At 44.3% G+C, this 129754-nt stretch overlaps 3 protein-coding genes across 3 annotated transcripts; 1 reads left to right on the top strand and 2 right to left on the bottom strand.

Annotated features, from left to right (window-relative positions):
• Positions 1 to 9435: 9435 nt before the first annotated feature.
• On the bottom strand, positions 9436 to 37185 carry TM9SF1 (transmembrane 9 superfamily member 1). The gene is made up of 6 exons (XM_073671032.1): positions 36945 to 37185; positions 28833 to 29149; positions 11293 to 11893; positions 11017 to 11202; positions 10582 to 10855; positions 9436 to 10454 (listed from the first exon to the last, which is right to left on the bottom strand). The coding sequence occupies exons 2-6, from the start codon at positions 29145 to 29147 to the stop codon at positions 10061 to 10063; spliced, it is 1770 nt and encodes a 589-aa protein (XP_073527133.1). The 5' UTR covers positions 29148 to 29149; positions 36945 to 37185; the 3' UTR covers positions 9436 to 10060.
• A 7502-nt stretch (positions 37186 to 44687) lies between these two features.
• On the bottom strand, positions 44688 to 61009 carry NEDD8 (NEDD8 ubiquitin like modifier). Its single transcript, XM_073671031.1, has 4 exons — positions 60863 to 61009; positions 52917 to 52964; positions 49675 to 49757; positions 44688 to 44953 (listed from the first exon to the last, which is right to left on the bottom strand). Exons 1-4 carry the CDS (start codon positions 60878 to 60880, stop codon positions 44869 to 44871), a joined length of 234 nt encoding a protein of 77 aa, XP_073527132.1. The 5' UTR covers positions 60881 to 61009; the 3' UTR covers positions 44688 to 44868.
• Positions 60906 to 89094, top strand: GMPR2 (guanosine monophosphate reductase 2). Its single transcript, XM_073671030.1, has 10 exons — positions 60906 to 61031; positions 74486 to 74635; positions 80800 to 80919; positions 82818 to 82901; positions 83012 to 83185; positions 83268 to 83349; positions 85098 to 85204; positions 86487 to 86529; positions 88511 to 88670; positions 88760 to 89094. Exons 2-10 carry the CDS (start codon positions 74549 to 74551, stop codon positions 88944 to 88946), a joined length of 1044 nt encoding a protein of 347 aa, XP_073527131.1. The 5' UTR covers positions 60906 to 61031; positions 74486 to 74548; the 3' UTR covers positions 88947 to 89094.
• The last annotated feature ends 40660 nt before the right edge of the window (positions 89095 to 129754 follow it).

Here is a 129754-nt window from a genome sequence, read left to right as displayed (position 1 = left end):
GGCTGTTGCCCAGTAACCCCAGCCCTCTCCCCAAACTGCTAGGATCGGTGCGATCGCCGATCAAATCGATCACAGTGGGACCGTGCGGTAACAGGGCAGTCACGGGGCGGTGACCGGCTTGTGACCTGCCTGTCACCTCCCCATGACCCCCTGTGAAGTCATACAAGCCCCCAGCCAGCTCTGATTGGAGCGATCGATGATGACATCGATCGCTCCAATCAGAGTACATGAACACAGGTGACACGGCGGTCACAGGGCGGTGACCGGCTTGTGACCTGCCTGTCACCTCCCTGTAACCCCCTGTAGTGCATGCCCAGGCCCCAGCCATCTCTGATTGGTGTGATGGATGTCATCATCCATCACACCAGAGTACCTGACCGGGTGGTGACCGGCCTGTGACCATCCTGTCACCCCCCTGCAGATCCTCACACTTGGTGAGGATTTCTACAGAGCGGTCACGTCTGATCACTCTGTGCTGGGCTTTGTAGTTCCACAACCTTTTGTGACACTACAAGACCTCTCTCCTACCTGCTCCAGTCGCTGCTTCTGCTCCGGCATCCCTCTGCGTTCTCCAGGGTCCTGGATCTCTTGCTCCGGCATCCTGCTGAACTCTTCAGGCTGCTGGCTGAGCTTCGGCGTCTTGCTGCTGTCCAGGGTCCTGGATCTCCTGCTCCTGGGTCGTCGGTCTCCAGCTCCTTATCCTGCGGATCCTGCTCCTGAGCCTGCTGAAAGAAGAACAGAGAAGACTTTGGTAAGTGCATCTCTGTGCTCCCCTCATCCACCCCTCTCCACCCCCCCCCCTCCTTTTTATCAATTTTTTTTTTTCGTGCGTCCTGCAGCGGCCGAGCGCTGAGCAGTGTCTACATCACTGATCAACGTCCGTGCTCGCTGCTTTTCACGACTTTTCTTTTTTTCTTTTCACGACTTTTCTTTTTCTTTTCCGTGTTCACTGTTTTTACGACTTTTCTTTTTTTCTTTTCTGTGTTCGCTGTTTTCACGACTTTTCTTTCTCTTCTTTTTCTTGCCCCTGTCAATTCCCCCCCCACCTTTGCATCACATCCGCGCACACACCCAGCAGCTGCCGAGAGTTGATTGGTGACATAGTTCACCGATCCGCACTCGTGCTCGCTGTTTGAACCACCCACGGTAGTTCTTTTTTTTCAGGAAAAAAAAGTTCACACCAAGCACACTGACACACACACACTCTAAATAAATTACTGACACACACGCACTACATACACGTAAAAAAAAAAATGGCCGGCTCATCCCAAACTCGCTATTCAGCGGAGGAGGCATACTCTTTTGTTGCCTCCGACACAGACCGACAGCGAGGGCGAGGATCCCACATTTCTTTGCTTTTCTGATGCCTCATCGTCCTCCTCTTCCTACTCTTCTTCCTCCTCCTCCTCTTCTTCCTCAGGTTCTCCTGGACCGCCCCGCAGTCGTCGCAGGAGAGAAGATGTTCCAGCGACCCCCAATACTGACCCCATATGGACCTCGCCCCCCGAAAATTTTGAGCCATTGATTCCTGATTTTGTGGCGGAATCAGGAATCAAGTTTGACACCACCGGCCTCACAGAAATAGACTTTTTCAAAGTCTTTTTCTCTGAGGATTTTATAAACCTCATGGTGGGTCAAACTAATGTGTACGCTCATCAATTTTTGGAACAAAACCCCTCTTCATCATTTTCTGACTGGTCTGCTGTAGACGCAGAAGAAATGATGAAGTTTTGGGGCCTGGTCCTTCATATGGGGATCCTGAAAAAAACAGAGATTCGGCAATACTGGAGTGTTGACGTTTTGTTTAACACTCCAGTGTTCGGAATGGTGATGATCCGGAAACGTTTTGAGGCCATCCACAAGTTCTTGCATTACAACGATAATGCAAGGTGTCCTGCACGCGATGACCCGAACTTTGATCGTCTTTTCAAAGTTCGGCCGGTCATCGAGCACTTCAACAACAAGTTTGGTGAAGTGTACGTGCCCCAAAGGGACATCTGCGTGGATGAGTCCTTAATTGCCTTCAAGGGGCGGCTTAGATTCCGGCAGTACCTGCCCAGTAAAAGGTCCAGGTACAGGATCAAGCTGTATAAACTTTGTGAGAGTACCTCAGGGTACACTCACAAGTTTAGAGTTTATGAAGGGAAGGACTCCCGGATTGAACCCCCTGAATGCCCCCCTGTTCTGGGAGTGAGTGGGAAAATTGTGTGGGACTTGGTGCACCCACTGCTGGATAAAGGTCATCACCTGTACGTGGATAACTTTTATACAAGTATCCCACTCTTCAAGTCCCTCTCTGCGCGACATACCGCAGCTTGCGGTACTGTCCGCAAAAATCAGAAAGGCCTCCCAAAGACACTAATTGGGCAGCTGCTCAGAAAGGGTGAGAGCAGAGCCAAATGTAGCGACCACCTATTGGTGGTCAAGTACAAGGACAAGAGGGATGTCCTCCTCTTGACCACCATACATGGTGATGGCAGCACCCTCAGCACTGTAAGAGGTTCCACTACACAGGTCGCCAAACCAGACTGTGTAGTGGGGTACAACAAGTACATGGGGGGAGTTGATCTCTCCGATCAAGTCCTCCAGCCGTACAGTGCTTTGAGAAAGGTCAAGGTATGGTATAAGAAGCTGGCTGTGCACATTGTTCAGATGGCAATGCACAACGCTTTCCTTCTGTCTCAATGTGCAGGCCAGACTTCTGCGTCGCATCTTCACTTTCAGGAGACAGTTATCAAGGCCCTGATATTTGGCAGTGGTGGCGGAGCGGGTCCCACTACTTCTGGAACTGAAGGACCTCGAATTGTACCGGGCCAACATTTCCCGGGGCAGATCCCTCACAGCGGAAAAAAGGGTAAGTCACAAAAGAAGTGCCGAGTGTGCTACCGAAGAGGAATACGCAAGGACACCATTTACCAATGTGACACCTGCCCCGACAAACCTGGCTTCTGCATGAAAGACTGCTTCAGAAGATACCATACCTCCATGGACTATTGAATTAATTTCTGACGTATGAGAACCCGACGAACACTACACAGCTGACGTAGTGTTCGTCAGGTTGTCATACTTCAGTTGTGTAGTGTTTGTCATGTTGTAATACACAACTGGCATATAACACTACATAATAAAATTGACAAATCAGGAATCCGTTCCAAAAAGGGGGCACTTGTGGGGGAGCTCCAATGTTTGGGCACACAGGGACTCTCCAAACGCAACATGGTTCCAATTTGTTAGCGGACACCATGTCGCGTTTGGAGAGCCCCTGTGTGCCTAAACGTTGGGGCTCCCCCACAATTGACCCCATTTTTGGAAACTAGACCCCCCAAGGCACCTATTTAGATACATAGAGAGCACTTGGAACCCCCAGGTGCTTCACAAATGAATCCGTAAAAATGAAAAAGTGTGTTTTTTTCCACTTTTTCATTTTTACGAATCAATTTGTGAAGCACCTGGGGGTTCCAAGTGCTCACTATGCATCTAGATAGGTGCTTTGGGGGCTCTAGTTTCCAAAATGGGGTCACTTGTAGGGGAGCTCCAATGTTTGGGTATACAGGGACTCTCCAAATGCAACATGGTGTCCGCTAACAATTTGAGCCAATTTTCCATTCCACTGTTTGGGCGCACGACAGGGCTCGGAAGGGAAGGAGCGCCATTTGACTTGAATGAAAAATTTGCTTGAATAATGAGCGGATGCCATGTTGTGTTTAGGCACATCAGGGGCTCCCCAAACAGTGGAAACCCCCCACAAGTGACACCATTTTGGAAACTAGACCCCTCAGGGAACTTATCTAGATGTGTGGTGAGCACCCTAAACCCCCAGGTGCTTCACAGAAGTTTATAACAATGAGCCGTAAACATAAAATTTTCACATTTTTCCAACAAAAATGTTTTTCAGCCCTCAATTTTGCATTTTCATAAGGGTAACAGGAGAAATTGCACCATGCAATTTGTTGTGCAATTTCTCCTGAGTAAGCCGATACTCCATATGTGGGGGAAAACTACTGTTTGGGCGCACAGCAGGGTTCGGAAGGGAAGGAGCGCCATTTGACTTTGAATGTAAAATTTGCTTGAATAATTAGCGGACGCCATGTTGCGTTTGGGGAGTCCCTGATGTGCCTAAATAGTGGAAACCACCACCCTCCTCCCCCCAGTGACTCCATTTTGGAAACTACACCCCTCCAGGATTTTATCAAGAGGTATAGTGAACATTTTGAACCCAGAGGTACGACACAGAATTTGATAACATTAGGTCATCATATTGAATAAGTTCTCATTAGTCTTGAGTGCAAGTGCTCGCTATTTGAGTTTGCATCGGGTACTCAGGTATGCACCAAGTATCGCGGGTGCTCAAGTGACATGCTCGAGTCCTTGCCCCGCATGTTTCACGGTTATTAGACACCCAAAAAATTACATGCAGGGATCACTCGTGCATGGCAGGCAATCCCCGCAAGTTTTTTTTGGCTGTATAACAGCGGCAAAACATTTGGGGCAGAGACTAGAGCATGTCACTCGAGCACCCGCTATACTCGGTGCATACCCGAGCACCCGATGCAAACTCAAGTAGCGAGCACTTGCGCTCCACATTAGTCGCCATATCATCATTTTTTTTTCTTTACATCTGGAAAAATCCCAACCTCAACCCTAACCTTAGTCCAACCGTAACCCTTGCCCAACCCTAACCCTAGCATAACCCTAACCCAAACCCTAGCACAACCCTAACCCTAAAGTTTATTTTTTACGCCGTTCCTCGTGCGGTATAAGTGATTACACGTCTTTATTCTTCGGGTCGGTGCAATTACAGCGATGCCAGATTCATATCGGGTTTTTATGATTGACAGCTGTCACACACTAAAAGATGCATTTTTTTTGCAAAGACTAATTTTTGCATCGTCATATTTTGAGAGCTATAATTTTTCCATATTTCGGCCGACACAGTCATGTGACGGCTTGTTTTGTTGCGGGACAAGTTGACGTTTTTATTGGTACCATATTCGGGCACGTGACATTTTTTGATCGCTTTCTATTCTGATTTTTAGAAGGCAGAATAAACAAAAACCAACAATTCAGGATTTTTTTTTTTTTTGCCGTTGTGTGTGGTAAAATTGATAAGGTAGCTTTATTCTTCAGGTCAGTACGTTTACAGCGGTACCGCATTTATATTTTTTTTATATTTTGGCGCTTTTACAAAATAAAAACTATTTCATAGAAAAAATAATTGTTTTTGCGTCGCTTTATTCTGAGAGCTATAACTTTTTTATTTTTCGGTTGTTGGAGCTGTATGGCGGCTTGTTTTTTTGTATATTTAACTGGTAAGATATCTGATATAGTGATCTCTATAGTTTCCGTCTATGTCCCGCCTCCTTATTCTGGTAAGGTTAAGCAAAAAATATTACCTTTATTTGTGTCTAATCAGGGGACTCTGCTCTTGATTATTGGAGATGTTAACAACATTATGGACTCCCATTGGGATAAAAGGGAAACATGACCCCATTAGAAAAAGAAGGGAATATAACACCTTTTGGGTCCTTCATTAAAGAGGTTGCACTAGTAGATTTATGAAGAAATAGATTTCCTGATACCCATCAATACTCGTGTTATTCAACAACACATAGTTCCTTGTCACGCATAGATTTGGCGCTGGGGAATATGGCTATGAATTGCCTGGTGGGAGATGTTCAATACTTACCTAGAGTTATCTCGAATCACAGTCCTCTTCGGGTTTCACTCAAATTGGGCCTAAACTCCCCCTAGGCTCAGGAAATTAAATCAGTTCTGTCTACAGATCATAAATGTAGAAAAAGTGGCTGTAGACCTCAAATTGTTTTTCCAAATTAACAATGGAACAGCATCTACTCCAATGGTCTGGGAGTCTATGAAGGCCTACCTGAGAGGGATATTTATTAGAGAAATAACTAGGAACAAAATGAAAACTAAAAAAAAAAAAAAAAAAAAACAGATCAGGCAATATTTCAGGAACTCGGGCAGGCTGAAATTAACGTGATAGATAATCCTACACCTGATGCTCAAAACAGGCTTAAAGCAGCCCAGTCCCTGATATTGCAAAAAGCTGAGAGGAAAAGAGCCTTTCAGGGAATCACCTTTTTTAAGAAGGTGAAAGAGTAGGGCATTTACTATCTCTTGTTACTGCAGAGCAAAGGGATCCATCCCATATTTACAAGCTTTGCTCTCAAAATGGGGGTTGGCCTGAGTCTAGGGGGGAGATTCTGGAGGTTCTACTTTCATTTTATGAAACATTGTACTCTTCAAAGGTTAGACCCCCGGAAGGAGAAATTTCAAATTTCTTAGAAATGGCTAGATTGCCCACATTGTCTGAAGATGAGCGGAGGGCTCTGGATGGTCCCCTGTCACTGGAGGAACTAGAAAAGGCTCTAACTTCTATGCCAGGTGGTAAAGCTCCAGGTGTAGATGGCCTCCCTGCGGAGGTGTATAAACGGTTTAACAAGATATTACTCCCAAATTTGCTACAACTATACAACCACTCCCTAGCAGTGAGGTCGTTACCACCTTCCATGAGAGAGGCAATTATTACTATTATCCCTAAAAAAGGGAAAGATCCTCAGCTCCCTGAGACATATTGATGGTGGATATCAAAATATTGGCTAAAATATTAGCTAATAGGCTGTCAGGAATGTCTAAAGTGATACATCCAGACCAAACGGGCTTTATGGCAAACAAATCCACAGCAATTAATTTGCGTCACCTCTTTTTGAATATGCAGCTCCCAGAAGATAACATTGGGCATAGAGCGGTGCTGTCGTTGGATGCAGCAAAGGCATTCGATAGCATAGAGTGGAACTTCCTCTGGGAGGTGTTCAAAAAAAAAAAAAATGGAGTTCGGACCCACGTTTATATCATGGGTACAGTTTCTATACTCCTCCCGTACAGCTAAAATCAAAGCAAACGGTGAGCTGTCTCAAAGCTTCAGATTATATAGTGGAACAAGACAGGGGTGCCCCCTGTCCCCATTATAGTTTGCCATTGCAATAGAAGCTTTAGAGGTAGTATTGAGGAATTCTTCTGAAGTTAGAGGATTTCAATATGGGAACATAGAAGAGAAGATTGCACTGTATGCGGATGACCTTCTGCTATTCCTGGGAGACTATGGTAGATCCCTGAAGAGTGTAATGGATATACTTAAACAGTTTGGGCGGTTGTCAGGTCTGACTATCAACTGGGATAAATCTGTACTATTTCCCTTAGATGGCCTGGTAGACCGTTCAAACATTCAGCATACCCAGATAGAGGTGGCTTCCCAGTTCAAGTACTTGGGGTTGGTAATATCGTCCCCTCTTAGAGATTATGAAAAACAGAATCTACTGCCTCTTCTAGACAAAATTAAGTGCAAAAAACGGCATGGTGTAAACTCCAACTCTCTGTGGTGGGCAGGTTAAATCTTATTAAGATGGTGTTAATGCCTCAAATTTTATATATTTTACATAATGCTCCCATTTGGCTCCCGCTACCTAGATTTCATAAGATAAACACGCTTTTCAGAGATTTGATCTGGCGTGAAGGGCAATCCAGAATAAGACTAGAAACTTTGCAGAGACCAAAAGACGACGGTGTCCTGGCACTGCCCAATGCATGGTTATATTTCCTGGCGGCTCAATGCCAACATATGAAGGGATGGAAAGAAAATTACACGGGCAGTTTGGTTTGCAAAATTATTCAAAATAGTGTGGGACAGGGGCCCCTTGTGAAAAGCTTGGAGGCAGGGAGGTTTGGGGGTCTCTCAGTATACCCTACTTTGGACTTAATTTTCAAGGTTTCGTGTAAAGTCAAACAAATAAGAGAGGTCATACACTTATCAATGTACACACGCATTTGGAATAACGACTTACTTTCAGAATTTGCTAAATTAACAGAGTTCGGGAACTAGAAGAATATGGGTATACAGTACGTTCACCAGGTGATAGGCAATGAGGGGCTTAAATCCTTTGACTATCTGCAAAAAAGGTTCCATCTACCAATACTGTCAACTCAAACATAGAGCCCAATGTAAAGTGAAAGATGTTAAAACTCAGAGAGATGTGGTATTGTACACTATTTGCTCAGATGGAGCCACGAAGGGGGTAATATCCAGTGTCTACAATGACCTTCTCTTTGTCTTAAGAACTTCCCACTGTTGGTAAAACGGAAATGGGAGACGGATATTGGTGTCATCACAAATGAGTGGGCTTCGGTGCTGAAATACATACCCAATCATTCGCTTAGTGAGTCCAAACGGCTCTCGCAGCTCTATGTCATTCACAGAGTGTACAGATCACCTAAAAATATGTTTAAAATAGGTCTTAGAACTGATTCTGGATGCCCGAGGTGCGCCCAACAGGAAGCAGGGATATTGCACATGTTATGGTCATGCTCGCGTTTACACACATATTGGGGAGCAGTTTTGGGCTATATAGAGTCAGCCTATGGGTGCGTGGTGACTATTAACCCTCTGACCTGCATACTGGGATATGTAGACGAGCTGAGTACTGTTAAGACTGGGAAACTTGCCATAGCACGATTACTATACATGGCTAGAAAACGGATTGCTACAAACTGGATTTCAGCAACTCCCCTGACAGGCAGAGAGTTTATTAAACAAATTGAGTCCCTTATATCATTGGAAAAAGGGGTATACCTCAAAAGATATAGAAGTAAATATTTTGATAAACTATGGGGTCTCTCGCTTGGAGACAACCAGTTATCAACCTCGATAGGGTCTTGTTAGATGTGTACCAGTTGTTATGGAATCACTACACATTGTGTTAACAAATGCCAAACGGCTCTGTGCCTTTCGACTTGGCTAGTCTTGATTTATTCTGTTTTGTGTGGACCTATACCTACGATATGGTATTCTGAATAACATATGTTGGGGGGGTTCAAAGTATGGGGGAGGGGGTTAAACACATTTGTTGAGAGTGCTATTTGTATATGTGTAACTGTTATAAAATGAATAAAATGTACTTGAATAAAAAAAAAAAAAAAAAAGAACTGAAATGTGTCCGCAAACAATGGCATCCATTATTTTTTGCACACACGTAGACTTGAATGGACGAGACTCATCCAACACATGGAAGAAACTAGTGCATGCTACAATTCTATTTTGACACTCAGATTTGGTCTGTAAAAAACAAACAAAAACGCTCATCTGCACTGCCATTGCATAACATTGGCCCTAGTGCTGTCCATTTTTTCCACAGACAGGACTCCGACCAGAAATACGGTTGTGTGAACTTGGCTAATCAAAGGCTATGGAAAAGGCATTCTACATCATCCAATTCCTGTCTTGGTACTAGTGAAACCGCTTCAAAGTGGCATAAAAAATAGTCTTCTCAAAAAAATAGCCAATATGCTTAGTAAATTGGTGAAATGGAAAATAAGTCACATGAATACCAAATCTGCAATAGCTAAAATTAAATTTAGTCATTTTTTGATATATATTTTTTTATTTTGTAAAAAGGAAAAATCAAAAGATATAAATATATTTGTACAGAAGTCCAATAGAGAGTGAGAGAATGTCTGACAGGTCAGATAGAACCCAGGAGACCATGTAAACAAGCCGGGCCATTCATTCCAGTTGACCACCACATTGTACAGGCCAGAGGGAACGTGGGGCTGTGAAAAGCAGACTTTTTGCTGTATGAAAAGACAACCCGCAGCAGCATTAGGATGGCAGATTTCAGGTAGGAATTGGAAGTGTCCTTTACAGTTAGACATTAGGAGTCTGAGAGTAATAGAAATGGAAAAGACTGGCAGCAAAGTAACAGATGTCTATCGTACCTTTGCACAAAGGATTGCGGACCTAGAATACATTATTGCGCTCTGGATTTTACTTGCCTTTTACATCTCTCACTACTTGACACCAAACACCAATCATTGTGCTAAATAATTATCTATGTGAATCTCTCTCCCATGTCAGTTATTGGATTACATCCCTTTAGCTGCAGTTGCATGATCTCCGGCCCCTCTTTGCATAGTCTCTTCCAATCTTGGTCCATTTTTTTCCGTATGTAGCACTTAAAAGCACATTATAGGTCCCTGGATCAATACCTTAGTCCATTTTAAGGTTGACATATATGTAGCGAATAAATCGAAGGGATGCTGTGAAACTGACCGTTCCAAGCATAAGAAAGAAGACATATGCAGTAAGGAAAGAGTAGCCAAAGAACTCTACAGTCTGAACAACCCCTGACATATTAGAACGACGCCAGTAGTAGAAAACAGAGTACAGAAAGATAAAAGCTCCAGTGGATCCTGTGCTCATAATGGACCGCCACCACCAGCGATAATCTTCGCCCGATAACTGGAAGTATGTCAGCGCTACAGAAATGCATGCGCCAACACTTAGCAAGATGGCAAACACAATGAACAGTATCCCATACAGTGTGTACTGCTCTCGTCCCCACACAGTAGCAAAAATGTAGTACAGCTCCACAGAGATGGCACTGTAAAGAAAGAGAATAAAACATTAGTAAAAGGCATAGGAAAATGACAAAGTGAGCAGCAGTCTATGCAAAAGCATAAAGAGAGTCCGTAACGACAGCTGAGAAAGAGAGAAAAAGATCCTCTTACCTGAATGGTAGGAATCCACCAATGGCCATATGGACTGGAGCAGACTTGTACCATGGTTGAGCGGGAATCTCTCTAGCAATGTTCTTAGTCCGACAAGGAGCTTCAAAGTTTACTGCACTATTTTTGCCAAAAATTCCTCCAATTACAGTAAGGGGGAATCCAACCAGAAGCCAGACAGTGAGAAGAAGGAGGATCGTGGTTGCTGGAAGAGCTTGTGTCGAACCGTTGGCCCAATGAACTGAATTTACAACACTCCATGTGAAGAAAAATGGCGCTGTGTATATAAAAATGTCTGAGTCATTTTGAGAAGTGAACAGTTACTTAAGTTATATTAAGCAAACTTCTATAGAGTTACACTTATCATAATCTAGATAACATGGAAATACAAAACAGTAAGATAACTAATAAAAGGAAGCAATATGAAACACTAAATACCTGAGAAAAGGCTAGTAGTCAAGACAATGTTCCATACCCAACGATCTCCACCCATCTGTCGATAGAAATTGCTAGATACATAGCCAGAGATGCAACAAGTGAGCGCATATAGTAAGATTGCTGCAGAATTGATAGCACCATGTCTGTGGACATTAAACATGCCAAGGAGAACCATTACTATGATACCTACAAGAGAATGGACAATTAATGATTAAGAGAACAAAAACACGACAGAGAAAGAACATAAAAATCAGCCTTGTAATTTTAAAATATTACCTGTGCCAAGTGCAAGAAACTGGGACCCTACTCCAAGCACAGCGCAAAGGAGACTTCGATAAGGTGGGAAACGGAAAACATCAGTGTGGATGATCTTCCATCCATTGTCTCCCTGATCCATGTCATCTGTTCCTTCTTCATCTAAATTGTACCGTGCTAGGTCACTCTTAAGAACACGCATGAGTATAATGACCACAAAACCCAAAAGCAAAAAAACTAGCACCATGGAATTGATGATGGAAAGCCAATGGATCTCCAAACTTTTAGGGAAGAAGCTAGAGTCTCTAAGGCGGTCACCACGCCTCTCATAGGTCACAGTTGTTGGGAACCAGCGTACACTGTAAGTGTGGGTCAAGCTGAGCGGCTCCCTCACATCATCCAGACTGAACGGTTTCACATCTCGGACACTAACATTGGCAAATATGATACGGTCATCATTGTACTCGATGTTGAAGTCCAGGTGAGCCCACAAACCAATTTTATGAGTATGTGGTAAGAAGCCACTTTCTTCCATGTAACCAACAAAACCACGGATTGGTATATCATCCAAAACAAACTCAAAGTAATATAACTCCTCAATGGCTTGTCGCAGCTCCTCAACCTTAAAAAGAATAAACAAGTTGCATATTATTAAAAGAGAAATACCAATAAACAATTCTTCATACTTTCACACATAAGCATTAGGGCTCATGCAGATGCTCATGAATCTCTGTCTGATCACAGACCACAATGCACGGGCTGGCCGCGGGTCTCTCGACCGAAGCATGGCAGCCTCACATATTTCTAAGGTGTCACGATCGGGTCGGAAGACCCGCGGGAAAGTCCGTGCATTGCAGTCTGTGATCAGACCGAGATTCACAAATGTCTGCATGAGCCCTTACCCATACAGACTTACAATACGTGTTCATTAAAAGAGTTTTTTTTGCCACAAAAAAGTACATTTTAATTAATAGATCTTGGAATAAAAATAAGTTCCACAATTGGATGTGTTTAACCTCTTCACGACCTTTGACGTATAGGTACGTCAAAGGTAGTGTCCTTGCCTTTAATGAGGGCTCCGACACTGAGCCCGCATCTTTCCCAGCTATCATGTGCCTCTAACAGTCGCAGGTGGCTCTGAGATCCACCCGTGGCTGTTAACCAGTTAAATGCCGTATCACAAGTCCGACCCTGTCATTTGATCGCGGGGCACTGATTGGTTGTCATGACAGCCAGGGGTCATTGTGAATCATAGGAGATCGTGATTACTGCTACACATAGCAAAGCTGAAGCCCTGCTATGTGTAGCACAGGCGATCGCATGGGGATGCCCCGTCTCATGCTGCACATAACACATCTGCATCTCTGGCTACTGTGGGTATAAAAGGGGACAAACTAATGGTGTGGCCCCCATGCTCCCCTGACCTCAACCCCATTGAGAACCTCTGGAGCATCATCAAAAGGAGTGTCTATGATGGCGGGAGGCAGTTCACATCTAAGCAACAGCTCTGGGAGGGTATTCTGTCCTCATGCAAAACAATTAAAGCAGAAACCATCCAAAACCTGACAAATTCAATGAATGAGAGAGTTCAGAAGCTCCTTTCGAACAAGGGGTCCTATGTGCAAATGTAACATCACCTAGAATAAAGTTTTGAGTTGAAAACTGTTTGATTTCAGTTTGTAATAACCTGCTAATGCTTATAATTTCAAAAATGACCATTTTTTTTGTTCTTTATTAAAATGAAAAGGTTGAAAACTCTGCTGTGCATAATAATTTGGAACATGCATTTTGAGTGTTTTATTTTTTAAAAAATATACTGTTATCATAGGCAGTTTGTACAAAAACCTTTCAATTGTACTCTAATAGTTATTTGACTGGAAAATTACAATGACTGCAATTCATATAGGTAATTTGGGAAAATCTGAGAAAATATTATTTGCATAATAATTTGGAACATAGTGTACACAGTACACAGCAGGGGCACATTTATAAGATTTTCTCAGCACAGAAACATTTTTTTATTTAAACACATCCAATTGTGGAAATTATTACTATTCAAAGAACTATTGATTAAAATGAACTTTTCCCACAAACAAACCTCTTTAAAATATGCAACTAAGGCAGAAACTGAATGAACCATAAGTGTTATCACTAGAAACATCTAAAAAAAATACTGCTACTACTATCATAAACAAATAATAACTATAATGAGAATTATAACTGTCTGAACAGTCTGAAAATTAGAAAGAAATTAAAGAGGACGTGTCACAAAGGACATTTTTCATCTATCCATGCAAAGAACAGAAATGTTTGATTGCTGAGGTCCATAGGCGGATTATAATGAGGGCAATCTGCGCTACCGCCTGGGGCCTGAGAGGGCCCATGGCCAGATTGCCCTCACTATAATGTTTTGTGCGCCATCAATGTTGATGCAAGTGGTGTCACGCCTCAGCCCCGGATCTCCAGCGCCGGTCCCCGATCAGCTGTTGAGGGGCCTGCAGTCTTAGCAGCCGCCGGCTGGCACTGTAATCCTGCGTGCTGCTGTGCCCCGCCGGCGGCATCACTATATAGCAGACGCGGCTACGTCACGCACCACGCTATGCGCAGCTGCCAGCCTTCATGACACAGAGCGCGGGAGATCCAAAGAAGGGCCCTGTCTGCGGCGCCGTGTCACGGGCGGCGGAGGGCCCTGTCTGCGGCGCCGTGTCACGGGCGGCGGAGGGCCCTGTCTGCGGCGCCGTGTCACGGGCGGTGGAGGGCCCTGTCTGCGGCGCTGTGGCGGGCCTTGCATAAAACTCTACTCACCTGAGTCCTGACCAATCCCAGGGATCCACTAATGCACACCTGGAGCTCTTCATCCTTCTCCATCTCAGGGATCTGGTGAGTGAGTCCCAACATGGAAACTTTTTTAATGTGTATATACAGCAGTTGCTCTATATTTAATACACAGATGATACTGCTTTATATATATTATGTATGTGATACTGCAACGGCTGTATATAATCACAGCATCACCTATATATTGTATATACAGCAGTCTATATACATTATATTGGTAATACGGTGATTGCTGTATATATATTACGTAGTTGATACTGTATATAGGTTACATAGGTGATACTGTGATTGCTGTGTATAATTGCAATATCACCTATATAATGTATTCACAGCAGTAGCACTAGCACATACATTATGTATATACAGCAGTCTGTATACAATATATAGGTGATAATGTGACTGCTGTGTATACATTATATACGTGATACTGCTGTTTGTGTTACAAAGGTGATGGTGCAATTATACACAGCAAACACAGTATCACATATTACATAGGTGACAGTGAGACTGCAGTATATACAGTGTATACACAGCAGTCAGTGTCACCTATATAATGTATATTCAACAGTATATACATTATATTGGTGATACTTCGACTGCTATATAAACACACAATATATAAGTGATACTGCAACTGTGTATAGCTGCAGTATCACCTATATAATATATATGCAGCAGTATCTGTGATATATATTTAGCAGTCGTGGTGTCTCCTACGTGATGTATAGTATATAGTATAATGCAGTCTTAATTATAACGTAGAGTTGTGTATATATATATATATATATATATATATATATATATATATATATATATATATATATATATATATATATATATATAGAGAGAGAAATTTATATAGTATGATGCTGTGTATATACTGTAGTATATAGCGTGGAATCCCCACACTATATACTATGTAGTATACACATAGCTCCACTCTATATTCTTTAGTACAGTATATATTTATATGTATATAATTGATTTGATTGTACTGTGGAGCTGTGTATACTTCTCCTGTCCTAGGGGTAATTCTCAGTATCTGCTATATATATATATATATATATATATATATATATATATATATATATATATATATATACATATATATACATACACATACACACTCCGATTAATTGTCAAAAAAGTGGAGGACTCCTTATTAGCCCATGTGATAATGTTTCGGATCCACAACAGAACATTTCTCTGTTATAGAACTGAAATGTCGTCACGTGGGCTGACTAATAGAGTCCACTGCTGAAGGTTTGGTACTGCTCCGAGCACCACTTCTCCTGTCCTATATACACTGCTCAAAAAAATAAAGGGAACACTTAAACAATACAATATAACTCCAAGTGAATCAAACTTCTGTGAAATCAAACTGTCCACTTAGGAAGCAAAAAAGAAGCAAGACAAAAATATATCTCATACCCTACCATAATTATATATAAATGTAAAGCAAAATTGCATAATAAATATAGGGTACTTAGTGAACTATTTTTGATCAAAAAAAGTATACAAGCCGTCCCACCAGCGGCAAGGTGACCCTAAATTGGGACGGTACTTATACTGCCTATATTAAAAACCTTACTGTATATCAAAGTTGAAGTAATGCATATAAAAGGGTAGACAAATAGGACCGGGTCCCAACTCCAGACCACCTAGGCCCGTGGTAAGCTACATATATACCAATCAGCATGCCCTTTGTTGAGCTGATTGGTATATATGTAGCTTACCACGGGCCTAGGTGGTCTGGAGTTGGGACCCGGTCCTATTTGTCTACCCTTTTATATGCATTACTTCAACTTTGATATACAGTAAGGTTTTTAATATAGGCAGTATAGGTACCGTCCCAATTTAGGGTCACCTTGCCGCTGGTGGGACGGCTTGTATACTTTTTTTGATCAAAAATAGTTCACTAAGTACCCTATATTTATTATGCAATTTTGCTTTACATTTATATATAATTATGGTAGGGTATGAGATATATTTTTGTCTTGCTTCTTTTTTGCTAGTGTGAACATGCCTCTGTTTCTTGTATGTCTGCCATCTTAGACCTCAGTTCACATTGTCTGGCACTTAGGAAGCAAGAAGGTTTGCTGTGTCTGTCAGCGTAGTGTCCAGAGGCTGGAGGCGCTACCAGGAGACAGGCCAGTACACCAGGAGATGTGGAGGGGTCGTAGGAGAGCAACAACCCAGCAGCAGGACCGTTACCTCTGCCTTTGTGCAAGGAGGATCAGGAGGAGCACTGCCAGAGCCCTGCAAAATGACCTCCAGCAGGCCACAAAGGTTCATGTGTCTGCACAAACTGTTAGCAACCGACTCCATGAGGGTGGTATGAGGGACCGACGTCCACAGATGGGGGGTTATGCTCACAGCCCAACTCCGTGCAGGACGCTTGGCATTTGCCACAGGACACCAGGATTGGCAAAGTCACCACTGGCGCCCTGTGCTCTTCACAGATTAAAGCAGGTTCACACTGAGCACATGTGACAGACGTGACAGAGTCTGGAGACGCCATGTAGAGCGATCTGCTGCCTGCAACATCCTTCAGCATGACCAGTTTGGCAGTGGGTCAGTAATGGTGTGGGGTGGCATTTCTTTGGAGGGCCGCACAGCCCTCCATGTGCTCGCCAGAGGTAGCCTGACTGCCATTAGGCACCAAGATGAGATCCTCAGACCCCTTGTGAGACCATATGCTGGTGCGGTTGGCCCTGGGTTCCTCCTAATGCAGGACAATGCCAGACCTCATGTGGCTGGAGTGTGTCAGCAGTTTCTGCAAGATGAAGGCATTGAAGCTATGGACTGGCCCGCCTGTTCCCCAGACCTGAATCCGATTGAGCACATCTGGGACATCATGTCTAGCTCCATCCACCAACGTTACGTTGCACCACAGACTATCCAGGAGTTGGCGGATGCTTTAGTCCAGGTCAGGGAGGAGATCCCACAGGAGACCATCCACAACCTCATCAGGAGCATGCCCAGGGGTTGTAGGGAGGTCATACAGGCACGTGGAGGCCACACACAATACTGAGCCTCATTTTGACTTGTTTTAAGGACATTACATCAAAATTGGATCAGCCTGTGGTGTGTTTTTCCACTTTAATTTTGGGAGTGACTCCAAATCCAGGCCTCCATTGGTTAATAAATTTGATTTCCATTGATGATTTTTGTGTGATTCTGCTGTCAGCACATTCAACTTTGTACAGAACAAAGTATTCACTGAGAATATTTCATTCATTCAGATCTAGGATGTGTTATTTGAGTGTTCCCTTTATTTTTTTTGAGCAGTGTATATACACCGCACAGTCCACTTCTCCTGTACATGTTTTGTTCAAATCAAGTCTAAGAGCGCAGGTAGCACTCAAACATGTCTGGTGATGAGACCCCCAAGTCCCCCCCTCACATCTTAGATTGTTGGTATGCATTTCTTCATCTTTTTGTAAAATATTTCGAACTTTTTGCCAATATACTTGTATCGGAAGCCGGATCCTTCCAACCTCTCATGAATATTAATATTGAGCAGAATTAATTTCGGCCTATTGGTTCGGCCAACACAACAGTCACTGTCTCATGTGCCCCTTGGGAAAATGAATCTATTCCCCGCTTTATTATGTATAGTGCTGTACACAAGGGAAAATTGGCGAGGAGAGCACAGCGCGGTGATACCTGTCTTTTTCCCATCTACAGATGTGCACCAGATCACCTGTGTATTACTCACATGACCTATCAAAGGGGATCGCGTGACAGATCACATGATACATCGGGTACCTGGGGGGGCCCTCGCCTTCTAAACTGCCCGGGGCCCTGGCTACTCTTAATCCACCCCTGCTGAGGTCCCATCGCTAGAACTCCCATTGATCATTAGAATGGGGGTCTTAGGCCCTGTTTTGTCTCACTGCACATTCTCAGTGAGGACACTACTAAATGGAGTTGTGGTTATGCAAGTGCACTTTCCTCTTCATTCAGTGGTTAAGGCAGTGACAGAAACCGTACAACTGAGAGCTCTGCTAGCCCACAGACTTTTAATTTAACGGTAGGGCACATTCAAGACCACTGTACCATCGAGACTCCACATACAAAATGATTGCAGTGAGGAGAATGAGGGGCTTAAGTTAATAGACATACAGTGGGGAAAAAAGTATTTAGTCAGCCACCAATTGTGCAAGTTCTCCCACTTAAAAAGATGAGAGAGGCCTGTAATTGACATCATAGGTAGACCTCAACTATGAGAGACAAAATGAGAAAACAAATCCTGAAAATCACATTGTCTGATTTGGAAAGAAATATTTTCCACCAAAATATAAAAAAAAAGTATTTGGTCAATTACAAAAGTTAATTTCTGGCTCTCACAGACCTGTAACGTCTTCTTTAAGAGGGTCCTCTGTCCTCCACTCATTACCTGTAGTACTGGCACCTGTTTCAACTTATTAGTATAAAAGACACCTGTCCGCAACCTCAAACAGTCACACTCCAAACTCCACTATGGTGAAGACCAAAGAGCTGTCGAAGGACACCAGAAACAAAATTGTAGCCCTGCACCAGGGTGGGAAGACTGAATCTGCAACAGGCAAGCTGCGTGGTGTGAAGAAATCAGCTGTGGGAGCAATAATTAGAAAATGGAAGACATACAAGATTTAATGCAGCGGTTTGCTGCATTGCCAAAATGTCAGAGGGGGTGTGTTCTGAAGGGGAGGTACGTGGTCAGCCAGGTGACTGATCACATGACTGTGACATCATCACAGGTCCTGTGCGCACAGAAAGATATATAAATCCTGGTGGTTTTTGAAACAGGGGTAAAGCCTGGTCCCTGTGTCTGGGACACCATTAGCCTGGAGAGGCAAGAGGCCTGGTCCTTGTGTCTGGGACACCAGTAGCCCAGGAAAGCACGTGGCCTGGAGACCACGTCTCGGGAGCCTTAATCCACAGCTGTGGCAGAACAGAGCTGATAGAAGCAGCTAAGACCCGGCAAAGGTAAATCGGTGTTTTAAATGAATATTGATGTTGTACCTTGCTGAAGTTTGTATCTGAAGCCAAGCAGGCATAGCTGCCACGGAAAAGGCTCTAGGATATTACATGTGTAACATTCCTGCTAGCCACTGAGATGGACTATGTTATAAGCAGTTTATGATGTGTAATAAACTGCTGGACTTCATATTACCGGAAACGTTGCATGTGTGCTTTAATTGACCTGGTGAAGTGAGTGCCCCTCAACATGATCATTAGCGCTACCTTACAAAGACCACTGAGAATCTCCCTCAATCTGGGGCTCCACACACGATCTCACCCCGTGGGGTCAAAATTATCTCAAGAACGGTGAGCAAAAATCCCAGAACCACACAGGGGGATCTAGTGAATGACCTGCAGAGTGTAGCGTCGGCGTCCCTGCCTCCTGCTAGGCAGGGACGCTGTTCCCCTCATCTCTCCGCTCCATGCCCGGCGTCCTCCTCCCGCTCTGCTGGCAGCGCGCGCTGCTTCCCGGCCACTGTGCTTAGGGCGCGCACGCGCTCCCCCTCTCTTAAAGGGGCCGCGCGCGCCGTCCTTAGGAGTCCCTGGCCAATGGCCGGAGGACCTCACCATATATAAGGCACCTCCTCCAAAATGGAGGTGCCCGAGCAATGTTGTTGCATAGCCTATCACACTGCTTCAGCCCTCAGGTCCCGTTACCAGATACCTGCCAGTTACCTGCCAGAATCCTGCCTGATACTTGTCTATCTACTTGCATTCCTGCGGTCCGACAGTCTGCCTACCAGCCCTGCCAGTCTGTCTATGGATCTGATTGCCCGCTCACCTGGGAGCGCTCATCTGCTACCTACCTGCTAGCCTACCTGGAGGCTCTGCCGTCACGTGCTGTGACCACCTGCCTGTCCAGAGACTCTTACCCGCTCACCTGGGAGCGCTCATCTGCTACCTGCCTGCTAGCCTACCTGGAGGCTCTGCCGTCACGTGCTGTGACCACCTGCCTGTCCAGAGACTCTTACCCGCTCACCTGGGAGCGTCCGCCTGCTACCTGCCTGCTAGCCTACCTGGAGGATCTGCCGTCACGTGCTGTGACCACCTGCCTGTCCAGAGACTCTTACCCGCTCACCTGGGAGCATCCGCCTGCTACCTGCCTACTAGCCTACCTGGAGGCTTAGCCATCACTTGCCATGACCACCTGCCTGTCAAGAGACTGTTCCCGTCACTTGCCGTGACCTCCTGCCCTTCTACCCAGAGACTGTCCCCATCACTTGCCGTGACTACCTGCCCGCCTACCCTGGGAGCCACCCGCTTCCTTACAAGGACTGCCCTTTTGTATCGTTGCTCAGAGGTTCCACCTCCCAGACCCGTTACAGTTTGCTCGGGCCCTGGAACCCGGTGGCACCCAAGCTCCCTCGCTCTCGGACCTATGTAATGAACGGTCCCGTCAGAGGTCCCAACAGGAGTCCATCCTGAGTCATCTGCGGAATGTCAATTCTCGCCTGATCACTCTGACTGCTCCACCAGCAACCACCGCTAGTGTCATGACTAGCAGCCCGGCAGCGCCGCTGCCCACCAATACCATGGCATCCTGCCCCGGACCCCGGCTTTCTGCACCTACTCGCTTCGGAGGCGACCCCGCTCAAGCTCGGGGCTTCATAAACCAGTGCACCCTGCACTTTGAACTCCTGTCCCACCGGTTTATCTCCGACCGGGCCAAAGTAGCCTTCATCATGTCCCATCTCACGGGGGAGCCACTGGCTTGGCTAAATCCTCTATGGGAGAGAGGAGACCCCCTGGTGTCCAACCTGCCAGCCTTTCTCACGGCTTTCCGGAAAGTCTTCGACGAACCCGGACGGAAGACCTCATCCGCATCATCTCTGCTACGTCTCCATCAAGGAAATCTCACCGTGGGCCAATATGCCATACGGTTCCGTACTCTTGCTTCGGAGCTGGCCTGGGATAACGACGCCCTGGTGTCTGTGTTTTGGGAGGGTCTGTCCGGCCGTATTAAAGATGAACTCGCCGGTCGGGACATACCTACCACTCTCGACGACTTAATAACTCTTGCCACCCAGATTGACATCCGGTTCCAGGAACGCGCCAAAGAGGTCACCCGTGAGAGGAGGTTTTCACGTCTAGCCCCAACCTTTCAGAAATCCGTCACTTCTCCCGCTACTCCCCAGGCGCATTCACCCGAGCCTATGCAGGTCGACCAGACCAAGATGGTCAAGACCCGTCAAGAGTTACGCCGAGCCGAGGGGAGCTGCTTCTACTGTGGCAGTAAGGAGCACCGGATCCGTTCCTGCCCGGAGAGGTCGGGAAACGCCTGTGTCTAGGATCGCTCAGAGAGGTTGTCCTAGACAAGAGTAAACCCTCTCCATCTCTGTTGCTGTCGGTCTCTATCATCTGCGGGGAGAACCGTTATTTTGAACTAGCCCAACTTGACTCTGGAGCTGCTGGAAATCTCATTTCTCAGTCCCTGGTAGAGAAATACCGCATTCCCACCAAACCTCTGGCTGTACCCTTATCTGTCGCTGCTGTGGATGGGGGCCTCTTACCACATCCCATCCAACTCATCACCGAATCCATAACCCTGCAGGTGGGAATGCTGCACTCAGAGAGCATCTGTCTGCTTTCATGTTTTGCCTGGACTCTCTCACGCCCTCTTGCTAGGCCTACCTTGGCTTCAGAAACATGCACCCGTGCTTGATTGGCAGACCGGAGAAGTCCTTCGCTGGGGACAGGACTGCCATAAGACTTGTTTAGTTCCCGTCCACCCTGTCCGTCCTTCTCCTACCCCAGCCAATCTACCTGGTCTTCCGGTTCCCTATTGGTCTTATGCGGACGTCTTTAATAAAAAGGAGGCAGAGACATTACCCCCTCATAGACCATACGACTGCCCAATCGACCTGATGCCCGGCGCTACTCCTCCCCGTGGGAAAATTTACCCTTTGTCCGCTGCTGAGACCCGGTCAATGTCTGAATATATTGAGGAGAATCTGGCCCGGGGATTTATCCGGAAATCGACCTCCCCGGCGGGAGCAGGCTTCTTCTTCGTCATAAAGAAGGACGGCTCACTCCGTCCCTGTATAGACTATAGAGGCCTTAACCAGATCACGGTGAAGAATAAATACCCCCTTCCGCTCATTCCGGAATTATTTGACCGTCTGAGGGGGGCTAGAATCTTCACCTAGCTGGACCTCCGTGGGGCGTATAACCTGGTCCGTATCCGTCAGGGGGATGAATGGAAGACGGCATTCAACACCCGGGACGGCCACTATGAATATCTGGTAATGCCCTTCGGTCTCTGTAACGCTCCCGCCGTCTTTCAAGAGTTGGTCAATGACATCTTCCGGGACCTTCTCTACTCCTGCATAGTGGTGTACCTGGACGACATCTTGGTCTTCTCTCCGGATCTTCTCACTCACCGGAGGGATGTTCGTCAGGTCCTGCTCAGGCTCAGGCAGAACCACCTCTACGCTAAATATGAGAAGTGCCTCTTTGAGCAGACCTCGCTTCCGTTCTTGGGCTACATAATCTCTCAGACCGGCCTACGAATGGATCCTGAGAAACTGTCTGCCATCCAGAAGTGGCCGCGACCAGAGGGGTTGAAGGCTATTCAGCGGTTCCTGGCCTTCGCCAACTACTACCGCCTCTTCATACCGCACTTCTCTTCCCGGACTGCTCCTATCTCTGCGCTGACCCGTAAGGGCACTAATCCCAGAGAATGGCCGCCCGAAGCAGAGACACGCTGACAAAAAACGCCTGGATCCTCCACAATTCCGTCCTGGAGATAAAGTCTGGCTCTCGTCCAAGTATGTCCGGCTCAAGATTCCTTCCTACAAGTTAGGGCCTCGGTTCATCGGCCCACTGGAAGTTATCAAACAAATCAACCCAGTGGCCTATAAATTGAAACTCCCGGCCAACTTGCGGATCCTTAACTCCTTCCATGTATCTCTCCTCAAACCCGTGGTACTTAACTCTTTTTCCAAGTCTACAGGTACGCCTCCTGCTCCGGTTTCCGCTGAAAACGAGTTTGAGGTAGAGAACATTCTGGCCACCAAAAGGGTAAGAGGAAAGACCTTTTTTCTAGTGGATTGGAAGGGGTTTGGTCCTGAGGATAGAACGTGGGAGCCCCGGGAGAACATCCATGCCCCTCTCATCCTTGATAAATTTCTGTCTGGCCTAAAAAAGGGGGGCCTAAAGGGGGGGTACTGTAGCGTCGGCGTCCCTGCCTCCTGCTAGGCAGGGACGCTGTTCCCCTCACCTCTCCGCTCCGTGCCCGGCGTCCTCCTCCCGCTCTGCTGGCAGCGCGCGCTGCTTCCCGGCCACTGTGCTTAGGGCGCGCGCGCTCCCCCTCTCTTAAAGGGGCCGCGCGCACCGTTCTAAGGAGTCCCCGGCCAAGGCCGGAGGACCTCACCATATATAAGGCACCTCCTCCAAAATGGAGGTTCCCGAGCAATGTTGTTGCATAGCCTATCACACTGCTTCAGCCCTCAGGTCCCGTTACCAGTTACCTGCCAGAATCCTGCTTGATACCTGCCTGATACTTGTCTATCTACTTGCATTCCTGCGGTCCAACAGTCTGCCTACCAGCCCTGCCAGTCTGTCTATGGATCTGATTGCCCGCTCACCTGGGAGCGCTCATTTGCTACCTACCTGCTAGCCTACCTGGAGGCTCTGCCGTCACGTGCTGTGACCACCTGCCTGTCCAGAGACTCTTACCCGCTCACCTGGGAGCGCTCATCTGCTACCTGCCTGCTAGCCTACCTGGAGGCTCTGCCGTCACGTGCTGTGACCACCTGCCTGTCCAGAGACTCTTACCCGCTCACCTGGGAGCGCTCATCTGCTACCTGCCTGCTAGCCTACCTGGAGGCTCTGCCGTCACGTGCTGTGACCACCTGCCTGTCCAGAGACTCTTACCCGCTCACCTGGGAGCGTCCGCCTGCTACCTGCCTGCTAGCCTACCTGGAGGCTCTGCCATCACGTGCTGTGACCACCTGCCTGTCCAGAGACTCTTACCCGCTCACCTGGGAGCGTCCGCCTGCTACCTGCCTGCTAGCCTACCTGGAGGCTCTGCCGTCACGTGCTGTGACCACCTGCCTGTCCAGAGACTCTTACCCGCTCACCTGGGAGCGCTCATCTGCTACCTGCCTGCTAGCCTACCTGGAGGCTCTGCCGTCACGTGCTGTGACCACCTGCCTGTCCAGAGACTCTTACCCGCTCACCTGGGAGCGTCCGCCTGCTACCTGCCTGCTAGCCTACCTGGAGGCTCTGCCGTCACGTGCTGTGACCACCTGCCTGTCCAGAGACTCTTACCCGCTCACCTGGGAGCGTCCGCCTGCTACCTGCCTGCTAGCCTACCTGGAGGCTCTGCCGTCACGTGCTGTGACCACCTGCCTGTCCAGAGACTCTTACCCGCTCACCTGGGAGCGTCCGCCTGCTACCTGCCTGCTAGCCTACCTGGAGGCTCTGCCGTCACGTGCTGTGACCACCTGCCTGTCCAGAGACTCTTACCCGCTCACCTGGGAGCGTCCGCCTGCTACCTGCCTGCTAGCCTACCTGGAGGCTTAGCCATCACTTGCTGTGACCACCTGCCTGCCCAGAGACTCTTGCCCGCTCACCTGGGAGCGTCCACCTGCTAGCCTATCTGGAGGCTTAGCCGTCACTTGCCGTGACCACCCGCCTGTCAAGAGACTGTTCCCGTCACTTGCCGTGACCTCCTGCCCTTCTACCCAGAGACTGTCCCCGTCACTTGCCGTGACCTCCTGCCCTTCTACCCAGAGACTGTCCCCGTCACTTGCCGTGACCTCCTGCCCTTCTACCCAGAGACTGTCCCCGTCACTTGCCGTGACTACCTGCCCGCCTACCCTGGGAGCCACCCGCTTCCTTACAAGGACTGCCCCTTTGTATCGTTGCTCAGAGGTTCCACCTCCCAGACCCGTTACACAGGCTGCCATCAGTAACACACTACGCCGCCAGGGACTCAGATCCTAGATGTGTTCCCCTGCTTAAGCCATTGCATGTCCGGGCCCGTCTGAAGTTTGCTAGAGAGCATTTGGATGATCCAGAAGAGTATTGGGAGAATGTGATATGGTCAGATGAAACTAAAGTAGAATTGTTTGGTAGAGATTAGTGATGAGCGAGTATGTTCTGTTAACCCTTTTGGCGAGTATGCTCGGGCCGAGCACTGAGTAGTTACAGCTGCTCGGTGTTATGTTTGAGTCACTCCCGTGTGCATGATTTGCGACTGTTTGACAACTTTAATACATGTAAGGAATGCTTAAGAAATAGACATTCCTTACATGTACTAAAGCTGTCAAACAGTCTCAAATCATGCACACGTGAGTGATTCAAACATAACACCGAGCAGCTGTAACTACTCGGTGCTCGGCCCGAGCATACTCGCAGAAAGGGTTAACAGAACATACTCGCTCATCACTAGTAGAGATACAACTCGTCATGTTTGGAGGAGAAAGAATGGTGAGTTGCATCCAAAGAACACGATACCTACTGTGAAGCATGGGGGTGGCAACATCATGCTTTGGGGCTGTCTCTCTGCCAAGGGACCAGGGAGACTGATCCGTGTATATGAAAGAATGAATGGGGCCATGTATCATGAGATTTTGAGTGCAAACCTCCTTCCATCAGCAAGGGCATTGAAGATGAAACGTGGCTGGGTCTTTCAGCATGACAATGATCACAAGCACACCGCCAGGGCAACGAATGAGTGGCTTCGTAAGAAGCATTTCAAGGTCCTGGAGTGGCCTAGCCAGTCTCCAGATCTAAACCCTATAGAAAACGTTTGGAGGGAGTTGAAAGTCCGTGTTGCGCAGCGACAGCCCCAAAACATCACTGCTCTAGAGGAGATCTGCATGGAGGAATGGGCCAACATACCAGCAACAGTGTGTGCCAACCTTGTGAAGAATTACAGAAAACGTTTGACCTCTGTCATTGCCAACAAAGGATATATAACAAAGTATTGAGATGAACTGTTGTAATTGACCAAATACTTATTTTCCATCAAAATTTGAAAAAAAATTCTTTCCAAATCAGACAATGATTTTTAGGATTTGTTTTCTTATTTTGTCTCTCATAGTTGAGGTCTACCTTTTAGCTTCAATTACAGGCCTCTCTCATTTTTTAAGTGGGAGAACTTGCAGAATTAGTGACTGACTAAATACTTTTTTTCCCCCACTGTATATTACCTATTCCGCAAATAGTTGATCAATGTCCTTTGTGGTGCAAACCCCTTCCTGCTGCAGCCAATTTCTGTTTTTTCATCCCCTACTTCCAAGAACCACGACTTTTATATTTTGTCATCCACATAACCAAACGGGGGGCTTGGTTTTGCAGGATGAATTGTAATTTTGAACGGCACCATTCATTTTATCATGTGATGTACTGAAAAATGGGGAAAAAAAATTCCAAGTGCGTCGAAATGGCAAAAAGTTAAATTCCACAACTGGTAAATATAACACCAGCCATCATCTGCCGGGAAAAATGGGGGCTCGGCTTGCAAGCCCACATCAAAGTCAGGGACCCTATGTCATATGTGGGGAACGTGTTAATGGTTTACCCCCAAAAAAAGCTTATCCTCTATGCCAGGGGTGGGGAACCTTAGGCCTGCGGGCCGTTTACCCCCCTCGTGGACCTTTTATCTGGCCCCCGGGCAGATTCCCGGGGACTGCAGTGCTTGGTATGGCTGCTGTGTTTTGATGGCCACCAGCCCATTAATTTCTTCTTGATCAGTGAGCACGCGTACTCAGTGGTCACTACTGAACCCTGAGGCGCGTGCAATAAAAGATTATGTCCTGACACCAGTGCCAGCATCAGGACGTACTTTGTGGGAGGAGTTAACGTGCAATTTGTACGGCCCCTGAAGGATGATATAAATATACCCCTGCTCTATGCAACAGGATAATGGATAGCTTGCTAATCGCTGAGACCTTCAGGAACCTCGAGAACAGGGCTCTGGAGCCAATCTGGAATGGGATGGCGGTAGATACCCTTGACCTCCGCAACTTTTTTTTTTTTTTTCCATCAGACTAGCTGATTACTATCCCATAAACAGTGGATGGAGAGGAAGTCGTCACCTCTGCGGTATTAAAGATGGGGCTCCAAAGCCATGATCTCTGAATCGCTGTGGGACCCAGTAGTTGGAACCCCAGTGATCAGCAAGTTATTCACCAAATCAGACCCATATCAGTCTCAAGTATAGGGTCCTGACAAAGACCCCTCCACTGAAAACAGAGCGTGACCTAGCCCCATTCTCAAGAACAATGTGGGGTAAATTGGTAGGATCTGCAATTACTTAATATCTATTGGACATGCCATAAATGTGCAAGCTGAGAGTACCTCTTTAAATCGCTGCCTGAATATACAAGATTGCACAGATTAATGGTGACTTTACACGCAGCTCTGCAGCCAACTGCGCAGTCCATGACATTGTCCAATCATGGTCACATCGCTCAGGAGGTATGTTCACACATGACTTAAAAACCATGGTATTTAAACAATTCACTTTTTCAATCTTAAGATCAACTTTTTTTTTTTTTTTTTTTTTTTTTTTTTTTTTTTAAGCATGGGACATTCATGATCGCTATCAAACTAGTCACACAGGATTGCTGATATACTGCCATGCTGGAGAGCACGTCTGTAATTACTAGAAGAGCACACTATTATTACAGCGTGTAAGTTCACCAGAAAATCAGTGGCATTTACCAAACAGGTCATCTAAAGTGTTTTTAAAGGGAATCAGGTTTTACTACCTCATCTGAGAGCAGTATAATGAAGGGCCAGAGGCACTGATGTGTCATTTACTTTACTGGATGCTGCAGTTTTCATTAAAAAAAAATAGCTTATTGGTGGCAGATCTACCAGTTCTCTGAATGCTGACCTCTGTATAACTCCGCCCACACCGAAGCCCAACCACTGATTGGTAGATTTCTGTGTACACTGCATAGGCAAAAAGCTGTCAATCAGTGGTAGTGACGGGGTTATACAGAGCTCATGAATATGGAAGCCTACAGGGCAGCAGGTTTCTTAGTCCTCTAGTGATAATCTCCTACTGATAAAACAGTCATTTTATCTAAACTACAGCAAGTAGCCCAGAGAGTGACACATATTTGGGATCAGACTCTAGACATTATGCAGCTCTCAGATTAAATGGCAAAAACCTGGTGACAGATACCCTCTAAAATCATTTCAATTGTTATTATTGTATTTTGTCACAAATAAAACTATCTGACCTTCTGTGAATGGTGAATATTGCCTATTTTACTATTTAACATAATTCTTGATGCAAACCATTTTTTTAATACCTTGAAACCCCTTTAAAATGTGTCATTCTTTGGATGCAAAATAAATAAAATATAATATTCTTAAAGGGAAACTGTCTGAAGCTGCGCCGGTACACCTGTATGACTGAAAGCAGGCAGCTCCGGGGAGGCATAAATTTTACTTTCTCCCGGGTGCCGCCCTCAGTACGGCAGCCGGGCACCTTCCTAAAGATATTTTCATTCATTGTCTTTCTTAAAGCTCACTGTCAGTACATGTAAATGAACAAAGTCCTAGCTACCGTAGTTTGTCCTTTTGGAACATGCTTGCAGTATTTAACTCCCAGACTGGTCTATATAAAAATATATTGCCCGTAATAAAAATGTAAAAAAAAAAAAAAAGTACTATGGTGACAACAAGGAAATCAGTGAAGTCTCTCCACTAAAAACAGTTAGAGAATATAATAAGCTGTATTGTCTTACCTGATTCAGGCCCAGCTTGAGCTCACATAGGGGCTCTCTCTCCACGTTGACTCGAAATGTGATCTTGTACATGGACTCTGCCATCCGATCGCCATCAAGCACCTCTCCCAAGGTCAAGCTCTTGTGACGGATTTGTGTGGGGGCACACACTGGTAGCTGATAGTAGTGATAAGTCTCTTGCGGGTTATGGTATGGCCCCACTTTATTTACATACAGCGTTACTGTATCATCCTTTTTGTACCGCTTGTCTCCAGTTATTGGCGACAGAAGCATACTCCACACAAAAAGAATGGGAAAGGAGTGCAAGACATACATGTCTAAAATGAAAGAAAATAGCAATACAAAATGTCAAGGAAAGTCCAAAAACAAAATCTACACGTCTGCATGCGCCTTAAAAAAGTTATTCAAAATCCTTAAAGAAACTACGCTTATGCTACATTCACATGTCCAGTAGTCAGTTAGAACGGATCCAGCAGCAAACCATTAACAAAAAACTTGTGCAGACCAATTTTTTGTCCAGATAAAAAAAAATTATTTCAACTGGATCCGTTTTTTTAACACTGAAATCTATTGAAAACGGATCCGTTAAAAAAACATCAGTTTTCATTCATTTGAAACTGATCCACTAAGCAAAAAAACGGATCCTTTTCTTTCTTTTTGGATCCATTCTGATGATTACTGGACGTGTGAACATAGCCTGTGGTTCAAGTGCACCTACAGACCCAAAATAGACATTCAGAGGTTGAAACTGTATATCAGTAGATGCAAGGACATAACTAAGGGGCGCCAGGCGGGGCATGTGCCCAGAGTGCAGTTAGCAGGGGGCGCTGTCGGGCCACGTCAGACATGAGGCAAGATTAGCATCTGACTACATGCAACAGCAGGGGCAGTGCAAGACATTTCTTAGAAGATCATAGATCTTAGAAGTATTGTCCTGAATTGCCAGGACCTTACGTATCCATGGTTACAACCACTAGCAACTAGCTAACTTTCACTATATGAGTGGTCATAACCATGGAAACCTAAGGTCCTGCAATGCCTGCACATGAGGAAAGAGACATAGCGAATCAGAAAGACTATACTACATACTTGCCATTATTATTATTACTACACCTACCACCTATTGGGATAGGATCTTGGAGATGGGAACACTACTTTAATTAAATAAACTTTATTGTTCAAGTAATACCTGCACACTGGCATCCTGGGTGTGTCAGACATAGACCTGCGAGGTGCGTACTCTCATGGCTCCTCAATTCCCCACTCAGGAGCCTATAGGAGTTTTTCAAACAGGGTCAGCCAGAAAGCAAAGTAAGCAGCAGTGAGGTGTGGGGGCTAGTGGAGTCATAGAGGAGGTTATTTCTCCCTGGACTGTCCAGCACGCTTCTGCCCTAAAGTACAGCAATGGTGCAGAAGATGAGAAACCTCTGACCACCTATGAGTGTGTGTATACAGTGTATGTGGGTATTTACAAATATATTATATATTTGTAAAGAAAATGGAACAGCACCAATCATGCATATATGGGTGCAAGGCCTCCCAGACAATGATTCCGTTGTCATACTACACTGCTCAAAAACATAAAGGGAACACTCAAATAACACATCCTAGATCTGAATGAATGAAATATTCTCATTGAATACTTTGTTCTGTACAAAGTTGAATGTGCTGACAACAAAATCACACAAAAATCATCAATGAAAATCAAATTTATTAACCAATGGAGGCCTGGATTTGGAGTCACCCCCAAAATTAAAGTGGAAAAACACACTACAGGCTGATCCAACTTTGATGTAATGTCCTTAAAACAAGTCAAAATGAGGCTCAGTATTGTGTGTGGCCTCCACGTGCCTGTATGACCTCCCTACAATGCCTGGGCATGCTCTTGATGAGGTTGCAGATGGTCTCCTGTGGGATCTCCTCCCAGACCTGGACTAAAGCATCCGCCAACTCCTGGACAGTCTGTGGTGCAACGTGACGTTGGTGGATGGAGCGAGACATGATGTCCCAGATGTGCTCAATCGGATTCAGGTCTGGGGAACGGGCGGGCCAGTCCATAGCTTCAATGCCTTCATCTTGCAGGAACTGCTGACACACTCCAGCCACATGAGGTCTGGCATTGTCCTGCATTAGGAGGAACCCAGGGCCAACCGCACCAGCATACGGTCTCACAAGGGGTCTGAGGATCTCATCTCGGTACCTAATGGCAGTCAGGCTACCTCTGGCGAGCACATGGAGGGCTGTGCGGCCCTCCAAAGAAATGCCACCCCACACAGTTACTGACCCACTGCCAAACCGGTCATGCTGAAGGATGTTGCAGGCAGCAGATCGCTCTTCACGGCGTCTTCAGACTCTGTCACGTCTGTCACATGTGCTCAGTGTGAACCTGCTTTCATCTGTGAAGAGCACAGGGCGCCAGTGGCCACTTTGCCAATCCTAGTGTTCTGTGGCAAATGCCAAGCGTCCTGCGCGGTGTTGGGCTGTGAGCACAACCCCCATCTGTGGACGTCGGGCCCTCATACCACCCTTGGAGTCGGTTTCTAACAGTTTCTGCAGACACATGCACATTTGTGGCCTGCTGGAGGTCATTTTGCAGGGCTCTGGCAGTGCTCCTCCTGTTACTCCTTGCACAAAGGCGGAGGTAGCGGTCCTGCTGCTGGGTTGTTGCCCTCCTACGGCCCCCTCCATGTCTCCTGGTAGTGCCTCCAGCCTCTGGACACTACGCTGACAGACACAGCAAACCTTCTTGCCACAGCTCGCATTGAAGTGCTATCCTGGATGAGCTGCACTACCTGAGCAACTTCTGTGGGTTGTAGAGTCCGTCTCATGCTACCACGAGTGTGAAAGCACAACCAACCAAAACATCAGCCAGAAAGCATTGGTACTGAGATGTGGTCTGTGGTCCACACCTGCAGAACCACTCCTTTATTGAGGGTGTCTTGATAACTGCCAATAATTTCCATCTATTGTCTATTCCATTTGCACAACGGCATGTGAAACTGATTGTCAATCAGTGTTGCTTCCTAAGTGGACAGTTTGATTTCACAGAAGTTTGATTTACTTGGAGTTATATTCTGTTGTTTAAGTGTTCCCTTTATTTTTTTTGAGCAGTGTGTATATATATATATATATATATATTCAATAAGAAAAGAAGGCAGCACTCCTAAAAAATTGTTGAAAAAAGTGGGGACTTTATTAGTCCATGAGATGTTATGAAATGTCCTATAAATGTCTGTCCTATTCCTGATCTAAGGGTCTAGTAAATTTATCACTTAAACATGAGCCATGTATGAGGGAGTCGGTGTCATGGAAATTGAGGAGTCGGAGGTTTGTCTTACCGACTCCACACCCCTGGCCACATCTCATGGACTAATAAAGCCCCCACTTTTTTCAACAATTTTTTGGAGTGCTGCTTCTTTTCTTATTATATATATCCACACGCACAGTGTATATAGATGTGTATACTGCATCGGTGTGGATTTGTATGTGCGTGTTGCATTTTTTGTAGAGGTGCATTTTGAGGGTAATCAGTGTTTTTCCATCACTGTACAGCGGTATTGTTCCTTTACAGTACGGTGTCATTTGTTGCCAGGCACCATTTCAATTCTCTCCTGAGGCTGCAGAATAGTAAGAATTCTGCACTTAACACTACTGTCACTGACTATGTCAATACGTTGTAAGATGTGCCGAACTGATGATGCAATGTAACATACTTGGTCTGCCCCACAGATATTTTAGGACCCTAGCAACGCCCCTGTGTGGCATCCTGAGGTGTTGACCCCGTGGGAGGGAAATTCGGCTGTTCTCCGCACTGGTTGTTACACTGACAGCAGCTTGGAGTATGAGCACAACACTGGTCGCCTGCTGCCAATTGTATTTGCATCTTTCAGAGACTGGGCAAAGTGGTGGGGCCAGTATAGATTGGAGGGGGGGGTGACGTATAGGTTAAAGGGAGCGGGTTTTTGCTCTTTAATCCAAGAACAGCATGATGTAGGAGCAGAGACCCTGATTCCAGCGGTGTGACATGTATTGAGCTGCTTCCTGTCATTTTGATAAAATCACTGTTTTCTCTGCTGCAGATCTACCAGTTCTCTGAATGCTGAGCTCTGTATAACCCTGCCAACACTGAATGGCAGCTTTCTGTGTACACTGTGCATAGGCATTTAGCTGCCAATCATTGGTGGGAGTGGGGTTACATAGAGCAGAAGGACTACATGGCACAAGACTTTCTGATAAAACACTAACTTTATAGATACAGCGATGTAACTGCCCCTACATCATGCTGTTCTCAGATTACATTGCAAAAACCTAGTGACAAATTCACTTTAAAAGGTTTTTCTGGAGGCAGAGAAGAAAAATTTTGGCATACGGTGCAGCATGGCAAATCCTAACAGTGTGTAGTTTACTCACGTGACTGCTCAAATGCGCTTTTCATACACAGTCACGTGCCATTTAGCTTGTCTTCCTGCTTCTTTCAATGAAGCAAGGTATGTAGTTTTACACTGAACATTGAGGGAATCCGTAAGAGTAGCATTCGGCACAAGACTAAGTACGCAAATCATGTATGAGCGGCCACATGACGACTATTCAAACTGCTTATATAGGACGCGATGCCAATCTGAATTTTTGCTCCTGCTGCAGAAAAACCTAGTTTCGCCTTTGGCAGAAGCCTCTTGTATTATTGGTGGAAAGTGATCAAACATCTTTCACTCCAACAATCTTCATGTATGAGACCAATAAGTACCATTAACCATGCATGCTCTAGTTTGGAGAGGACAGACCCATGTCATCTCAAACTGTGCCACCATCTTAAACCCCTTCATGACCTTTGACGTACATTTGCATCAAAGGTCGTGTCCCTGCTTTTGATATGGGCTAGCACGCCAAGCCCACATCTCTCTCACACACTCACGATATCAGCTATCAAGTGGCTTTAACAGCCCCAGGTGGAGCAGTGCTCCGCCACAGCTATTAACTTGTTAGATCACGCTGTCAGTCACTGACAGCGGACATAACATCGCCGATGGGTTGTCATGACAGCCGGGGGTCTGTAGAAGACCTCTGAGCATGTCATTACAATACTCCTGTGATCGTAATTTCTGCTATACATAGCACAGGCGATTGGATGATCGCAGTTTCAAGTCTCCAAAGGGATCTATTGAAGATAGTAAAAAGTGTGAAAAAAAAGTTTTTGAAAAAATAAAAAAAACCAAGTTCAAATCACCCCCTTTTTGCCCCATTGAAAAAAAACAAAAAAAAAAAAACTACATATATTTGGTTTTGTTGCATTCAGAAAATGTTCTATCAAAATATAAAAATGAATCCGATTGGTAAAAAGCATAACGAAAAAAAAAAAACTAAACTGCCAGAATTATGTTCTTTTGGCCACCGCAACATTGCAATAAAATGCAATAACAAGCGATCAAAACATCGGATCTACCCCAAAATGGTATCAACAAAAGCGTCAGATCAGGATGCAAAAAATAAGCCATCTTACAGTCCCATATCCCGAAAAATGGAGATGCTAAGGGTTTTGGAAAATGGCGACATAAGCAATTTTTTTTTTCTTAAAAATAGCTGAATTTTTTTTGCACCACTTAAATAAAAAAGAATCTTATCGATTTTTGGTATCTGCTTGTATAATGACCTGGGGAATCATATTGTCAGGTCAGTTTTACCATATAGTGAACGTGGTAAATAAAAACCCCTAAAAAACAGTTGTAGAACTGCACTTTTTTTTTGCCATTTCACCGCGCTTGAAATTTTTTCCCCATTTTCCAGTACACTATACAGTAAAATCAATGGTGTCATTCAAAAAGTACAACTCGTCCTGCAAAAAAAACCCCTCATACGGCTTTTTTAACAGAAAATAAAAAAATTTTAATAAAAAAAAAAAAGTTATGGCTCGGGGAAGAAGGAAAGAAATGTAAGGGCAAAAACTGAGAATTGCACGGTCATGAAGGGGTTAAAGTGGTCACCTGTAGCCAAGAAATAAGATAAGAGTAGATCGGTCAGCTCTCTCCTTTCTTTCTGTAAATGTATACATTCCCCAAGAAATAACTATTTTCTTATACCTGTGCTTTGTGCCAACACTCCTAGAATTTGAGGAATAAATTGATAACTGGGAGTATGCTGTACTATCCAATCAGTCAGTGCTGACAATATCAGACTGTTAGGACATACCCTTTTAGCAAAGTTAAGAGTTGTCAATGTATTTAAACTTTTCCAAGAATAACAGAGGAACAGAACAATGTATGAGAACAGATGCTCTTAAGTTATTTCATGGGCAATGTCGATATTTGGAAAATATAAATATTAGGAAAGCTGTGAGTTCTCTTTAAAAGCGCACCTGTCAGCAGTATTGTGCTCAGTAAACTACATACACTGTCTGGTGGGCGACATTACACTGATTACAATGATACCTTGGTTGATGAAATCCGTCATTATCTTCAAACTGAAAGTAAAGATAACCACAGGACAGATTTCATCAACCAAGGTATGACTTTAATCAGTGTAATGTCGCCCACCAGAAAGTGTATGTAGTTTACTGAGCACAATCCTGCTGACAGGTGCGCTTTAAAGAGGTTGCCTAAGTCACTGGTCCTGTAGCAGGAACATGTGATGCATGCTGTTGTCATAAGAACTACATTTCCAGTGAGAGTGACCTTTTCACACAGGACAAGTGCAGCTGACCTGTGCAATGAGAATGACCTCGCAGGCTCCATCTCGCTGCACAGATAGAAGAAACAAGCGAGCTGGGACAACGTGCGCATGCTCAACAGCTTAGACAGGGGACTACAGAAGGCAACACGGGGAAACAATGATTGTGGACAGAATATCTACAGGGGTGAGAATTTGTCACTGCTTCACTTTGGAGAAACAAATGTAATTGCACAGACTCATCCTTTCCAATATTGGGGGCAATAGGCCAGAAATATAAAGTTGTACAGGAAAATCCGATCAGGTAATAGAGGCTCTGGAATTTTAACGTATCTAAAATAAACTGGACATTATATAAGAATTTCTCCATCTTGCTGGAATTTTGTTTTTTTCCATATACAAGTTTGGGCCGTCAGTCCTGGGTGTCTGTGCTCAGTAGTTTCTGTTCAACAGTGGTGAGCCAACTGCTTGTTTTATTTCTTATACATAAAGTTAGTACAACCCCTTTAAGGAGGCATCTTTTCTAGATTCCATGGAGAACATGCTTAAAGTGATGCCTCTGCTCTCCTACTGCAGAAACAACCAGGGCTGTGGAATCTGTAAGCCAAACCTCCAACTCAGATTCCTCAATTTCCATGCCACCGACTCCACAACTCCGACTCCCTCGTACATGGCTCATGTTTAAGTGATAAATTTACTGTAGCACAGATTAATCTCAGCTAAAAGTCTAGACCCTTAGATCAGGAATAGGACATTTCAGAACTTTCCCAAATTCTTATGAAAAAATATTCCCCACAAACTGCATTGAATTACTGTACCCAATTTATTAGATATTTTAGGAGTCGGAGTCGATCCATTTTATACAGACTCCGACTCCACAGCCCTGGAAACAACCAGATCAAAAAAAACAACCACTTCCTACGCGTGTGATGACCAAAATGTATGGAAGTAGATGAATATGCAGTGTACGTGGCTAGGACAGAGAAGGCGGCATGGCAGATCCCGTCTCTCCTATCATCATCATCTAGGTAGAGGGCACACCCAGGGTATTGGGGTAACAGAAATCGCCGAACCGCCCATCTTCCAGTATAGGATGGTGTAAACAGACGGCTTGAATGGTGCCACTAGTGGGTTGGCACACAAGCTCCACTACAGGGCGGCTACTGGTGAGTGGAGGAGTTAGACCACTCCAGCAGCCTGGCAATAAGTAGTCACAGGCTGAGTGGCCCCTGGGCACAGCTTTCATGCATGCACTGCAGCTCCTGTAAGAACACCTGCACCCCCAGGTCACCCACTGACTCCTCCAGACCAGTGTAGTCACTAGTGGCAGTGAGTGGGCTCACTTCCTGGTCACGGTATGCAGATAGAGGGCGCTGCTCCTGGGTGGGAGCACACTGCTGGGTACAGGGCAGCTGCTACTGCAGGGGGTCCTGTCTGCAGCCCACTCCTTACCTGCACTCGGTCTCCAGGATTCTCTGACAGATCCCGGGGGCCTCCACTTTCGTGACGTCACGAGTCAGTCCACAGCCCGACCGATGTATCGCGCTAACAACCTCGCATCTTTCCGAGGGTTACTCAATGTAATGGTAGAAACCTCCAACTATCGGGTTTGCATTAACCACCCCGCGCCCCTTATCCCCGCCAATACACAACGTCCTAGCACAGGAGTCCTTCAGGCATTACGTTAGCCACCCCGAACACGTCAGCAGCGGTGTCCTGGTGGTGGGCGGTGCGGGGAGTGTCACTCATCACCTCTGAGGCGCTCTGCCCGGCGGGAAACTCTGCACATAGGAATGTAGTGGAGAAGAGCGCTGTATGTACGACATGGCGGATCGTCCTTATGTCGCCCGATACCAGCAGAGATTTTGTTTTTCCTATGAAGTGTTCTTCACAAATGACCCATTTTTCTGGCAGAATCTTTTTTTCAGATCGCACCCAATCAGCACGCTGCTTTTATTTCCTAAAGGCTGCTGCACAGTGCAATGTGATTGGGTGATGTGACCTCCTGCTCCACTCTTCACACAGCCTCCTCGGGGTTTGTGTGTGCCCTACATCAGTGCTGTGCGGGGGCAGCTCATTGCCTGGGGAGTGTAAGCTCACAGGATCACACGTCCCCTCACTCTGTCCGCACCATGTTTATAACATAGTGTAGACTTGAAAGGGACACTGTCAGCACAGAATGACTGTTCAAACCAAGCGCAGGCCCGCGGCGCACCATGACAGGGCCAATCATTTATATACAACTTCCCACCTGCTTATTTTCCATCTATCGCCACAGAAAAAGATGGAAAACAAGCAGCTGGATTGTTCTCTTGAATATTTGGCCACGCCATGATGCACTGAGTGCTTGAACCTGGTTAGAACAGTCATTCTGTGCGGACAGTCCCTTTAATGCAAATACTGGATTTCCTATAAGTTTTTTTTTATCCTATTAATATGCTGCAGTCATCATATTATATAGCACTGTTCACTTACAATTGCTCATTTTGCCTTTCTACCCAGCTAATTTTTCTTTTCTCTGCTCTAAATAGAACTAGGAAGTCTCTATTACCTGCATGAGTCATCACTCTTCAACTCCTGATGCAGCTGCTCCCCCTGCCAGGGAATTTTGCAGTGACTTATGACTCATACAGGGAAAATTGACCTCCTGTTTCTACATAGAGCTTAGAAGATTCAACTAGTCAGTTTTTTAATCATGTGATGACATAGACCAGTGTTTCCCCAACTCCGGTCCTCACGGACCATAACAGATCATGTTTTCATGATTTCCTTAGTATTGCACAGGTGAGAGAACCTGTGGCCATTTCTGATGTCTTAATAATTATTCTATCACCTGTGCAATACTAGGGAAATCCTAAAAACATCATCTGTTGGGGTCCGTGAGGACCGGAGTTTGGGAAACACTGACATAGACCTAATGGAAAAGAGAAAAAGTAGCTGGGTAGAAAGGCAAAATGAGCAATTATAAGTACATAGTGCTATATAATATAACAGCAATATACTAAGAGGATAAAAAGTGATGGGAGGAGTGCTTCTTTAAAGTGGTTTTACCATGAACAAAGTTTATTTTAATCAACAGATCTTAGAAGAATAATAAGTTCTACAATTGGATGTGTTTAAATAAAATGTTCCTGTATGGTAATGATTTATTCCAGACTTCGGGGCGTGCGGAGCCTGGAAGAAAACTCTGCCTCCGGTGTCCATTTGCGTACCACCCCCTCCCAGCAGCATCACAGTGCCCTGTACTGGTGGCCCCGGGATCCCGTGCCTGCACTCACACGATTATACACCCCATTTCTGCCTTTCTAGGGGCATTGGCTCCACTGTTCTTTTGCGCAGGCGAGTCACTGCTCCTGAAGAGATCAGACGCAGCTCTGACTTCCTTTCATGTTCAATTCGTACGAAAGCGGGTCCAGTGATGTCAGCGCTGATTGGGCGCCAGGCTCACGTGTCATAGCAACCACACAAGAGCCCCCGGGAACAGCACCAGAGAGCAGTATAAGCTTTTTTTCATTTTATGGGGGCCAAGTGTGGGGTATGAGAAGGGGTTGTCCAAGTAGTGGGAAAATCCCTTTAAGGCATATAACTACACTTTACATCTCGGTATGAAACAAAAAAAAAAAAAAATACCTTTGTCCTTCCCCCATCTAACAAATGCATGAAATGGTGCACAACCATTCTTGTATCACAGAAGCTACCTGCAAACAGGACTGATCCATGGTAAAATTCATAGTTGGAAAAACTGCTTTGTTTTTTACTACAGATTTGACACAGATTTCATATTTGCATTTCAAGAAGTGAAATCTGCCATGGAAATCTGTGAATGTAAAATCTGCACAGTAGGTCACTTTACATGTGGAATCTGGACACAATTTATAGCAACAGATGGATGAAATTTGTTGAAATTAGATCCGCTGTAATACATTTCATTATTTTTTCTCTTTTCCTAAAAATCCACAGCATATCTGCACAAAACGTGTCTTTAACTCCTTAACTACTGCTGATTCGCATTAAAAAGGCAGTCGTTAGGGGCCTTATTACCTCATCGCTGCTTTAAAACAGTGATCGGGACTAAGTGAATAGCGCCCCTACATGGGCGAAATCTGACACCCTGCAGCATCGGCTCTGGACAGTTTTGGAACCAATTGGGGACAATTAACCCCTTAAATACTGTCAATCGCGACAGCGTTATCCAAGAAGTTAAAAGACCCCCTTTGACAAGTTTGACCACCCACGATTGTAATCACGGGTGCCAATTGTTGCCATGGCATCTGATGACCCCAGGGTAAGGTTGCCTTTTAGATCCTGCTATAGGGCTCGCTCACAATGCCGTATAACACAGCCGAGTGCTATACGATGTTTTATCGGATAGCACTCGGCTCAATGTTATACTATGTGGCAGGGTAGGGCTGCGATTATTTTCTCATGCTGATTCGGCATGAGAAAATAATCACAGTATACTGCGAGGGGCTGTGAGACTCGGCTGCCAAATAGTCCCGCAAAAAAACAATCCCTGATCTGGCTCATTCGGCAAAAAAATAAAAACCTTACAGCTCTCAGAATATGGCGATGCAAAAGCAAATTCATTTTTGTAAAATATTGGTTTTGGTCTGTAAAAATGGCAAAGCATAAAAAAACAACATTGCTCAAAAAAAATAAAAGGAACACTCAAATAACACATCCTAGATCTGAATGAATGAAATATTCTCATTGAATACTTTGTTCTGTACAAAGTTGAATGTGCTGACAACAAAGTCACACAAAAATCATCAATGGAATCAAATTTATTAACCAATGGAGGCCTGGATTTGGAGTCACCCCCAAAATTAAAGTGGAAAAACACACTACAGGCTGATCCAACTTTGATGTAATGTCCTTAAAACAAGTCAAAATGAGGCTCAGTATTGTGTGTGGCCTCCACGTGCCTGTATGACCTCCCTACAACGCCTGGGCATGCTCCTGATGAGGTTGCGGATGGTCTCTTGTGGGATCTCCTCCCAGACCTGGACTAAAGCATCCGCCAACTCCTGGACAGTCTGTGGTGCAACGTAACGTTGGTGGATGGAGCGAGACATGATGTACCAGATGTGCTTAATCGGATTCAGGTCTGGGGAAAGGGCGGGTCAGTCCATAGCTTCAATGCCTTCATCTTGCAGGAACTGCTGACACACTCCAGCCACATGAGGTATAGCATTGTCCTGCATTAGGAGGAACCCAGGGCCAACCACACCAGCATATGGTCTCACAAGGGGTCTGAGGTCATCTCGGTACCTAATGGCAGTCAGGCTACCTCTGGCGAGCACATGGAGGGCTGTGTGGCCCTCCAAAGAAATGCCACCCTACACCATTACTGACCCACTGCCAAACCGGTCATGTTGAAGGATGTTGCAGGCAGCAGATCGCTCTCCATGGCATCTCCAGACTCTGTAATGTCTGTCACATGTGCTCAGTGTGAACCTGCTTTCATCTGTGAAGAGCACAGGGCGCCAGTGGCAACTTTGCCAATCCTGGTGTTCTGTGGCAAATGCCAAGCATCCTGCACGGTGTTGGGCCGTGAGCACAACCCCCATCTGTGGACGTTGGGCCCTCATACCACCCTCATGGAGTCGGTTTCTAACCCTTTGGGCAGACATGCACATTTGTAGCCTGCTGTAGGTCATTTTGCAGGGCTCTGGCAGTGCTCCTCCTGTTCCTCCTTGCACAAAGGCGGAGGTAGCGGTCCTGCTGCTGGGTTGTTGCCCTCCTACGGCCCCCTCCACGTCTCCTGGTGTACTGGCCTGTCTCCTGGTAGCGCCTCCAGCCTCTGGACACTACACTGACAGACACAGCTCGCATTGATGTGCCATCCTGGATGATTTGCACAACCTGAGCAACTTCTGTGGGTTGTAGAGTCCATCTGTTGCTACCACGAGTGTGAAAGCACAACCAACATTCAAAAGTGACCAAAACATCAGCCAGAAAGCATTGGTACTGAGATGTGGTCTGTGGTCCCCACCTGCAGAACCACTCCTTTATTGAGGGTGTCTTGATAACTGCCAATAATTTCCATCTATTGTCTATTCCATTTGCAAAACAGCATGTGAATTTGATTGTCAATCAGTGTTGCTTCCTAAGTGGACAGTTTGATTTCACAGAAGTTTGATTTACTTGGAGTTATATTCAGTTGTTTAAGTGTTCCCTTTATTTTTTTGAGCAGTGTATATAAACCTCGTACCGCTGTAATCGCACTGACTTGATGAACAAATCGGTCTTATCACTTTAACTGCAAGGTGAACCGTCCATTAGGTTACCGAAAAATCTGAATAAAAAGCGATCAAAAGATGTAGTTATGTAGCCCAAAGTGGTACCAAAATAATTTCCAACTTGCCACGCAAAATATAAGCACTCATTCAGCTCTATTTGCCAAAACAAAGTTACCGCTCTCAGAATATGGTGACAAAATAACATATATATATATATATATATATATATATATATATATATAAAGCATGGTATCGCTGTAACTGCACCAACCCGAAGAATAAAGCAGTCATCACTTATACTACACAGTGAACAGTGCAAAAAAAAAAAAAAAAAAAAAAAAAAGAACTATTCTTGTACTACTGTCTTTGTTCATTCCACCTCCCAAAAATTGGAAGAAGGCTTGGTTCACATTTATCCTGCGCTCTCCACTGAGCGCTTACGTCGGGATATCCGTGTAAATCTCAAAAAATGCTTTTCAAACAAACCCCCGACGGAACCACTCACTTACTAGGCAGATTGAGTTACTTTGGACTCAGTCTGGTCTCTGTTTTGGTGGTGTCATGTTATTTTAGGTGTCTTTTTAGCACACAATTGTGGACGACCACCGTTTTGTACACGCCTAGAAAGATACCACCAGAACAGATGTAAAAAAAAAATCAAAAGGCGTCTCCATCTGCCTCACAGTGAGGTTCTGTCGGGGGGTTTCATGTGAATTTAATTTTTGTGGGATTTACACAGAAACCCCGACGTACGTGCTCACCGTAGAACACAAGAAGGTGATTCCAGCCTTATACTGAAAGTGAACAAAAATTTTTACCCCAAAATGTTACCAATAAAAACCCTAAATTTATCCCACACAAAACCAATCCACACTCAGGTCTGTCTTCAGTCACTGGAAATATAGAGGGCCCCACGTTACTGGTAGAACGAAGACTATGGAAAAGGGAACACTGCTTCCACCCCCATATCCAATCACTCACTCGCTCCTGTCACCTGCACCTTAAAGAAAAATATATCTCTAGAATCCGACTTTTTCACACCTTTGAAACTGAAAAAACTCTGTCGCTCATATTCACTCTAGTCTGGACTATTGGAACTCCCTTCTAATCGGTCTCCCTCTAAACAAACTCTCCCCTCTCCAATCCATCCTGAAAGGGTCGTATTTTTATCAGGCCGCTTCACCAACGCCTCTACCCTATGCCAGTCTTTGCACTGGTTACCCATTCACTACAGAATAAAATACAAACTCATCTTTCACCCACAAAGCTCTCCTGTTCTGCACTGCCCTATATCTCATCCCTCATTTCTGTCTATCACCCTTCCCTGCCCTCCGTTCTGCAACTGATCTAAGACTAACATCCTCCATAATCTGAACCTCGCACCTCCGCCTCGAAGACTTCTCTCATGCTGCGCCAGTTTTCTGGAAAGCACTACCCCAAACAATCCAACTAATATCTAGCCCGTATGTTAAGCGTGCTTTGAAAACACATCTGTTTAGACAAGCCTATCACCTCAACTCACTAACCTAAGTCTCCCCAGTTCCCTCCAAAAAGTCAATCATAATCTGCCTCTGCCTATTCATCTGTCTCAACATCCTCCATGCACCCAATAGCACACGGTAACTGCACTTATCCAGATACTGAATGATGACCGAATCTTGCATCTTAATATGAAAACACTTATTTATTATAATGATGGCTGGACCAAACATAACAAGCATGTTCTACCTATAGTGTGCCTCCCCCACCCCCTTATAGAGTGTAAGCTTGCGAGCAGGGCCCTCTCTCCTCCTGTAACTGTTGAAATGTGTTAAATTGTATTGTTTGCACATGCCCCCCCTTAATTGTAAAGTGCTGCGGAATATGTTTGTGTTATATAAATTAAAAATTATTATTAGGGGTTCAACAAGCTCACCACACTCCTACATAAATTCCTTGGTGGGTCTAGTTTCCAAAATGGGGGTCACACGTGGGGGTTTCCATTGTTTTGGTACCTCAGGGGCTCTGCAAATGAGACATGGTGTCTGAAATCTATTCCAGCTAAATTTACATTCCAAATGTCACTTCTTCCCTTCCGAGCTCTGCCGTGTGTTCAGACAGAACCTTTTGACACATGTGGGGTATCGCCGCGCTCAGAAGAAAGTGGGTAACAAATTGTGGGTTCCATTTTTTCCTGTTTCCTCTTCCAAAAGTGAAAAATTTGGGGATAAAGCAACATTTCGGTGAAAAAAAAATGAAAATTTTGAATATGGACCTAATTTTATCAATTAGTACCTGCGAGTTTAAACTGCTCACTCTACCCCTTGATAAAATCCTTGAGGGGTGTAGTTTCCAAAATGGGTTCTGCTGTTTATGCACCTTAGGGGCCCTAGAAATGAGACATGATGCCTCCAATCTATTTCAGCCGAATTTGTGTTCAAAAATTCAAAATGGTGCTCCTTCCTTTCTGACCCCTGCAGTTTGTTCAAACAGAGACCACAAGGGATATCAGCGCGCTCAGAAGAAACTGTGTAACAATTTGTGGGGCCCATTTTCTTGGGGCTAAAGCAACATTTTAGAGGAAAAATTACAATGTATTTTTTTTTTTTTCATTCTACTTTGCATTTTGTTTGCATCATACTTTATTATATGTATTAAAGGTTTTTTTAATCCTTTATTACATATTTAAATTAGGCCATTGGAACATATGCTTTTATTGCTCTTACATAATAAAATATTGGAATATTATAAGATCTATTAATTAAAATGTACTTTATTTGTGGAATATATTTGTTTCCATATGTAGGTTCATTGTTATATTTGATAAAATAATGTTTACAATCGGAGGATTTTTTTCCTTATTAAATATCAAGGCTGGCCCGCGACTTTGTCCAAGCTTTTAAATTTTGGCCCCCTGTGTATTTGAGTTTGACATCCCTGCTAGAGTCACCTTACTATTAATCGACAAGCAGAATGTTTGGAGGAGCATTTATTTCAAGGCAAACACACATAACAGGCTATAACAACACAATCTCGTTATAATACAAACAAGCTGGCGAAGGTATACAGGACAGTCCTCACCGCAGGACCCCCGGGATGCGGTACCTCCGCAGCTGAAACTTATAAAAGGACTGCATAGGGAGCATAAGGACCCTTCAGCAACCCCCTCTAAGTGCAAGGACCAAATGTAGCACTGAGCCTCCTTGAATCTTATAGTCTGAAGCAGTCTTCTCATCATTCCTATTATGGAGAAAAAGATGATAAAGTCAGTCATTTTGGTATTTTATGCTAGCTAGAGTAAATCTTTTTCTTCACGTCAAGATTTTCCAAGGGGTGCATCCAAGTTTTATTATCAAGACAGTTTTTGTGGATTTTATGATGGACTTACCAATGACTTCTGTTTCACTAATATGGCAACGAGTAGTCACAAGAGCCATCACAATGACCTATAGTGAGTGGGTATTAATTATCTTTTATGGTAACCCTTAACTCACCATCACCATGCAGATAACACCCACACAAGGGAAGAATCATTAGCATTTTACTAAACGTTCTTGTTTGAGAGGTTTTGTTTTTTTTATTAGGTGTCCAGTCATAACTATATAAAGCTTTACAATAAAGAAAAAAACTTTACTACACTTTGTGGTTATGTTGCCACCATTTTAATAACTACAGGCTGAATGAATGAAAATCGCTTTCTTTACATCCACAGGCCGAAAATCTATCCTTGCCTCACTTTGACACACATGCTGATCTTTACATTAGGATCATTATGGGTCATATCTACGGTATTAGTCTGCAGCCCAAGTCAATTGAGATGTATGGGGAAGTGATCATCAGAAAATCACCCATTTAAATTCAGGTTGTTTGATTAATTTTTTTTGTAAATTTTTTTTGCATATGTGTAAAAAAGAAAAACAAACAAAAAAACACAAACATACATACAGAAAAATATAAATAAAAATCAGGCAATTTTCACAGTGGCCACTTCGGCTTTCAGGAAATCCACAAGTACATTAGCAACAAAACACTTACTCAAACACTATCTTTTGTATTGAAGCAACTAGTGTGTGCAAAGGTCGTTGTGAAGGGAGGGAATAGCAACAGGGGTAGCAGACATCGCCAGTTTGAATAGTATATGGGGTGTTATTGTAATGCTGCTTGTGATCATAGCAAAACCTCAGATACAGGGAGTGAGAGTCTAAAATAGCCCAGTGGCCAGTGTGAAAACTGCAAGATTTACAGGTAGGTGTGTTGTTTTTTTTTTGTTTGTTTTTTAAATACAGATTGTGATCTGAAAGTATAAAAAAAAAATATCCAACTTTAAAAAAAAATATATTTAATATACATATTTTAAGCAATAGGTCATTTTCCAATGATGCACTCTCTTTAAAATGCATACTTTTCAGATATCTTCATACCAAAGCCTCAGCAACAAGTATCGTAGGATTAAAGGGGTATTCCCATCTCCAAGATCCTATCCCAATATGTAGTAGGTATAATAATATTAGCAAATACCTCCAATTAGAAATGTAATCTAGTTCTACTAATAAGCCATGTTGCTTACCTCATGTACAGGGCATTGCACGAGCTTGGGTATCCATGGTTATGACCACTCATAGTGACAGTTGCTAGGTGTTGTAACCACAGATACCTAAGCTCTTGCAATGCACATGGTGTAAATGACAGAGCAAATCAGAAGAACATTACTAAATTTCTAACTGGGGGTATTTGCAAATATTATTATTATACCTACTACATATTGGGATAGGATTTTGGAGATGGGAATACCCCTTTAAAGTTGGGCTCCAGTTGGATAGTTACTAGTGTTGAGCGAGTATGTTCTGTTAACCCATTCGGTGAGTATGCTCGGGCCGAGCTCTCGAGTATTTACAGCTGCTCGGTGACATGGTTAAATCACTCCCGTGTACATGATTTGCAACTGTTTGACAGCTTTATTACATGGGAGGAATGTCTATTTCTTACACATTCTTCACATGTAATAAAGCTGTCAAACAGTTGCAAATCATGCACACGGGAGCGATTTAACCATATCACCGAGCAGCTGTAAATACTCGAGAGCTCGGCCCGAGCGTACTCGGACAGAACATACTCGCTAAACCCTAATAGTTATTCAGGTTTTCGGTTGCGGATTTGTGTGCTGTAAATGCGCAGTGTATTACAATACCAACGAAGGGGGTGACCCTTTAATAAATGACCGGTGGTGCAGATTTTACGCAACAAGAAGCAGTTTGTTGCAGTTTTGCCTCTCCAGGTGTTAGTCCTATGTAAATTCAGCGGCTGGAAGCCTATTTACTGACAGTGGGCTGGTGAGGAACTGACACGCACAAAGATAATACATTTTGTTTATTATTGAACTATATATTTACATACAGTACAGACAAAAAGTTTGGACACACCTTCTCATTTAAAGATTTTTCTGTATTTTCATGACTGAAAATTGTGCATTCACACTGAAGGCATCAAAACTATGAATTAACACATGTGGAATTATATACTTAACAAAAAAGTGTGAAACAACTGAAAATATGTCTTATATTCTAGGTTCTTCAAAGTAGCCACCTTTTGCTTTGATGACTGCTTTGCACACTCTCGGCATTCTCTTGATGAGCTTCAAGAGGTAGTCACCGGAAATGGTCTTCCAACAATCTTGAAGGAGATCCCAGAGATGCTTAGCACTTGTTGGCCCTTTTGCCTTCACTCTGCGGTCCAGCTCACCCCAAACCATCTCGATTGGGTTCAGGTCTGGTGACTGTGGAGGTCAGGTCATCTGGCGTAGCACCCCATCACTCTCCTTCTTGGTCAAATAGCCCTTACACAGCCTGGAGGTGTGTTTGGGGTCATTGTCCTGTTGAAAAATAAATGATGGTCCAACTAAACGCAAACCGGATGGAATAGCATGCCGCTGGAAGATGCTGTGGCAGCCATGCTGGTTCAGTATGCCTTCAATTTTGAATAAATCCCCAACAGTGTCACCAGCAAAGCACCCCCACACCATCACACCTCCTCCTCCATGCTTCACGGTGGGAACCAGGCATGTAGAGTCCATCCGTTCACCTTTTCTGCGTCGCACAAAGACACGGTGGTTGGAACCAAAGATCTTAAATTTGGACTCATCAGACCAAAGCACAGATTTCCACTGGTCTAATGTCCATTCCTTGTGTTCTTTAGCCCAAACAAGTCTCTTCTGCTTGTTGCCTGTCCTTAGCAGTGGTTTCCTAGCAGCTATTTTACCATGAAGGCCTAAAAAACAAAGTCTCCTCTTAACAGTTGTTGAAGAGATGTGTCTGCTGCTAGAACTCTGTGTGGCATTGACCTGGTCTCTAATCTGAGCTGCTGTTAACCTGCGACTTCTGAGGCTGGTGATTTGGATAAACTTATCCTCAGAAGCAGAGGTGACTCTTGGTCTTCCTTTCCTGGGGCGGTCCTCATGTGAGCCAGTTTCTTTGTAGCGCTTGATGGTTTTTGCAACTGCACTTGGGGACACATTCAAAGTTTGCCCAATTTTTCGGACTGACTGACCTTCATTTCTTAAAGTAACGATGGCCACTCGTTTTTCTTTACTTAGCTGCTTTTTTCTTGCCATAATACAAATTCTAACAGTCTATTCAGTAGGACTATCAGCTGTGTATCCACCTGACTTCTGCACAACACAACTGATGGTCCCAACCCCATTTATAAGGCAAGAAATCCCACTTATTAAACCTGACAGGGCACACCTGTGAAGTGAAAACCATTTCCGGTAACTACCTCTTGAAGCTCATCAAGAGAATGCCAAGAGTGTGCAAAGCAGTCATCAAAGCAAAAGGTGGCTACTTTGAAGAACCTAGAATATAAGACACATCTTCAGTTGTTTCACACTTTTTTGTTAAGTATATAATTCCACATGTGTTAATTCATAGTTTTGATGCCTTCAGTGTGAATGTACAATTTTCAAAGTCATGAAAATACTGAAAAATCTTTAAATGAGAAGGTGTGTCCAAACTTTTGGTCTGTACTGTAGATCTGGAGAGCTCTTCATGGTGTTCGTACGATCAGTGAATTTCTGATCCCAGTGACTGTCACAAACCGGCATGATCAGGATTGTGGTGCCGTACCTCCGCTTCATTCAACATGAGGTTGTCCATGTTAGATCATGATAACCCCCTCCAAATGTCACTAGCACTACAGTTTACTCTCAAAGAAAGTGTTTATCCAGATATCTGCTCTTTTCTCCAAGCAAATGCACCTAAATTTCATGCACGGTACCCGATTCAAGAATCGTTGGCCATTGCATAGCTTTCAATAAACCTGCGACAGTTTTTAACTAAAAGACAATGCTTGAAACAACATGTCCTTTGGCAGCCATGACCACAAGCTCCATATTTCTATTGTTAACGGTTGCCACACAGTGACTTGTTTGCTCAGCTTGTACTACGAAAAAGAAATGCTCACAAAGTTGTTTACAGTGAAAGTGACAATAGAGAAAAGAAGAAAAAAAAACAACTATTTTTTTGTGTCTCCCAACTCTTAGTATGGTACACATCACAAGAAAAAAAAAAAAAAAAAAAGTTGAACAGCACATATAGAATAAAATGTGAGACGATTTTATCTTTAAGTATCAAACAATTAAAATCCACATTCTGGAGATCCTCGTAGAGAATGTTGTTTTTCTTTTCAATGACTGAGGGCGCACACAGCACCCCAACATGTCATTATTTTTTTTCTGTCACCAGCATGTGGATTCTTACAGCATAAAATGTGAAGATTTTATCATTTTTTGATTGTGCCAATCAACTATTTTTCTTGGACTAATTTCCGGACTGTCAGCAGTATTTGAAAAGGCACCCATTTATACAGAGGACAGATTTGGTCATTCACTGCACAGTGAGCGATCTAGTCACTCCTTTATTAAGTATGGTACACATCCCTTAGAGCAGAAGTACCTGCATTGTACTTACATTTGTTTTCCACTATAGATAAGCCTCTGCTGTTGTGGAGGAATTCCTTCTTTTTCTTCCACTCGTTCTTTAATCCTTTCCACCTGTAGAACGTATAGAATTTACCGGCGAGCGGAGCATGTTTAGAGAACGTACCGTGCCACAAATATCTGTCATTAGACTCATCACTCACATACAGAAAGAAAGGACATAGGGGCCGACTCATCAAGGCTGGAGTCTCTTACTCCAGTCTACAAAAAGTCCACTGGAGAAAGATTGACTACACGACACAACCTGCCATCTATGGGAGCTGGAGGAAATGGTTGCTACATTTCTGCCACTTTCCGCCATGCTGGCTAACACTTCTGTCAAGCCATATACTTTTTAGAAAAAAAGTTGAGGGTGGTGTATAAGGGAAAAAAAATTGGAAATTTTTAAAGCTAGAAATGAAAGAATCAGACCCTAGGCTTTTCGTTACACTAAGCATAATTATGTGCATGTTATAATTGGTTTAAAATAAAAAGAATCAATCTTACTCTATGGTTTGGTGAGGGATAACAAAGCAATTCACATACCAATTACAGTACCAACGGGGAAAAAAAAAATAAATCGATTAAATTGCCAGACCAGTTAAAAAACCTATAGATGTTGTCCGGCCTTGGGGTACAAGTCTGCAGTCATTCTACGTGACTGCGGACTTGTGACTCCTCACAGCGCATACCAGCAGTCATATGACCTACCGGCAAGCGCTGAGGATTCTTCCGCATTGGGATGTCATGTGACCGCAAGTATGCGATAAGCACACGTCCAGCCACATTCTGACTAGAATACACTTGCATTGAGTAAGGCCGCGTACGTCTAGTTGTCACATGTTCGCATATATGCACATTGAGTGACTTAGTTTCACCCAGATATGGGCTTCTTCAGGGAGAATAGGCTACAAGCTAGGCTTACATATCCCTTACTACTTTGCCAGGTGTATTAACACTGTCAATTGCGTTATTTTCAGAAATCTTAGCATGAAAATGAACACTGGATTCTGTTTATTGGGCCACTGATGGATAATATCATAATAAAACGCTGTCAATCAAGTTATTCCCTGTCCACTCAGGGAGAGATATAGTCCCTGAGTCTCTGGGTTATTGTGCACCAATTATTAACACATTTTATACATTTATAATAAAAGTTAAGTTTTAACTGGTTTGGCAAATTTAGGGATTATATTTGGTTTAGGACACATATGAAAGATGTATTAAGATTTCTTAAACTTTATTTTGGCATTAATTTCTACCAATGATGAGGTCCAGGAATCACCATGTGCTCTAAGATAGGTCAATATTCTATGTATGTCCGTGCATAAACCATTGCAATCAATTTTATTCAACCCCCATTGCAGATTAGGTTTATTATTAAAATTAACTTTCTGCTGTTTGTAAAACAAGTAATATCTCTAAATTCGACATAGCATGCCACTTGTAATGATTACTGCAGTCTCATGCCACGTTTAGTATTTGGTGAGTTTTTTTCCATCGGTATTTGTAAGCCAGAACCAGGAGTGGGTGATAAATACAGAAGTGGTGAGTTGTTTCTATTATACTTTTCCTCTGATTGTTCCTCTCCTGGTCTTGGCCTACAAATACTGAGGTCAAATACTGACCAAATACTGAACGTGCCCTCAGTTATTCACACCCTTCATGATAAGCAAGTAGAGCAGAGCCCCGTTGGCTGTTATGACCTGCTGCAAACATTATGCACAGCTAGACACTAGCTTATGGCTGGAATCTTATCCCAATCCTTGTGGGCTATGGCCTCCAGTTCACGAATATTCTTTAATTGGCGAGTAAAAACCACCTTTGTCAGATTCTACAAAAGTTTTCTAAGAGCTTCAAGTCAGGTGACTGACAGCCACTCCAGAATCATCCAATACTTCTTCTAAAACCAAGCCGTGATGGACTTTGAGGTATGCTTGACATCACTGTCCTGTTGGAAGATCTTCCTCACAGAAGACAATGTTTTCTCCTAGTATTTCCTAATACTTTATTGAAACCATAATGCCCTCCACACGCTGCAGGTTTCCAGTGTCCGAGGAAGCAAAGAATTCCAGAGCATCACCAAGCCACCACCATGCTTCACTGTAGACCGGCTATTATTTTTAGCGCATGCTTCATTCTTCCTCCTCCAGACATATTGCTGATCCGTAGGCCTGAAAAGTTTGTTTTGTTTCATTGCTTCACAGAACTGAATTCAAAACTTCAGTGGCTTATCTTTAGGCCGTTGAGCACATTGAGGACGACATCTCGTGCTGTTGGGTCAGTAGAGGTGCATGTCTTGGATTTCAGACAAGTAGACCTTCGGTGTTTAGTATGCTCCTTGCTATACAACCTGAAACCCCAATGCCTGCTGCCAAATCTGCTCATTTACAATCGCTCGAGGGTTTCCAGAACCTACCTCCTTAAGAACCTGGGGCAACCGGGGACAGATTCCACTTTCTGCCACAGCCAGATAGTGTAGACAGTGTTCCTTTTAACTTACGAACCATGTGTCCAGCTGTATCTCTAGGAACATTCAATGCATTTTCTATCTTTTTGTACTATTGACCTTGTTTGCGCAAGGCAATGATCTCTTCTCTTAACAACCCAAGAATATTGGTGAACTGGAGGCTATGCCCATGAGGAATGAGCTAAGATTTCTCCCAAGAACACTGTCAGAAGCAAAAGCTGGTGTCTGGCTATTCATCAAATTTGCAGCAGGTCATAACAGCCAGAGAGTCTTTACGAAGTCCTAAAGATGCTGGTCATACAAGGATTGGTTTAATTCTGAGACTGCAGACATTGCAGACTGACATTGTGTTGAAACCACTTCTATTAGTTGTGTCCAGGTATTTAAATGGTTTTTGGTTCATTGGTTTATTGCAAACAGCAGAAAGTTTGTAAATGTTGCTATGGGATTACAATCCTTTCGATTCCAACTGTAGTTATAGTTTCTCATGCGGATCCACAACCATGAGTAGTTGAGCCCAGCTCACGGACCGTGGTAACCAGTCCCTGAATACCCCGAGGTCACCATTGTGTGTGTACGCCCATAAAGAACACCATGTCTATATGTAGGATCTTAATACTACAAGAAGAATATGCATGAACTTCAAGAAACATGCAGTGGTTACGGTCTATTTCACCTTACTTATCACCTGCGTTATACGAGTGACACGGAAGAAAGAAAACTAAATGCAAACAATATTTCTGAAGTAAGGCTGGGTACAATACCTTGTCAGTGGGCTCAATATCAATTTCTATCTCTTTCCCGGTCAGCGTCTGGAATGACAACAATATGAAAACATTATGCAAATGGCCAAAAAAAAAAAAAAACAGAAAAAAATATATAAGAGTCAATAATAAGCAGTTAGAGCAATATCTGGAGAGTTCAGTGACCAATGTCACTATTTCTGATGGAAATCTGTTCAACCTGTACGAAATCTCAGAAATCCTGCTCGCTGTCAGTGAATGGGGTCATTGATGTTTACATATAATGGATGAAAACCTGTACAGACCCCACACTCACAGCCTGGAGTACAAGCCGATTCACCTGGGCTCAGTCACATCACTGTTCTTCATTTTATTTGTTCTGCTCCATCATAGGAAAATTACAAAACTGACTACAGCAGTGCGAGTAGACCCCGCTAATTAAAACGTGGGTCCATGGGTCATGGTTTTAAACTAATTTCCAGGGCAATAAAAAAAAAAAAAAAAAAAAATGTGAATGGTGTATTTTTGTTTTTACAACTATATTTGCCTAGATCTGCAATTGAGGCTTTAAAGGGAAACAGTCATGTAAAAATGCTATTAACCTGCAGATATTGGGTTAATCTGCAGGTTAGTAGCTTCTGAAGTTGCCCAGCTACTTGGAGGAAGTTAGCCTGAGGCTGCTGGGAGGAGTAAAGTTTTCAGTCATATGGGTGGGCTGGCACGGCTTCAGTCACCGCACTGTGCATAGTGAGCGGCGACTGTAACTGTGCCCCTGCACTGACTGACAGCAGGATCAGCATTGGGGCCGGCTGTCAGTCAGTGCCAGGGAATGGTTACAGCCAATCACTATGCACTGAAGGGTGAATGGAGCCGCGCCGGCCCACCCCAAAGCCCGAGGCTGAGGGAGGAATAAAGTTAATTTCCTCCTGGCAGGGGGCTCTCAGTGACTGCACCAGGCAGCTTTAGAATACTTTTAACCTGTAGATTAACCCCATATCTGCAAGTTAATAGCGTTTTGGGACATGACATGGTCCCTTTAAAAGGACAAAAAAAATGTCCTATTTTTTGCTCTTACTTTATTTACACTGTTCCCGAGTAATCCAGTTTTTTTTTTTCTCAAATCTGCCATGTTGTTCTAGAGATATGGGCTTTTTTTTTTTTTTTTTTTTTATTTACACACTAGTTTTTATGGTTTTTATAAGAGGACATGACTCAGAGTAAAACTGCAGAACAGCCTAAGCCACGCCCCAGAGACTGAAAGCCACTCCCCCTTGTAAAGATCACAGATCGTAGCAATAAATATAAAGCCTTGAATCTTAGGAACCATATGGCAGATTTGAAAAAAATAAAAGCAGAACACTCCGGTTCCCCAAGGGGTTGTCCAGGCATGGGCCAAAAATCTGCAGTCACGCACTCTGACTGTCGAATTGTGAAAACATGGTGTACGCACACTTATTCCGGATATCCCCTATGTTAGATGGTGGTCATGTGAGTGCATGTATATGATTTGCATACTTTGTCAGGTGCAGACAAGACTCACCCTAGTTCAATGACTTCACATTTATTGAGAGAAGTGTAGCACATCTAGCTGGTACAAGACCACAAGTGTGCAAATCGCATGCAAGCATTCACGTGACCGGGAAATCACACGGCTCGGCAGCTTACAGACACATGAAGGCCCCGATTCATCAAAGTGTTTATGACCGGGATCTGGCGTAAACAGTGTGAAAGGTTGGAAAAGGTTTGTGCATCGTGAAATTGTGTAAAAATGTTGCAGTTGTGGCGCTGACGTGATACAGTGCATGACGCTACAGCTGGTCTAATTCGTAAGGCACACGCCACTTTTGATACACCTGTGATTCATTAAGTAGCATGCACCTCTTAACCTCTTCATGACATCCGCTGTACATGTACAGTGTGACGATCGCGCAGGCTCACTCAGAGTTCAATCGGATGCCCTTCGGCCTGACTAATGTCCCTGGCTGCGGGATCATCCAGGTACGGTGGCCTGTAAGTTCCCGCTCAGAGCAAGAGCAGATACGCTTCCTCCCTGTCTGCGAGACACTGATCTGATGCCATGTAATGCAAAAGCATTGCAGAGTATTAGATCAGCACAGGAAAAGTAAATTAAAGATTTAAAAATGTATGTGTGTATATATATATATATATATATATATATATATATACATATACACAAAAAAAATGGTATAGCTGAAAACGTCATTTTGTTCTGCAAAAAAGCCGCCATACAGCTCCATCAGCGGAAAACAAAGTTATAGCTCTCAGAATTTAGCAATTCAAAAAAAATATTTTGTTATAAAATAGTTTTTAAATTGTGTAAAAGCAGCAAAACATTAAAAAAATTATATAAATGTGGCATCACTGTAATCGTACTGACCCGAAGAAAAAATCTGCCAAATCACTTTTACCACACGCGGAACGGCATAAAAAAAAATTCCTAAATTGCTGGAATTTGTTGATTCTGCCTCCTAAAAATCAGAATAGAAAGCAATCAAATAATGTCATGTGCCCGAATATGGTACCAATAAAAACATCAACTCATCCCGCATAAAACAAGCCTCATATGACTGTCAGCAGAAATATGGAAAAATTATACCTCTCATCTTTTAGTGTGTGACAGTTGCCAAAAATAAAAACCCAATATATATCTGGTATCGCTGTAATCGTACCCGAGAAATAAAGTCGTCTAATCACTTATACTGCACAAGGAACGGCGTAAAAAATAACTAAAACCAATTCTTCACCTGCAGCTGATTTGTTCATTCTGCCTCCCAAAGATCGCAGTAAGGCTGGGCTCACATTTATCCTGCACTCTGCGCTGAGCGCTTACACCGGGTTTCCGTGTAAATCTCTGAAATACATGATTCAGATGGAACTCCCAGAGGAAGATTCCCTGTAAAGAGGCAGATGGAGGCATCGGGGATACCGTCTGGCTTATGATTTGGCGGTCTCTGTCTTTTTAGGAGTGCATAAAAGCACGGTAGTCCACAGGTTTGTGTACTTCTGAAAAGAAGGACAATGCTGAACAGAGGCCAGACGGAGTCCAGAATAACTCTGCTGACTCATTATAGTGAATGGACCACTCTGGGAATTTATCTACAGGTGTAGTGACTATTTTGACTATGGGTGTTTTCCAGAAACAAGCAGAAATGAATGTTGCTGAGCGAAACCCTAGGCTCTTATCACTGCAGAAATGCCAAACATGGAGGCTAATTGCGGTTTAGGCACACTGTGGGGCATTTGGATTTGTGTGGGCACAATCCGCTGGATTTCCTTAGGGAGGGGGGGGTGAGGAGCCATAGCGCTTTTCCAGAGTGTTTGTACTACCAGTAATGTGGAAGCCCCCTATATTTCCGGTAACAGATAATGGACCTGAGTGGGGACTTGCTTTTTTTGTGGATTGAGTTGAAGCTTTTGTTGGGCACATTTTGGATCACAATTATCATGCGCTCTACGCTGAGCACTTATATCAGGGTTTCCATCTAAAACCTACAAAAGACAAAAAATATATCTCATACCCTACCATCATTATATATAAATGTAAAGCAAAGTTGCATATTAAATATAGGGTACTTAGTGAACTATTTTTGATCAAAAAAAGTATACAAGCCGTCCCACCACCCTAAATCTCAGAGTGACGTGATTCAGATGAAACCCGAGGGGTGTAATTTCCAAACCGGGGTCATTTGAGGGGGTATTTTGTTCTTCTGACAAATATGGGCTCCGTATAAGGAGTCCGCAAACTATTCTATGATAATTATTTTCTCCAAAAGGCAAATAGCGCTCCGTCCCTCCTGAGACTCACAGTGTGGCTAAGCAGTACTGTACAGCCACATATGGGGTATTGCCACATTAAGCAGAAATTGTTTGACAAATTTTGGGGCCATTTTTACCTATTTACCTGTGTGAAAATGTAAAATCTGGAGCTAAAATACATTTTTTTGGGGCAAAAATTTTATTTTTTTTTTCAATGCCCAATGGTATAAAACTCTGTGATACACATGTGGTGTCAATATGATCACCGCACTCTATGATGAATTCATTGAGAAGTATAGTTTGCAAAATAGTCACATATGGGGGGAGGGCGTCTGCTGTTACATCACATTGGCAGAGCCCCTGAGGTGCCAGAACACCCTCAAACCATTCCAGCAAAATGTGCACTACAATATGGCACTATGCCTCAAAAGTAGTTTTTTTTTTACAACATATAAGGTATAGTCGTACACAGGAGAAATTGCACAACAAATTGTACGGTTCATTTTCTCCTATTATCCTTTTTGAAAAATTTTCCATTGACTGAGCTCAATGTTATACAATTCTGTGAATCGCCTGAGGGTTAAAGACACACCTTACTACACCCCTAGATGAATTCCTCAAGAAGTGTAGTTTCTAAAACGGGGTCACTTGAGGGGGGTTTCCACTGCTTAGGCACATCAGGTGCTCTCCAAACGTGACATGGGGCAGCCACCTATTCCAGCTAATTTTGCGCTCCAAAAGTCAAATGTCACTCCTTGGCTTCCGAGCCATGCTGTGCATGCAAACAGTAGTTTTTCCCCCATATGGGGTATCAGTGTACTCAGAAGAAATTGCACAACAGATTGTACTGTTCATTTTTTCCTGTTACTCTTGTAAAAGTGCAAAATTTGGAGCTAAATGAAAATTTGCGAGAAAAAATAAAATGTTCATTTTTCCTTCCACATTGCTTTAATTCCTGTGAAGTGCCTAAACAGTTAATAAACTTCTTGAATGCACCTGCACCTCTAGGGGTGCAGTGTTTAGAATGGTGTCACTTTTCAGTATTTTCTGTCATAAAGGCCCCTCAAAGTCACTTCAAATGTGATGTGGTCCCTAAAAAAATGATTTAGTAAATTTTGTTGGAAAAATGAGAAATCGCTGATCTTTTAACTCTTCTAACTCCCTAACAAAAAAAATATATACGTGTCAAAAATGATGCAGATGAAAAGTAGACATGTTGGAAAATTATAATTTATTTATAAAATATTTTGTACAGAATGACTAACTGGTTTAAGGACATACATTTTGCGATTTTCAGACTTTCAATTTTTAAGCCAAAATTCTGATATTTTCACAAATAAACAAAAAAAATTGACCTATACTTACCCCTAACAAAGTACAATATGCCACGAAACAACAAACTCAATCACTGGGATAAATTGAAGCATTCCAGAGTTATTAACACAAAGTAACACTGGTCAAAATTGTAAAATTCGGCCTGGTCATGAAGGTGAAAACAGGCTTGGGGAGTGAAGGGATTGTCCTCCTTTGGGGACAAATTTTTATTCTTAAATACAAGAAACTAGGGCCAAAAACTATTTTTACAACTGGGTTTCATTAAAACCGTTTGCCTTCTATAACCCCTGTATTACAGGTCTGCTCTCATGCTCCTGCAGCCATTGCACCATGCAATGGCTTCATGCACCAGCAGCTATTGTATGGACAAGGGAGCTGAGCAGTCTGTGAGGAAAGCTGCACTGACAAGAGCAGGAGGAGAACCTGTCATAATTACATAATAGTAAAGGTACACCATATCATGTTCTCCACACATCTGATAAAATAAGGCCAGCAATAGACAGTGTAATACAGGGGTTGTAGGAGGCAAATTCTGTAATGAAACTTATTTCAAAAATTATTTTTAGCCAAGTGCATGCAATTAAGAAAAAAATTGGCTACAAAAGGTGGGCAACCCCATTAAATGGGATGTCCAGGACCTTATCACTGATGGCCCATAGGATAGGTCATTAATATCCGATCGGCAAGAGTGCGACACCTGGCACCCTCGCCGATCAGGTTTCGGATAGAACTGCTGTTACGGAGCTGCACAGCTCCATCATCTGAATACTGGCTGCGGCCGAGTACTACGCATCCACCACTCCCTATTCAAATCAATGGGGGTGGGAGGGGGGGATGTGCACTACCTGGCCGTGGCCACCATCCTGACAACGGAACTGTGCAGCTCCATGGTTGAGAAGGTCCTTCTGATGCAGACACCTGGGACAGCTGATCAGTAGGGGTGTGATACCCGGCACCCCCACCGATCAGACAGTGATGACCTATCCTAAGGATAGGTCATCAATGATAAAGGGAACCCATCACCAAGTTTTCCCCACATAAAGTACGGCCACCACTATTAGGGCCTTTTTTTTTTTTTTTTTTTTTTTTACACGCATATTGGAATAGAGGAAATAAAGTATCCAATCCAGTCTGCAGATCCCAAGAAATAACTTATTTTATCCAGAGAAGGCACAGTGCATACCAATGGGTCTTGAGCGGGTACCTTATCTCTTTTTTGCGATTGCCATCCTTCTTGTGGAAAACGCGTCCCTACATCATCCACACAGTATCCCTCAATTTGGGGTCTGCAGATTGGATTGGGACATTCCAATATGCTGTAAAGAAGGCCCTAATGGTGGCAGTACTGTATATGGGGAAAACCTGGTGACCGTTTCCTTTAAAGTCCCAGACAACCCCTTTAAAGGGAATCTGTCACCACTTTGGAGATATCAGACTACTACTATGGCCATACAGGGTATAGAAAGGTAAATCTATACATACCTGTATGGCCCATAGAGGTTTGATTGCAGAGAAAAGTGTTTTTATAAACTCCGTTGTGCACAGGCTTGGCGTCCCCTGGACGCCAAGAAATCCCCGCCTATGTGCGTATTATTCCCCGAAATCCCCACCTATATGCTTAAGTATCATATCCCCCCCCTCCCCTGCACATCAGAGGGTCCTGTGACGTGCACTGTGCTCGCTAACTTCCCAGACATGCGCAAGCACTGCTCACATAGAGCACGCTTTGCTTCATCACGGCCCCGTCGGCCTGTACACTGCGCTGCAGGGTTCTATTGTGCAGGCGCCTGCACAATAGAACCCTGCAGAGCAGTGCACGGAGAGATGTGTCGCCATGAAGCAAAGCGTGCTCTATGTGAGCCGCGTTTTGGGTATGCCCGGGAAGTTAGCGAGCACAGTGCATGTCACAGGACCCTCTGAAGTGCAGGGGAGGGGGGGATATGATAATTAAGCATATAGGCAGGGATTTGGGGGAATAATAAGCACATAGACGGGGATTGCTTGCCGTCTCCCAGACTCCAAGCCTAGACAAAATAGAATTGATTAAAGCGCTTTTCTCTGCAATCAGACCTCTACTATGGGCCATACAGGTACGTATAGATTTACTTTTCTATACCCTGTATGGCCATAGTAGAGGTCTGATATCGCCCGGGGGGGGGGGGGGGTGTGACATTCCCTCTCCAAGATCCTATCCCAATATGTAATAGGTGTAATGATAATAATATTAGCAAATACCTCCAATTAGAAATATAGTATAGTATTTTTGATTCGCTATCTCTCTTAGCTCATGTACAGGCATCACAGGACCTCAAGTATCCATGGTTACGACCATTAGCAACTATCTAGCTAACTGACTTTATCAGTGGATGTAACCATGGATACCTAAGGTCCTGTGATGCCCTGCACATGAGGAAAGAGATAGCAAATCAGTAAAAAATATACCACATTTCTAATTGGAGATATTTGCTAATATTACTCCTATTACATATTGGGACAGGATATTGGAGATGGGAATACCCCTTTAATAATTCAGGCGCCTCTGACGCCTCCATACTCCCTACTCCCTGAACAGCGCCAGTGCTGGATGAAGCAGGGTAGTGACTGTACCCCTTGATCCCGAGCCTGTACATCCCCCCATATTGAGCCTACATCTCAGGTCTCCAGAATGATCTCATTCACTGACAGCAAACGGAGATCTAACAAGAGTGCTGGCCAGCAAGCCACAGCGCGGATTCTCATTGCGCCTCCATCTCCATCCCCAGGCACAGCCGCTACATGCCACCAGCAGCCCGCCATCCGTCTCCCGGTACACGGAGACCCCCAGCCTCCGCTGCCAGCACTACAGCCCGACCAACCTTCACTTTGATCAGCATGCTGGCGGCGTCTGTTTCCTCACAGCAGAGCAGCCGGTCCTCCCACTATTCACTTCCGGTGCCGGAGGTCAGCTGACAGGAAGTAGCTGGTACAGGAGGCGTGACGTCACGCCGCAGGCTCCCCGCTTCCTAGGTGTATATAGACTAGTAGGTGTGTATCACGGCTCCGTCCCTGTAACGTTCCCTGTCGTCCTCGCTCTGCCGCCATCTTCCGTGCCTGCCATTGCTGCTTTGGGTTGTTCGCTTCCTCACTGTTGCTTTTCCTGTCATTCACTCTTCATATAATGCGCCTTTTCATGTCTGTCCTGTGCGACACCCTGTGCTGGCTGGTCTCTAGTGCCGCTTATACACAGCATGACCTCCATATATGTCAGTGGACTGCACTTATGTCTTATTGCATTGTGAACTACAACTCCCAGCATGCACCACAATGTGGTTCTTCACAGAAGCCTGACATTCCTGAGAATGCACTCGTGGGGGGTGTACTCTATTTTATTATTCTTTATAAAAATGTTTGACCCATAGTCAATGCTAATCCTAACTTCCTAGATAATTCTTCAAGGGTTCCCAACCTCCATCTGTTTATACGTAATGATGTCACCCCATGGCAGGGCTGTGATTGGCCGGTCCCACTGTTACATCGTCACACAAGAATAAACAGATGCATTGTGGGTGCTCAAACTGTAACATGGTCTCCAGAAAAAAAATTTTCGCAGGCACAGCCTGCTCTCTTGGCAGTAGAGAAGCCGCTTCAAAAAAGCAGGTTTTGCTGAGTATTTGCGGTGTTTTTATTGTTTCTTGTGCATGCTGATAAAGTTTAGTACCCCCCAAAAAAGATGATGCAACTACCTTAGGTTTTTGCACCAAAAATGCAGCAAAACCTGATACCTGGGTTTTTTGCTGCGTTGTTGCATTACCTATTGCTTTCTATGGGTGAAAAAATGCTGCAAAAGCGCTGAAAGAAGTGACCTGCTGCAGATTGCAAAAACGCAGCAGTTTTCCAAATCAGTCACGAAAAAAAAACAATGTGTGTGCATGAGATTTCTGATTTGTTAAGTCAAGAGAAATACACTATTGTGTTGTGTTGACTTATAAATGTATTTGTATTTCTCTTGCTGATCAAAAAGGTCATACTTTTTGTATAACCCTGAATGTTGACTTTTATTTATTTGGAAACAATGATGTTTACTATGCTAAAGACATATTGTACTAAAAATCATCTAGAAGTGTATTTACAAGAGCCCCCTGTGATACCCACTATGTAAATTGATTAGCTCAAACAATGAGACATGAGGCTGCCCCCCCCCCCCCCAACCTGTGAATGTGTACTTGCACAGAGAACTGTGACTATTATAATGGACATGTGCTTCTGTAGCAGTCAGTCTTGAAACAGAGATTGGAGAAAGACTTTGCAAGGAGAATGAGAGACATCCTTCAGGAAAGTAGATGGATAGCATGGCATCCAAAGAGACAGATTTGGATTTTACATGATTCTAGCCTAAGGGTATGTGCCCACGTAGCGTTTTACAAGCGTATATGCTGAGGAATTTCCGTAGCGTAAACGCTTGTGAAACGCTATGTTATCCGCCCCCCATGGTCCCCAATGTGATTACGCAAGTTCAATGCCCATGCTGCGGGGAAAAATCCGCAGCTTGTTCATTAATTTTGCGTTTCCGCAAGCGGAATTGCGTTTGCAGTGCAATAAAAAACGCAAGGCAATTCCGCATGTGGAAATCGCGCGATAAACGCGTGCGGAATTCCGCATGCGTTTATCCGGGAGAGGACATGCAGAAAATTTCTGCTTCATTTCCGCAGCGTGGGCACATAGCCTTAGGGTATCGGCACTGACTGGAAAGATTCGGATCTGCTCTGTTGACCATCAGAGAGACCATGGATACATTTGGGGAGACCAGGGTGGGACGAGGAAGTCACCTGGCCCCGTGGATATGTTGTTTGGGGTTGCCAGGAGGGACCCACCGGTCGCCTGGAACCTATGGAGACAATCAGAGAAGCCAGATTGTGACCCAACGGTCATCTGACCCCATAGAAACTCTTGGAGAGGCCAGGTTGGGACCCTCGGGTCTCCTGGCCTTGTACCTCGATGGACTTCTAGCTTCCTAAGCTTGCCTCTACCTTCTCTCTGTGAGGGCCCGCCAGAAGCAGGGGGCCATTGGTTGAGGAAGTCAGCCCTGGAAATCTCCAAAGTCGCAGCTGTTCTATACCAAGCGGGCGGAGAAGAAAGGGTGAGACTGTAATTTTGTACCATTTTGGGTATTTGCTGGGACTTTTCTATGTGTTTATTGTCCGCTTTGTGGTTCAATAAAGTATTGTCATGCTGTTTTACCCTCACCCTGTGTTGTCTGAGTAGCGTTACGCCCACGGAAGACCCCGGGTCTTCACACTACGAATACAGTGTACATCACCGCTGCAGCCAATCACTACTCAGCTTCACTGCCAATGTATCAGCAGCAGTCACTGAGCTTAGTGTTTGTCTGTAGCGGTGATTCATGTTGTAGTCGTAATGTTACCACTGCAGTAAATAAATAGAAACCAGAGGAGCAGCAGAGAGGCAGTGCTGGAATCAGGGAGGTAGCTGCGGATTTTATTATTTTAAACCAGCGCATGCCGATAGAGGACAGAAAGTTATAACTTTAAATCACAAGTCCACTTTAAGGCTATGGCTACCCAACCAGAAAGTGAGTGTGATTTATTTGTGATTAACAACCAGCCAGAAACTTCAAACCTAACTAAAGTGAATGGGGCCATGCTGCCATTCCTTGTGCTGCCACTTGATCAGGAACGTCACTGTGCAAGCATAGAAGAAGATGCTATGGTCAGCGATGGGGAGGTCAGACAAATCCACAAGGTTTGTATTTTTGGTATTGCAGGTGAATTTATGTAACAGCCGCATTGACACAGCCAGGTGCAATGTTGTAGTGCGCTATTGCAATCCTTATGTTATGTAGAAAGTGGCCGTGCAGCCCTAGCTTTCCAGACGTGTGGCATTCATGGTTGGAACTCAAAATACAAACTGCCATTTAATACAACACATAAAAGGAACCTTTAACTTATAAGGGGTGTCTGCTTTTGACTGAAAGGTTCCTGATGATGAGCTAATTAGAGGGTATTCTTTTGCTCAGACCCTCATGTATGAGTTGTAATCTGTGGGTATACCTGGCAACACGTGTGTACTGCCACCACACTGAAAATGAAGCATAAATACCTATTCACATAGATCAGGTTTTTTTCACATTAAGGCCTGATCTTCCTGAGTGCGAGAGACTCTGTGCCGATTAATTAATGGATTTATGCTTTTTATTTAAAAAAAAATTGTGATTTTCCAATCACCCATGATAGCACCACAACGAGAGAGGGGATCCTCCCTTCCAGGACAGGAAACCTACATAATAAAAGGGCGACTCTTCTCCACCACCTCAGTTGGTTTCCTGTCCTTGAGGGGGAACCTTGTTAAAATGGCGGCAGAAGACAGAAGAGAAGATTATTCCAAGACCTGGGCCGGTCGGTTTCCAACAAGGCACAGTCTCTGCTGCGGCCGGCGCCAGGGACCTGGAAGCGCCATGGTGGGTCCAAGGGCAGCAGCTGCACCATTACCTTATGGTGGCCTGGCAGCCGCGCATCCCGGTTGCGCAGGCGCAGGACGCTATCCAGGAAATCGCGCCCTAAGACGCATTCCAGTGAAAAAAGAAGTAGCGGAGACCCATGTCTTCTAACATGTTTCCCGCTACTGTTTTGTACCAGCCTGCGGCCCTGATGACGAGCGTACCGGAGGGTCCTTGATGGGAGAACCTTAGACAGGCTTACCTGTTGAAGATCCGGATAAGACTGAGCGGCGCCCCTGCCTGTGGTCGGCAGCTCCAGCTCCGTGCCTCAGTGGAGAAGCTGCTGTGGAACTGCGCCCCTGTCTGGGGTCGGCAGCTCCAGCTCTGCACGTCAGTGAGAGAGCAGCTGTGGAGCTGCGCCCCTGTCTGGTGTCGGCAGCTCCAGCTCCATGCATCAGTGGAGAAGCTGCTGTGGAACTGCGCCCCTGTCTGGGGTCGGCAGCTCCAGCTCCGTGCATCAGTGGAGAAGCTGCTGTGGAACTGCGCCCCTGTCTGGGGTCGGCTGCTCCAGCTCCGTGCATCAGTGGAGAAGCTGCTGTGGAACTGCGCCCCTTTCTGGGATCAGCAGCTCCAGCTCTGCACCTCAGTGAGAGAGCAGCTGTGGAACTGCGCCCCTCTCTGGGGTCAGCAGCTCCAGTTCTGCACATCAATGGGAGCACCTGTTGAGCTGTGCCCCTGCCTGGGGTCAGCAGCTCCAACTTTGATCGGCGCACTATTGGAGGCGCCCCTGCCTGGGGTTGACCACCCCAGTATTGCTCAGGCACGGCCGGGTGGAGAGGAACAGGCCTGTGACTTGGTCCAGCCTCCGAATGCGTACAGCTGGTGGTGACTGATCTTCGTGAATGTTTACCTTGTTTATGGGGCCCTTTCCTTGTTATGGTTACTAGGAAAGGCTGAAGGAAGTTAGCGCAAAACTCAAAAATGGGTGTGTGCGCGCTCTGTAAGACCCCATCTGGGCCAAGGGCCTCGTGCTTTAAATTTGGCTTCAGCACGGAAGCTGGACCTTAGACCTCTAGGATAAAGTTAGCCACATGTCTAGGCCGCACAGAGCCTCATGATTGGGCTTTAGAATTTACCACAAAAATGAGCCTCAATCTGCTCAGTAAATGTTAAAGTAACATTCAGAGGTTTTTACTGTTGTCCTCCAGTCTGTTTACTCCATCCAGAGGACGGCACATGGTATTAATACAGCACATGGTCTCTGTGAAGGTCTGGTGTCCAGCTGCGTCTCATCAGTTGGCTCCTTCAGGTGGGGCTAGTCTGACAATTGAGATTTACCACCCAAAGGAAAGGTTTATCCTACATTCAGATGGATTACTCTTTTAAATAAAAATCTGAGCGCAGTGCCTCACAGTGCCTCATAAAGCCTCTTTGCACTTCACAAAGAGCACATCATAGTGCTTCATAGCATAGCGCTTTATATCACATCATAGTGCCTCACAGCACCTCTTGGTACATCATAGTGCCTCATAGCATAGCACATCATAGTGCCTCATGGCACATCATAGCGCTTCATAGCACATCATAGTGCCTCATGGCACATCATAGCATAGTGCCTCATAGCAAAGCTCGTTATAGCACATCATAGTGCCTGACAGCGCCTCATGGCACATCATAGTGCTTCATAGCACATCATAGCGCCTCATGGCACATCATAGCATAGTGCCTCATAGCACATCTTAGTGCCTCATAGCGCTTCATAGCACATCATAGCATAGTGCCTCATGGCACATCATAGCATAGTGCCTCATAACACATCACAGTGCCTCATAGCACAGCGCTTAATAGCACATAATCTCACCTTTCATCTTTAACAGCACCTCATATAAAGAGGAAGAGAATTGCAAGTAGAGCTTTTTAGCCATAGACTACTGGAACAGTGTCCAACCTGCATTGAATAAGCGATGAAGGTTAAAGTGAGCTTTGGATCTAGGCCCATTTTCAGTCCAAAGATGGCACCCTGGGATCTGAATCCAGTGCTTGCGGCTCTAACAAGCCTTCGCTTGAACCCATGGATTCAGGGTCTTCACATTAAAGACTATTATCCCGGTGGCCCTGACTTCAGCATGGTAAGTTAGTGACATTCAAGCTTTGTCGGTTAATCCTTTGTTTATACAGATCCTAGAAGATGGGCTGGTTCCGGAGCTACCCTATCTTCCAAAGATGGCTTCCAATTTCCATAGAAGTCAGGAAATTGTGCACCCTACTTTCTGTGCTAATCCGGGGAATCCATGGCAGAACAATAAGAAAGCGGATGTTCCCATCAAGCATTTTGTAAGGTTGCGATTCATTCTTCACCTTGCTCCTTCTATAGACACTATAGGCTTGATCTGGGATCTTCTGCTGTCCTTTCCTTTAGGAAAACTGTTCTACAGGCTGTGGTCCCACCCTAACTTTAAAGTTTTTTCTCTGTAAACCTCTCGTTGTGGTGCTGTCATGGGTGATAGGAAAACACTAAATTACTTACCGGTAATGTGAATTTCCTGAGCCCATGACAGCACCCTTATATTGCCTCCCATCACTGGTAGAAGTTGATCACTTCTTTTTCTTCATGGTGTTTGATTTACGCTTTGTGTAGAAGGAAAAATCATGGGATATATAACTATTAAGTAGTGTCCTCTCATGCTCTGTAAACAACTGAGGTGGTGGAGAGGCGCCGCCCTTTTATTCTGTAGGTTTCCTGTTCTGGAAGGGCGGATTCCCTCTCTCGTTGTGGTGCTGTCATGGGCTCAGGAAAATCACATTACCGGTAAGTAATTTAGTGTTTTTCACCCGTTTTACATTAGTCCCTTTTTTTTAAAGTCTATTTTATCTGCCTTGTGTCTGTCTTTTCTTAAATGTTTGTCATTGTAGGTTGGGTTTTGGGTTTCCAGATGTTTTCGGCTGATCCATCAATTACAACTTTTTAATAAAAAAAAATCGCAAAACTTTTTCAGAAATGTATTCTAGTCCCATTTGTGGATTGATTTATGAACATCTGATATTTTTACATAATTTTTGCAACAATTTAGTGCAGCGTTTTTTTTTTGCTCTAAAAAGATGCGAAAAAGGTTGAAAATAAAAATTAAGAATATTTTTTTTCCACAAAATTTACAAACCACAGGGACTATTTTGAAGAACTTGGTGTAAAAACATCAACGAATATCTAAAGAGAAAAAAAGAAAATTGGTTTAAATAATACAACAAAAAACCCAAGTTATGGATCCTGTCCTGTGTGTTTTTCCTCAAATGAGACTGAAGGCTGAGCTAAGGACCTAGCCTTGTCAAGTCAGAAATGAAAGAATTCACAAATGCCCTTGGATTATGTTTTGCTTGTTTTTTTGCGTTTTGGATTAATCAGATGTTACATTGTTGTGATCAAGAATCACAGATTTTCCCCTTTGTTAAAGGAGTTGTCTGGTCTAAAACGACAAGTCTGCAGTTACTCTATGTGACTGCAGACTTGTGAATCCTCACATAGCATGCGCCAAGAGGATTCCCCGGTTTCAGTGCCGGGAACGGTGGTCACCTGGCTGCATGTATGCGATATGCATACTCCCGGCCAGTCGCGTGACCATAATATGCCATGTTCACATCAGCACTAGCTATTCTTTTTTTTGCAGTCATAGAAATAGAAAAAAGGAGTTTACAGCATTTTTTCCTTGCGTTTTTTTGGGGCGAAAAAAACCGCTGCGTTTTACTGTACCAGTAAAGTAAATGAGATTTCTAAAATATCACTCACATACAGAGTTTATTCTTCTTGCAATTTTTGAGCATTTGTTTTTAATTAGCAAAATGGCACTTCTTTCAACAATTTACAGCGTTTTTCACCCATTCAAATTAATGGCGGGAAAAACGCACAAAAAAGTATGCAGTGCTTTTCCTGCCAACACTCTGGTGTGAACATGCCTTTAGTCTCCATACACATTGGTCAGCCGAGAGGCACCCATAATCCTGCAGATAGCTCACAAGTTTTTGTTCCTTGGACTGCTTTAGGCTACATTTCCACGATGAGGATTTGGTTAGTCTTTAATGTTTCGGATTTTCTGCAGCATTTCCACACCTGTTAGCTAAATTAGGTTACTTGCGGATTTTCATTGCGTTTCTAACATACATTTTTAACATGTTTTAGACACTACCGATTTTGCTTTTTTTTGGGGGTATCTCATGTTTAAATAAAGCTTCTTTGTGTTTGATGCTTCCTGGTATTTGACTTTGACTACACTGTAAGTAAAAAAAAAAATGCACTAAAAATGCATGTGTTTTTTTAACCTGCAGATTTTCCACATCTAATGCAATTCTATAGGGAAAATCCGCACATAAAACTCAAAGAGGAATTGGCATGTTGCATATTTTCAAAAAGACACCCCAGATCAGTTTATGTAGTGTAAAAAAGCACAGTGGGCAGGATTTCAATAAATCCTATGCACTTTGCTGGATCTGGAAGACACTGCATTTTTTTTGCACCGTGAAAATATGCAGCATCAAAAGCTCATCGTGGGAACTTAACATGAAGGGTTTTTCTGTTTTCAGAACAGTTGCATGCCCAGGCTCAGTTTGTTGTAAAAAGCAAACTGCACTTTACTCACCCCACCGGGCCCAGCGCTGCCTCTCTGTCACTGCTCATAGTATATGTTGTCTGCAGCGTTGACATCACGCTGCGGGCAATCAGGGAGTTCTGCCGCCTGCACAGGGAGACATGCTGAGCTCCATGATTGGCTACAGAGAAGATGGGGAAAAAAAAATTCTCCATTCTGTCAGTCTGTGAAAATCAGACCGCACTCGGATGTCATCCGAGTGCAGTCCGATTTTTTTTCCAGGGATTCATTGACTTACATGGCCATGTTCTATCTGAATATCGGATGCTAATCATTATTTAAGATCTCTGCTTGCTTTTCGTAACATTTCTTTGGCCCCAATTCATCATTTTTGTTTGTTTTTTAAATAATTTTGTGCAAAATCCAAAAAATGCTTTTTTTTTTTATTTTGTCATTTTCTTTAATGCGTTGCATGATAGTCTTCAACGGCACAAAAATAAAATTAGACAGATTTTGGACTCACTAGGGTACAGGAGTTGAATTGCGCAAATATTTTGTGACATCTTCGAAAAGTTACAAATGATGAATTATGGTAAAACATCTAGATAAATAAAACCACCAATGTCCAACATCAACAGAAATAACCCGAGACAAAACTGAGAATAAGGCGCAAAATAACCCTTTAAAGGGGTTTTCCATGAATGTAATGAAATGGCCCCATCACATAATTTAACCGACAGGCTGCAGTCTAAAGACACATAGCTTTTGAGACTTGTGTTTCAACTGACAGTAACACACATACCAGAGCCATCAGAGAAGTGTGTGATGGAAGAAATATATCTTTTCCTCAGTTGACTGAGCACAAAAGATATTTTTTTCTCCAGCCTTATTTCTCCCTGCTCAGTCAGTCGAGAAGATCTATTTTTTTCCTCCTGTCACACAATTTTTTAGCAGCTCTGGTACATGTGCTCACAATACAGCTCATGTCACTTGAGACACAGGTCTCAGGCCAGACCTGTGTTTCTTCTGACTGCAGCCCTTCCTGGCATTTCACTAGAACGGGTTGCCGTTTGAATTATGTGATGGGGTCTGTTTTATTATGTTCTTGGAGGACCCCTATGAACAGGCACAATTTTAATTTACTGTCCACATATAACCTTTTTACTTTTTCATCTTACTTGTCTGAGGGTTTGTCTTTTTACAGGATGAGTTGTATTTGTCAGTAGCACCATTTTGGAGTAGATACAACTTATTATCTAACTTTCATTAACTCTTTATGGAAAGAAATTGAAAAAAAAAACAACAACAATTCTGCTGTTTTTTTACATTTTAAATTTTACGGTTTTCATTTGCTGCACATATAAAGTGTTAACTTTATTTTGTGGGTCAGTGTGATTATTGCGATACCAAATTTATGTAGTTTTATTACTTTTGCACAATAAATACTATGCTTTAAAAAAAAATTATTTTTTTTTGTGTGTCTATATTTTGAGAGTCATAACATTAACACTTTTTGGGTGACAAGATGTAGTCTTCATTGGTCCCAATTTGAGTTACATAGGACTTTTTGATCACAATTTATTCCACATTTTAGGAGGTGGATTGAACAAAAAAAAGCAGTAATTCTGGCTTATTATTTTTTAAACACAAATCACCATTCTATATATGGTAATTTAAATACCATTTTTTTCTGCAGGTATGATAATGAGATTACCAAATTAATTACGTTTTTTTTATGTTTTACTTCCTTTGCTAAAAAAAATCCCACTTAAAAAGAAAAACCCCAATTTTTTTGGTCTCCATTTTCTGAGACAAATAATTTTTTTATCTTTCCATGTGGGCTTTTGTTTTGCAGAACAAACTGTAGTTTTCACTGGTACAATTTTTGGAAACATTCAACTATTTAAGGGTTGATCTGGCACCTAAATATTTATCTTCATACCTGATCACTTTTTGTAATTTGCTTTATTATAAAGTATCCTACACTTCTCCTAAGGCTACGGTCACACTGTTAGGCGTTGGGCATTTGCTGTATTTGAAATGGGTCCAGAACCTTCTGTGGTCTCCCATTCCAGTCCAGCCAGGACTGATGCTGCTCAGCATCATCGTCAGTCCCAACGCCTAGCTGGTCCATGAGACGTACAGGTTGTCTCTTGGGTCTTTGTGCCTAGCAACATGAAGCATAGGTTGCGGAGGGAGACAGGGCTGCTAAAGCCTAAGTCCAGGTTTCTCTGTACTGAGCATGCCCGTGACATGGCGGACCGTGATTGGTGGTTTGGGAGTCAGCTGATCTGGTGACTTGGCACCGCCCGATTGGTCGCGGGTGACATCACCAATGGTGCGACGGTGGGCAGGGCTTAATCTTTAAAAAGCCCGTCCACAAACATGGCGGCGCGCTCTGATCATTGAGCAATGATGGTGTTGTGTGGATGCTTGGTCTCTTGGGCTCCACGTGTGCATTAGTTTCTGCAGGCAGGTTTAGTGGAAATAGGCAGGCTAGATGAAATAGACAGGTAGCTTCATCTGACAGTCTGGCTCTGACAAAGGGGTCGCCTTACACCCCGAGCAGTCTGCAGACACCCTATTCCCGGTACCTCCTGTAAGCCACGTGGAGAGATACTTCTCAGTCCGGTAGTACGCCGGCTGAGGGCACTTATTCGCCAGCGTGAGTCACACACGCATCCTAGTGCCAACAGTGTAGTCCCTGTGCTGCAACAGGACTACAGATATATTATTTATCGCACATCTCCCGTGCAGTTAACGGAGATAGTGCGAATCCCTATTCCCGTTCCGGTGTGCTGTAACATGGAGGGGATTGCTATTTAAGTTGGTTGTTTCCTTCTCACTCGGAAGGTGTTCGGCCACAGTCCACCAGGCTGCATCGCGGATCCCAGGTTCGGTTGCGTTCCATTATAATAAAGTTGTTTGCAACCGTCCCCTTAGCTAACACTATCAGTATTTGGTCAGTATTTTACATCAGTATTTGCAAGCCAAAACCAGGAGAGGAACAATAAGAGGAAAAGTATTTATTTTACTCACTTCTATAGTTCTATTAATCCACAGCGCTTTACTTACATTATCTAATAGAAACACTTCCCCCACTTCTGTATTTATCACCCGCTCCTGGTTTTGGCTTTCAAATACTGATGTGAAATACAGACCAAATACTGAAAGTGAGACCGTAGCCTAATCCTTAAATGTGTTATGTGTTCTTTTTTTAACTTCACTTCCTGTGACGTTTCATTTGAGAGGAGTTGCAAACAGGACATCACAGGAGGCTGGAGCTGCACTCACTTCCCTGCAGTGTCTATCTCCCCTCTTGGAACAGGACATCAGGGGGCAGCTTTACAGTTACTACAGTTCCTTGCATTGCAGCCCTCTCAAGATGTCCTGGATCCATGGTGCTGTGGGAGAGGTAAGTGTAGTGCCGTCACTCTGCTATTACCTCCGCCGCCACATCCTCTAATTGTGAAATAAGACGTCATCAGGGAGGGAAGATGGAAGCTGTGAGTGACACCCCACAGCTTCTAGCACCTCCTTCTAATGAGCGGAAAATCTCCAAATCCTCCTCAAAATTTCTCAGTATTTTGGAGTTTCTGCTCTAAAAACTCAGCACAAATACTCAGTGTGCACAGACCCAAAGGAAGTATGTGGACATAGAGCCCACTGAAGAATGATAATGTTACTATTTTTACACTCCAGGGTTTCTGAACCCTGAAGCAGTCAAAAGAAGTGACATAATATGGAACATATGCACAGCAATGTTGTTTTATATTGCTGTGCATTATGCCGATATTATGCAGCATTTTATGTCGCGATTTTTTTTTATGGCGATTTTGCAGCATTTTTTCAGGCGGATTTCTGGCAGAATCCAACTGAAGAAGATGTTGAGTGCACATAGCCAAGAAATGATAAACTGTTCCCTGAAAAACAACATCAGCGTTTGCATGAGTGGTTTACAAGAGAAAACTTGTTTTCGACCTCCTTAAAAACTTCTTCTGCACATACCCTTGGGTCCACTCCTAAAAAAAAGTTAGAAAAGGCACTCACAAAGCGCTCAAAAAACTCTTCCAATTTCTTTTTTGTGTAAAAAGGCTTCTTTTGAGCATCTTTTAAATGCTTGAGGCATTCAAAAACTTCAAGCATTTAACAGAAGTGATACATGCATTCTTCAGGCGTTTTCCGCTAGTAGGACACTCCATACTTTACAATATAAGTCTATGCAAAGGCTAAAAAAATGTCTGGAAGACACCTGGGCATCATTTTGAGGATTTTGTAAGTGTTTCTGCCACAAAAAACGCTAGCGTTCTAGTCAGTGCTTAATGGATTTCAAAACCAGTCAGAAAAACATCAATAGGAAGACCCCCAAAAACGTTCACCAAAAACGCTAGTGTAAAAAAATGTTAACAAAAAGTGCTTTATCGAAAAACCGAAAAAGAGTAACAAAAAACACTTCCAGGGAACAAAGTTTGATGAAAATGCCAGGAAACAGGAGCGATTCCTGAAATGTTCTCTGCTTCAAAGACATATGTTTTTGATCGAAAGAAGAAAAAAAAAACACATTGTGTGATCATATCTAATAGTGTGACTGTGGCTCAGTATTTGTAAGCCAAAATCAGGAGTGGAACAATCAGAGGAAAACTATAGTAGAAACACGTCACCACTTCTGTATTTATCACCCACTCCTGGTTTTGTCTTACAGATACTGATGTAAAATACTGACCAAATACTCAACGTGTGTGAACGTGGTCTTAGAATTTGATCTATGGCAGACAGGGAGACAATTGTTAGGTCTTCAGTCGCCATAGCACCCATTTGCTCGTGATGTGGTGAGCCGATGGATTGACAGGGGGAGTCATCTCCTTCTGTCACATTCTTTACGTGCATCGATCAATTTTGACCACATGTAAAAAGTTAATTAAGGCGCTGCAAATACTGACAGTGCTCAATTCTGTCTGCTATATCTGCTAGCAAGGGAACTGAATGCTGTTAGACAGCGGCAGCCTTGGGATCACGAACTCCGGGTAAAGATTCAGTGGCTTTTCACATCCAAATGGAAAGTGGCACAGTCATTAGGGTGTGAAATGCAAACATAAAAGTCTGTTAGTGCTATTCTTTAAAAAAAAAAAAAAAAAAAGTATCGTACTCAGATCAATGTTTTTCAATGGGCAGTGCAGATGAACGATTTTTTTCACTGACCGAATCAGCGTGTGAAAAAAATTCTGCAACATAGGAAACTGAAAATGGTCCTGTAAATGATTAATAGCAGCTGCTGTAAAAAAAAACGGATTGTATATGGACTGCACACGGATGACAAGTGAGAAAAAAAATTGTCCCCCTTTTCTGGATGAAACTGAACGATTTTTTTTATACGGTCGTGAAAAAAGGTGCAAAGACAATGATGAATCGGACCTGACTCCACTAATTAACACACTGAATAACCCACATTTTCTGTTTGTGTTTTGCAGAACTCTTCCTAGTTTCATTACGTCCCTACGTTTCTATCTGTCTGTACTCCTCTACAGATAGTCATGCCGCGAATAGACAATGATATCAAACTGGATTTTAAGGATGTTTTGCTTAGACCTAAAAGAAGTACTTTGAAGTCTCGCAGTGAGGTGAGCATATTTCACATTCATTTATTTTTTATATTCCTAAAGACCTTGTGTTATTATTTAAAGGGAATCTGTGAGCAGGTTTTGGCTATATAATCTGAGAGCAGAATAACAGGGCAAGAAAGCCTGATTCCAGTCATGTAATAGAATCATAGAATGGTAGAGTTGGAAGGGACCTCCTGGGTCATCTGGTCCAACCCCCTGCTCAAAGCAGGATTCACTAGATCATCTCAGACAGATGTCTGTCCAGCCTCTGTTTGAAGATGTCCATTGAAGGGGAACTCACCACCTCTCGTGGCAGCCTGTTCCACTCATTAATCACCCTAACTGTCAAAAAGTTTTTTCTAATATCTAATCTGTGTCTCCTCCCATTTAGTTTCATCCCATTGCTTCTAGTCTTTCCTTGTGCAAATGAGAATAAAGATGATCCTTCTACAATGTGACAGCCCTTGACATATTTGTAGACAGCTATTAAGTCTCCTCTCAGTCTTCTTTTTTGCAAGCTAAACATTCCCAAATCCTGCAACCGTTCCTCATAGGACATGGTTTGCAGACCAGTCACCATTCTGGTCGCTCTTCTCTGAACTTGCTCCAGTTTGTCTATGTCTTTTTTAAAATGTGGTGCCCAAAACTGTACACAGTATTCCAGATGAGGTCTGACCAAAGAGGAGTAAAGACCGATAATGACTTCACGTGATCTAGACTGTATGCTTCTGTTAATACATCCCAGAATTGTATTTGCCTTTTTTGCTGCTGCATCACACTGTTGACTCATGTTCAGTCTATGATCTATTAGTATACCTAAGTCTTTTTCACATGTACTGTTGCTTAGCTCTATTCCTCCCATTCTGTATATGCTTTTTTCATTTTTATTGCCCAGATGTAGTACTTTGCATTTTTCCCTGTTAAAAACCATTCTGTTGGTTGCTGCCCACTGCTCCAGTTTATTTAGGTCTTTTTGAATCCTCTCTCTCTCTTCTCTAGTATTAGCTATCCCTCCTAGCTTTGTGTCATCAGCAAATTTAATCAGTTTACCCTCAATTCCTTCATCTAAATCATTGATAAAGATGTTGAACAATACAGGTCCCAGGACGGAGCCCTGTGGTACCCCACTTGAGACATTCATCCAGCTGGATGTGAAGCCATTTACAACCACCCTTTGAGTCCGATCACTAAGCCAGTTATGAATCCACCTAACAGTTGCCTGGTCCATTGCATACTTGGTCATTTTTTCAATAAGGATGATGTGAGATACTTTGTCAAATGCTTTGCTGAAGTGAAGATATACTATATCTACAGCATTTCCCTGATCCACCCAGTCAGTGATTCTGTCATAGAAGGAAATTAAGTTAGTCTGACATGACTTGTTAGTTACAAACCCATGCTGACTCTGGTTAATCACTTCATTCTTATCCATGTACTTACATACATGTTGTTTAATAATTTGTTCAAAGATCTTTCCTGGTATAGAAGTCAGACTCACTGGCCTATAGTTCCCTGGGTCCACCTTCTTCCCCTTTTTGAAGATAGGAACAACATTTGCTCTTCTCCAGTCTTCTGGGACTTCTCCTGTTCTCCAAGAATTTTCAAAGATTATGGAGAGTGGTTCTAAAATTTCTTCTACAATCTCCTTCAGTACTCTGGGGTGTAATTCATCTGGACCTGGAGACTTGAACTCATTTATGTTAGCTAAATATTCCCTCACAATCTTTCTGTTTACTGATAACTTGGATTCCTCTATTCCTTTAAAAGGACAGTGAAGATCAGTTGATGTTACATTTTCTTTCTGAGAGAAAACAGATGCAAAATAGGAATTAAAAAGTTCGGCCTTCTCAACATCCTCTCTTACCATTTCTCCATTTTCATCCTGTAAAAATCCTATAGCATCTTTGACTTTTCTTTTACTTTTGACATACCCCCAAAATCCTTTTTTATTGCTTTTGACATCTCTTGCAAGCCTTAATTCATTGTCAGCTTTAGCTAACCTGATACGTGCCCTGCAGGATCTGCAGACTGCATTATAATCTTCTTTAGATATGCCTCCCTCTTTCCATTTAATAAACATTTCTTTCTTTCTTTTTAGCATGTGTTTAAGTTCTGTGTTCATCCATCCTGGTTTCCTTAAATGCTTCCCATTCTTCCTACTTTTCGGGATTGTTAACGATTGTGCTTTGAGAATCTCATTTTTAAAAATTTCCCATCCTTCCTGGACATTTTTGTCCTTAAGGACATCCAGCCATTGGATCCCTCCTATTCTCTTTCTGAGTCTCTTAAAATCTGCCTTTCTGAAATCTGACCTTGAAGTTTGAGTCTTCACATGTCTTCCTCCTCTAGTTATCCAAAATTCTATAATAGCATGATCGCTGCCTCCTAGGGTCCCAGCCACCTTTACCTCCTCAACCATTTCCTCCCTGTTTATAAGGATTAGATCCAAAGTAGCAGATCCCCTTGTTTTCTCCCCTACCTTTTGGAAGATAAAGTTGTCAGCAAGAGAGGATAAGAATTTGCTTGACCTGTTAGTTTTACTTGAGAGAGATTCCCAACAAATGTCTGGATAGTTGAAATCTCCCACGACCACTACGTCATATTTTTTGGAGAACTTGGTCATTTGATACATAAAGAGTTCATCCATATCTTCAGCTTGCCCAGGTGGCCTGTAGTAAATGCCTACAATGGTGTCCTTTCCGTTGTTCTCTCCTTGTATTCTTACCCAAACAGTTTCCATAGAACTCCCAGTCTCTGAAGCTTCAATCTCTGTGCAGATATACGCTTTTCTAACATACAATGCAACACCTCCTCCTCGTTTATCAAGTCTGTTTCTTGCAAATAAGTTGTATCCTTTTAGCCTTTTATTCCAATCATGTGTATCGTCCCACCAAGTTTCAGTGATTCCAATGACATCATATTCCTTTTCCTGCATTAGTAGTTCCAATTCTCCTTGTTTGTTGCCCATGCTTTGTGCATTTGTATAAAAACATTTTAGTTTGTGATTGGTTTCTCTTCCTCCCATATTTTTATTATTTAAATTGTTTTGTCTTTGTTCTTCCTTTCCACTTCCAGTAGCAGAGATCTCAATAGTATTTGTCAGCTGTATGGCTTTTTCTGGCCTTTTGCTTCCCTTCCCACATTGTTCTAGTTTAAAGCTCTTCTAATGAGTGTAGCAAGGCGACTTCCAAATACATGTTTTCCAGTCTTCGTAAGGTGCACCCCATCTCTAGCAAGTAGTCCATCGTATAGGTAATTCATTCCGTGATCCAGAAATATTTGGTGTTGCTTTCATAGAATAGCAGAGCTAAGTCTTCTAGGCTGTATATAACCTTGACCACACGCCTGACTGGCGGCTTCCTGTGTACACTGTGAGCAAGCTGCCAATCAGAGGTGGGAGGTGGCGTTATACAGATTAGCCTGACTGCTGGTCTCCTGAGCTGTAGTCTGGCAGTGTTAATCTCCTGCTGATAAAACACTTGTTTGCACTTAAACTACAACACAGAGCCTAATAAGTGATACATCCCTGGAATCAGGGTCTCATGCCCTAAATTATGCTGCTCTCTGATTAAAAACCTGCTGACAGATTCTCTTTATCCATGCATATATAATGTTATTTACATGCGTATTACGTGTAGCTGTATAGTCAGAGAAGGAGGTTGTTCGTAATTCAGATACAACCCCGAGTTAAATCTTGGATAAATAGATAAAAAATATATTTAACGTAAAATTTGTGAAAGAGTTTTTTTTTCTTTTCATTATATTTTTTTGTTCTTGTAGGGATGTTGGACCTCCTGTCTTGTAATTGCTTTTACTTTATAAAGCAACACTTTAGTATTGCAATATATAGTGAAAATGATGGACTCTTCTGAAGCCCAACCAGCTGCTAGGTCTTCATAGGAGTACCAAGACCAAGATGACTGTGACAGGGACTTCAGCAGGTCCCGGCTGACATGGCAGTCCTTCGGCACACAGCCAATAGACGCTCCACCTGGATTTTGCCACTCAGATTATTACAGTGATAAAGCTAATGGAACCTGTCATCTCAAAAAAACACTATTCACCTGCAGATATAGTGGTAATCTGCAGGTAAATACTGTGTAAATCATGTCTGACTGCCTTACTGGAAGGGAGAAAATGAAGATTTATTCTCCATACGTCTGCTTGGGATGATATAGATTTAATTTTCTTCCTGTAGACTCCGCTCCAGTAAGGCAGCCAGACATTATTCAATCACTATTTACCTGCGGATTACCACTCTATCTGCAGGCCAATAAATATTGTTTCTGGGGGTGACAAGTTTCCTTTATAGTGGTCCTATCATTGCTGGTAGATGCAAGTGCTGGCTGTATAGCACAGCAGGCACTTGCCCGGTGTAGAGTGGGCTTAGATCCCGAGTTGCTACAGGACATATTAGTACAACATGAAGCTGGAAGATTCCCATCGGATAGCAATAACTCTCATTAGGGGCAGCACGGTGGCTCAGTGGTTAGCAGTGCAGCCTTGCAGCGCTGGGGTCCTGGGTTCAAATCCTACCAAGGACAGCATCTGCAAGGAGTTTGTATGTTCTCCCCATGTTTGCGTGGGTTTCCTCCGGGTTCTTCGGTTTCCTCCCACACTCCAAAGACATACTGATAGGGAATATTGATTGTGAGCCCCAATGGGGACAGTGATGATAATGTATGTAAAGCGCTGTGGAATTACTGGCGCTATATAAGTGAGTAAAATAAATAAATAAATTAGGGGTCAGCTAGCAGAGGAGGATACCTGTTGTTGTTCCAGCTGACGATTTTAAAACTTGTAAAGAGTGTAAACATTATCGGTGTGTCACTGGAAAGCAGGACAGTGTCAACTTATTTTCCTTTGACTTCTGTGCTATCTTCTAGGGGAGGAAGACTTTTGCATTTTGTCTGGCAGTCTTTTCTGTCAGTTGCTACCATTTTACGCCATTAAGGTAAAGGTGTTAATTGAAAGTAAAGGAGTGGTATGGTGATACTGATTAACACTAGAGCTTTGCCTCTCGTCTGACATGAGTGATAATTGTAAGCTGAAGAAAAAGTCAGTGAAGGGACTTGCAAAGCTCCCAAGAGTTAACTAGTTTAATGCAAATGGTTGGAGCTTTCCTTTCCTATCTCAGACCCTAGCTATAAGCCATGTCAGCAGACACAGGTACATCCTACTTGCATTGTTCTGCACCTGGGCCACTTGTTAACAGTCTTCTGCTTTGTTTTTACCAGCGATCATACATTTCACTATCCTAAGTGCTCTTTCAGTAGTCCAGAAAATAATAGCTAAAGTCTGGTTGTGAAATGGACTGCAATGTTTTGTCAATAAGATAAACACAATGCCTGTATCATTGTAAATCTTTACATAAAATCACATTAAAGACTATTGACATGGAAAAAAAAAATGATTTTACATATGTTAGTGGTTATCTTTATTTAAAGGGATTATCCAGGACTATTTGATTTTTTTTTTTACTCTGGGCTTAAGAAGAAGAGCTGTGGAGCAGCTGAATCACAAGCAGGAGCAGTTGGTGACTGTTCTGAGCCAAGAGAACAGGCTGGTAGTTGCCTCTGTTAACAACTACTTGCCTGTTAGTTTTTAAACTAAAAGTAAAACAAATAAAATAGCCTTGTACAAGCCTTTCAAAGAGAATCAGTCACCAGATTTTTGCCATTTAATCTGAGAGCACCATGATGACTAGGTAGAGACCATAATTCCAATGATGTGTAACTTACTGGTCTGTGTGTTGTTATTTCAATAAATTCAGTGTTTTATCAGCAGGAGATTATCACTGGAGGACTTTTTGTATTGTGCCACATAGTCTTCCAGGCCCCCCCCCCCACAGACCGCCCCGGAGGACGAGCATATCATTATCTCCAAACTGCAAACACAGATTACACAAAAACCACAGGACTGATTTCATCAACACAGGTATCATTTTAATCAGTGTAACAGCGCCAACCTGACACTGCCTGTAGTTTACCTGATGACAGGTTCGCTTTAAGAGGTGTATGCCTCTTAATGAATCAGGAGCATCTGACTGCGACATGCCTCCTCCATCAAGATTGGCAAGAAAATCACTGGTCTTCATGAATTGGGGCCAAAATGTTCATTTCAAACATATTATTTCCTTGGTGCATGTATTCACATAAACCAAATTGTATATTTTTTTTCAGGTGGAACTTTCTCGTTCCTTTACATTCAGGAACTCTGGTCAAAGCTATCAAGGGATTCCAATAATCGCTGCTAATATGGACACAGTTGGCACCTTTGATATGGCAAGAGCGCTGTGCAAGGTATATGTTGTTGTATTGTTATACTGTAAGTTATTAAATGAACACACCGCCATCAGGCTCAGAAATATTATTTGTTTCTTATGATTAGTAGGTCCTACACTTTTATATTATTATCAGGACTATAAACCATTAGCAGGTGTTTATATATATTCCCTACTTTTACATTGTTTTGTGCGCCGTTATTTTTTGTTACTACATATTTTAGATTCTGAAGTGACTGCCATCTCCGTAACGTCAAAACCTGCACTTGAGTCAGCCATATATTAATGGTTAATATCTCCCTGACGCGTCTATCTGTGTAATGGAAAAACAGCGGCAATATATTGTGTTAGAGGTCAAAATACATGAATACATAGGAAATATTGCATCTAGACTGATTTGTCGCTTAATGAAATATACTTCCAAAATGAAGGTTTTTTGAGCATAATTTGGCAAATTCATGTGTGCCCATCAACCATGACAAGATAACCTCTGTATGATGGGTAACTACGCTACCACTGGATATGCCACTCTTGGGCTGTAAGCCTGTATGGACAATATGTCTCTGCTTGGGCTTTAAACCTACAATGTATGGGCTGGTAGAGCTAGTTAAAACCACCTCTTACAGCCCAAGAGTGACATATCCAGTGGTAGCGCTGCTTTCCCATGCCTATCTATGTGACATCTCCCTCAGGGCTGTGGAGTCGGAGTCGGTGTCCATTTTGGTGGAGTCGGAATCAGAGTCGGTATAAAATGGACCGGCTCCCACTCCTAAAATATATAATAAATTGGGTACAGTAGTTCAACGCAGTTTCTGGGGAATATTTTTTCAGAAGAATTTGGGAAAGTTCTGAAATGTCCTATAAACGTCTGTCCTATTCCTGATCTAAGGGTCTAGACTTTTATCTGAGATTAATCTGTGCTACAGTAAATTTATCACTTAAACATGAGCCATGTATGAGGGAGTCGGAGTTGGAGTCGGTGGCATGGAAATTGAGGAGTTGGAGTCGGAGGTTTGGCTTACCAACTCCACAGCCCTGACTCCCTACATAGATGTCAGTGGGTGCTGCTCACCACTAATGGTCCTTTTTCATAAACCAATAATTGGTGAGCATTCATAGGAACATGCATGCTCAATTTTCTACTGGAGTAAACATGCCAGTAATATCCCAACAATCATGGAGAAGGCATGTTCTTTGAGATAATGATGATTTTTATGCACAGCCTTTTATGACCCAGTAGCGCATCCTCTTTAAAGTATACCAGCCAAAACCAGAGTAAGAGCATGGTCTTGCTGATGTCAGTCTTCTCAAAAATGAATACTGCTTTTGGTGCATATAGCCGTCTAATCTGTCCATGAACTGTTCTGATTCTCCAGGAGACTTGCCATCCACTGGTTTTGAGCAGGCGGTTTAATTTCATCAGCATTCTGTTAGCACTCTAAGATGTTGGGACTTCCTTTCCAGTAGGTTGACAGTCCTGACTGGCGGCCTGCCTCTATGTTATGTGTGTAAGCAGTTTGACAGACAGGAGAACAGGAGAAGAAAGACAAAGACCCGCCCCCATTCCTTGTCATGGGTCTTTAATAAAGGCATTTTAGATAAATAAAATACTTAACAATTTTGTTAGTCATGGCACTGGCCATCAGATGATTCTGAGTATTATTGAAACGGACAATACCTATTTAATGACCTTAGACAAGTGCTCATTGATTATTGCTGGAGTGACCCCTTAATTTTTCCATTTGTGATTTTATTTGAGTATTTCATTGCAGCAATGTACAGCAGCTTGGCCGTCAGGGTAAGCAGGCATCAGCTTTGGTGACTGGCACAGCTCCATACCAGAGCAGATCTGAAATTTCAGTGTTACTTCTGAATAGGCAGAATATAAGCTTATTTCTAATTTTGGTTTCCTTTCAGTTTTCTCTCTTCACAACGGTACATAAGCACTACTCTGTAGAAGACTGGAAGGAATTCTCTGCCACCTCTCCAGAATGTCTGGATGTAAGTAATAGTTTTCTGTAGTTCACTAGTACTTCTACCAGCACATTTTCTCCAATAGTCGTCTACTAGACCTCTGATTTTCTTATCATAATGTCCTGCATGTCCCATAGAATGTGGCTGCAAGCGCTGGCACTGGCCAATCTGACTTTCAGCATCTTGAGGAGGTTTTATCGGCTGTCCCTCAGATTCGTTACATCTGCCTTGATGTAGCTAATGGATACTCTGAGCAGTTTGTCCAGCACGTGAAAGATGTAAGAGCGAGGTTTCCCAAGCACACAATCATGGTAAGAACATACAATGTGGTCTCTCATGTCCATTTTTATTTTTCTAGTCATCCATTTACTGACATCTGATTTATGTCTCCAGGCTGGGAACGTTGTAACTGGAGAAATGGTTGAGGAATTAATCCTTTCAGGCGCAGATATAATCAAGGTTGGAATAGGGCCAGGTACTGTCTGTTTAATATTCTAACAATATAAAAGTTGAATGAATAGCTCTAGAAGTACTTGATGCTCCAAGAAATAAATACAATGGTGTGCTGACAAGAATAACCCACACGTATACATGATTCTTTTCTCCTTGAAATTTACAACATGCATTACCTGATGAGCTGCTTTGGACAAAAAATTCAGTTCAGGTGGCAGACGCTAACTTTATGAGGATTGGAGAACTTCATATGCTGTAATATGTAAACTAAAATATAATTGTTTTTTTATTTGTTTTTTTTATAACTGTTGGCACTTCTTAATTTTTTTTAGCTGAACATATTTATTCTCCTAATGCTAGATATTGTATATGCATTGAACTTATATTTTCCTTGTCAATGATAATTCCTTTTGATTCGATATTTAACTTCAACAATCTTGTGATTGGGGAATTATGTCCCACGTCGTAGAATTCTTATGCGTTTGGCATTTTATGGTCTTGTATCTGCAATCTGCATTTGCTTCTTAGGGCTCATACGCATTTGCGAGAAAAACGGACGAGTGCAATCTGCTAAAAAATCAGATCGCACTCTGACCAATGTTATTCTATCAGTTACAGCTCATCTGCGATTTTTTTCTCAGCTGAAATCGGACTGAGAAAAAAGTCACAGCATGCTGCGTTTTGCCGCGTATATCGGACGAGACTCGCTAATGCAAGTCAATGGGTGCGAGAAAAAAACCGACAGCATACGAACCATCCGTATGGCATCTGATTTTTACGGATATACTACCATTCTGTAGCATAGAACACTGTAAATGGTCCTGTAAATGATTGCAGAATAATAGTTGCAGAGAAAAAAAACGCATTGCATACGGATGTCACACGGATGCTAGGTGTGAAAAATCGCATTGTCCTCTCATGAAAATCGCATGGCACTTGCATGACACTCGTCCGATTTTTCGGTCCAGACATTAGAACTTTTTTTTCACACATATTGGTATGAGCCCTTAGTCTCCTGATTTACCAATGTTCATTTTTCCATTTGGTGTGAAAAAAACTCTGACTATTTAAAACACCGTGAATTATTTCAGTTTTAGGACACTTTAGGATATGACTATACACTGTACACAAGTAAATAGATGATCCATGTAATGCATGACTTGGTCAATATGAAAAAGTGAGAGCTGCTCTAAGGCTAGAGTCACACGATCTTGTCTTCTCACATCCGAGGAAAATGGTCCAATTATGCTAATCATACTCTGATAACCTTCTAATCAGAGTGTGATCATAGCGTGATCTGATTTTCTCAGATGAAAAAAAAATTATCCATCTTCTCCATTCTGTCAGTCCATGAAAATTAGTCAGATGTTAACTGAGTGCAGTTCGATGTTTTCCATGGACTCATTGACTAGCATGGCTGAGTACGATCCGAATGTCGGATGCAAATCATGCTTGCTGCAATTTTTGTGTCGGACAAACTGTCGGAGGAAAAAAATCAGACGTGCACAGCCCCATAGAATATTATTGGTCCAAGTGCATTCTGATATTTTGTCAGATCACATGTGGACCAAATATATGGTTGTCTGCACAAGCCCTTACACAGATCTCCTTTCTGGCTCATACAAGAAGGTCCTAAGGTCCCTATGACATTCATATGCTGTAATTAGGTGTGTAGACAGCAGGCTTCTTCATGTTTAAATCCTTTTATTTCTAGAGGTGTTAGTAGAAGCATGGTGGCAGTGTCTCATATATCATTCACCTTTTAATTAGGTTCTGTTTGCACAACTCGCAAGAAGACAGGAGTTGGATATCCACAACTGAGTGCTGTGATTGAGTGTGCAGATGCTGCTCATGGACTAAATGGCCATATTATATCGGTTAGTAGAAATATGCACCTATTTATCCATTTGTATACACAGAATATAGATGTATGTGAGTGGTAAGAGGTGAGAAGGAAAAGACTGATGGGAAAAGTCGTTTGTGAATACAAAGAACGTCCATTACAAGAATGTAAACTAACAAAGGCAAGGACTCAGTTCACCTGCAGGATTTTCTAGCTACATAAATGGTCAAAGCAGAACTACTTAAAGGGAATCTGTCAGTAGGATCAACTCTCCTAAGCCGTGTATATGGGCATGCAGGTCATAGATAGTTGAATAAAATGATACCTTGATATCTGCGATCCAATGTCTTATTCCAGATAAATCCACATTTTTCTTATATGTATATGAGCTATTCCAGACTATGTCCCGGACACTGATCTGCATCAAAATCTGCCTCCAGAGCTGTAAAAGAAAGGGGGCGTTATTAGTGGCGGACATGTAGATCAGGAGAGCAGACTGGCAGTCATTACATGTCTCACACTGGTAACGCCCCCTTTCTTTTAAAACAAACTATGGAGGCGGACTCTGGGGGAGATCTATGTCCCACCCGTAGACCTTAACAGCTCTTTTATACATTAAGAAAAATGCCTCTGCGCAATATCTGCGAGGAACTGCAACTTTCTGCCGCTGTCCTGTCTGAAACTGAGGTTCCTATACTGCCATTGTATCCCTCCTAAATTTCCTGTTGCTTGCCACTTGTGTCCACTTTTGGAAGTCAGCCCTATTCTGCAGTACATCGTTCCTCTCGGCCCCATCCTGCACTATATCACTCTTCTTACATACATGAAAGAGTGAGGAGCGCAATCCCTGCACATTCTCCTGTGTTACATCGGACTCTTGATAGACTGTGATAGATTCTGATAGGGATCAGAACGAGAACTGAAACAGAGCGGAGGGGCAACTGAGGTCTGGCATGCAGGACTCAACTTTTTCTGTACTGCTGAGAGTGCAGTAGAGGAATCAGGGATTACCGTACATATGTACGATCCTAGATCTCCAGCACTGCCTATATACTAATGTCAGCCGTGACTTTTGTACTGGGCAGCGCAGTTCATGGTGAAAACCATGGGCTGTATATGGAACCTCACCAGAGTGATGTCACAAGCTATGTGACACTGACATGCAACATTTGACATTGCCACAAGTTTTAATCATAGTGTAATACAAATCTGCCTACATTGCATGGAACGGTTTAGGGACAAATAAAAAAACTATATTGGACAACCCCTTTACATAAAAGTGAAATACAGAGAGCGTGATTTTTTTCTCTTTTCAGGATGGAGGTTGCACTTGTCCAGGGGATGTGGCCAAGGCTTTTGGTAAGTTTCTCAACCTGAGCAAGGAATTCTCTTAATAAATCATTTCTAACATATGCTCATATTTATATCTTTATTTGCATGTAAGAGCTAAACGTTAGTAGGCTTTTGCCTTGTTGGGTTCTTCATTGTTCTACCTTTAGTCTTAGTAGTTGGCAATACAGAGTCAGACATAAAGTCTAACCCCTTTAATATTAAACTCTCCTAACTGCAGCATTTTATAGAGCTTGAGTAGGTGAGCAGATTGATACATAGCTTAATAGGAAAAGATTAAAAGTGTGTTTACACCTAATGACCCGGCAGCACTGAATGACCGACAATCAGCACCTTGTTAGCTGATCGATAGTCATGTACTTGCCTGTTTATACAGGCAGACCACACTCTTAACATGCACTTAAAGGGGTATTCCCATCTCCCAAGATTCCATCCCAATATGTAGTAGGTGTAGTAATAATAATAATATGAGCAATTTCTCCAATTAGAAATGTAGTATAGTTTTTCTGATTCACTGTCTCTTTCCTCATGTGCAGGCATTGCTGGACCTTAGGTATCCATGGTTATGTCCACTGATATAGTGACAGTTAATTAGCTAGTTGCTTGTGGTTGTAACCATGGATACCTAAGGTCCTGCAATGCCTGCACATGAGGAAAGAGACATTAGTAATCAGATATAATCAATACAATATTTCTAATTGGAGGTGTTTGCTAATATTATTATTATTACACCTACTGCATATTGGGATAGGATCTTGGCGATGGGAATACCCCTTTAATGATCTTGAATAGATTGTTCAGTGCACATAGGCTGACGTCCTGTTTACACACGGAGTATGCTCTGCTGAGAATGATGATCTTTTGTGCAGTAAGATTCTCAAAATTCATCAAGAGGGGTACATCTCTAATGATTCCATGCCATGCGCCACCAGCAGATATATATTCCAGTCAGGGTCTGGCATATATTTCTGTTGTAATGTGGCATAAGTTATGATGAATTTGTAAAGAGTTTTTGGCCACATTTTGCCCCACCCTGGATCCGTCTGATTTTCAAAAAATTATGCGCAACTGCCTGGGCTGGCGTAAAAACACCAAAGCTGCAGCATTTTTGTGCAACTTTTGAGTTATACAACAATTTTGAAATATTTCAAATAGTGTTATGCCATAATACTGGCAAAAATTGCTTCATGAATTCGAGTCTTAGTTTTCATTTTTGGGTCAGCATGCGTCTGACAAAGTGTTCTTGCTCATAGTTGTCCTCTGGTTTAATAGGATATATGAATGGAGTGTTCTTCATGAGACAGCCCTTTAATGATTCAGTCTCGCCTGTACTGTATGATGGTTCATAGTGGCTAGGCTGTCAGTTATAAAGTAAATGCTTTCAGATTTTAGTGTTAATCGGCTTATGTAAACATTTTTTAATGCATCAAAATATCTTTAATCTTGAGAAAAACATTTTTAAAGTTTTCTTCCGTTGGTAGTGTTTTGCCTTTCGTAGTAATCATGAGGCAATTTTCGTCTCCTCCAACAAATGCAATAAAAACCGTTCAAACCATTGTAAATAGTCTAAAATAATATCAGTCATATTCATCAGCCTGCGAAGCAAAACACAAGCCATCATACAATTCTATCAATAGAAAAATTAAAACATTACTGGTCTTGGAATTTGGTGACACAAACCAAATGTGTTTTTTTAACATAGTTACATAGGTTGAAAAAAAGTTATAGGTCCATCAAGTTCAACCTTTCTCGATCAATTATATATTATGTATTGCTAGATTTTTTTTTTTCACTATTTAATTAAAAACACATATACAAGTTTGTTCTGAAGAATTAAGTTGCCCCGCACTTCAAAGGGGGAGAGAAAAAAATGAAAGCACAAAAATGGAAAATTGCCTGGTCCTGAAGGGGTTTAAGTTTACCTCCAGTGAGGTCTGCATAATATGTACTGCAATAGAGACAAAAGAAAGTTTAGATTTTTTGTTTTTAGGAGCTGGAGCGGACTTTGTAATGCTGGGGGGCATGTTATCAGGTCACACTGAGTCTGGAGGTGAAACCATTGAGAAGAATGGGAAGAAGTATAAATTATTCTATGGCATGAGTTCAGAAACGGCAATGAAGAAGCATTCTGGCGGAGTGGCCGAGTATAGGTAGGTATTATGACATTCCTTTACCGGTGTGATTTTACACTAGAGCCCAACCCTTGTAAAACCTTCTAAATTTGCTTGCTTACATTTAGAGCTTCTGAGGGAAAAACCGTGGAGGTCCCTTACCGAGGAGATGTGGAAGATACCATTAAAGACATACTTGGAGGAATTCGTTCCACTTGCACCTATGTAGGTGCTGCCAAGCTAAAGGAGCTAAGCCGAAGAACAACCTTTATCAGAGTGACCCAACAACTTAACCCCATCTTTAGCAATCCATGAATGTAATCTATTTATTAGGTGGTTTTTAATGAATCGGTTACATTGAACATGATGCTCTATCTTCGGGTAGCATGGTATAGAGCGCGAGGAGCATAGAAATACAGTTATATGAAAAAGTTTGGGCACCCCTATTAATCTTAAGCTTAATGTTTTATTAAAATTGGTGTTTTTGCAACAGCTATTTCAGTTTGATATATGTAATAACTGTTGGACACAGTAATGTTTCTGCCTTGAAATGAGGTTTATTGTACTAACAGAAAATGTGCAATCTGCATTCAAACAAAATTTGACAGGTGCATAAGTATGGGCACCCTTATCATTTTCTTGTTTTAAATACTCCTACCTACTTTTTACTGACTTACTAAAGAACTTTTTTTGGTTTTGTAACCTCATTGAGCTTTGAACTTCATAGCCAGGTGTATGCAATCATGAGAAAAGCTACTTAAAGTGGCCACTTGCAAGTTGTTCTCCTGTTTGAATCTCCTCTGAAGAGTGGCATCATGGGCTCCTCAAAACAACTGTCAAATGATCTGAAAACAAAGATTATTCAACATAGTTGTTCAGGGGAAGGATACAAAAAGCTATCTCAGAGATTTAACCTGTCAGTTTCCACTGTGAGGAACATAGTTAGGAAATGGAAGAACACAGGGACAGTTCTTGTTAAGGCCAGAAGTGGCAGGCCAAGAAAAACATCAGAAAGGCAGAGAAGAAGAATGGTGAGATCAGTCAAGGACAATCCTCAGACCACCTCCAGAGAGCTGCAGCATCAACTTGCTGCAGATGGTCTCACTGTGCATCGGTCAACTATACAACGCACTTTGCACAAGGAGAAGCTGTATGGGAGAGTGATGCGAAAGAAGCCGTTTCTGCAAGCACTCCACAAACAGAGTCGGCTGAGGTATGCAAAAGCACATTTGGAGAAGCCAATTTCTTTTTGGAAGAAGGTCCTGTGGACTGATGAAACCAAGATTGAGTTGTTTGGTCATACAAAAAGGCGTTATGCATGGCGGCAAAAAACCACAGCATTCCAAGAAAAACACTTGCTACCCACAGTAAAATTTGGTGCAGGTTCCATCATCCTTTGGGGCTGTGTGGCCAATGCCGGCACCGGGAATCTTGTTAAAGTTGAGGGACGCATGGATTCCACTCAGTATCAGCAGATTCTTGACAATAATGTTCAAGAATCAGTGACAAAGTTGAAGTTACGCAGGGGATGGATCTTTCAGCAAGACATTGATCCAAAACACCGCTCCAAATCTACTCAGGCATTCATGCAGAGGAACAATTACAATGTTCTGGAATGGCCATCCCAGTCCCCAGACCTGAATATCATTGAACATCTGTGGGATCATTTGAAGAGGGCTGTCCATGCTTGGCGACCATCAAACTTAACTGAACTGGAATTGTTTTGTAAAGAGGAATGGTCAAAAAATACCTTCATCCAGGATCCAGGAAATCATTAAAAGCTACAGGAAGCGACTAGAGGCTGTTATTTTTGCAAAAGGAGGATCTACTAAATATTAATGTCACTTTTCTGGTGAGGTGCCGATACTTATGCACCTGTCAAATTTTGTTTGAATGCAGATTGCACATTTTCTGTTAGTACAATAAACCTCATTTCAAGGCAGAAACATTACTGTGTCCAACAGTTATTACATATATCAAACTGAAATAGCTGTTGCAAAAACACCAATTTTTATAAAACATTAAGCTTAAGATTAATAGGGGTGCCCAAACTTTTTCCTATAACTGTACAAAAAGAGATCCCGGCTTATAAGTTCAGTGGCTGGTCTTACGGAATAATTGTTAGCCTTTTCATGCATTTGTGTGCATACGGAGATAGCTGTCAGTTACTGATTAGGACTGCCCACTGGACTTAAGTAATAGAGAGCAAAGAAAATCAATAGGTTGCATGTTATACTGAATGTTTTAACATAAAGCAATATATGAATTTGCCCAGAAGATAAAACATCATTTTCAACGTGACAGGTTCACATTAAGTCTTTTAACCAAATCGTATATATGATGCCACTATCAATTCACATCTATGCTTATTGCTGCCTGCCTATTTATTGGCATACACACCTCTTGCATTCCACATCTGGTCTGAAAGACTCACATTTCCATGAGGTTATCTACATTGTAACTTTTACAATGTGCAGGGGCCAATTTGTACTGCTGACTATTCCAGCAGTATGAGCTATTTATTTGCTTTATGTGCTTTAAATGTTAGAATTAATTTAAGACTACATTTTAATTAAAAACATTTTATTTCTGTAAAGATGGTGCCTGTAGTGTTGTTTGTTACAGTACGTGTACAGGAAATTATCTGCAAATAAAAAAACTTCTTTAGTCAATCAACGTCCAAGGATTGCTAGTAGTTATTTTTAAAGGCTTTTTGTATTTTAAGGTCTGTTTTAGGAAATGTAATAAGTCATATATTAATATACTACCTTACCTTATTTAATTTAAAATCCCCCTAATTCCACATTACTGGACTCAATGGATCTCCTGCTACAGTGTTTACCTTCTGGCTTGATGACTTGTCATCTATAATAGTGTCACACAGTGATGTAACAAGGGCCAGCTTTAAAGGGGTTTTCCACTTTGTAAAAAACGTAGTTCCCAAACAATAGGGTAGTTTAAAAATGAAGAAACACAGTTATTGCTCACCTTTCCACCACACCTCCTCCCGATGCAGGGCTGGATTCCCGATGCTGCTTTGGTCTCTATGTTTTAGCACAGGACAGCACACTTCACCACTGAAGCCAATCATTGAGTTTGACGGCTCGTGCCTTCTACATCAGCATCATTGCTGAGCCCAGTGATTGGCTGGAGTAGTGATATGTAACTGTATTCGTGACATCACTGCTGTATCCAAAACAAGAGACCGGAGCATCAGCGTGGAGATGGTACCCTCTGTGTTTGTTATTTTTACAAGTTTCCATTTTTTTAGGACCACTTTTTTACATGTGGAAAACCCTTTTCTTTAGTTTATAACTTCTGGTTGGGGTTTGGAACCCCGGGACGTGAACAGTGTTCTTATTCACTGACAGCAAACTTGAAAAATTAACTTGAAAATGGTGATAAAAAGTACACAAAGTACAGTATATTGAAAAGTTGCATAAAATTTAGTTGTTACCATGATTGAACATTGTTATTTAAAACTTACATTTTGAGATTAAATTGGATGGTGCCCTTTGCCGTACTTTCTGTTGCTAGAACTGGACTACTACTAATTTACTGTTAGGCAGTGAAACTTCCAGAAAGGGTTATAGTCAGTCTGACATGGATTTCATAGTTAGGCTGTGTGCCCACGATGCGGATTACATGCGTTTCCGCGGCGGCATTTCCACCGCGAAAACGCATTAAAAGCGCTTGTTAAGTTGTCTGCCATGTTTCCCAATCATAATCCGCATGTGCTGTACACATGCTGCGGAAATTTCCGCTGCGGATTATCATTGTGGAAAAATCCGCAGCACAATCAATTATTGTGCGTAATCGCGGCGAAATCGCCGCCATTGACTTGCATTGAACCGCATAACATCCACATGTATACATGTATGCATGCGGATGTTATGCGGTTCAATGCGCGGATGGTACCCGGGTCTGGAGAAGAGGAGACTCACCTCCAGACCCGGGTACTATTAGTAAAAAAAGAATTAAAACGTAAAAAAAAAAAAAAAAACATTATACTTACATCTCCGGCGGCCCCCGGTCTCCTCTCCGGTGGCGTGCTCTGTCCTCGGTATCCCACGGTGTTCTGAAGGGACCTGTGGTTTACTATTGATGCTGCATTTAAAGCAGCATAAGTTGGTCACACAATATAAATCCATGCCAGTTGCATGGATTTATATAGTGTGACCAACTTATCAAGCACTTTTCCAAGTGATGCTCAAAATCGCTTGGAAAAGCGCTTGAAAAAACGCATTTGAAAATGCATGCAAAAACGCTTAAAAAATGCTTCTCCCTGGCAGAAAAAACGCATGTACAATCCGCATGCGTTTTTTCTACCAGGGAGAGGCAAAAACGCTCAGGAAACATCCGCATCAATTCTGCATCGTGGACACATAGCCTTAGTTCACCAGCCTAATCAGGTCTATAAGATCTGTTTATCAATGTATATGCTCACTTTATAGCACTAGACCCCTGTCCAGTAGAATGGGGGGAGGAAGGTTACCAGTGCTCCAGCTTGAATAGTATTAAAGTGATATTCCCATCTTCAAGATCCTATCCCATTATACCTAAGCTACTGCAATGCCCTGCACATGGGGTAAGTGACATAGCGAATCAGAAAAACTATACTACATTTCTAATTGGAGGTGGTTGCTAATATTATTATTATTACACCTACTGTATATTGCTATAGGATCTTGGAGATGGGTATACCCCTTTAAGCTGCAGTACTAGTGATAACTGCACTTACAGAAGAGCTACACTATATCTGTGTAAACAATGGAAAGGACCTTTCATTCTGCTGATTGGCAGGGTCTACCCCCATGTTAACACACCAATCAAACATTGTCTATTAAGCTGGCCAAGCACATCAGATGGCTGCCTGCCGAATGATGCTATGGCCGATCGTTTAGCAGACAGCCATCTCAGCCGACAATCCTATAAACAGGAGCACTCGCTCAGCTGAGCGCTCTTGTGTTCTCTATGAGAAAGCTACATGCTGACAGGCTATCTCAAGGAGAAAAATGCAATCTGAAATCAGACGTGTACGATTGACATCTCTCCCAACCATTAGTTGGCCAGCGTCCCCGTACACATCGGCCGAACCCGTTGATATCAGCTTGCTCAGCCAACTTTAGTATAATGTGTATGGATCCCTTAGAGGAATCAGGCATCAATAGTTTACGCTCATAAAACGCATTTAAAGGAATTTTCCACTTCTGCTCCTTTATCAGTTTTGACTGAAGTGGTATTGTCATGTTGACAGCAAGCATCTCCAGTGCAACCAATCACTGAACTCAGTGCTACTAACAATGTAGACAGTACGATATGCCAAGCTCAGTGATTGGCTACAGGGATGATATGAGCTGTTGAGGTGATGTCACCACTGCAGCATTTTATTTATTTTACTCACTTACGGTATATAGCACCATTGATTCCACTGCTCTTTACTGACATCATCACTGTCCCCATTGGGGCTCACAATCTACATTCCCTATCAGTATGTCTTTGGAGTGTGGGAGGAAAGCAGAGAACCCAGAGGACAACCATATAAATGCAGGAGAACATACAAACTCCTTGCAGATGTTGTCCTTGGTGGGATTTGAACCCAGGACATCAGTGGTGCAAGGCTGCATTGCTAATAATTGAGCCACCGGAGACACCGGAGCAGAAGGTGGAGTCTCAGTGCTGGAGAAGAGAAGGGTGACTACCAGGTGGCTTTGTTATTTTACATGCCTGCCAACATTTCAGGTCCAATTTGCTGTGAATGCAAAACCCATTTTAAGTATTAACAATTTTATAAACTTGATTACAGGAGCAGCCACTTCCAAAGCATTTACCACTAGTTACCAACTGGTGGCGCTGTTATCACATGTGTGCGCCTCTAATGCCTGTGATCATAGTTAAAAGCTGGAAGATCTCACCGACAGAGACACTCGCAAGTATTTTACAATTAAACAGGTGTAAAAAAAAACACAAAGGTTTATAAAGGCCTGACTAGTGAAATTGTATGTTTAATCTAGGTAATTTCCTCCCACTTCTCTAGCTAAAGCCTTGGTATAGAAAAATACTTGATGTTATTTACATGGTGCTTGAAAACCTGCTTTATTTTATAAAGCATCAACACACTGTCCACTTATTACTGAAAACATATTGATATGGATGATGTTTCTGGTGGCTGAGATGAATATTCCAAACTTGAAATAACTATAGTGTCCTGTACCACATTCATGGCCCATTATTGCAGCTCAGAGATTTCCACCATTCTCAATAGGTAGCTCTACAGACAGCATTAAACTGTGGAAGATTATTCACATGGTAAAATAGAAAGCCATATGTAAAATCATGTAAATCCATGTGCTCCTGATAGTAGGATCCCTGTGCTCGGCTCTGCTTATATATTCACCATGGATTTCACACCTACTACTTTGCAAGCTATGAAATCTATGGATTAAATCCACAACAGAAATTGACATGCAATTTCTGTGCAGAAAATGTTTGTAGCATGTTGATGATATTAAGTCCATGTTCAAACATCTCATTTTTCTGTAGGTGTCTACACCAAAATGCATACTAGCAATCTGCTCTGTAGTCCTACTGCTTTTTTTATAGCATTTTTTACCTTTTTTGCATTTTCGGCGCAGTTTTGTTGCAAGGTTTTTATTTAATGTGGAAATGCTGAGATTTTGCACTTAAAAATGTTTCAGAATTTTTATACATGCATTAATATCGTCAACAGCACCTTTAAACATACAGTGGGCATGAGTTTTCATTAAATCACATCCCCTTTGCTTGTACTGTTAAACACTGTCGATTTTCTGCGCAAACAAAATGCAGAAGAAAAGACTTAGTATTTACCCTAATTGGGAACATGGCCTGACAAAATCTCATGGAATGCACTGCTACTGTGCTCTGCTGAAAATGCAAACCTATGCAAATCTGTAGGTTAAGGTCCTGATTTATCAGGACTGGCATTGTTCACTGTGGTCTTGATGAGGGGGCATATTAGAGTCAGACGTTCACAATTCACCTCCATGCACCTCGCCACATATATTACTCCTGTTGGAGCAAGTTTTCTGGTGTAAAGTATGTGTAGTCGTTACATAATGTTAGATGTTCTGAGACGTTGTGCCTGTTCCAAATTAAATTGTAAATTCAAATATGTGCACGGAAGAGCCATGACTGATACATTGAGCATGGGTCTGTGTTTTATTACACAATAGGTCACTTATATAGGTCTTTAATAGTCATACATGGTAACAATATAATTGGCTCAACTTATCTCTACATATGTGCTGGTATTAGCATGCATACATCTCATTGGCTAAAAGTAATTCTGTCTACACTCATCTTTCTAACTTAAGTTTCTTCCTTATGTTTTCTCTGAGTCTTTAAACAAAGACATTCCTGAGGGACCCCATATCTCACACACATACTGACTCAAACTCCATTCTGGTAAGCAGAAGATACACGTACAAAAATTAAAATGGAATCAGGATAGATAAAGTAACTCCTGCTCTCACAATTCCCTTCTCTTGTGGCAGTGGGTGGCTATTCCAGCTGAAGTTCCCGTTTACAGACTCCCCCAGATACGTTCTCCTCCCCTAATAGAAGAAGCCGGTCTTCCTACACTGCTTCACTGGATTCTCCGGATTGATCTGTCACACCATCGGATGGACACACATACACGCACTCAAGCCACAACAAGCAAGGAAACTATACGGGTGTCACATTCATGTTCTGGTGGTCAAAGTTGGCATCCAACAGTTTGTCATTGTAGATATAATTTATCCAGTCCACATTTTTATTTGTTGTAACGATGGGGAATAACTATTCTAGTCCCACTACTACTTGATCTCTGGCTTTGAACTCGTCCGGTACTCCTCTTTGAGCCACAATGGAGTCAATGTACACGTGAGGGTCGAAAGAAGCAGGAATGCTGGTGTCACGCTTGTGTCTCCGATTTTCTGTTGCATATTTGTGGAGCTTGTCTGTATTTTGAGTCACAATCTGGAGTGGTATCAGGAATTTACCAATAGCACAAGAACTCTCCCATCCCACTGGCAGTACTGAATAGAAGTCACCATTTTCCCAAGTCAGCCCTAGCTACCGTCTAATTTTAGAGGGCCTCATACCAAGTTAGTGGTGATGTTAGGACTTCAGTAGGAGGAACCTAGATGGTTTAGGTCAATGTTACATGTCAAATTCTGGAAACAAGTGTAATTCCCAGGCCCATTGGCCTTTACGTTTTTAGGGTTTATGAGGGGATACAACTGCTGGAACAGATTACACGCTGAAGTATTTTCTCCTTCTGTAGCAGAAAATAGCAGAATTAGGCAGAGAAAACAATGAAGTTTGCCTAGTCGCTTATAGGGAAGGGCACCAGGACTAAGTCTTTGGAAGTCTTAAGTTGCAGAGTCTCAGTCTTCTTTAGAATAGGTCGGTCTCTGATATCTTTAAGGTAAAAATATCCTAATCGGTCAGTGCCCCCCAAGATATTTATGCCCATCACATATATAGTCCTGCGTCCGTAACAGTGAAGTTCTCTTTCGTCAAGTATAGGGGAAGACAGTTATCAGACTTACAAGTAAGGCAGGACCCTACTGTACAGTCATGGCCAAAAGTTTTGAGAATGACACCAAAATTATATTTTCACATGATCTGCTGGCCTCTGGTTTTTATTAGTGTTTGTCTGATGTTTATATCACATACAGAAATATAATTGCAATCATATTATGAGGACCAATAGGTTATATTGACAGTTAGAATGAGTTAATGCAGCAAGTCAATATTTGCAGTGTTGGCCCTTCTTCTTCAAGACCTCTGTAATTCTCCCTGGCATGCTCTCAATCAACTTTTGGACCAGATCCTGACTGATAGCAGTCCATTCTTGCATAATCAATGCTTGCATTTTGCCAGAATTTGTTGGTTTTTGTTTGTCCACCCGTCTCTTGATGATTGACCACAAGTTCTCAATGGGATTAAGATCTGGGGAGTTTCCAGGCCATGGACCCAAAATATCTATGTTTTGTTCCATGAGCCATTTAGTTATCACCTTTGCTTTATGGCAAGGTGCTCCATCATGCTGGAAAAGGCATTGTTGGGCGCCAAACTGCTCTTGGACGGTTGGGAGAAGTTGCTCTTGGAGGATATTCTGGTACCATTCTTTATTCATGGCTGTGTTTTTAGGCAAGACTGTGAGTGAGCCGATTCCCTTGGCTGAGAAGCAACCCCACACATGAATGGTTTCAGGATGCTTTACAGTTGGCATGAGACAAGACTGGTGGTAGCACTCACCTCTTCTTCTCCGAATAAGCTGTTTTCCAGATGTCCCAAACAATCGAAAAGGGGATTCATCAGAGAAAATGACTTTGCCCCAGTCCTCAGCAGTCCACTCCCTGTACCTTTTGCAGAATATCAGTCGGTCCCTGATGTTTTTTCTGGAGAGAAGTGGCTTCTTTGCTGCCCTCCTTGAAACCAGCCCTTGCTCAAAGAGTCTCCGCCTCACAGTGCGTGCAGAAGCACTCACACCAGCCTGCTGCCATTCCTGAGCAAACTCGGCACTGCTGGTAGTCCGATCCCGCAGCTGAAACAGTTTTAAGATACGGTCCTGGCGCTTGCTGGTCTTTCTTGGGCGCCCTGGAGCCTTTTTGACAACAATGGAAGCTCTCTCCTTGAAGTCCTTGATGATGCGATAGATTGTTGACTGAGGTGCAATCTTTGTAGCTGCGATACTCTTCCCGGTTAGGCCATTTTTGTGCAGTGCAATGATGGCTGCACGTGTTTCTTTAGCGATAACCATGGTTAACTGAAGAGAAACAATGATACCAAGAACCAGCCTCCTTTTAAAGTGTCCAGTGATGTCATTCTGACTTAATCATGACTGATTGATCGCCAGCCCTGTCCTCATCAACACCCACACCTGTGTTAATGGATCAATCACTAAAACGATGTTAGCTGCTCCTTTTAAGGCAGGACTGCAATGATGTTGAATTGTGTTTTGGGGGTTAAAGTTCATTTTCTGGGCAAATATTGACTTTGCAAGTACAGTAATTGCTGTTAAGCTGATCACTCTTTGACATTCAGGAGTATAAGCAAATTGCCATTACAAAAAATGAAGCAGTAAACTTTGGAAAAATTACTATTTGGCTCATTCTCAATACTTTTGGCCATGACTGTACAATGTTTGGATACGTATTCTGGTTGTAGCAGAGTCATTCTAGTAAGGAGGCTTCTACCCGTGCTGTCTATCTTTTCTTGGGCTACGCAAGGGTTGTAGGCCCAGTCTTCCCCAGTGTTCCACCCCACCATACTCCAGGACTAAAGGCCCCCGTCACACATAACGAGATCGCTAGCGAGATCATTAGTACGTCACGGTTTTGGGATCGCTGGAGAGTCGTTTCGTGATCGCTGGGGAGCTGTTAAACATGCAGAACTTCCCAACGATTTCGGCCGCCCCAGCGATCTAACTTAACGATCTCGGCGGTCGTTGGGATGCTTTCACACAGCATCCACACCTTGATAGGGACTGTACTGTGTCACAAAGGCGTGCATAAAATCACTTTTCCGCGCCCCCTCATCTCCGATTGGTGGACGCTACTGCGTTCTGATTGGGAGGCCTTGGTTTAACATCGCTACTGCGTCTCCGGTCAGATGGGATCGCTACTGCGTCTCCGGTCAGACGGGAACACTGGTGTGTGCATTGTTCCTGTACAGATGTATGGATGTCCATATATTTATATGAATATATATATAGAGATGTAAATGGCCATTTATGTGTATGCATAGCTGTATGTTTGAGAGTATGTATGTGTATATATAGTTATCTGTATACGTATGTGTATATGAGTGTGTGTGTATATATTTATGTACTTAAAAATATGTATGAGTACATGGATGAATCTGTTTACTGTAATGCAGCGACTTGCTGGCATTACGGTAATGGTCCAGGATGTGTTTTTCCTGACCATGTACCTTTCCCCCTCAGGTGACTGGTCACATGACTGTGACATAGCACAGGTCCTGCACGCACAGAATGTCTGTCTGATCACATGACTGTGACATCAGCAAGGTCCTGTCAGTATGTGTGTGTGTGTGCACGGGATGCATATATAAACCCTGCTTGATGGGAGACAGGTGTGTTCCGGTGTGTAGGAGTTCCTGTGTGTTGGGAGCTCCTGTGTGGGCACTGTGTGAGAGGCACGAGGCTGTTCCCTGTGTGTGGTGGGAACACCGCTCGTGTGAGGCCTGGAGTGGCCTGGTGGACTCCGGTGGAGGTGAAGCCTGGACCCCTGTGTGAGAGTGTGGGGGATGCCAGTAAGCCTTGGAGTGCCACACAAGAGGCCTGGTGGACTCCGGTGGAGGTGAAGCCTGGATCCCTGTGTGAAAGTGTGGGGGATGCCAGTAAGCCTCGGAGTGCCACACAAGCGTCCTGGAGGGTGAAGCCTGGATATGAAATGTGCAATATGCCAGTAAGCCTTGGACGGGAGTAACGGCTGGAGACCACGTGTGGTAAGCCGTGAAGCCACAGTGGTGGCGTATGAAATGGACTATTACAGCTGAAGGTAATACTCTTGCGTTATGGACATTTACATGGACATTGTTTAGTACTACCTTGCGGAAGGCTGTAATAAGAGCCAAGTGGGCCGGTCTGCCACTTACGCTCGTGGACTTTATCAGTGTGTCGGCGGATCACGGAGTTGGACCCGGAAATAAGCTGTTTATGATGTGTAATAAACTGCTGAGCATTGTTGGAAAATGGAAAGCTGATCATATGTGAGTTGATTGATGCAGCGAAGCGAGTATCCCCCAGGATAATAAGTAGCGCTGCCTTACATATGGTTCGAGAATGCGGGAAGCTGCAGCCCGGTTGCTAGCGGCAACGACAACCCGGTTGCTAGGGGCAACGGCACAGGACGACGAGTGTGGATTAAAGCATCTGGCTGCAACTCGGTGGGGTTGCGAAGATTGGTGTCGCACTCAAACCTGGTTTGCTGTGGCTTGGCGGGGCTCACGAAGTTTAAAGCATCTGGCTGCAACTCGGCGGGGTTACGAAGGTTGTCGTCGCACTCAAATCCGGTTTTGCTGTGGCTCGGCGGGGCCACGAAAATTTTTCCGGGGAGAGCGGTGTGTGAATAGTGTCCTGAGGAAATGCAGGAGCAGATAAAAATGGCTGTGAAAGGAGCAGCAACTGAGTCTGAAGCTATTGAGCGATTAGAGCGATTAAAGTGCCTGTTAAAACCGGAGCAGATATTTGAGAAATGTCTACTGGACATGAAACTGGACATGGTGCAGGAACCACAGGAGCCGTGGGCACCGTATAGAATGGTGGCAGTGGACCATTCTGTGAACTCTCCGGGGGCGCCAGTGTTGTCCCAGAGTGCCCGGGGAGGTGGTAAGAGCTGTTGTGAACTGAGTCCTAAGACTATTGTTGATTTTTCTTGTAAAAATTCTCCTGCCGGTGTGGTTGTTAAAAAGGGGGCGGAGTCTAAAAAAGGGGCGGTTGTTCAAAACAGCGTGGAGGATAGAAAATAAAAAAAAATTACTGGTGGTGGGTTGGTACCTCCTAAAAATGACAATGTGACCGTTGATAACGGGGTAGCTCCAGTAGAAGGGGGTGACATCAAAGTGGGAGGTGACCTGTTAGTCCACAACACCATGGGGAGTGATACAGACCCCATAGCTGACGGTGACACTAAGAAAGTAGAAGGAGAGGTCAGTCAGGAGGGGCTAGACGAGGTGAGAAAGTCCCCATCTCATCGACGGCGCAAGGGCCACCAAAAGGTTGCTCCTGTAGACTTGGCTGAAAATGAAAATAAAAAGAATGTAGTACTGTGCGCCTTTGCTTTAAGTGTGGATCCTCCATTAGAGGTAGAAGAGGAGGTGACGTTGCCAGTAGCAACCTCCGGTACGGTACCGAGTCAGAAGGATCTGACAGCCCTGAAAGAGGAGGCGGCCAGTCGTGACCAAGAGCTGGAGCCTATCAGCCTGCAGTGTCAGAGTGACGTGCAGCAATTATGTGAAAACCTGGGGAACGTGTCCTCAGACCAGTTGAACCTGGAGTCTGAACAGCAGAAAATACACCAGCTTATGAGGAACTGGCAGCGAGACGTGGAGCAAAGCCACGCGGAAATTAACCAGTGGAAGGAAATGTTCTACGCAATTAAGGAGGACCGCCGCAAAATCAAGCAGGAGGTTTTGCAGTTGAAGCTTGAGAAGGAGGCGCGGCAGGATGGTGTTTCTGGACGCGAACAAATCCTAGAACGACTGCGCAAACAGCTCAACCAGGAGCTGTGTGACTCCAAGAAGGAGTGTGGTGAACGCAGTAGGGAACTGCAACAGAGTAAGAGAGATTATGAGGATCTCCTCAAGGTGAAGGAAAAACTAGAGGAGGATAAGGCGGGTGCAGAGCAAGTGCGCCAAGTGGTTGAGACCACTCTGCAAGACACCCGTGAGGAGAACGATGATCTCCGGGGAAAGACCCTAGATCTGGAAGCTCAGGTGAAGGAGCTACAGATGTCCTGTGATACTCTCCAGAAGGCGGAGACGTACCTTAAGGAAACAGTCAGCAAGATGGAAGCTGAGCAAGAGAAGATGTAGGAGACCATCGGAAAAGCCACAGACCAGGGCCAGGAGTTGACCGCTGGTGATGGGAGGTATGAAGCAGATCCCTCCTCGAGTGATGTGGGCTCGGAGGGTTCGGTGGATGTCGAAGCCGAGATCAAGCAGCTCAAGGAGTTGCTACAAACCCAGTGGACGCAAGAGAAGCGTGAGAGACTGGCTATTGAGAGCCGAGTGGCTGCATTGGAGACGGAGAGGTCTGAGAGAGCTCTGCTACTGGAAGAGCAGTTGAAGCAGGAAGAGCTTCAGAGACAGGCTGCTGAGAGGTGAGTGGCGGAGCTAGAGGAAGAAGTTTCCGGGCTCAAAAGTCGCCTGACGAAGTATCACTCAGTGAACGAGGCCTTCTTGGAGAAGAAAAAGGGCGAACACGTTGCACTCACTCCCTTATACCATGAGAAGGTGGACCTGAGGAGAGCTAAGAGAGTGCTAACCACAGATAAATATGAGATGGAAGTGGTCAAGACGAAAATTCGTGAAGTTGTAGCTGTGAGTCTACTCAGGGAAAGCATACAGGGTGAAGAAGCTGGAGGTCAGTTGTCCCTGAAACCTGAGCTGGTTGATCGTCTGGAAACCACTGGTGAGACCGAAACGTCTCGGTACAAGTGCCTCGTAGATGTACCCGAGGATTTGAGGGAAGAATGCACCAGTGAGTCCGTGCATGAGGAGTTTAAGAAGGCCGTGGGAGCCTGTAAGGTGTACTTGACCTCAGAAGCTAAACAGCTGGTGGTCCTGTCCACGACCGAAGTCGCAGTGAAGAGGGTGGCTATCCTAAGTGACATGCACTGGCAATGTATTCGCACAAAGCGGTTTCTCCAGTTGAAGACGGAACAAGCCGTTAGACAACTAGAGTTGATGAGGAAAGCTCACAGTATGCGTGAAGAGGTCATCTGGGTGCCTCATGTTCTGGTGAGGAAGCTCGTTGGGAGAAATGGTCGCAGATGATGGTCAAGAAGTCTGGTGTGGTGAAAGTAAGCAGTCCACGTGATCGTCAGGACTGGATACCAGACGAATACGGCATGGTATCATTCTCCGCTGTAGGAACAGAAGAAAGCCTGGAATATATGCGCATGCTGTTGGAATACCGAGTGACCTACCTGCGAGAAGTAGAACAGTTGAATCTCGCTAGACTGCGATTGGATAGACAGCATCATCTGAGTAACAGAAGATGGCAGCCGTCTAGAAATTATGAGACCAGACAGAGAAAGGGCCCCCTAAATAACAGAACAGCTATAGCTGGAGTTAGGGACCTTTCAAGATGTCCTGAGAGTAGTGGGCGTGGGTTTAGAGGTAGTGAGACCTCCAGTAACTCAGGTTTGAGCAGCCCATACAAACGACCAAATAGAGGACGGGACATTACGGAGTCGAACCGGACCTTATATACCAGGGCATGTGAGTCACACTGCTGTATGACTGACCGCTGGGAGCGGGGGAGACCTGACAAGGTTACGTCTGACCGCTGGGAGCGGGGGAGACCTGACAAGGTTACAACTGACCGCTGGAAGCGGGGGAGCTCTGACAAGGTTACGACCCGGAAAGGTGACCTGACGAAGTCAGTGACAGTGACAAATGGTAGGTACCTAAGGAATGGGCTAATGTCGTTGACTAATGTTCCAGGGGCTGAGTAGCACAATTGTAAAGTACATGGTCTCTATGTGAACTGGGGGTTATAATGTCATTGTGTATATTATGTGTTCAACCCCACAAGTTTGAACAGAGGGGGGGATATGTAATGCAGCGACTTGCTGGCATTACGGTAATGGTCCAGGATGTGTTTTTCCTGACCATGTACCTTTCCCCCTCAGGTGACTGGTGACATGACTGTGACATAGCACAGGTCCTGCACGCACAGAATGTCTGTCTGATCACATGACTGTAACATCAGCAAGGTCCTGTCAGTATGTGTGTGTGTGTGTGCACGGGATGCATAGATAAACCCTGCTTGATGGGAGACAGGTGTGTTCCGGTGTGTAGGAGTTCCTGTGTGTTGGGAGCTCCTGTGTGTGCACCGTGTGAGAGGCACGAGGCTGTTCCCTGTGTGTGGTGGGAACGCCGCTCGTGTGAGGCCTGGAGTGGCCTGGTGGACTCCGGTGGAGGTGAAGCCTGGACCCCTGTGTGAGAGTGTGGGGGATGCCAGTAAGCCTTGGAGTGCCACACAAGAGGCCTGGTGGACTCCGGTGGAGGTGAAGCCTGGATCCCTGTGTGAAAGTGTGGGGGATGCCAGTAAGCCTCGGAGTGCCACACAAGCGTCCTGGAGGGTGAAGCCTGGATATGAAATGTGCAATATGCCAGTAAGCCTTGGACGGGAGTAACGGCTGGAGACCACGTGTGGTAAGCCGTGAAGCCACAGTGGTGGCGTATGAAATGGACTATTACAGCTGAAGCCGGCAAAAGGTAATACTCTTGCGTTATGGACATTTACATGGACATTGTTTAGTACTACCTTGCGGAAGGCTGTAATAAGAGCCAAGTAGGCCGGTCTGCCACTTACGCTCGTGGACTTTATCAGTGTGTCGGCGGATCACGGAGTTGGACCCGGAAATAAGCTGTTTATGATGTGTAATAAACTGCTGAGCATTGTTGGAAAACGGAAAGCTGATCATATGTGAGTTGATTGACGCAGCGAAGCGAGTATCCCCCAGGATAATAAGTAGCGCTGCCTTACATTACATACGAGTACACGAATGTATATGCGTGTATGTATGTATGTGTGTATGTATGTATGTATCTGTATACGCATGTGTATACATATGTATATACAGTTATATGAAAAAGTTTGGGCACCCCTATTAATCTTAAGCTTAATGTTATATAAAAATTGGTGTTTTTGCAACAGCTATTTCAGTTTGATATATGTAATAACTGTTGGACACAGTAATGTTTCTGCCTTGAAATGAGGTTTATTGTACTAACAGAAAATGTGCAATCTGCATTCAAACAAAATTTGACAGGTGCATAAGTATCGGCACCTCACCAGAAAAGTGACATTAATATTTAGTAGATCCTCTTTTTGCAAAAATAACAGCCTCTAGTCGCTTCCTGTAGCTTTTAATGAATTCCTGGATCCTGGATGAAGGTATTTTTGACCATTCCTCTTTACAAAACAATTCCAGTTCAGTTAAGTTTGATGGTCGCCGAGCATGGACAGCCCTCTTCAACTGATCCCACAGATGTTCAATGATATTCAGGTCTGGGGACTGGGATGACCATTTCAGAACATTGTAATTGTTCCTCTGCATGAATGCCTGAGTCGATTTGGAGCGGTGTTTTGGATCATTGTCTTGCTGAAAGATCCATCCCCTGCGTAACTTCAACTTTATCACTGATTCTTGAACATTATTGTCAAGAATCTGCTGATACTGAGTGGAATCCATGCGTCCCTCAACTTTAACAAGATTCCCGGTGCCGGCATTGGCCACACAGCCCCAAAGCATGATGGAACCTCCACCAAATTTTACTGTGGGTAGCAAGTGTTTTTCTTGGAATGCTGTGGTTTTTTGCTGCCATGCATAACGCCTTTTTGTATGACCAAACAACTCAATCTTGGTTTCATCAGTCCACAGGACCTTCTTCCAAAAAGAAATTGGCTTCCCCAAATGTGCTTTTGCATACCTCAGCCGACTCAGTTTATGGCGTGCTTGCAGAAACGGCTTCTTTCGCATCACTCTCCCATACAGTTTCTCCTTGCGCAAAGTGCGTTGTATAGTTGACCGATGCACAGTGACACCATCTGCAGCAAGTTGATGCTGCAGCTCTCTGGAGGTGGTCTGAGGATTGTCCTTGACTGATCTCACCATTCTTCTTCTCTGCCTTTCTGATATTTTTCTTGTCTGCCACTTCTCGCCTTAACAAGAACTGTCCCTGTGTTCTTCCATTTCCTTACTATGTTCCTCACAGTGGAAACTGACAGGTTAAATCTCTGAGACAGCTTTTTGTATCCTTCCCCTGAACAACTATGTTGAATAATCTTTGTTTTCAGATCATTTGACAGCTGTTTTGAGGAGCCCATGATGCCACTCTTCAGAGGAGATTCAAACAGGAGAACAACTTGCAAGTGGCCACTTTAAGTAGCTTTTCTCATGATTGCATACACCTGGCTATGAAGTTCAAAGCTCAATGAGGTTACAAAACCAAAAAAAGTGCTTTAGTAAGTCAGTAAAAAGTAGGTAGGAGTATTTAAAACAAGAAAATGATAAGGGTGCCCATACTTATGCACCTGTCAAATTTTGTTTGAATGCAGATTGCACATTTTCTGTTAGTACAATAAACCTCATTTCAAGGCAGAAACATTACTGTGTCCAACAGTTATTACATATATCAAACTGAAATAGCTGTTGCACAAACACCAATTTTTATAAAACATTAAGCTTAAGATTAATAGGGGTGCCCAAACTTTTTCATATAACTGTATATATATGGACTGCTTACTGCTACTACTGAAAGAATGAGAAACAAAGTTTTTGCGTAGTAGAACACACAGTTTATTAGACACATCAGTACAGAAATGTCAGTAGTGTAGAAACATGAGTAGTTGCCCACTGTAGGTTCTGATGCTGCCAAGGAATAGCACCAGGACCGTTAAAATACTGGCAGTAGTTGTCGCGGCAGGTCTTCGCATCATGGGTGTTTCTGCCATGTCCCACTGGTTGAAGGCCTGCAATTGCAGGATCGTTTGCACGCCATTCACCGAGTTCCACTTCCCCATTGGCTAGGTCCACAGAGTCCACGAAGCCAGGCGGACAGTACGTAATTGAATCAAGTCGACGAAGAAAGTTGTGAAGCGTGCAACAGGCCAAAACAACAGAGTCTATTGATTTAAGCTTCATGTTAATTGGCGTGTGAAAAACTCTGAAGCGGTTGGCCAGGACAGCGTATCAGAAAATGTGCTGTGTGTGTGTGTGTGCACGAGACCCCTAAAATATCTGCCCATGCAAAAGCATATATATACAGATAGAAGCCAAGCCCTCCCTCCCTGAAGAGCAATGATAGCAGATAATTGGTAGATATCCTATAAATGAATTAAAAATGGAAACTCATTTGAGACCCCAAACAATACCTACCTCGCTAAAGATGTCTGATTTCTTCAAAGTGGAGTCACAGCCGGAGAACACTGGTGGGATCCAAAAAACAAGGACGCAGTAGCGACCACCAATCGGGGACGAGGGGCACGGAAAAGTCCAATTTATGCACGCCTACGTGTCTCAGTTCTGAATCGCTAACGAGATCGTTGATAAGGTGTCAAATACAGCGATGCACACTGCCCAGCGGGAGCGCAACGACCCAGGAATGGTCCAGGAAGCTTTGTAACGATCAGCGATCTCACAGCAGGGGCCTGATCGTTGCTACCTGTCAGACATAACGAGATCGCTATTGCGTCACAAAAACCGTGACGTATCAACGATCTCGCTAGCGATCTCGTTGGCATTGAGCTCCAGACAGGAAGAGGAGGAGCCTGTTGGTGCTGGGAGTTTGTGCTGCTGTAGGAGCTGGGAAGGAGGGAAAAACATCTCCAGGACTTTTTCATCTGACCCCTTCCCAGCTACAGAGAGAGCACGTGACCGGAAGTGAGAGCGCGCGCGGGGTGTAAGCACGTGGGCTGTGGTGTGGCTGTGGTGAGCGGCGTGCTGCGAGGTCCGACTCGGCTCGCAGCCCTCCGGCGAGGGAGCCAGGCGGAGGTGACCGAGTGGACCGGGTGGACCGGTAGGAGGCGACCGGAGGGACGAGCGCAAGAGAGCACTGTGATAGCGTGCAGCGCTGGCCGGCGGAGGGCGCCAGGTGGTGGTGACCAGGAGGTGACTAGAAGGACCGGTAAGAGGCGACCGGAGGGGCGAGCGCGCTGTGATATCGTGCAGCGTGCAGCGTCCCTAGAGGAGGTGAGTGAGGGGCAGGAGGCCGCGATAAGCGGCCCTACTGAACCCGAGTGTGTACTGTACTGTACTGTATTGTATTTGTATTGTAATTGTATTATATTTAAGTGCTCCCCCCCCAGCCTTAGTTAAATTAATCCCCTGTCCATACTTGATCGATCTCCCCCCTATCCATATTTAATACAACTCCCCCGGCCATCTTTAGTGATCCCCCAGTCCATATTTAATTGATCACCCCCCGTCCATATTTAAATTGATCCCCTGATCACCCCCCGTCCATATTTAACTGATCCCCCTGACCACATTTAAATTGACCCCCCGTCCTCATTTAATTGATCCCCCAACCACTCCCGTCCATATTAAATTGATCCCCCCGACCACATTTAACTGATCGATCCCCCCCAGCCCATAATCAATTGATCCCCCTTGTCCATATTTAATAGATTCCCCCTGTCCACTTTTACTGATCCCCAGTCCCTATTTATTTGCCTTATCCCCATCCATATTTAATTAACCCCATGTTCATAATTAATTGATTGATTCCCCAGTCCACAATTAATTATTTCCCCAGTCCATATTTATTGATCACCAGTCCATAGTTAATTGACGCACCGTCCATACTTAATTAATCCACCTGACCTACTTAGCTGATTCCCCCGTCCATACTTGATACTTAATTGATCCCCCGTCCATACTTAACTGATCCCCCGCCGATATCTAATTGATACACTTGCACATCCCTAATTGATCCCCGTCCATACACCTATATATAAATAATTGTGTTTTGTACTTGTATATATATACTGACTGTATTCCCATATTTAGAATGACGTCCATGTTGGCCGGAGCCGTGCAGTGTACATCTTGCGCAATGTATGCATTCCGTGAGCAACCGCTCGAGGATCCATACTGCTGCGAGAGATGTGAGCATATCGTGCACTTGGAAGCCCAAATTCTGGATCTAAGTGCTCAGATAGCGATACTGAGGAGCATCGACAACATGGAACGGAGTTTGCTGATCACCGAGCAGACACTCAATGGGTCAATACTGGGGGTGGAGCATAGAGGGGAAGTGCAGGCTGAACAGGTAGGGAGCTGGATAACAGTAAGGAGGGATAGAGGGAAGAAGTATAGGAAGGCTGGTTCAGAACCGGCATTATTGGAGCACGACAGATCCTCTGACCGCCGGGGGAGTGTATGCTCCAGTAATGAGGGGGAGGGGGGAAGTGTAGGGCAGGCAAGACAGGTCCTGGTAGTGGGTGACTCTATTATTACGGGGACAGACAGGGCAATCTGTCACAAAGACCGGGATCGCCGAACGGTGTGCTGCCTCCCTGGCGCTCGAGTCCGGCACATCGCGGATCGGGTTGACAGGTTACTGGGTGGGGCTGGCGAAGACCCAGCGGTCATGGTCCACATCGGCACCAATGACAAAGTGAGTGGTAGATGGAGGGTCCTTAAAAATGATTTCAGGGACCTAGGTAGGAAGCTTAGGGCAAGGACCTCCAAGGTAGTTTTCTCAGAAATACTACCAATCCCGCGAGCCACACAGGAGCGTCAACGGGAAGTTAGGGAGGTGAATAAGTGGCTAAAGAGTTGGTGCAAGGCAGAAGGGTTTGGGTTCATGGAGAACTGGGCCGACTTCGCGGTCGGCTACAGGCTCTACCGTAGGGACGGGCTGGAAGATGGCTAATAGGTTGGAGGAGTTTTTAAACTAGAGACGGGGGGGGGGAACCAAGGAAATAGGTAGGATGTGAGGCAAGCAAGGGGGAAGGGGAGAAGTGAATATAATGAGGGTGGAGAGGGGGGTGGGGATAGTACAGTTAGATCGTTAGAGAAGAATAGGATGCTAAATAACCCCAAAGTTTTATCTTGCATGCTGACCAACGCAAGAAGCCTGACCAATAAGGCGGATGAGCTGCGGGCGCTTATATCGGAGGAGAGGTATGACATCGTAGGTATAACAGAGACTTGGCTAGACGATAGCTACGACTGGGTGGTAAATTTATTAGATTATAGTTTATTTAGAAGGGATCGGAAACAGGGGAAAGGCGGAGGAGTCTGCTTATATGTAAAGTCATGTCTAAAACCCAGACTAAGGGAAGATATAGGAGAGGGAGAAGAGGGGGTCGAGTCCATGTGGGTAGAGATAGAGGGGGCAAAAAATAATAATAAAATATTACTGGGGGTCTGCTATAAGCCACCAAATATAACAGAGGAGAATGAGAATCTGCTATTAGGACAAATAGACTAAGTAGCAAAACATAATGAAGTGATTGTAATGGGGGATTTCAACTACCCGGATATTGACTGGGAAACAGAAACCTGTAGATCTCAGAAAGGAAAAAGGTTCTTGACAAATATTAAGGATAATTATCTCTCCCAACTAGTGCAGGAACCAACGAGAGGGAAGGCCGTGTTGGACTTAATATTGACTAATAGGCCTGATAGAATAACTGAGGTACAGATAGGGGGGCACCTAGGTAATAGCGACCATAATATTATCGACTTCAAAATGCCCTTCAGTAGGGTTATCAATAAGGGAACAACAAAAACATTAAACTTTAGGAGGGCGAAGTTTGATCAGCTGAAAGAAAGCCTTCAACTTATTGACTGGGACAAAGTTCTTAATCAAAGGAATACGAATAGTAAATGGGAAACCTTCAAAAGAATTCTGAATACTCAGTGCGAGAGGTATATACCGTATGGGAATAAAAGGGCCAGAAATAAGAGGAAACCAATATGGTTGAACAAGAACGTAAAAGGGGCGTTAAATAGCAAAAAAGAGGCATTCAAGAGATTAAAACAGGAAAACAGTAAGGAGGCACTAATGTGTTACAAGGAAAGAACAAGAACCTGTAAAAAACAAATAAAAATAGCGAAGGAGGAAACAGAGAAACGTATTGCTAGGGAAAGTAGATCAAATCCCAAACTGTTCTTTACGTATATAAATAGTAAAAGGATTAAATCGGATAATATTGGACCGATAAAAAGTGAGGAAGGCAAAATCATAGAGAAAGATGAGGATAAAGCTAATCTATTAAATAATTTTTTTTTCAACAACTTTCACAAAGGAAATAGAACTAACAGGAGAAATGAGAAGTGACAAGCTTAATCCTCCACTAAGTATGACAAATCTAACCCAAGTTGGGGTACAGAAACGCCTCAGTATACATACACCCACGGGTACTAAGGGAACTAAGTAATGTGATAGACAGACCGTTATATCTCATATTTAAGGACTCTGTTGAGACTGGGTTTGTACCACTTGATTGGCGACAGGCGAATGTAGTGCCAATATTCAAAAAGGGAGCGAAAAGTGACGCCGGAAACTATCGGCCGGTGAGTCTGACGTCCGTTGTGGGCAAAATTTTTGAAAGCTTCATTAAAGAGGCAATTACGGAGCATCTTGATGCTAATAATCTTTTAATCCCGAACCAACATGGATTCATGAAGAATCGCTCCTGCCAAACAAACCTAATTGACTTCTACGAGGAGGTTAGCTCTCGAGTAGATCAGGGGGAACCAGTGGATGTCGTGTATCTCGACTTCTCAAAAGCGTTCGATAGCGTGCCACATCATAGGTTGGTATACAAAATGAGAATGATAGGGCTGGGGGAAAATGTCTGCAAGTGGGTAGGTAACTGGCTAAGGGATAGAAGGCAGAGGGTGGTTATAAATGGAATATACTCAGATTGGGTAAGCGTCACTAGTGGGGTACCACAGGGGTCTGTACTAGGCCCAATGTTATTTAATATCTTTATTAACGACATAGTCAACGGGATAAATAGTAAAATATCAATATTTGCAGATGACACAAAGTTATGTAAAACAATTAATACAAAAGAGGACAGTGCAGACCTACAGAGGGATTTGGATAAGCTGGGTAGGTGGAGCATTAAATGGCAAATGAGGTTTAACGAGGAGAAATGTAAGGTCATACATATGGGAAGGAAAAATGGAAGTCACCAGTACTCACTGAATGGGAAATCATTGGGGAATTCAGAGATGGAGAAGGACTTGGGCATCTTGATTGATAGCAAACTAAATTGGAGTGCCCAAAGTCAGGCCACTGCTGTAAGGGCAAACAGGGTAATGGGATGTATCAGAAGAGGTATAGCTGCAAAGGATGAGAACATTGTTCTTCCACTGTACAAAGCACTGGTCAGACCACACTTGGAATACTGTGCTCAGTTATGGGCCCCAATATATAGAAAGGATATAAACGAGCTTGAAAAGGTACAAAGGAGGGCAACAAAATTAATAAAGGGAATGGAGGGACTGCAATACCCAGAGAGGTTGGCAAAACTAGGACTATTCAGCCTGGAAAAGAGAAGGTTGAGGGGGGACATAATAAATGTGTACAAATATGTTAGGGGACAGTATAGAGATCTTGCCCGGGATTTGTTCAAAAGGAGGGATATTACGGTAACAAGAGGGCATTCACTAAGACTGGAAGAGAAAAGGTTTCAGCACCAGCATAGGAAGGGGTTCTTTACGGTAAGAGCAGTGAGAATATGGAATTCACTGAGTGAGGAGACGGTAATGTCGGATTCACTACACCAGTTCAAGCGGGGACTGGATGCATTTCTAGATACCAGGCAGATTTCAGCGTATACTTAAAAATAAAATAAAATAGTAGGTTGATACAGGGATTTATTCTGACTGCTGGTTTCAGAGTCGGGAGGGAATTTTTCCTCAGGTGAAGATTGGCTAAATCATTTGGGGTTTTTGCCCTCCTCTGGATCAACTTTAGCAATTACAGAACTAACAGGTCGAACTTGATGGACGCAAGTCTTTATTCGGCTTTACAAACTATGTTACTATGTTACTATATGTGTGACGGGGCCTTTACAATCAGACGCATAGCCAGTATTGGCGGTGGTGACATATATATACTTTTGGGTGAGTCTATAGGTGTCCCCATGCTGCCACTCGTCCCTAGGGCAGGAGACCATGTTTCACAAGTCAAATTCATAACGGACTACATGGTCTGAGGTATCAAATCAGAAAGTTGTAATAAGCTCCCCATTCTTTCTCTCTTGGGACATAGTGCTCAATAAGCCTCCATTTATCTGGATAAGGCACAGGGTGTGCGTCCACATCACTTGATGGCTTTCTTGGGCTTAGCTGTCTTCCTGCAGTGTGAGGTGTGGATCCAGTTGGGCTTTTTCTCAAGCTTTACAGCCGTCTCAGTTGTCATCAGAACTTGGAAGGGTCCATCAAATTGGGGCTTAAGGGCTCTCCTGTCATGTCTTTTGACCACCACCCAGTCTCCGGGCTGCAGGGGGGGTCTTCCTTTCACAGAATCTTGATCTAGAAAACTTGAGAATATATTTTAGACAAGCATTTTGTAAGTTCAATAACATAAGCAGACAGCCTATCATGTTGCATCTGGAGTTATTGTGGAAAATACAACCCTGGCCTATGGGCTGACCCAAATAACACCTCATGTGGGTTGAGGCCTGTCTTTTTGTTGGGAGTATACCTGACTGAGAAGAGTGCAAGGGGCAAGCATTCTGTCCATGGTCTGCCTGTTTCAGCCATGGCCTTCTGGATTTTCAGTTTCAGGGTCTCATTCAATCTCTCTACTCTACCGCTACTTTGTGGATGATACACTGTATGGGGCCCTGGGTTCTTTTTTTTTTTCACTCCCAGGGCGGACATTATTTCCTGCATTGCTTCTCGGGTAAAGTGAGTGCTTCTGTCCTTCTTCATGGTCTCAGGCACCCCATATCTGCAGACGACTTCTGAAATTAGTCTCTTTGCTGTAGCCTTGGCGGTGGCTTTACACACGGGGTACGCTTCTGTACATCCTGAGAAGAGGACAACACACACGAGTACATACTCGTAGGTGTGAATCTTGGGAAGTTCAATGTGGTCCTTCTGAAGGCACTGGAACTGGTACAGGGGCCTCAGTGTGTGTCTCATAGTCGTCTTGGTGGTGCGTCTCGCGTTGTTGAGTGCACAGGTCAGACAGGCTTGAACGTGTTTTGCTGCAGTGACACTGAAACCAGGAGCATACCAATGGCAGTGGACGAGGTCTGTCATGGCAGTCTTTGACTGGTGGGTATTGCCGTGGGTAGTTTGAGCCGTCATGGGATACAGAACTTGGGGAAGGCAAACTTTGTCCCCCACGTGTCACAGTCCTTCTGGTGACTGCTCGACTCCCTTCTCTTGTCATCTGGCGAATTCTTCAACACCAGCCTGTTGTAGCTTCTGGAGAAGGTCATGGGTCAGCGGCTGAGGCCACCTGTGCAGCTGCCACCCCGGCAGGGTTGTCTCTTGGTTGGCTAGCTGCAAATTTTTCAGCCTGGTCGGCCAGGTGGTTGCATTTAGCTGTAGTTGAGTTGTCCTTTGCATAGCCTTTAACTTTCACCATGGCAACTTTCTCGGGTAAAAGTAGGTCCTCCATCAGGCATTGGACGGATTTATCATTCTTGATAGGCATGAAAGCATAGTGGCTGTCTATAAATCACGGCAGTCTGATCTTTAGCATGTCTGCAGGCTTCTTCAAGGGTACGAAGTTCAGCTTCCTGGGTGGACATGTGTGGGGGCAGCTGCTTTTATGGTTTAATGAAGGGAAACAGCAGCATATCCAGTGTAGAACTGACCATCCACGCCATACCGCGATCCATCCACAAAGAGCTCATGGTCTGGGTTATCTAGTGGGACATCGGTAACATGACTGAAACCCCCCCCATGGGTCATTATTTGTACACTGTCATGTTCCTCTTGTGTCTAAACTAGCAGATCACCCACATTATCACTACCATCCCCTCTACCCCCTCCAGAGGCAACAAGGTGGCTGGATTCAGAGTAGTGCAACGTGAATGGTGATGTTATCAGGCATGAGGAGGGCACATTAACGTCTGAGATGTCAAGCAGTACTGAGAAAGAATGTCAGGAACAGCATGAGAGACGTAAACAGTGAGAGAAATTTAAAGAAATTCAAGCAGACTGATACAGCAGAAAGGATTCTCAGTGAGACACTGAATCTCCCCCTCCCTGCTGGAGAAGGGGGAAGGATGGGGGTTATCATTAGTCTAGAATGGCTGCAGTTTCTTTGAACGGCTTTTCAATTATAACGTGAAATTACTTTGTCCTTGCCGGGACTGGTCATACATAAAAGGGGCTCTGGCCCGGGTTTTTGCCTTGTTTTTCAGGGAATTTGTTGCTTCCACACCCTTGGCTACTTGGAGTATCACGGCTGGGGACATAGACAGTCACTCCGGGCCGGACACTATTAGTGGCTCTTTAATCACGGGCTTTTAAATCTTCAACAGAGGCACAGGACAGTAAACGGGTGTGAACTTTAGACGTGTTCTCATATACTAATACTTTCCGGAAACCTTAATCAAATCTGCCACCCAGTGGACAACCAGGCACTGAACAAAACCTATGCATTTTCTGCACAAATTTTTTTCCTTTTTCCGAATTGAGCAGCAGTCCTACCATGCTCAATCTGTTCCTTACTGAACAGATTAGATTTCCCACCATCTGTTTCTTTAAAAACAGATATACAGGACTAAAGAGAAAGAACAGTGGGGACTCGTACCACATGCACATTGGCTTTATTTCTCTGTCAGTCCTTGCCTGACTACAATCAGACAAAAACCATTAGCCTCTACGCCTAGGAGCTGAAAACATATGGGTTTCCTTAGCAATACAAGAAACTGCTGCCAACAATCACCAACGTCGGCTTCACCGAGTGCACACCAAATCCACACTCCCCATACAACATACAGCACAGCAATTCAACACAGTACACAAGGTCTCCTCAGGGTTCTTTGTCTAACAATAATGGACCCACTTACTATGAACAGATCGAGTGATCTGCAGATCCACTTTTCCAAAACACACCAGGCCAAGCGAGAGAGACAAATTCAGGTAGTGTAAGAATAAGGCTTCTTACCTTGCTGCAGCTTTTAATTTGTCAATCTGTCCAGGCATCAGCAAAAACGTTTGGATCAAGCGTTGCTTTTAAGCGGTCCCTGTTCAGGTGCCAGGTTATGTCGTCGTCACATAATGTGAGACGTTCTGAGACGTTGTGCCTGTTCCAAATTAAATTGGAAATTCAAATACATGCACGGAAGAGCCATGACTGATACATTGAGCATCAGGGTAGGTCTGGGTTTTATTACACAATAGGTCACTTATATTGGTCATTAATAGTCATACATTACAATATAATTGGCTCAGCTTATCTCTATATATGTGCTGACATTAGCATACATACATCTCATTGGCTAAAAGTAATTCTGTCTACACCCAGCTTTCTGACTTTTGTTTCTTCCTTATGTTTTCTCTGAGTCTCTAGACAAAGACATTCGTGAGGGACCCCATATCTCACACACATACTGACTCAAACTCCATTCTGGTAAGCAGAAGATACACGTACAAAAATCAAAATGGAATCAGGATAGATAAAGTAACTCCTGCTCTCACATATGCCACAGATGGTCATGAATTAGACGAGCAGTGGCGTTGTGCTCTGTTTCACCCATTTTGGCGTGACTGGATTGGAAACAGCAAATTTAGGGTACTCGCTGTGATGAATCGGGACCAGCAATTCTGGCCTACGTGGACCCACCCTTATGTGTGTGTCTGTGTGTCATCTTATTTCCGAAGTAGCACATTTCTAAACCATAATATCCTTGTGTGAACCTCACCCATGCAGGATTATAATCTAGCCACAGACCACACATTTGTGCAAAGATTGATGCACACCTGAGTATATAGCTGCCTTAGATAGAAATGCTGCAGTTTCAGACATGCCTGATGTCCTATTGAGACATACGGTTTGTTATTGCAGTATCCAGGTGACAGCCTGTCTGGCCTTGGGTAATCTTACTGTTTAAATAAGAATCTCTTATTTGACACTTACGTTAACTGACTGTTAACATAACACTATAACATGGTGACTCAATCACCATGGTATGCAAATAATAACGTAAAAGGAGCATATACCAATCCCTGGCAACACTCACACAAAATCATAGTAATGTTAAGTGACTAAACTCAAAGTCTCCCACACAGATTTCATCACTAGCGTAGTGTGTCCATGGGTTCAGCTTCCTGAAAAAAATGAGAAGAGGAAATTGTATACGTTGAAGTTATTGACGTCATTCAGAGGAATTGAATGGGAAAGCTATTAATGAAGTTTTCAACAATGACTAAGTTATGAATCTAAGACTTTGATTCAGCATAGTTTTTTACTCCAGAGATCTGGCATAAAAAGGTTTGAAAAACTGCAAAAAAATTTCACTACTCGCAGTTGTGCAAAAAAAATTAGACTTTTGCCATTTTCACACCAGTTTCTCCTAGCTTTGACAAAATGCGAAGCTGGGGTGGGACGGGTGTGTGACGCCACAGCTCATCTAAATCATGACATGCTGTGGCATACCTTATGCCAGATATCTGTGGCGAGGCACACAGAGGCATGTGCCACTCGTCAAACACTACTGATTCATTAAGGGGCACGAGAACGTCACGGGCCATGTTGAATCGGGATCAATAAGTTATAAATTTTGAAAACTAAACCTCACAATGAAAACTGTGCCTTGGACCCTTAGTATAAGAATTATTGCAATTTTACTCAGGCAGTATGTTTAAGTTCTTCTGGTTAACTTGACACAATTCTCTCTGAGAGTAAACATAAGGTTATTTTTTAGTGGAAGTGACAAAATAAAAGAATACCTGCATTCTTTCAAGATTTAGTTTCAGAGTTTAGATATGGCAAACTTTGATCACTACTGTCTTTTTTATTTATGTAACCTAACCTATAGGATCCTATAAACAGTACCAGTAAGTCACCCCTTTAAAAATGGTGCCAGCAGTGTGCCCTCCCCCCCACCATAAATGGTGAAAGTAGAATAATTTCATCCAAAGATCTGTACTGTTTACTTTAGTATATCCTTAAGGGTGTTTATGAATTAGCACCCCATTTATTTATGCAAGCTCCAAATCTGATGCCTTCATCTACACAACCTGATAACATAATGGTTGTCTACTGCTTCTACATGAAGAAGCTCACTACACACAGTATATCACAAAAGTGAGTACACCCCTCAATTTTTTTTTGTAAATATTTTATTATATCTTTTCATGGGTAGGGATTGGCGGACCCGTGGATGTTCTGTCGGGTTTGGCCGAAATTTATAAAAAAATTTGGGGTGACGCAAATCACCGATCAGCACTCATGCTCGTTACTTTACACTTTTTTTCCACTAACCTTTTTTCTTTTGTAGAGGGCGGTTGTGCTGTCCTACTGTGCGCCGTGCTGAGCCTTGCAGTGCCACAGAAGCCTGTGACACCACAATCGCCGCTCCTGCTACAGAAGACATCTGACAGAAGACAACTGTAAGTAGGATTTTTTGATCCGTCCTCATCCACTCCAATCCCCCTCTCTCCCCTCTTTTCCTTCACCTTTTCCCATCCGCCTTTCTGCCACCAAGTGCTGATCATTACTTGATCAGTACTTGATCGCTCGGCTTTTGTGCGTTTTTTCTTTTTCGTACTTCCTGCAGCAACTAAGCGCTGATTAGTGACCACAGATCACTGATCCACACTCGTGCTCACAGTTTTACACTCCCCCTCATTTGCACCACATCCGCATGCACACCCAGCAGCTGCCGAGAGTTGATTGGTAACATAGTTCACTGATCCGCGCTCGTGCTCGCTGTTTGCACCACCTACAGTTGTTCCTTTTTTTTCCAGAAAAAAAAAAAAAGTTCATATCAAGTACACGGACACACACTCTAAATAAAGTACTGACACACACGCACCACATACACAACAAAAAATGTCCCGCGCATCCCAAACTCGCTATTCAGCAGAGGAGGCATACACTTTCCTTGCCTCCGACACTGACAGTGAGGGCGAGGATCCCACCTTTCTTTATTTTTCTGATTCCTCGTCATCCTTCTCTTCTTCCTCGTCCTCCTCTTCCTCCTCAGGGGCTGCTGGACCGCCATGCAGTCGTCCCAGGAGACAAGATGAACCAGCACCCCCTACTACTGACCCCGTATGGACCTCGCCCCCGAAAATTATGAGCCACTGATTCCTGATTTTCTGGCGGAATAAGGAATCAAGTTTGACACCACCTGCCTCACAGAAACAGACTTTTTCAAAGTCTTTTTCTCTGAGGAGTTTGTAAACCTCATGGTGGGCCAAACTAATTTGTACGCTGATCAATTTTTGGAACAAAACCCCTCTTCATCATTTTCTAACTGGTCTCCTGTAGACACAGAAGAAATGATGAAGTTTTGGGGCCTGGTCCTTCATATGGGGATTGTGAAGAAGCCAGAACTTCGGCAATACTGGAGTGTTGACGTTTTGTATAACACTCCAGTGTTCTGAATGGTCATGACCCGGAAACGTTTTGAGGCCATCCACAAGTTCTTGCATTACAACGATAATGCAAGGTGTCCTGCACGCGATGACCCGAACTTTGATTGTCTTTTCAAAGTTCGGCCAGTCATCGAGCACTTCAACAAGTTTGCTGAAGTGTACGTGCCCCAAAGGGACATCTGCGTGGATGAGTCCTTAATCCATTTTAAGGGGCTGCTTAGATTCCGGCAGTACCTGCCCTGTAAGAGGGCCAGGTACGAAATCAAGCTATATAAACTGAGAGTACCTCAGGGTACACTCACAAGTTTAGAGCTTACGAAGGTAAGGACTCCCGGATTGAACCCCCTGAATGCCCCCCTGTCCTTGGAGTGAGTGGGAAAATTGTTTGGGATTTGGTGCTCCCACTTTTGGATAAAGGTTATCACCTCTACGTGGATAACTTTTATACAAACGTCCCGCTCTTCAAGTCCCTCTGCGCGACGTACTGCAGCCTGCGATACTGTCCGCAAAAATCAAAGAGACGCTAATTGGGCAGCTGCTCAGAAGGAGTGAGAGCAGAGCCCAATGTAGCGACCACCTTCTGGTGGTCAAGTACAAGGACAAGAGGGATATCCTTCTCTTGACCACCATCTCTTGGCAGCACCCTCAGCACTGTACGAGGTTCCACTACACAGGTCGTCAAACCAGACTGTGTAGTGGGGTACAACAAGTACATGGGGGAGTTGATCTCTCTGATCAAGTCCTCCAGCCGTACAGTGCTTTGAGAAAGGCCAAGGTGTGGTACAAGAAGATGACCGTGCACATCGTACAGATGGCAATGCACAACGCTTTCCTTCTGTCACAATGTGCAGGTCAGACTTCTACGTCGTACCTTCACTTCCAGGAGGTAGTTATCAAATCCCTGATATTTGGCAGTGGTGATGGAGCGGGCCCCAGTACTTCCTAAACTGAAGGACCTCGAATTGTACCAGGCCAGCATTTCCCGGGACAGGTCCCTCAAACAGGAAAAAAACAGGTAAGTCACAAAAGAGGTGCCGAGTGTGTTCCAAAAGGGGAATACGCAAGGACACCACTTACCAATGCAACACCTGCCCCGACAAACCTGGCCTGTGCATGAAAGAATACTTCAGAAGGTACCATACTTCCATGCACTATTAAATAAATTTCTGACGTATGACAACCTGACGAACACTACACAACTGACTTAGTGTTCGTCAGGTTGTCATACGTCAGTTGTGTAGTGTTCGTCAGGTTGTCCTACACAACTGACGTATGACACTACATTATGAAAATTCACAAATCGGGTATCAGTTCCAAAAAGGGGGCACTTGTTGGGCATTTCCACTGTTTAGGCACATCAGGGGCTCTGAGAACGTGACATGACGCCCGCAGACCATTCCATCAGTCTGCATTCCAAAGTGTCACTCCTTCCCTCCTGAGCCCTGACGTGCACCCAAACAGTAGTTTTATCCAACACATGGGGTATCAGCGTACTCAGGAGGAATTGGACAACAGATTTTGAGGTCAACTTTCTCCTGTTACCCTTGTGAAAATATATATTTTTTACATTTTTGTGGAAATTTTTTATTTTTTTTATTTTCACAAGTCAACATTATAATTTTCTGTGAAGCATCTGGGGGTTCAAGGTGCTCACAACACATCTACATAAATTCAATGGGGGGTCTTTTTTCCAAAATGGGGTCACTTGTGGGGGATTTCCACTGTTTAGGCACATCAGGGGCTCTGAGAATGTGACATAACGCTCGCAGACCATCCCATCAGTCTGCATTCCAAGGCGTCACTCCTTCCCTTCCGAGCCCTGAAGTGCGCGTAAACAGTAGTTTTCTCCAACACATGGGGTCTCAGCGTACTCAGGAGGAATTGGACTGCAGATTTTGAGGTCCACTTTCTCCTGTTACCCTTGTGAGCCTGTTACCCTTGTGAAAATATTGTTTATTTACATTTTTGTGGAAAAAATGTTTTTTTTATTTTCACAAGTAAACGTTACAATTTTCTGTGAAGCACCTGGGGGATCAAGGTGCTCACCACACATCTAATTAAATTCATTGGGGGTCTAGTTTACAAAAAGGGGGCACTTGTTGGGCATTTCCACTGTTTCGGCACATCAGGGGCTCTCCAAACTCGACATGGGGTCCGCTGTCAATTCCAGCGAGTTTTGCATTGAAAACGTCAAATGGCGCTCCTTCCCTTCCGAGCCCTGCCGTGCACCCAAACAATGGTTTTTCCCCACATATAGGGTATCAGCATACTCAGGAGAAATTGCACAACAACTTTTGGGATCCAATTTCTCCTGTTACTCTCATGAAAATAAAAAAATTGCGGCTAAAAGATTATTTTTGTGGAAAAAAAATGTTTTTTTTACGCCTCTACATTATCAACTTTTGCGAAATACTTGGGGTTCAAAGTGCTCACCACACATCTACATAAGTTCCCTGAGGAGTCTAGTTTACAAAATAGGGTCACTTGTGGGGGGTTTCCACTGTTTAGGCACATCAGGGGCTTCCCAAACGCGACATGGGGTCCGCTGTCCATTCCAGCGAGTTTTGCATTGAAAATGTCAAAAGGAGCTCCTTCCCTTCCAAGGCCTGCTGTGCGCCCAAACAATGGCGTTCCCCATCATATGAGGTATCGGCGTACTCAGGAGAAATTGCACAACAACTTTTGGGGTCCAATTTCTCCTGTTACCCTTGTGAAAAAAAAAAAATTGGGGTCAAAAGTAACATTTTAGTGACAAAAGTTAAATGTTCATTTTTTCCTTTCACGTTCAATTAATTCCTGTGAAGCATGTGAAGGGTTAATAAATCTCTTGAATGTGGTTTTGAGCGGCTTGAGGGGTGCAGTTTTTAGAATGGTGTCACTTTTGGGTATTTTCTGTCATATAGACCCCTCAAAGTCATTTCAAATGTGATGTGGTCCCTAAAAAATGGTTTTGTAAATTTTGTTGTAAACATGAGAAATCTCTGGTCAACTGTTAACCCTTATAGCTCCCTAATAAAAAAAAAATTGGTTCCAAAATTGTGCTGATGTAAAGTAGACATGTGGGAAATGTTATTTATTAACTATTTTGTGTGACATATCTCTCTGATTTAAGGGCATAATAATTAAAATTTAGAAAATTTTCTAAATTTTTGCCAAATTTCCATTTTTTTTCACAAATAAATGCAAGTGATATCGAAGAAATTTTACCACTATCATGAAGTAAAATATGTCACGAAAAAACAATCTGAGAATCAGGGGGATTTGTTGAAGTGTTCTAGAGCAGAGGTCCCCAACCGCCGGTCCGCGGACCAGGACCGGGCCGTTGGGGTTTTTCAGCCGGTCCGCGGGGAGAGGGGGCCCCTCCAGCCTCCAGCAGGGCCGCCATCAGGGCATGACTGCCCTGACTCCAGTATGGGGCCCGGCCGGTAGGAGCCCCCTCAGAGCCCCCCTCTTGTGCGTCTCTCTCCTCATGGGGCCCCCGGCCGCATGCTAAGCGCCGGGTCCGGGACATCTTAGCGCTGCGCTGCTGCGGCAGCACCTTCATGATTCCCCTGACTTCCGGTCATGTGACGGCGCCGTCACATGGCCGGAAGTCAGGAGAACCTGGTGTCAGCGATTTGGACGAGCGCCAGGATTCTGCAGGGATCGCATGGGGGTAAGTATAACAAGTTTTATTTTTTTTTAAATACAATTAACTAGGAGTGGGGGGAATGGGAGATGCACATGGGGGGAGGGGAGAGATGAGAGATGCACATGGGGGAGGGGAGAGATGAGAGATCCACATGGGGGGGAGGGGAGAGATGAGAGATGCACATGGGGGAGGGGAGAGATGAGAGATCCACATGGGGGGAGGGGAGAGATGAGAGATGCACATGGGAGGGAGGGGAGAGATGAGAGATGCACGGGGGGGTGAGAGATGCACGGGGGGGATGAGAGATGCACGGGGGGTGGATGAGAGATGCACGGGGGGTGAGAGATGCACGGGGGGATGAGAGATGCACGGGGGGTGGATGAGAGATGCACGGAGGGGGATGAGAGATGCACGGAGGGGGATGAGAGATGCACGGAGGGGGATGAGAGATGCACGGGGGTGAGCTGCACATGGGGGGGTGAGAGATGCACATGGGGGGATTATGTTTACATAACTTTGTTGCCTTATGAAGGGCGGGGGGGGCCCCCAAAAATTTCTTGCACAGGGGCCCACTACAGTCTGTGTCCGCCCCTGGATTGAAGTAAATGCAGCTGAACAGCAGCTGTCAGGACAGCTGCCCTGTCCTGCTGCAGGGCGTGATGGGGCCTCAGTGATGCGGCTCCTGGCACAGCACATTATGTGGGGCTCCTGGCATAGCTCCTGGCGGGGACCTGGTCTACACTATATGATAAGTATGCACTAAACTCCAAATCCTTCCATTACCCCGCCCCCATATGACCAAAGCCCCGCCCACCCCACCCCCTCCTTGCTGGGCCATGGAAAAATGATCTTGCTTCAAGCCGGTCCCTGGTGCAAAAAAGGTTGGGGACCACTGTTCTAGAGTAATCACCTCATAAAGTGACAGTGGTCAGAATTGTAAAAATTGGCCTAGTCATTAACATGCAAACCACCTTGGGAGGTAAAGGGGTTAATGTCTAAACCGCTGGCAACAAAAGTGAGTACACTTCTAAGTGAAAATGGTCAAATTGTACCCACTTAGCCTTTTTACCTCCCTAGTGTCATGTGACTCATTAGTTTTGCAAGGTCTCAGGTGTGATTGGGGAGCAGGTGTGTTATATTTGTTGTCATACTGGTCACTTGAAGTTCGACATGGCACCTCATGGCAAGGCAAAAAAATAATGGTTGCTCTACATAAAGATGGCCTAGGCTATAAGACGATTGCCAACACCCTGAAACTGATCTGCTGCACGGTGGCCAAGACCATACAGCAGTTTAATAAGACAGGTTCCACTCAGAACAGCCTCGCCATGGTTGACCAAAATAGTTGAGTGCACGAGCGTCATATACAGATGTTGTCTTTTTAAAATAGATGTATGAGTACTGCCAGCACTGCTGCAGAGGTTAAAGAGGTGGGGGACCGTACACCACCCACTTCATCAAATTGGTCTGCATGGCTGTCGTCCCAGAAGTAAGAATCTTCTAAAGATGATGCTGTTACGGGTCCGGGAAGTGGAACCTCTGAGCTGCAATACAAGGGGGAAGTCCTTGTAAGGAAGCGGGTGACTCCCAGGGAGGGCAAGCAGGTAGTCACAGCAAGTGACGGGGACAGTCTCTGGGTAAGCGGGCAGGTGGTCACGGCAGGTGACGGGGGACAGTCTCTGGGAAGACAGGCAGGTGGTCACGGCAAGTGATGGGGGCAGTCTCTGGGTAGATAGGCAGGAGGTCACGGCAAGTGACCGGGGCAGTCTCTGGGTAGATAGGCAGGTGGTCACGGCAAGTGACCGGGGCAGTCTCTGGGTAGACAGGCGAGGCGGGTACCTGACAGGTAGCTGGCGGGCGCTCCCAGGTGAGCGGGCAGACTGAGACAGCAGGAAACAGTCAGGTAACTGGTGGACGCTCCCAGGTGAGCAGTCTGACAGACGAGGTAGGAGACAGGCAGGTGACTGGTGGGCGCTCCCAGGTGAGCAGTCAGCAGACAAGGCAGGTAACAGGCAAGTAACTGGTGTACGCTCCCAGGTGAGCGGTCTGACAGACGAGGCAGGTAACAGGCAGGTAACTGAAGGACGCTCCCAGGTGAGCGGACTGGCAGACAAGGCAGTTAAGTAGAAGATGCTCCCAGGTGAGCGGTCTGACGGACTAGGCAAGTAACAGGCTGGCATGCAGGACGGGAAGTCAGGCTAGCAGCGGAACCTGAGGGCTGAAGCACAGGTGAGACACAGTGCAAACAACATAGCTCGGGCACCTCTATTTTGGAGGAGGTGCCTTATAAATGGGAGGTCCTCCGGCAATTGGCCGGGGACTCCTTAGGACGGCGCGCGCGGTCCCTTTAAGAGCCGGGGAGCGCGCGCGCGCGTGCCCTAAGCACACTGCCGGGGAAGGAGCGCGTGCCGGAAGCAGCGGGGAGAGAAGCGCTGGAGGACGCCGCGCCAGGAGTGGGGAGGTGAGAGGGACGGCGTCTCTGCCTAGCACGAGGCAGAGACGCCGATGCTACAGTACCCCCCCCTTTAGGCCCCCTCTTTTTTAGGCCAGAAAAAAAAATTTTCAAGGAGAAGCGGGGCGTTGATGTTCTCCCTGGGCTCCCAAGTTCTCTCCTCAGGACCAAACCCCCTCCAATCTACCAGAAAAAAGGTCTTTCCTCTTACCCTCTTGGAGGCCAGAATACTCTCTACCTCAAAGACGTCATCAGCGGAAACCGGAGCAGGAGGGGCACCTGGATTATTGGAAAAAGAGTTAAAGACAACGGGTTTGAGGAGAGACACATGGAAGGAGTTAGGAATCCGTAAGGTGGCCGGGAGTTTTAGTTTGTAGGCCACCGGATTTATTTGCCTGAGGATTTCGAATGGGCCGATGAAGCGAGGACCTAACTTGTAGGAGGGTATCTTGAGCCGTACATGTTTGGAGGAGAGCCAAACCTTGTCTCCCGGACGGAATTGAGGCGGATCCAGACGTCTCTTATCAGCAAATCTCTTCATCCGCTCGGAGGACAGAAGAAGTGCGGATCTAGTACTCTCCCAAATGGTAGAAAACTCGCTGACAAGAGACTGCGCGGCAGGGTTGTCCACAGAGGCGGAGACGGGAAACGGAATCCGGGGGTGCTGGCCAAAGACAACAAAGAACGGGGATTTGGAAGAGGACTCGCTCTCGTGGTTATTGTAAGAGAACTCGGCCCAAGGGAGGAGGTCCACCCAATCAGAATGGTGGGCATTAACAAAGTGCCGGAGATAGCTGGTAAGGATCTGATTGATCCGCTCCACTTGACCATTGGACTGAGGGTGGTAAGCGGAGGAGAAGTCCAGGGTGACGTCCAGCAGTTTACATGTGGCTCTCCAGAAGCGCGAGGTGAACTGAACTCCTCGATCCGACACGATGTGGAGGGGTAGGCCATGAAGACGGAAGATATGGCGGATAAAGTCCTTAGCCAGCTCAGGTGCAGATGGAAGACCAGGCAGGGGAGTGAAGTGGGCCATTTTAGAAAAGCGGTCAGCGACCACCCAAATGACAGTACACCCGGCAGAGACAGGAAGATCGGTAATGAAGTCCATAGCGATGTGTTGCCACGGGGCAACAGGTATGGGAAGCGGCAGGAGATGACCAGCTGGTAAGTGTCTGGGAACCTTGTTGCGGCCACAAGATGAACATGCAGAGACGAAGTCTACCACATCCTTACGCAGGGTAGGCCACCAGTAATGCCGGGAAATGAGTAGGAAGGTCTTTTTTTGGCCGGCATGGCCAGCAAGTTTAGAAGAATGACCCCAGTGAAGAACCTTCTCACGGTCAGGAGGCGCCACGAACGTCTTGCCGGGTGGAAGACGAGTCAAATCCAGGGGGGCCACATTCATCACCTTGGAGGGGTCGATAATGTGCATAGGCTCCTCCTCTTGGTCGGAGGACAGGAAGGATCGGGACAAGGCATCAGCTTTGACATTCTTGTCCGCCGGGCGGAAATGAAGGATGAAATCGAAGCGGGCAAAAAACAAAGACCACCGAGCCTGACGTGGATTAAGTCTCTGGGCATTTTGGAGATATGCCAGGTTTTTGTGATCCGTGTAGATGATCACCGGGTATAGAGCCCCTTCAAGCAGGTAACGCCACTCCTCCAGCGCCAATTTAACAGCTAACAGTTCTCGGTCTCCAATGGAGTAATTGCGCTCAGAGGAGGAGAAGATTTTAGAGAAGAAGCCGCAGGTTACCATTCTCCCGGAAGAAGACTTTTGGGTGAGCACCGCTCCGGCTCCAGAGGAGGAAGCATCAACCTCCAGGTAGAACTGTTTGTTGCAGTCCGGACGGTGCAGCACAGGGGCAGAGGAGAAGGCTTGCTTCAGGGAAAGGAAGGCCTCCTCAGCTTCGGGTGGCCATACCTTGGGATTTGCTCCCTTACGGGTGAGCGCAGATATGGGCGCAGTCCGAGACGAGAAGTGAGGAATGAAGAGACGATAGTAATTAGCGAAGCCCAGGAATCGCTGTATCGCCTTCAAGCCCTCCGGACGGGGCCACTTTAGGACAGCAGAGAGCTTCTCGGGATCCATTCGCAAACCCGTCTGGGAGATAACATAGCCCAGGAATGGAAGAGAGGTCTGCTCAAAAAGGCACTTCTCGTATTTAGCATAGAGGTGGTTCTGCCTGAGCCTCAGCAGGACCTGACGAACATCCCTCCGGTGTGAGGGAAGATCCGGAGAGAAGACCAAGATGTCGTCCAGGTATACCACCACGCAGGAGTAAAGAAGGTCACGGAAGATGTCGTTGACCAGTTCTTGGAAGACGGCGGGAGCATTGCAGAGACCGAAGGGCATCACACGGTACTCATAGTGTCCGTCACGGGTATTAAATGCCGTTTTCCACTCGTCTCCCTGACGGATACGGACCAGGTTATACGCTCCACGAAGATCCAGCTTGTAAAAGATCCTGGCGCCTTTAAGTCGATCAAATAACTCGGAGATGAGCGGAAGGGGGTATTTATTTTTAACCGTGATCTGATTGAGTCCTCTATAGTCAATACAGGGGCGTAGCGAGCCATCCTTTTTTTTGACAAAGAAGAATCCGGCTCCAGCCGGGGAAGTAGACTTCCGGATGAATCCCCTGGCCAGATTCTCCTCTATGTACTCAGACATGGCCCGGGTTTCGGCCGCAGACAACGGATAAATACGCCCACGGGGTGGAGTGGCGCCAGGAACCAGGTCAATCGGGCAATCATATGGCCTATGAGGTGGCAATGTCTCTGCTTCCTTCTTACCAAAGACGTCAGCATAGGTCCAGTAAGGAGCCGGAAGACCGGGTAAATTAGCTGGGGTAGGTGGAGGACGAACCGGACGAACCGGAACCAGGCAGGTCTTATGGCAGTCCGGCCCCCACCGGAGTACTTCACCGGAATGCCAGTTCAACACGGGTTCGTGTGTTTGGAGCCAAGGTAGACCTAGCAATAGGGAGTGGGAGAGTCCGGGCAACACATGGAAGGAGATTACCTCAGAGTGCAGCATTCCCACCTGCAGGGTTATGGGTTCTGTGGCGAGCAGGATGGTCACCGGAAGGAGTCTTCCATCCACTGAGGCGACCGACAAGGGTTCAGCCAGAGACTTGGTGGGAATACGGTATTTCTCAACCAGGGACTGGGAGATGAGGTTTCCAGCGGATCCAGAATCCAGGTGGGCGAGTTCAAAGTGACGGGTCTCTCCCCAGGAGATAGATACAGACAAAGTCAGGGTTGGAGAGGATTTATTTTTGTCTAGGGCGACCTCTCCGAGCGGTCCTAGACACTGGAGTTTCCCGGCCTCTCCGGGCAGGAACGAATCAAGTGCTCCTTACTGCCACAATAGAAGCAGCTCCCCTCGGCTCGGCGAGACTCTTGGCGAGATTTGACCATCTTGGTCTGGTCGACCTGCATGGGCTCGGGTGAGTGTGCCCGGGGAGTGACAGAAGAGGAGACAGGTTTCTGGAAAGTAGGAGCTAGGCGGGGAAACCTTCTCTCACGGGTGGTCTCTTTGGTGCGTTCTTGAAACCGGATGTCAATCCGGGTAGCCAACGACACCAGGTCATCCAGGGTGGTAGGAATATCCCGACCGGCGAGCTCATCTTTAATCCGACCGGAAAGGCCCTCCCAGAAGACGGACACCAGGGCCTCATTATCCCAGGCAAGCTCAGAAGCGAGGGTGCGGAACCGTATGGCATATTGGCCCACGGTGAGACTCCCTTGACGGAGACGTAGCAAAGAGGAGGCAGATGAATTCTTTCGTCCCGGTTCATCGAAGACTCTCCGGAAAGCAATGAGGAAAGACGACAGGTCGGACACCAGGGGATCCCCTCTCTCCCACAGGGGGTTAAGCCATGCCAGTGCCTCCCCAGTGAGATGGGACATGATGAATGCCACTTTGGCCCGGTCGGAGATAAATTGGTGAGTCAAGAGTTCAAAGTGCAGGGTGCACTGGTTTATGAAGCCCCGAGCTTGAGCGGGGTCGCCTCCGAAGCGAGGAGGTGCAGACAGCCGGGGTCCGGGACAGGATGCCATGGTATTGGTGGGCAACGGTGCTGCCGGGGTGCGAGTCGTGACACTAGCGGTGGTTGCTGGTGGAGCAGACAGTGTGTCCAGGCGGGAGTTGACATTCCGCAGGTGGTTCAGGATGGACTCCTGCTGGGATCTCTGACGGGAGAGT

This window comes from Phyllobates terribilis, unplaced genomic scaffold (assembly GCF_046119375.1).
Source record: "Phyllobates terribilis strain yellow unplaced genomic scaffold, ASM4611937v1 Scaffold_1__5_contigs__length_1240528914, whole genome shotgun sequence".
Classification (NCBI taxonomy): domain Eukaryota; kingdom Metazoa; phylum Chordata; class Amphibia; order Anura; family Dendrobatidae; genus Phyllobates; species Phyllobates terribilis.
Note: the sequence above shows the minus strand (reverse complement) of the source record. Positions and strands in the feature narration are given on the sequence as shown.

Bases quoted from the DNA above. Each gene is read 5' to 3' on its own strand.
- TM9SF1 (XM_073671032.1), bottom strand. From the start codon at position 29,147: ATGTATGTCTTGCACTCCTTTCCCATTCTTTTTGTGTGGAGTATGCTT. The intron at 11,894-28,832 runs GTAAGACAATAC...ATTCTTTTTAAG, and splicing joins TCAAGCTGGGCCTGAATCAG to GTTGAGGAGCTGCGACAAGC. The intron at 10,856-11,016 runs GTATTTAGTGTT...TTATATACACAG, and splicing joins GACTACTAGCCTTTTCTCAG to CGCCATTTTTCTTCACATGG.
- NEDD8 (XM_073671031.1), bottom strand. The intron at 49,758-52,916 runs GTATTGTACCCA...TACGTTCTACAG, and splicing joins ATATTGAGCCCACTGACAAG to GTGGAAAGGATTAAAGAACG. The intron at 44,954-49,674 runs GTAAGTACAATG...TCTCCATAATAG, and splicing joins ATCTATAGTGGAAAACAAAT to GAATGATGAGAAGACTGCTT.
- GMPR2 (XM_073671030.1), top strand. From the start codon at position 74,549: ATGCCGCGAATAGACAATGATATCAAACTGGATTTTAAGGATGTTTTG. The intron at 82,902-83,011 runs GTAAGTAATAGT...CATGTCCCATAG, and splicing joins CCTCTCCAGAATGTCTGGAT to AATGTGGCTGCAAGCGCTGG. The intron at 85,205-86,486 runs GTTAGTAGAAAT...TTCTCTTTTCAG, and splicing joins TAAATGGCCATATTATATCG to GATGGAGGTTGCACTTGTCC.